The sequence below is a fragment of the Martes martes genome, assembly GCF_963455335.1.
Source record: "Martes martes genome assembly, chromosome: 7".
NCBI lineage: Eukaryota > Metazoa > Chordata > Mammalia > Carnivora > Mustelidae > Martes > Martes martes.
In genome coordinates, this window is record NC_137894.1 from 63,545,852 (window position 1) to 63,686,629 (window position 140,778).

General features: G+C 49.8%; 5 protein-coding genes across 12 annotated transcripts; 2 read left to right on the forward strand and 3 right to left on the reverse strand.

The window, feature by feature from the left end:
- Positions 1–6,141: 6,141 nt before the first annotated feature.
- DUOX2 (dual oxidase 2) lies at positions 6,142–23,643 on the reverse strand (the record flags this gene model as incomplete). 2 transcript variants are annotated; one of them, XM_080807462.1, is made up of 33 exons in its annotated part: positions 6,142–6,264; positions 6,573–6,701; positions 6,809–6,964; positions 7,299–7,457; positions 7,699–7,931; positions 9,108–9,261; positions 9,518–9,645; positions 9,905–9,954; positions 10,670–10,769; positions 10,953–11,183; positions 11,328–11,506; positions 12,014–12,097; positions 12,497–12,586; positions 13,101–13,286; positions 15,328–15,421; positions 15,501–15,726; positions 16,143–16,328; positions 16,645–16,847; positions 17,043–17,156; positions 17,375–17,512; positions 17,874–17,992; positions 18,201–18,376; positions 18,985–19,148; positions 19,700–19,802; positions 20,088–20,178; positions 20,606–20,702; positions 20,853–20,913; positions 21,360–21,526; positions 21,673–21,874; positions 22,030–22,217; positions 22,787–22,951; positions 23,238–23,327; positions 23,571–23,643. In XM_080807462.1, 33 exons carry the CDS (start codon positions 23,638–23,640, stop codon positions 6,142–6,144), a joined length of 4,656 nt encoding a protein of 1,551 aa, XP_080663588.1. The 2 variants fall into 2 exon arrangements, with proteins under 2 accessions (XP_080663588.1, XP_080663587.1); XM_080807461.1 differs by having other exon boundaries at positions 12,497–12,566; positions 13,099–13,286; positions 23,571–23,640.
- Positions 23,644–24,851: 1,208 nt separating this feature from the next.
- Positions 24,852–28,109, forward strand: DUOXA2 (dual oxidase maturation factor 2; the record flags this gene model as incomplete). The annotated part of the gene is made up of 6 exons (XM_080807471.1): positions 24,852–24,998; positions 26,120–26,177; positions 26,441–26,575; positions 26,833–27,046; positions 27,342–27,556; positions 27,916–28,109. The coding sequence occupies 6 exons, from the start codon at positions 24,852–24,854 to the stop codon at positions 28,107–28,109; spliced, it is 963 nt and encodes a 320-aa protein (XP_080663597.1).
- Positions 28,110–28,713: 604 nt separating this feature from the next.
- Positions 28,714–38,057, reverse strand: DUOXA1 (dual oxidase maturation factor 1). Of its 2 annotated transcripts, none has more exons than XM_080807470.1 (9): positions 37,995–38,057; positions 37,618–37,695; positions 37,189–37,267; positions 32,072–32,248; positions 31,675–31,732; positions 31,199–31,333; positions 30,770–30,983; positions 30,305–30,522; positions 28,714–29,588 (listed from the first exon to the last, which is right to left on the reverse strand). In XM_080807470.1, exons 4-9 carry the CDS (start codon positions 32,216–32,218, stop codon positions 29,332–29,334), a joined length of 1,029 nt encoding a protein of 342 aa, XP_080663596.1. In that variant the 5' UTR covers positions 32,219–32,248; positions 37,189–37,267; positions 37,618–37,695; positions 37,995–38,057; the 3' UTR covers positions 28,714–29,331. The 2 variants fall into 2 exon arrangements, with proteins under 2 accessions (XP_080663596.1, XP_080663595.1); XM_080807469.1 differs by having other exon boundaries at positions 37,902–38,025.
- A 2,045-nt stretch (positions 38,058–40,102) lies between these two features.
- DUOX1 (dual oxidase 1) lies at positions 40,103–71,214 on the forward strand (the record flags this gene model as incomplete). The annotated part of the gene is made up of 33 exons (XM_080807460.1): positions 40,103–40,160; positions 42,243–42,326; positions 42,517–42,681; positions 44,622–44,809; positions 44,965–45,166; positions 45,313–45,479; positions 45,922–45,982; positions 46,154–46,250; positions 47,441–47,531; positions 48,522–48,624; positions 48,876–49,048; positions 50,194–50,369; positions 50,554–50,672; positions 51,270–51,407; positions 52,078–52,191; positions 52,922–53,121; positions 53,687–53,872; positions 55,981–56,206; positions 56,477–56,570; positions 56,836–57,011; positions 58,948–59,017; positions 59,392–59,517; positions 60,072–60,250; positions 60,416–60,646; positions 61,188–61,287; positions 61,594–61,643; positions 63,041–63,168; positions 66,974–67,127; positions 67,547–67,779; positions 68,021–68,179; positions 69,259–69,414; positions 69,643–69,771; positions 70,431–71,214. The coding sequence occupies 33 exons, from the start codon at positions 40,103–40,105 to the stop codon at positions 70,551–70,553; spliced, it is 4,656 nt and encodes a 1,551-aa protein (XP_080663586.1). The 3' UTR covers positions 70,554–71,214.
- A 1,444-nt stretch (positions 71,215–72,658) lies between these two features.
- On the reverse strand, positions 72,659–92,307 carry SHF (Src homology 2 domain containing F; the record flags this gene model as incomplete). 6 transcript variants are annotated; one of them, XM_080807463.1, is made up of 7 exons in its annotated part: positions 72,659–73,516; positions 76,924–77,043; positions 77,188–77,359; positions 78,591–78,731; positions 80,313–80,519; positions 82,720–82,861; positions 91,807–92,307. In XM_080807463.1, the coding sequence occupies 7 exons, from the start codon at positions 92,305–92,307 to the stop codon at positions 73,330–73,332; spliced, it is 1,470 nt and encodes a 489-aa protein (XP_080663589.1). In that variant the 3' UTR covers positions 72,659–73,329. The 6 variants fall into 6 exon arrangements, with proteins under 6 accessions (XP_080663589.1, XP_080663590.1, XP_080663593.1 ...); XM_080807466.1 differs by having other exon boundaries at positions 73,405–73,516; positions 76,914–77,043; XM_080807465.1 differs by lacking the exon at positions 72,659–73,516 and adding an exon at positions 76,030–76,160.
- Between the last annotated feature and the right edge of the window lie 48,471 nt (positions 92,308–140,778).

Consider the following 140,778-nt stretch of genomic DNA (forward strand, 5'->3'; position numbering starts at 1 on the left):
AGATCCAAACACTCCAGGGATGCCTGGGGGGCTCAGTTTAAGCATCTGCTTTCAGCTCAGGTCATGATCCCAGGGTCCTGGGATTGAGACCCACATTGGGCTCCTTTCTCAGCCGGGACCTGCTTCTCCCTCTGCCTGCTTCTCCTCCTACTTGTGCTCTCTCTCTCTCTGACAAATAAATAAATAAAATCTTAAAAAAAAAAAAAAAGATTCTCTCTCCCTCTGCACCACCCCCGTGCTTATGTGCTCACATGCACACACTCTCTCTAAAATAAATAATAAATAAATAAACCTTTAAAAAAGAATAAAAAAGAGCCCTTATTCTCAACTACTTTGCTAGATTGGCTCCACCTACTCAAAAATTCTTAGGAAGTGAGTGGGAAGGTTTCCACATCTTGTCAACTTTCTCTCCTCTCAAGTGGGGTAAAAAGTCAGTCTGGAAAGTTGGAAAAAGAGCCAAAGAGCTAGCCTTCATTCCTTTTCTCCAGAGCTTAGCTTCAGCACTTCCCCATTCTCATCCACCCCTTCCCGCCTGACCCTGAAGATTTTCCATCCAATTTCATCTTCATTCTGATCTCCTCCATCCCCATTCCCGTTGCATCCAGTCCCACATGATACCTTCTCCATTCCTGTTCCATTCTCATCCTCATCCCTATCCCTTTGAGGCAGAATTTGGGTTGGGCTTTGTCCCAAGTCCTGAGATCAACATCTGTGACCTGAGTTAGAGGTTTGTTCCTTTTACACTGTTAGTATGAATGTTTCCATGAATTTCCTCTAAGTCGCCCTTCCCCAGTCCTCTTTCCCTGAGGAATTTTTGTGGCTTCCCTTGTGTAGTGTGATGTCTGCCTCTTCCTGACTTATCCCAGGGACACTTACTCTTATCTCAGCAACAAATGGCTTACTGGAAGTCTGGGCAAGGTTAGGCTGAGCAGCCAGATCACAAGAATATATGACTAGTGGGGCACCTGGGTAGCTCAGATGGTTAAGCTTCTGCCTTTGGCTCAGGTCATAATCCCAGGATCCTGGGATCAAGTCCCACATCGGGCTCCCTCCTCAGCAGGGAGTCTGGTTCTCACTCTCCCTCTACTCCCCCTGCTTGTGCTCTCTCACTCTCTATCAAATAAATAAATAAAAATAAAATCTTAAAAAAAAATATGACTAGGGTTGACATGTAGAACCTGCCTGGAGTAGGGAGTCAGAACTGAGGCCAGGCCAGCTGACTGTCACCTGAGTCTATTCAAGATCATGATGGCACGTCCTGCTTTCCAGCTACACATGCACTTGACATTTTGTGGTGTCTGGCCAAGTGTGATCATGGAGTCTTCAGGAGATCCTCGGGCCCTAGCATGGCAGGAAGGGTGGGGCTAAGTAGAGTGTTATGGATAATCATGGCAGCCATATCAATAACAATAACCTCTTCTGGCAAGAAGAGGTGAGTTAAAATGGGGCAGATAAATACTTTATCTTTAAAAAGATTCAGTCTTTAGAGGCACCTGGGTGGCTCAGCGGGTTGAGGCCTCTGCCTTCGGCTCAGGTCATGATCCCAGGGTCCTGGGATAGAGCTCCGCATCAGGCTCTTTGCTCAGCAGGGAGCCTGCTTCCCCCTCTCTCTCTGCCTGCCTCTCTGCCTACTTGTGATCTCTGTCAAATAAATAAATAAAATCTTTTTTAAAAAATAAATAAATAAAAAGATTCAGTCTTTAGAAAGGAATAAGGAAGGCACTGATGGGTCAGATTTAGGAATAAGCTAAGGTCAAGACTTAAGGGACTAGAGTTTAGGATTAATCACTGGTTGTGCACCAGTGAGGAGCAGGAGGGCTGGAAGCTCATAGGCTTGATGCTGTTAATAAATAGGTAGATTAATAATCATCACATATTGCGATTGTACAATACATTCTTATACTGTAGTGCAAGCCCTGGTCATTTTTTCTTTCCTCTTTCCCCCTTTCCTTTCTCTCTCTTTCTTTCTTTCTTTCTTCCTTTCACTTTCCTTCCTTCTTCCTTCTTTCCATCTTCCTTTTCTATTTCTTTTTAATTTTTTTAAAGATTTTATTTATTTATTTGACAGAGATCACAAGTAGGCAGAGAGGCAGGCAGAGAGAGAGGCGGAAGCAGGCTCCCTGCTGAGCAGAGAGCCCGACGAGGGACTCGATCCCAGGATCCTGGGATTGTGACCTGAGCTGAAAGCAGAGGCTTTAACCCACTGAGCCACCCAGGTGCCCCTCTATTTCTTTTTAAATGCAAGTGACTAACTTAACTTTTGATTGCCAAGGCATTGGCACAGTCAGTTGAGCATCTGACTCTTGGTTTCAGCTCAGGTCATGATCTCAGGGTCCTGGGATAGAACCCTGTATTGGGCTCCATGCTCAGTGCAGAGTCTGCTTCTCCCTCTCCCTCAGCTCCTCCCCCTGCTCTCTTTCTCTCTCTTTCACAAGTGAATAAAATCTTTAAAAAAAAAATCGTCAAAGGACCAAAGAAGACGTAAAAAAGATCAACAGGTACATTAAAAGATTCTCAATATTGCTAGTCATTAGGGAAATGCAAACTAAAACCTCACATCTCTTAGAATAGCCATCATCAAAAAGATAAGAGACAACAAATGCTGACATGGCTGTGGAGAAAAGGGAACCCTTGTGCACTGTTCCGTTAGGAGGATTGTAATTTGGTGCAGCCACTGTGAAAAACAGCATGGAAGATCCTCTAAAAAGAAAACACAGAACTACCATATGACCCAGCAATTCCACCTTGGGGAATATGTCTAAAGGAAACAAAAATGTTAACTTGAAAAGGTATTTGTACTGCCTTACTCATAGAAGCATTTGTGTTAACCAAGACACAGAAACAACTTGAGTTTCCATCGATGGATAAACGGATAGAGAAGTTGTGGTATGTAAGTATATATGTGGACTATTATTCAGTCATAAAAAAAGAGGAAATCCTGCCTTTGTGGTAACATGGATGGAGCTGGAAGGCTTTATGGCAAGTGAAATAAGTCACACGGTGAAAGATAAACCCTGTACGATCTTGCCTATACATGGAACAAAAACAGAAAAAGCCACCAAACTCATAGAAAAAGAGATCAGATTCGTGGTTACCAGAGGTGGGTGTGGGGAGGGGGAAGTAGAGGAAGGGGATCAAAAGATACAAACTTCCAGTTATAAGATATGTAAGTTCTAGGGATGTAATGCACAACATTACATTAGCTAATGCTGCTGTATGATACACAGGAAAGATGTTAAGAGAGTAAGTCCTGGGGGACCTGGGTGGCTCAGTCATTAAATGTCTGCCTTCGGCTCAGGTCATGATCCCAGGGTTCTGGGATTGAGCCCTGCATGATCTCCTTGCTCAGTGGCAAGCCTGCTTCTTCCTCTCCCACTCCCCCTGCTTGTGTTCCTTCTCTTGTGGTCTCTTTCTGTCAAATAAATAAATAAAATCTAAAAAAAAAAAAAAATGAGAGAGAGTGAATCCTACAGGTTCTCAACACAAGCAGAAAAAAATGATTTTTTTCTTTTCTTTTTATGGTGGTTATATGAGATGATGAATGTTAGCTGAAGCAATTGTGGTGATCATTTCAAAATATATGTAAATCAAACCATTATGCTGTACTCCTTAAACATACATTAATAGAGTGATACAGGTTAATTATTTCTCAATAAATACGGAAAAAAAGAGGCAGTCATTTAAAAGATGGCTATCTCGAATAAACACATTGCCAGCCACACGACTAGATAAAGAGCCAGGCCGCAATCCCTCCCACCTCACCACTCAAAGCTCCATTGTTTAAGAAATCTACGTTGAGTTTGTTGGATAACTATTTGAGCTTCTTGCTTTTTCTTTTCCTGTACTTTCAATTTCCACCCTTATGGGGTTTTTTATTTTTATTTTTTAGAGATGGTGAGGGGCAGAAAAAGAATCTTAAGCAGGCTCTATGTTGGGGCTCAATTCATGACCTGAGCCAAAATCAAGAGTCAGATGCTTACCTGACTGAGCCACCCAGGCACCCCTCTTATGGGTTTTTTAAAAGATTTTATTTTTAAGTACTCTCCACCTAACTTGGGACTCAAACACACAACCCTGAGATCAAAAGAGTTGTGTGCTCCACCTACCAACCCAGCTCGCCAGACAACCCTCCACTCTTATGTTTTAAATTCACCAATAACGAGTGAGCTTGCAAAACCCTAAACACCCATCCTCTACCCCAATAGAAGCAGAACCCCAGGCCTGAGCTATGACCTCACTGTGTGGCCCCAGGTGTGCCATGTAATTTCCAACTCTTAAAAGTAATAAGCATCATCTCTTTCAAAGTCCCCTGATGGTTATCACTGAGGACATCTTGCAATCACAAGGAGAAACCCAAGGGCTGGTCCAGCTATAGCACTAATTATTTTAGGCTGAGACTGTCATACAGCACATACATTTTCTCATCTGAAACATTTTCTGTGCCTGTATCGGTATCTGACTTCCTAATACCCACATAGACATTTTAATACATGAGGAAACTGACTCAGAGAAGTTAAGGGTTTTTTTCCTCTGTAGCTACTTAGGGGTAAAGTTGGCCCCAGAATTCTGGTCTCTGATCCAGCATTCTTCCACTTTTGCCAGAGAAATTCCTTCAATATAGAAGGTTGGGAGCCAAAGGCATTTGGCCTGTAGGAAGAGGGACCAAGGAAGAGAGGAGCCTGGGGCAGGCATGTGGAGATGGACAGAAATCCTCCCTGCCACATTGTTGGTTGGAGACTCCATGATCCAGCAACTCCATTACTACGTATATACCCAAGAAGAATGAGTGCACTAGGTCCAACAAAGACAGGTACAAGAATGTTCATTGATGCTTTATTGAGAATTATCAAAAACTAGAAATAACCCAAATGTCCATCAGTGGAAGGAAGGATAAACATTTTGGTACATCTCTATAATGGAATACAACTCAGCAATGAAAATGAATATACTATTGATAACACACAATATGGATGAATCACAAAGACATTCTGCTTAGTGAAAGAAGCCAGTTTCCAAAGGATACATTCAGTATGACCAAAACTAATCTGGAGTGACAAGAATCACATCAGTGGTTGCTTCTACTGGTTTGGGGAGACTGACTGGAAAGGGTACAAGGAAGTTCCTGGGGTGATGGAAATGTTGTATGTCTTGACTTGGGTAGTGTTACCACATGTACATGTAACTTTAAGATTTATATCCTTTGCTGTATGAAAATTATACTTCAATTTATATTTAAAAAACTAAAGCTCAACTTTTTAGGAAAGGGTCAGTTACAGAAGGAAAAGGAAGTATCTCAAAGAGCCCAGTGTGGAAGTGACATCCCAGGCTGCCTCCTGTGGGGGGTGACCAACTTTGTCAGAGTTGCCTGGGACTGAGGTGTTTCCGAGGACAGGAGACCTTCAGTGGTCATACAGGGAGAGCCCTGGGCAAACCAGGACAGCTGGTCACCCCGCTCCTGTGGAAATAGGGAACTAAAAGGGAGTTCTCGGTGTCTGGCAGACAGGCTAGACTACCTTGGTCTCAGAGCCCAGAGGTTGTTCCACAAGCTCAGAGAGGGGCCACAGAAAGATCACAGCAGCAGGCATTACTAGTTGACCATGAGAACATCAGGACTAGGGAGCCATGTTTGTTCTTTGAGCTCTCTTTAGGGGCAAGAAGGGGTTGGGGGTGGAGCTGGAGGGACAAGGCCTCAGAGACTGAATAGAGGCAGTTTGACTGTCCAGGTTCTAAGCATCATGGCTTCTGAGGTAGGCTCTGAGGTGAGTCTCACTTAGCCCTCTCTTCACATCAGATATCCCCACCCCATCATCCCTTAAATGCCTCGGTCAGGAAAATACCAAAGAAACACACTGATTTTGTGCAAGGCAAACAGAGACATGGGGACCTATCAGAGGCAAACACTATTATATCTATTCACCTCTACAGATGTTACAAGGCAGGGGCTATCCCCACGCTGCTTTTGTTTGCCATAACCTGCTGTGACTTGAGCTGGAGGGGTCTTTTCTACCTTCTCAGATAGGGCCATGAGGGAGGGGCTCTTCCAGCTTTCTAGCTGAGGCCTGAGGTGGATTCTGACAAAGAAGCTGCCGGTAGGGCTGGTCCACAGAGGGGAACCAGGAACCAGGAAGTTCTCAGAGGTTCTCAGAAGTTCTCATAGTGGTGCACGAAGTGGGCCTGGTCCTGCCTGTTGATGAGCTGACAGGCCTTCTCTACATTCTTGGTCATTCCTGGAGGGCCACAGCTGAACACTCCAATCTTTGGTACCTGTCAAGTGTGTTGAGGGGAATGGTTGCAGAGAGGAGAGGCCTGAAAGCTTAAGATGCTCACCACTGGGAAGAAGCCGCTTCTCAAGCTTGCTGGAATGACCAGCGAACTGACCCCCCGGCCTGAAGCGGGAGGCTTGAGCTGGGGGCAGCAGGGGGTTGGGCTTGAAGCCTTCCTCCAACACTTGATCCTATCCTGGGGCTGGCATGGGGTGGTCCTCCACTCAGATTATATCTGTAGGGTGCTTGAGGACAGGATATCCTGGCAGGAGAGGGCCAGGGTCCCAGGACAGGTGGGGTGGGACTGACCTGCGGGTGGACCTCCTGCAGGGACTTGAAGAAGGGTTCGAAGGGGGGGCGGCCGAAGTGGGTGATGGAACGCAGGCCCGTGAACAGACTCCGGTTCAGCACCTTCTGGAAGTGCCGCTCACAGATGTACTGGGAGAGGGAGCAGAGGAGGAAGGGCACCGCCAAGTGGAGCCAGAGTTAACTCTTAGTCTAGATAGTGGCCCACCTAGCCGCCCTGACTGCCGGCCCTGCCCTACCAGCATGGTGGTCCTGAGGTCAAACTTCTCTGCCAGCTGGGTGATGTAGATGTGCACGGACACCAGGTCCTGGTAGTCATTCTCCTCCACCTCCCGGATGATGTCAGCCAGCCACTCAAACTGCCGCTGGGTTCGTGTCACCCAGATGAAGTAGATCTGGGGACACATGGCAGGAGCTCATGACCTGGCTCCAGTCACGGTTCCTCTACTCCAGATGCCTTCACCCAAGAGGCCAGAAAGCCTCCCACCACCCACAGACACCAAACATTGGCAGCCCCACAAGCTTTTAACCAGCAAACCCCAGTAGAGGCCCTTCTGTCTATACCTCCTACGCTCCCTCAAATGTTGAGCACATGGACAACAGTGTATGAATGACCCCAGCAGAATCAGTGTCTAGGAGCTGAGGGCTTTTCCTCTTACTGTTCTGCTGTGACGTGGGGCCACAATCAGGCAGTCTGTCCCCTTCAAAGGATGGGAGAGAGACACTCACTTTTTTACAGAGCATTTGGCTGCCCAAGGATGACTTGAAGACCAGGTCTTTGAGGATGGAGGCAAAGGGGGTGACCCCAATGCCCCCTCCCACCAGCACTGACACCTCAAACTTATGCCATTCCTGGTGGCCCTCTCCAAATGGTCCATCGAGGTACAGCTGCAAGAAGAGTGGATTGGAGTTAAGCTCCACCACCACAATAGTTCTGAAGCTAGAGATGGGAGGCAGGGAAAGGTGGGTATGTTTATAGAGTTAGGCGAAAGGGGGTACCATGGCATTACCTGGAAGGACCGGTCTCTGGATTGGGGGAGAGGAGGGACACTGGGGAGCCTGGGGCTGCAGGGCAAGACCTGCTAAGGGGATGTGGGGTGGGTAGCTCATCTGGCCTGGGTCTGGTCACCTTTGGGTATTTGGCACCGCCATCTCCTGTTGGAGGTGAGTAGATCTCCCTGAGCCGAGTGGTCCAGGGCCCTGCTGCCCGGATGTGCAGGCTGAGTGTGTCCTCATGGGGTGCAGAAGTCAGTGTGAAGGGGTGGTACTCAGTGGTCCCGAGAGCCAGACAGGCGATCCGCACCCACTGTCCCGACTTGTACTCAAAGCCTTGGGGCCGCTGGAACTGCAGGTGGGTCACTCCTGGGGGTCAAGGGCAGGCAAGGGCAGGGATCAGAAGGCTTGCTCCTAGTACCTGAGGACAGGCAGATACCCCATCTTCTCCACACACCTGAGGTACAGGGAGTGGGCATGTATGGTCTGATCAAGTGGAGTTCCTGGGGGTGGGAGTTGGAGGTTCCCCTTCTCTCTTTCCTGGGTAACCCAAGAGCTGGGTTTCTCTGCTCCTCGTTCCAGCTCTCACCTCCCCTCCACTCCTTATTCCCATGAAAGGCCCAGGCCCTATATCACTGTCCTGAATATCGGCCTACAGGTCAGGGGATCTTGGGGTCCCCAAGGACCATCTCAGTGTTTACCAAACCTCTACCATTTGAGAATTACCTTTGTGATGGGCCATTTCTGTACACCTCTGCACTATTGTTTCCCTAATACTTTTCTTTAAGTTGACTTACTTTTTCAATTTGATTTACCTTGACAAACTTCAGCGCACTAAGATGGGTGGAAAACCAATACCATGTGTTCTGAATAGAAGGCAGCACATTTTATCAGATTTTAGCTGGATACTATCTGGTACCTAACCATGGCTGAGCTTCAGGCCTGTTCTCTCTTTGTTAAAAAAGTTGATTAAAAAAAAAAGTTGATTTGCGAGTACTGGAGAGTACAAAGGGTATACTAACACCATGCTGAGCTTTTGTCCTTGAGTAATCTTAATTGACATAAAGTTGAAATGAGGTTAATTTTCTTACTTGGTCCTGAAGATTAGATGGTCCCACAATACCTACAATCATCTGCCAGCCTCCACAGTGATGTGAATCCCCACCTTGGTCAACGTAGACTCTCAAAATGTGAGCCAGTTGCCCATCTCTGAATGGGGGCGTTATTTGTGGAGAAGGGAGGAGTATATATGGTTCCCCAAGGTGCACTCAGGCCACACACAAGGGGGGGGGGGGGGTTTGTGCTGTCCTTAAACCTCTCTGTATGCACTTCCAGCTGCCTCTTCTCATGGTTACTTTTTGTTTGCAAGTCCTCCTGGGGGCAAGCATAGCCCTTTCTGGGGCTCCGTTTGCATCAGGAAAGGCACGGGTTCCCCAAGGGGCTCTCAGAAACCTCAGTGGTGGTCTGGAGGCCTAGGGAGTTGTCTCCACATATCCCTGGAGTTTACTTCTACTGCTCCCCCGGGGCTCAGGCTGGGCCTGGTACCTGAAGGCAGCAGCTCGGCCTTCACCACGCTGATCTCCACCTTTTTCCGGCTCAGGCTCACCAGCTTGTCTCCCACATAGATCAGTGCGGGGACCAGGAAGTAGATGTGGAAACGGGGCAGCTGGATCAGGCCAAAGCTGCCGTGGATAATGATCTGGAGAAAAGGCCATTTAGTACAGCTCAGGCCCAGCCAGGCACCCCCACCCCCCGCACTTCCCTTGCCCAGACACTTCCTTCCTGAGCCCTCAGCCTGGGATGGGTCAACGAAGTCAGTATAGACTTCACAGACTGGGGTCTCTGACCTCAGGGTCTCACTCTGAGATCTTAGGTCCAGTTCAGCCAGCTCCCTATCCCCTTATGAGTGCTCATCCCTGCCCTGTGGCCCGGCCCCGCCCAGAGGAAGCCCTCACCAGCACGTAGAGCAGGATGTAGAGGTGGTGGGTCAGCCAGAAGCCCCGGAAGCTGCGGCGCCGGAAGTGGTGGGAGGCGAAGACATACATGATGGCCAGGACCAGGAGCAGCAGCACCCCCGTCATACCTGGGAGCAGGGGCAGAGAGCCAGAGAATGCTCTCAGGTCCTCCGCATGGGCTGAGAATACAACAGAGCATGCCCCCATTCTGCCCTCCTTTTCTGACCTCCCACACCCCCAGAACAGCTTAACTGCAGCTGGGGCCCGTCCTGGAGACGAGAAAGAAACCATGACCACTAAAAACAAGGAGGTACTTATGGGAAGAGGAAGTCAAGCAGAGATCCTCAGCTAGAACGCCCAGACCCCACATACAGCCCCACTCCCTACCTGGGACCGTCTGGAAGAACCACCAGTAGAACTTTTGGGGAAGCTGGGACCTGTGGGACAAAGGCATATGGAGCTTCTGGCTGGGGCAGGACGGCCACCCCCCACCAACTGTCACCATGTGATGCTGCTCCCACCAGCACTGACTGCTGAGCTTCCTGGACCTCCACCACTCAGATGGCCAGGGTTCCATCCAAGGAATATGGCACCCAGCCTCCCACAGGTCTACCCTCCGCTCTCTTGGCCATTCTTCCTCCTGTGTTATCTTGAACTCTCCTACCGCAGCTGACATTTGCTTCCTTGAGTGCTTGGTTTGTATTCTGTAAGCTCCCTGGGGGCGAGGGTGGGGCTCTGCTGCTCTGCTCATTGCTCTAATCCCTATGCTCAAACAATGTCAGGCACGTAGTAAAGACTCAGTAAGTATTTGCTGAATGAGTGTATGAATTTGGCCTGCCTGTTCTCTGCACCTGGATGGGCCCATAAAATGTGCTCCATAGATGTTTGCCCAGTGGATGGAGGATAGGCTAAGATGCCATGCTCTATGCCAGGCACACATGGGAAAGGGTCTCTGATTCATCTCCTGAACACCTTTCCCAGATAATTAAGGCCAGCTTCCTTCCATGGCAAGGAAGTCACTTTCAGCTTCCCCAGCAGGCTTCTCACCCTCATTCAAAGACAGAGCAGAGTGTCCATGGCCATCTCTTGCTTTTCCATTATGCCCTTTGGCCTGCCCAAGTGTCCCAAGGGGGAGCCCTCCCCAGAACTGACCCATCATTCACAAAGACATTGGGAAAGACGCAGGCCAGCAGGCTGAGGGGACTGACCGAGAAGATGAAGACATTGACCGCGTGGCCAGCACTGTGCAAAACTGAGAGAGACCCCATTCAAGATGCCACCCAGGCCCGACCCCACCTCCCACCCTGAGGGACAGAGGACGCCCAGGGGGACAGTGGGGGGATGAGTAGCTCCAGTCTCCTCACTATTTCCCCCACAGGTAGACCCAGGGGGTTGCAGCAATGGGGGTGGGAGAGGGACCCCAGGAGCCACGGACTGGCCAGGACAACAGCAGCCATGGCAATCCAGCGGTGGAAGTCCACGGCGGCGTCAAAGGGCACATAGCGGTGGAGGAAGGTCTCTCGCAGGAAGGTGATGAGGTTGCGGCACATGGTGAGCAGGATGTAGGAGAACATGAAGGAGATGCTGGCGGCTGTGCCCCGGGACAGGATGATGCCCACAAAGGTGGTCTCCGCAATGCCCGAGGGCGGTGAGGCAAAGGCGTAATCTGGGGAGGGGGCAAGGGGTGGATCAGCACGGCCCAGAGGTTGGGGGCCGGGGCCTGAGTCGGCACACCCGGGCTCTGGTGGAAAGAGCCCCCAGAAGGCTCTCCATGTCTCCCTTCCCACTGCCCGCAGCCCAGAGCTCTTACAGTAGGCGCGCTCTGCAAACAGGCCTGCACAGATGGCCGAGAAGACCGCCACACACACGATGTGCCGCCGGTAGTTCTCCACAAAGCGCTTGTACTGCCGAAGCTTCTGGGCCAGGAGGCCCCGCTGCATTTTCTCCTTCAGGGCCTCCGTGTACAGCCGGGGAGTGGACCCCGCCACCCTGCAGCTGTGGGAGGTACTGGCCCTGAGACCCGGGGGCCCTAGCATCCCCTGAATGCCGCCCCATGAAGGAGACCTGGCAGGGTTAGGAGGAGCCAGAAAAGATGAAGGAAACAGCACCTGGTGAGCAGACCCCAACTTGTACCTCTCATCTTCATTTGCTCCATCTACGCCCACTCTTTTTTCTCCCCATTACTCCACCTCATCTCTCTCTGTCCAACTGTCCTTCCCTCTTGCTATTCCCTGCACAGGCCTTGCAGCTGTGCCCAAAGCAGGCAGGAGCCAAAAGACCCCCTACTGCTGTCTGTCTTGCCTCTGCGTGCCAGGCCGTATGCCTGAAGATGAAGGTGCAGAGCTTGGAAGATGTCAAAGAATCATTGACTCTGTGTCCCACCAGTCAGGGAATGAGACACATGACCTTGTGTGTCCAGGAGGGGTAGGCAGGGCCCAGAGACTCTGAGGCTTCTCCCCATGTTTCCTTGGGCCTGAGGTTCTAGAAAATACTCACTTTTTGCCAAACCTCTTCTTCAGCCCAGGGCCTCCGAGCTCTGAGGCTTCTGAGGGAGGGAGCTCCAGTTTCTGGGAGCAGGAGCTGAGAAATGGAAAATGGGGCTTGTTCTCTCCTTGTCCTTGCAGCCAGGAGACGAACCACCAGATCAGAACTTCAGAAGACGGGGATGGATCCTGGAACCCATGGGCTGCCCACAGAACCTGCCCATAAAACTGGTCAGAGAGAAGCCAAGCAGAAGAGGCAGGGCAGAATGAACGAATATGATTTGGTCTTCTGTTTTAGAAGATTCTGTCCTGGCAGGGAGAGAGCCAGCCTCCTGAGCCACATGAGGTGTGGGAAGCAGTGGAACTTGGGCCAGAATCGATCATGGACTAAGAGCTACTTTCAGAGGGCAAATATCTGGTCCCAGGGACTGACACAGCCAGCCCTCCTTCCTTCACTTCTCTTCAGGGGACCTGCCAATACTCCATTCCTGCTCACCGTTCCCCAGGAGTCCGAGTGATGAATGAGACTCGACAGCTGATGTTTGGTTTAAAGATGTCACCAACACCTGAAGTAAAGAATGAGAGTCTGGACAGGCTTCCCCACCAGGGCAGAAGCATGGGAGACCGCCCCCAACTCCGCCACCCCACTTCTCTAGGAAGGCTGCCACAGCACTTGCCAGTGACTTTGTCACATTCTCATCTCTTGTTCCAGCCTTGTTCCCCTCTCTGCCCACACTGAGCATCCATTGTGCACAGGGCAGTCACTGCTCGGTGAGGTAGTGACTTGGTACATTTGGGAAAGGGGACCACTGCAGGCGGATGCAACCCTGTATCCTTTGTCTGACCAGGTGTATCCCAGGCAGTGCACATGAGCTCAGTGAGTGGCAGGTAGGCTGGATTTCAGCCCACCCCCTGACCTCTCAGTGGGCATCTTTGTCCAGTGTACAAATGGTACAGCTGTACGTGACACCATTGATGATGAGTGTCTGGCTCTATACCAGGCACAAAAGACTTGGGGAGACATACAACCAAGGTCCTATCCACTCTCATATTGAAGGAACACCCCTCCCTGACTCCTACAACTTCTTACATACACACACACACCTCCACCTCTGACGCAGAGCTGCGTGCGGCGGAGCTCGCTGTCATGGTCCCGCAGCATAAAATGGAAGTCCTCCCACGTCAGCTCCTCCTTATCTTGGAAGCCAGACTCCCGGAACATGGACTCCACCACCTCTGTCAGCTGGGCCTTGGATAGGCAGTTGTTGGAGATCTCGATGAAGGACCTTGGGGGAGGAGGAGAGACAGAGCAGCCTGTCATCCAGCAAGGTCAGGTTCAGGCAGGAGCAGGGTGGGGCGGGCCCCAGATTATCTCATGTGGTTACCAGTGACCCGGGAAATGGCACTGAGAAGGTGTTCATCTAGCCTGCAGCTGACGTGAAGCTGGGTGGGGCGGCCAAGGGTTTGAAATTGAAAGCGACCTTGACCAATTATGGAAGGTAGCCCTCAAACGAGGAGGCATTGAGAGTTGGGATAATTGTCCATTTAGTGTAGGGACACATCCAGATGGGCCATGGGCTTCTCACGTGACAGGCTCTCTGCCCACTCTCTTGTGTTAATGCATCCCATGCCGCCGCTGGCCTCCCCCTTTCACAGTCTAGTGAGGGCACAGATGGCCCCGGTGTGGGGGGAGGAGATGTAGCTACAATGGTTGCTGCTTCCTTGTGCCAACACCCCAGGGCCCATGCAGGAGTGTCTCCACACCCCATCTGATAGCACCCAGACTGGCAGATGCAGTGGCCACACTCTTTTTTTAGGCTGAGCTTTGGAACACAAACCTACCAACCGTGCACATTTGTGTGAGTCCAACAGAAGACGTCTGTGCACATGGCCCAGCAAACACATTTCAAAAATGCATCATCCAAGTGAGACCGAGCAGGATTCATAACTGGGTACAGGAGGAGATGGTGGTTGCTCAGCCCTGGGGGACAGGGACCCTCTCCTGGATTCCCTAGAGCCTCACCCAGGCCTGGGCCTGCGATGGCACCCCCAGTGAAGGATGGACTGCAATCGGCTTCACACTTGCCTTTTAAAGATTGATTGATCGATTGATTGACTAGAGAGAGAGAGAGAGAGAGCAGAGGTGGGGGGTGGGCAGGGGGAGAGGGAGGGAGAGAATCTCAAGCAGGCTCCAGGTTGAGCATGGACCCAATGCCAGGCTTGATCCCACAACCCCGAGATCACGACCACTTAACCAACTCAGCCACCCAGGCAGCTTCCCCCAGCCTTTTATTTATTTATTTTTTTTTTGAAGATTTTATTTATTTATTTGACAGACAGAGATCACAAGTAGGCAGACAGGCAGGCAGAGAGAGAGGAGAAAGCAGGCTCTCCACGGAGCGGAGAGCCCGATGCGGGGCTCGATCCCAGGACCCTGAGATCATGACCTGAGCCGAAGGCAGAGGCTTTAACCCACTGAGCACCCAGGCGCCCCACCCCAGGCTTTTAGACGCCCATGCCCAATTGTGGGGATCTGGGCTGCAAGAGGGATGCGGCAGTTTGGGGAAATGCTGAAGGCAATGGAAAGGTAGAAAAGGTAAAAGACTCCGCACCATTTTATGCATTCTATTTATTAATTTGTTCACTTATTCCATGTGATCCAGGTAAGTTTGTATTTAATACCTGCTGTGTGCCAATCACAGTGCAGAAGAGGTGGATTCAGCGGGAAACAAAAGAGAAATCAGACCCTTGTCCTTACAGAGCTGAAGGGGGCTGTGTAACCAGAACAGTGTTTTTTGGAATAAGAAGTCCATGCACTCAAAACTGGTCTTTATCAACACACCCTAACGAGAAATAGCTTACGCAAGAGGAAGAAAGAGGTTTGGAATATAGAGGAACTTTCTATGTTTCTCCTCCTGTATGTCATGGTGATTAATACAGGAAGCATGACCAAGCTCATCTTGGTCATTATTTCACAGGGCAAAGCACAGTGTTATGTATGGTGGACAAGAGTTTATAAAGGTCCAAAGGCATCCCAAAAGGGAGCTGATAGACTTTTGTTGTTGCTTGCTTGTCTGTCTGTTTGTTTTTAACTAGGGAGGAGAATTTTCTGGCTGGTACAGACAGTGCAGATAACAGACCCTCCTAGAGGCAGGGGCCTGGCCAGATAAACTTCTTATGAAGCTAGATGCTCTGCGAGTCTAGGAGGATGCAGCTAAGCCACCTTTCAGTACAGATGGTCACATACCCTCCTCACCCACCCTCTGATTTGACATTCCCTGTTTCAAATAGCAGGGAGTCTCAGAACTGGAAGGGCCCACACCATACCGCATCATGGTGAAGAACTCATCCTTGGAGAGGAAGCCATTTGCGTCAAGGTCATACATGGTGAACATCAGGCGGGACTTGTCCTCTGGAGAGCCTGGGAAGAGAAAGAGGGATGCAGGTCACCTCTGTGCTGAAAGACTGCGGGTTCCTGGGATGGCCCACCCTCCCCCTACCTTTCATGAAGACCACCAGGATGTCCAGAAACTCCCGGAAGGACAGGTAGCCATTCCCATCTTTGTCAGCCAGGGAGAACATGGACTCCACAAACATGTCCTGGGGCTTGAGGCCCAGGGACTCGGCAAACTCAGCTCTGCTCAGCTCGCAAGTCAGGGCCTCCCGTACTTTCTGGGATGAGTCCAGGGGCAGGGTCCCTGCGTCTGCCTGGTCGATGTCCAGCACCTGCCCCCCGGGCAACAGCAGAGGGAGGGAGAGAGAAAGAGGTGAGGCCTGGGATGGGTGCAGTTCAGTGACCCTTTCCATCTCCCCAAGTCCAATTCAGAAACGGTGAGCCCAGTGGCTACTCCCGGTCCTTAGATATACTTCTGACTTGGGCCTTGTCTCTCCTGTTGAGAGGGTGACTCCAATTTCTAGCAGCCAGCCCATTTTCTCCCTGGACCCAAGATCCAGGAGATTTATACAGTAAGGAATGGTGCTAGCTGGGTGTGGTGGGGTTGGCGGGTCAGGCAGGGAGTGAGTGGCAAAGCTACGATTCAGTCAAGGCTGACTGTCTCAAGCCCACAGACCAGAAGCTTAGTTCACCCCAGGTAGGATCCTGTCCAGCCATGTCCCGTCTCCAAAAGACATAGCCATGGCACCTGGGCAAACAGGTGTCTGAAGAAGATCTCCAGGATGCGGCCCCGCTGCTGCTTGGTCACAGCCCTCCTGAACAGCTCTTTCTCTCTCATCTCAGCCACATCAAGACCTAGAGCCCACTGAGCACAGAAGTCCCGCAGGTGCTTCACGAAGGTGCCCCGCTCCTCATCAGAGTTAAACAGCAGCACCTGGGTGGGAGGAAGCCTGCTCAGTGCTCGGAGCTCTGGCTCTGGCTCGGCCTCCCCTCAAAAGGACCTTGAGTTTAGGGAAGATGAGAAAAGTTGTCCCCTGCCCCCTCCCTCCATCCAGGCTGGAACCAGGTGAGTGGCCCAAGGGGGTCAGAGGGAGGGTCAGGTGGAGTGCCGAGTCTGCTGAAAGGGTGCCTCTCCCCAGTACTGCCTTCACAGGGAAGATCTGTAGCTGAGGAGAGGGTGAGCTGACAGGACTCGCTCTGAGAGGGGAGACCGGTGAGCATTCCAGGTAGGGGAGGCAGGACGGCCATACCAGGTCATACTCCTTGGGGATCTTGAGCAGTAGGGCACGACGTCCGCGGTCGCCCGACAGGATGAGGTTGACCTGCTGCGGGGACCGCAACTGGACCGTGCGAAGCACAGAGAGCCGCCTGTCCAGGACCTGCAGGCGCCTGTCTGGGAGCAGCTGGATGGTGATGGGATAGCTCTTCTCCCTGGGGCCCGGCCACTCCATCGCTGGGGAAAGGACAGTTGGGCAGAGCGGTTTAGCAGAGGGTAGGTACCCAGGCCTGGACCTCAAGCGAATTCCATTCTACCAGTCTGAGCAGGCATGCCAAAGCCTGGCTTTCTCGCCATATCTGTAACCTGTTTTTTCTCCCAGGGCTCCCTATCTGGCCCCCAGCTCCTTCCCTCCCCTCAGCCCCATCTCACCTGGCACACCATCTTTGGCTGCTTCTTTCTTCACACTCTCTTTGCCTTTCTTCTGTAGCCTCTTGCGCTCTCGGCTCCGGAAATGGGCCACCACACCAGAGATAAGCAGACTCACTGAAAGGGATCAGAAGGAGCCTGGGGAGAGGCAAGCCCCTTGCCTGCAGCTTCACTGAGGGTTCTGCTGCCTCTCCCTTCTCAGGGTCCCCTGAACCGGGCTTTGACAGTAGCAAGGAGCTCATGCCACAGACCAGCAGGTTATGAGGGGCAGGGACAGTCGATGGGCGGGGGGATGGCCAGGGGAAAAGAGGTGGGTGAGCATGTGGAGAGCTCACCTAGCGGAAGACAGCAGAGAGCCACAATGGTAATGCCAAACCCAGGACCACTGCCCTCAAAGTAGTCCAGTATGGTCAGGGGCACACAGCGGGGCAGGCCTTGGGTTGTGAGCTGCTGAGGCTGAGGGCAGGGGGCACCTGAGGGAAAGGACACAGAAAACCTCAAAGTCAGCATCTCACTCAGGGCCAGGGACTCCTCCTCTCTCTCCTATAAAGAACTAGGTATAATTCTCCTTCCAGGCCCACCTCGCTAGGACTTGTTCCCCTCAAAAAGTTCCCTTCCATATCCTGTTCTCAGCACCCACCACAGCCTGACCACAGAGTGCAGCCTGCAAACTAGTCCAGTCCTACTAGGGGAGGCAGCCTAGTGCAGGCTTCCCAGCACCACAGCAAACAGGCTGCCTGGCACCTGCTTCCCTGGACAGGACCAAGTGCTCCTGTCCTCCATTCTTGGTCCTCTTGCTGGTTGCCATTCACTATGTTCTCCCAGGCCACCCACCGTCCTGCCAGATAAAGACGTTGGGCTGCAGGGCACTGGGGTCCACGTTGGTAACAGCCACCAGCACATCCCAAAGGGTGGTGTTTCTGATTTCTGCGATTTCCTCTTTGGAGAACAGCCTAAGTTGGAGAGAGCCAGGAACTGCTGGAATGGGAAGGGGCTGCCAGCCTCCAGCAATCTCAGACCCAGGGCCTCAGATGAGGGAAGAGACCCAGAAGGGCTGAGGAGGAGGAGGGAGGCCAGCTGGGAATCAGGGGCCCACGTCAGCCACTGACGTTGGGCCCAGGCCAAGGTGAAGTCTGAGGAAGGGACCCAGGCAGGCCTTACCCATTCCCGGTGTTCTCAAACCAGTAGCGGTCGCCATCCCGCAGCCGCAAAAACTGGTCAAGGACGATGGTGCTGAAGAGGGGCCCAGGGTCCCCATGGCTCTCCAGGAGCCCCCCGGGGAGCAGCTCTAGCCGGGACAGGTCCTGGTTGTACAGGGCAGCTGTGGCCTCCAGCACCTGGGCACCATGAGAGGTGAGGAGTGTTTGTGTGCCCGTTTGTGTGTGTGTGTTTGTGCACGCCCATGTGCATGTTAGGGAGAGCACCCGCTGTTGCTCCCTCCTTCAAACACAGGACTCAGTCAGCTGCCTACCTTGCTGCTCAGGCCCGAGGGGATCTCCTCTTCCTAGGCAGTCCCCCTCAGGGGTGGCAAGTCCAATGGGAGGACCAGTGTGTCCCTGCCCAGGCTGAGACCACCATGAGGTGCCTGAGGACCATATCCTATGACCACCAGTGCCCAGACTATCTGGCTCCAGTGATGAGCAGCTTCAAAGTCACCCAATTCATTCCTGCAGGAGGGAGCCTGCAGGAATAGGACACTGGCACCCAACCCAGGCCACCCTGTAGGAGTGGTACAGTGTAGTGGTGAGGAATGTACTCTGGAGTTGGTTGGCTGAATTTAAATCCTGTCTCTAGGACTGACTTAGCGGTTATATCATTGGTAAGATAAAGATGATAAAAGTATCTACCCTATAGCATTCCTGATATAGATTAAATGAGTTACATGTGTACAGGTCTTAAAACAAGAAAAGTTTTAGCTCCTATTGCCATCATTACTATTTCTCACCTGGCGGTTCACATTGGGGTTGATGTGACTCCAGTTCCGTGGGGTATCCAACCCCAAAGCCATCAGGGCTTGGGTATAGCTGGGCAGTCCCATATCTCGGCCACGTTGGATACTACTGGCCACATAGTCTGTGCGGGAGAACTTGCCTGGTCCAGGCCAGTAGTCTGAGAAGGAGAGACACCAGACTATAGGGCCAAAACATCCTGACCCTTTGCCCAGCAACCTTACATTAGGCTGTTGGTAATACCTGTCCCTGGCACACTTCCCACATGTGACCTGTGCCCATATCAACCTTGTCTCTATGTGGGGGCAATGTTACCATGTGTGATCAAGAGCAATTTTTCTGGTAAGAATCTTCCCCTGGGATTCAAGACTGTTCTAATCACCAAGCAGTATATTCCCTGTTCTTTACCTCCTCAACCTCAAGACAGGACTGGATGAAAATCTTTAGAGACCTAAGCACCAAGAAGATTGTGCTGTCACCCCTCCCCCTCCCACATATTCAGACACAGGTTAATTTAGAATGAAAACCACACTAAACTAAAATTAAGCAAAAAAAAAAAAGTTAAAAACTTTTTCTTCTAATGGCTATTTGCAGTGTGTATATCTGTGCTTTTGCATTGTAGGTACCCTAGGGTCTGCCTGTTGGTTCACTCAGAAGGGTCCCCAGGCTCCCAAGCCTCTGGCCCTTATCCCCTCTGGCTCCCAAGCTCACCCCTCAGATCTTCAACCACTATCCTGTCCTCCAGCTCTGAAATCTGGGAGGCCATTCCCAGTAGCAGCTGATCCACGGCCTGGGCACTGTTCAGGCTGGCATTCTGGAAAAAAAAAAATAATAATAACACATTCAGGATAGGCTCTTGGGCCTCTTCCCAAAGCCTGGTCCCTGTCACCCTAAACCATGCAGTACCTCAGGACTAAGAGCCCTTGGCCCGTCCTTACTCTTTTGAACTGCTGTCTCCAGATAATTTTCTGATCATTCTCCCCTTCATCTCCTACTATCTGGAGTGGCAACACCCAAGATCTGGAATGGTTGCTTTTCCCAGCCTGTGCGCCAAGACTGACATTGACCCACCTTCCCCTGACCCAGACCCCGGGCTGACCTCCCGACGCCAGTAGCTGTTGCAGACCCTGAGAGCCGGGGAGCGGCCAAAACCCTCATTCAGGACCATCTGGAAATGACAGCTGGCATTTCTGAAATGGGGAATCAAAGATGGGATGAGAACTCAGGGGGAAAGCTGAGATGAGGTTGAGTAGGGTGAGGGACTCTGAGGGGTTTGGCCAAGACTGAGGATGGAACTTCTTTGAACACAGCAGGGATGTGGCAATATGTGTGGATTGAAGGTATGGGTTGCTCTTTGTCCAGCTAGAGTGGGAAGGGAAGGAGGGACCGGAGTAACAAGCTGCTGGACAAATCCTGTTGTCAGCAACTAAAGCTCAGCCATTGGAAGGGGTTGTTAAGGTTGAAACTCCTACCCCTGGGTCTTATTTAGGGTTTCAAATCTGTTTCTCTTCCCCTTTAAACTGTGGAGGTGTATAAAAGTCTCCAGGTCCCTAAGGTCCTTGACCCTTTACCTCTGCCAGTGTGCTGAGCCTCTCCCACTGCCAGCCTCTCCCTCACCTCATGTAGACGCCAGGAGGCACCATGGTGGAGAAGAACTGCTCAGACGCTGCCAGGAATTCTGGGGAGATGCTGGGATCCAAGAAAGAATGGTACCCTGCCCAATAGGGGTAAGAAGATAAACAGATTCCTTATCACATCTTGCCATCACATGCAGCCACCTGTCTTCTTTCCCCTGTATATCCTGACCATTGTCCCTCACTGTCCCCCCACCGCAGTCCAGGTGTCTCCCCCCCAACTCCTTTACCTGTATATCCTGGGGGTGTTTTCTGCAGGAAGCTGGGCAGCCACTCATACAGAGCTATGTTCTGAGGGTCAAGAGAGGGCAAAAGGAGACAAGTGCTGGAGCAGCCACGCTGAGAGCGGTCTGAGCCCAAGGAAGGCTTAGGTGGGAGATGAGGGCCAGGCAGGGGCAGTCAGGAGGGAGGCAACTCCAACAGGACAGGGGCAGAGGCCTGTCCCCCACCGGGAACATGGGATGGCAGTGGGCTAATAACTAATAACCACAGCCAAGTCTCGTGTATAATGGCCCTTGGCCTGCTCCTCATCTTCGGGATCCATTCCTAGATGTTAGCTCCAGTTCTGGGGAGCAGTGTCCTCCTGGGCGTTTCTGGGGGCTGCTTGTGTGAGGATGGAGGGCTCTGCGGGGCAGCGGAGTCTCCCGCGCAGCAGCGGGCAGTGTGTGTGTGTGGGGGGGGGGGGGGCGGTAGGGGTTACCGAGCGGGGAGAGGCGGGGACGGGGCGTGTGACTGACCTGGTAGGTGGCGATGACCCTCTTGCGCGCGTGCTGGAACAGCTCCTCATCCCCCCACTGCGGGTGCTCGCGGGCCAGCCGCTGCGCGCACAGGTTGTGGTAGCGGAACCACAGCAGGCCCAGCGCCTGCAGGAAGGGGTCGCGGTTCCCTCGCTCCGCCCCGAAGGCTGCAAGCGCCGCGGGGCCGCAGGGCGCGGGGGCCGCAGGGGAGGACGTGAGCGGCGGACTGACCGCCGACGCGGCCGCCCGCAGCCCGCAGCCCGCCCCCGCCCGTCCCGCGCCGCGGCCGCCGCAGCCCGCCCCGCCGCCTCACCGTACAGCCCCCGGGGCCCGCGCTGTCCGGTGGCGGGGTCGGGCGCAGTCCACATGAGCAGGGGGCTTTGCGCGTCCCGGGGGAAGGCGGGGTCGGGCCCCGACGCCAGCTGCCCCCCGGAGAAGCTCCGCAGCGCGTCGCTCCAGGAGTGCGAGGAGCCATAGATGGCGCTGCCGTCCAGCCAGCCCGTCACCTCGTTGGTCTGCGGGGGCACGGAGACGGTGAGCCGCCGGGGTGAGCCAGGGGTCGGGGAGCTGAGGCGGGTATCGGTGGGCGAGTGGGTGGGAGCCTCTCCCCGCCCCGCCCCGCCCCGCCCTGTCCGGCCGCGACCCCGCGACCCCGGCCGCCTAGTCTCACCAGGTCGCGGGGATTACTGGGGCTCTGTCCCGTCTCGGGGTCCCAGCGGCTCCTCTGGAAGGGGAGGACCACGTCCCCGCGCCGGTCGGGGTCGAACACCGGGTCGCCGGACGGGATGTGGATGTTGAGGAACTCGGCTGGGCAGCCGGGGGTCTCCACGCTCACCAGGTCCGAGAGCACGTGGTAGCCTGCGACCACGGCAAACTGATGAGAATCGCCACTCACCGTGGGCTCGGAGTTTCTCTAGGTTTCTCAAGACTCAAAAGACATGTTGGAGTGCAAGCTCGGCCACCAGCTCCGGGTCTTTTTTTCTAATTTTCAAAGTGGGGATATAGTACCCTCTCCAGCCACCTCATAACGTTGTTGTAAGAATCAAAATAATATAATTAATATAAGGGCTCCCCCAAATCAATTCCCGTCTTCCAACAGATCTTGCCTCCTTTCACCTCGGAGGAAAGAGGATATAATAGTACGGGTAGGAGAGCGGTGGCAGGGGATTCAACTCCTAGAGCTACAGTGGAGGTCCAATGACACTCCTAGGTTTGGAGTAAGGGGTAAGGGAAAGATTAGAGAAGCAAGTATCCCTGACTCGACACTCCCAAATTCCTCGAGTTAAAGAAGGGCTGGAAAAGTCGCTTAGGGCGGAGGAAGTGCCTGGGAGTCTGCGGTCCGTCTCCCGGGCTTTTGCGGACGGGCCGCCCTCTCCCCAGGCGCTAAGTGACTGCTCATCCCCGGCGTCTTCCCACTTTGCTCTCACCAAAGAAGACCCCCAGCACCGTGCGGTTGCGGCGGGACGGCTGCCCGGCTGCCCCCCGCATAGCGGCATCGCTGAGTCGGCGCGGGTTGGGCAGCAGCGGCTCCCCCAGAGCCTGGTAAACGCCGTCCGCGTAATTGGCTGGCACGAGGCGCTGCAGTCGGGAGCCTGCGGGAAGCAGGGAGCTGGGCTCTGTCAGAGCACCCCCGTCCCCCCGTCTCCAACAAGCCCACAGACTTCTCCCTACGTCTACCTCAAATCCCCATCCTCACCCGCAAGACCCTCTTCGACCGGGTCTCCCGGCTCCAGGAGTGCGTAGGAGCCGGCTGCGCGGACAGCCGCGGGGGCGGGGGGGGGGGGCGGCGCGCTGTCTCTGCTTCTCCGCGCGTAGTCTCCCGCGGCCCGGCCCTCCACTAGTCATCCCCCTAACCCCGACCCCGACCACAGGACGCACCGGCTGCGCCACGCTCGTGATGCCTCAGGTTGTTGAACCAGCCGTCATAGCGCTGCACTTCCCAGGACAGTGGGAATGAGTCCTGGCCGCCTGCGGGTCAGAGAGCGGTCCCCTCAGCGCTTTCCTCCCTACGACTGCTCTCGCTCACTGAGCGCCCCCAACTCTACCCAAGAGGCAACACCTGAGCCTCGTTGAGGCTGCGCTGGGAAGTTTCCCATCCCGCGGAGCGGCGCTGCGATTTGACCGATCTTGTAGCTTGCCTCCCTCTGTTTCTTCCCCCACCCTCAGGAGGTGCAGGGTGACATCCCGAAGCTAGGGGCACCGGACACTTACCCGCTGGATCCAGGGATGCAGTCAGCAGAGCTCCCAGGAGCATTACTGCCTCTGGCCTTGGGCAGAGCATGCTGACCCTGCCGCCTGGGAGGTGGGAGGTGAAAAGTGAGGGACAAGGAGCTGATGTCCCCCATGCCTACAGCCCCCATAGGGGAGGAGGTGCCTGCTGTTTTCATTTCTGGAGCAAAGCTTTTAGAAGCATCACCAAGAACCCGCATCCACATGCCACTCTTTTCAGTACACCTGGTAGGCACTGACACTGATCCCTGCTTTCCACCTGCTGGAAGAACTAACACTGGCTAAAGGATGCCCCCTACCCCTGCCCCAGGGCCACGAGTCCTCTGGGGTTTGTCAGTTCCAAGCAGGAAATTTACATCCAGCCTGGCAGCCTTCCCCTAACCCCCAACTCCCAACCTCCAATCTCCATCCCCAAGCCCTCAATAACTGCTTCTCCTACAGGAGGCAGGGAACGGAAAGCGGTTAGTGAGCTGGGAACCGGGACCTGCAGCTCCTCCTACTCTACGGTGAATGCCTGTGCATGGATAGGAGGGTTGGAAAGATCAGGCCCCAAACTCCCTCCAACCTCTGGTTTACAGCTTCTGGCTGAGGTCAGAAGTCTTTCTTCTTGGAATCTTTGCTTCTCTGTCCTCCTCCCAGGCTCCATCTTCCCAACACAGCAATACCTCTACCCCCAACCCCTCCCAGCTCTGAAGATCCTTCTGCCCAACCCCAGCAACACCCTTACCCTCTTCTACCGATCCTCTAAGGCCAGCTGCCCTGGTGTCCACTCAGGTCAGACCAGCGCCAAGTGACCACATCTGGACGGGAGGCTCGCCCTCTTACTGTGAAGGCTGGGCTCCCTCATTTGCATAGTAGCCTCCGCCTCTTATTTGCAAGATCTCTTCCGAGCTGCACCCAGCTGCCAAGCCCTGTCATCCACCCAGCAAGCTGCCCAGGCTGCTATAAAAGGGCTCCAGGTCTTGTACCACTTTCAAACACAGAGCAAACCACAGAGCCTTGAAAGTAACTGGCTATAGCCAGTGAGCAATAATTCCTCTCTCCCGCCTCCGCAACCCTGCCTGGGCCAACCCAGAGCACTTGAAGGCAGCCAGCCAGCCGCTGTGCTTCCTTAGGGGCGAGTTGAGGAGCTCAGACTTGACCAGCCCGTTAAGTCCTGTCCAAGAACGCAGGGAACAGGGTAAAGAGAAGTGCCACCCCAGGCTTGGTTGCCAGGTTTGCACTTTTCCCTCTCCAGCGGACCCAGCTTGGCCCAGTTGCAGCATGACTCTGTGGAATGGCCAGCTGCCTTTCTACCCTCAGCCCCGGCATGCCCCCGGCTTCAGCGTGCCATTGCTCATCGTCATTCTGGTGTTCTTGGCCTTGGCCGCCAGCTTCCTGCTCATCTTGCCTGGGATTCGTGGTCACTCGGTAAGCGGGCACTAGATGCTAGGGCCTGAGGGTCATGGGCAGCTTGTCTGTGAAAGACCTAGGACAGGTGCTACTGTAACAAGGGCCTCCGTGACTAGTCAGATGAAACGTTGAACCAGAGGAGCATAGGTGGAGCAGAACTGGAAGTCTGGTACAGCAGGGACCCCTCCTTGCCCAAGGACTGGGAGAGGTGGAGGCCCTGTGTAAGACATTCTAGACTGATCCTACTTGGATCATCCAAGAGGCTGCTGCAGAGAGTGGGTGCCCAGCCCAGTAATCCAGGAGCTAATACTGATCCTCACATGCTGCCAGAGTTTCCCTCCTCTCCTCAGACTGTGGCTGCACTCTAATCTCAGCCTTCAGGTGCTGACCAGTCGACCAAGAGGACAGAAACCAGCAGCTGAGACTGGTGTGCTGGGTTGAGATGCATGTGTATGGGTGCTCCCATCCTAAGGACTGAGGGACTTCTTCAAAGGATTTGAAGCTGTAGCAGACTGAGTACTTTTCCTTGGGCAATTCCCCCCCCCCCCAACACACTACCACCACCTCTCCCTGCTCCCAGAACCTAAGTTGTTTTTCCAGTCTAGGAGTACCTGGCCTCCCTGAATTTTGATCTGTGTCAGTTTCCTTGGGATATTCCTAGGAATATCTGAGAGGCTGCATTCCTACCTCCTCTACTTGGCAACAGGACCCTGGGGCTGCCCTCTCCTGGGGGAGGTGACCCCAGCCTCCCTGGCACTTCTGGACTCACTGAGCCTCATCATAGTAGTGACTCCAGTAGCCAGCGAGACCAGGACCAGGAGCCAGGTAGCTGGGGGAGTGAAGGTGATGTGATAACACCAGGCAGGGAGCCAGGTTGCAGGGTGGACTGGGAAATGGGGCTAGGGAGGCAGAAGTGCACGGCTAGAAAATATCAGAAATGCCAGTGGCTCCAGAGGGACTTGCACAAAAAGCAAGGCTGACTTTAGCTTTAAAACATCAGGAATATAAGTGGGAAAAGAGTATGGGGCAAGAAGGGACAGTTGCAGGGTCACTAAAGCTCTAGGTGGCATGGGGTCAAGGGAGGTCTTGGGGACTCTGGTGGCAGTTACCAGGCCTGACCCAGGTACCTGTTCCTCCAGCGCTGGTTCTGGCTGGTGAGAGTTCTTCTCAGTCTGTTCATAGGCACGGAAATTGTGGGTGAGTGTGTGGTGCCACAGATGGGGAGAGGACCTGGGGTGAGGATGGAGGTGGATGGAGGGCACCCGGGAAAATGGAGATTTGGGGTTTGTTTGCTGCACCCTCTTTCCGTTCTTCAGCTCATTCTAGTGCCCACTCTTCCACCCTTACCATGCATACCATCTCTCTGCACAGTGTCCTACCTGCCATCACCACTCCCCTCATTCTATCTCCCCAATCCTCTCCCTAACCCTCCCCTCCGACACTGGTGTCTCTCCCCACAGCCGTGCACTTTAGCGCACAATGGTCAGTGGGTGGGATAAACACCAACACAACCTACAAGGCCTTCAGTGCAGCACGAGTCAGCGCTCACGTTGGTCTCCACGTTGGCCTGGAGGGAATTAATATTACGCTCACAGGTGAGGGGGCTGGGTCAAAGTGAACTTCTGGATTGGCAGACCCCATGGCTGGGGGGTGTGTGGCAGGGGCAGCTGGAGGAAATCTCAGACCCCACCGGCTGGAATAGTTTTTAGCCCTCATGGATCCGAGTTTCCCCCAACAGTTGCCAAACCCATTTCTCTCACACCTCCCCTTTCTGACACGTACTAGCTTAGTTGCGGTGTCCCGGGTTGTGCGCAGCTCCATGACCCCTGTCGCCTTCGGCTTCCCATCGCAGGGACCCCAGTGCAGCAGCTGAATGAGACCATAGACTACAACGAGCACTTCAATTGGCGTCTGGGTGAGAACTATGCCGAGCAGTACTCGGAAGCCCTGGAGAAGGGGCTGCCCGATCCTGTTCTCTACTTGGCGGAGAAGTTCACGCCAAGCAGTCCCTGCGGGCTCTACCGCCAGTACCGCCTGGCGGGACACTACGGCTCCGCCACGCTGTGGTGAGCGCGGGGGGGGGGGGGGGAGGCATGTGGGAGGGAGGGAGTGTCGGGCGGGGCCGGAGGATGTGAGGTCTAGCTACAGCCCCACTGCACCGGCCGTGAGAATTACCGCCTCTCGGGTCGGAAAGTCTTGAGGTCCGCACGGACGGTCGAAACCCGGAGAGACCCAGCAAAGGCCCGGGAGGGTTCCCTTGCGCCTTCGCCATCCCAGCCCCGCCTTTTGTTCTGTGGTAGGGACACAGAGCAAGCGAGGCTGGGGGAAGCCAGCTCACTGTGCGGCGGGTCCCCTCCGCAGGGTGGCGTTCTGCTTCTGGCTCCTCTCCAACGTGCTGCTCTCCATGCCGGTCCCGCTTTACGGCGGCCTCGCTCTCCTGATCACTGGCGCCTTCACGCTCTTCTCCATCTTCGCCTTCGCCTCCATCTCCAGCGTGCCTCTCTGCCCGCTCCGCCTGGGCTCCTCCATGCTCACCACTCACTACGGGGCCGCCTTTTGGGTCACCCTGACCACGGGTGAGGACCAAGGGGATCGATTCCGGGAGGCTGGGGGTGGGGACGGGATTTATACTGATGTGTTCGTCTCCCGTTTACGGAATGAGTTCACATATATTATCTATTTTGCTTCTATTAGTAGTTCCTAGAAACAGGCAATTATGCCCATTTTACAGATGAGGCAGGGGGTTCTGAAGGGTTGGGGGTTTGCCCCAGTTAGCGCATGAATTTATGCATCACGTAATCCATATTAGAGGTCTTTCTGCCGTGTGGGTGGGGGGAGGAAATGCAAGGGGTAGCCCCCAAGAGTTGTAGGGGGCAGGCCAGATTCTGGCCTAGAGCCCTGACTACCCTATTTCTTTCTGTCCGCGCCGCCGCAGGCGTCCTGTGCCTCCTCCTCGGAGGGGTGGTGGTGAGTCTCCACTACTCTCGACCCCGCGCTCTTCGCACCTTCTTGGACCTAAGTGTCAAGGACTACGGTAGCCAGGCGAAAGGGAACTTGCCTCTCATCCTGAGCAACCCACTGCATAAGCAGTTCGGAGCCCTGGACTTAACGACCAGCACTAACCTTTGAGGGGTATTCAACCTCGGACTCCTACCCGGCCTCTGCTCCCTGCAGGCCGGATAGCAATACCTGCTGGGCTCCCCGGAGGGTCACTGCGCCGCAGGCGCCAGAAAAAGCAGGCCGCCTCAGAAGTGCCGCGTGCCTGCGCCCGAGGAAAGGTTTCCCAGGGTGAGCTGTAAATAAATGTTTTCCTTTTTAAAAAAAAAAAAAAACTTGTTTCTATTACATTCCATGGCTTTTCCAGGCTTGGGGGATATGAGTCCTCGGCAGATTTCCCTGGGTTGGAAACAGCCTGCTCCATTTTCTCTGCGTTGCCACAAGGCTCTGTGAGAGGGGCGCCCTCTAGTGAGCCCAAAGGGGAACCCGCCTGAGCCAGCGTCTTCCTGAGCTGCCCCAAGGTGGATGGCAGGTAGCAGTGACCAGACAGGTCGCCTTCCCATTTAATCCCCCTCTGCTGGCTCAGCTGAGTGGACTCGGAGGGAATGGCATTTCTGAGGTCATTTGCTAACCAGTTTATTCACTAAGAGGTAGTGTCCAAGGGCCACTTGGTAGATGTCAGCAAGGCATAAAAATGTAAATCCTGGGATTTTTTATTTTTATTTATTTTTTTTTTAGGTCCTTAGCAAGACCTACAATTTTATTTGGCAAATTTGAGACGTGAAGCTTAAAGATAATGTAGCACATTCAGTTAATATTAGACCTGGGACAAGAAGTTTGGTTTCTTCTGCGGCCCAGGGCTTTCATTGTACCAAGAGATCACACAAGTAAAAGAAGGACAAAAGGGACCCAGGTAAAAGGAAAATAAGAGGTACAGAGGGATGAGGGGGACTACATGGGAATCACATTGTAATCCTCCCACCACACACACACACACACACACACACACACACACTATGTAGATGAAGCAAAGTTTCAATAAATGGCCCCTCAAAGAGACAGGGCATCAAGGGAAGACAGGGTTGCTGTGCAGAAATGGGCAGCACCTGCTTGCTCTTAACATGGAGACAGGATTTATAGGCAGCCCCAATGTCTGTTTAGCATATTAGGGCTTTTTGTTTGTTTTTGTTTTTACACCAGTAGGAAGAGGCTCTTTTTCCGACTCCACCTACAGATTGGGGCTGGAGACAGATAGGATATAACCCATCCTGCAGTCAGTTCTGGCAGGTTTATGGGGCTCCAATGATATCTGCAACCAGACTGGAAGTCCAGGTGTCCACCAGGGAGAAGAACCTTATAGGGCACAGTCAGGCTCTCTGTGATGCTCCTCCTTACAGCATGCCTCCGAGGAAGCTTCTGACAGAGGAATGTCCTGGGGCTCAGGACTCTCAGCTGTGGACCGGTATCGTGGGCTCAGGAGTCCCCCTTCCTCAGGATTCCACTCCAGCGCAGGATCCTCGCCTGTACTCTGGTTGAAGAAAGCCTTCAGCCTCTGGGGCTGCACCCTGTGGGCCACTGCCATGGCCAGGCCGAGCAGCATACAAAGCAGTCCTGGGAATGAGACAACAGGTGTCCTGCCTTGGTGATAGTAATGCCCTCCCAAGGACATCTTCTCCCAAGAGCATCAGAACAACTCTAAGAGAATTGCTGGAGTCCCTGTTTCAGGGCAACTTGGGCTCAGAGCAGTGACTGACTTAGGGTCAGATGGCTGGCGTGGCTCTGTTGTTCTGAGTTTGAGACTCTAAGCCCAGTGCTCTTTGCATTACATCTCAAGAGAGAGAGAGAGAGAGAGAGAGAGAGAGAGAGAACTCTGAAAACAGAGAACCCTGGGGAAAAGGCCAAGCACAGAGGAGGAGGAATGAGAAAGGGCATGAGAGAAGAGGAGAAGAGAAGAAACCGCAGGACAATTTAGGACTATGTGAGGCAGGGGAAGAGAAGGATGGGGGACACAGAGACACAGAGTGTTTGGTGGAAGTGAGCAGGGACATAAGACTGGAAGATTTGGGAAAGAGCTGGATGAAGAGAGAGTGAGGGGCTGAAGGAAATGACGGAGACAGAAGACACAGGGAGTAGGCATCTATGGAGGGGGTCGAAATGGGGAGAGAAAACCCAGAGATGAGTGATGTAAGAGAGATGGAGCTTTAACGAGAGGAAAGGTGTCCTGGCCCCCAGAGGCAGACCCTTAACCCCCACCAATATGGTGGTCCCTGGCCCTCCCTCCCTGGCATTAAGCCCTCCAGTGTCTGGTCTTCAGGGCTGCACCTCACCTGTGGTCAATGTGAGCCAGAAGGCAGGCCCATGGTGAGTGTGCAGCGTAGCAGTACCCAGGCGCAGGGCACAGGGTGATGTGAGTGACGTGGCCGTGGAGAAGAAGAGCAGTCCCAACAGCTGAAAGATGCCTGTGGCCAGCATCATGTGGCCACCGTAGACCAGCACGGGCATGGACAGCATCACGTTGGCCAGCAACCAGCAAAGGAAGGCCACCCTGGAGAGCCAGGACCCATTGAAGGCTGGCCAGGACACCTCTACTTGGAAGGACCCAAGTGGAGGCTCAGGGACCCAAGCATGCCCCAAAGATGTGAGGTAGGGATTTCTGCCTATAGGTTTCCCAACCAAGCACTGTGGGGCTGGTGCCACCCTGTCCCACCAGGGATTTCCACATAAGTGAAGGAAAGATAGGTAGAAACTCCATTCCCGGGTCTAGGCCAGCAGGGCCTCCATCCCACCCTCACCAGAGCATGGCTGAGGTGTAGTGTCCCGCCAGGCGGTACTGGCCATGTAGACCACATGGGCTGTTCGGGGTGAACTTCTCAGCCAGGTAGAGCACGGGGTCCGGCAGCCCCTTCTCCAGTGCCTTTGTGTACTCCTTGGCATAGTTTTCACCCAGCCGCCAGGTGAACTTCTCATTGTAATTGATGGTCTCATTCAGCTGCTGCACTGGGGTCCCTGGGGAATGGGGCAGGTGTGCTCAGCAGGAACCCCAGGACCAGAGTGGACATTTGTCTGGGTAGGGGCTCATCACATTGGGCAGAGGGACAGGAGCTGGTCTCAGTCTCTGGAAATCTCCCTTCCTACCATCCCCCCCATCCTGTAGATCCAAATTAGATCCCAAAGACAGAGAAGAATCTTCTCCTCCCTCCCAGGTAAGAGCCATCCCTCACCTGTGAGTGTAATGTTGACTCCTCCCAGACCAACCTGCAGCCCCACATCAGCGCTGATCCATTCGGAACTGAAGGCCTTGTATGATGTGTTGGTGCTGACCTGGCCCACGAACCACTCAGAACTGAAATTCACAGCTGGGGTTGGAGAGGTGGACATGTGGGAACTCAGGAAGGTCCAGGCATTACTGGGTTAGAGTCAGAAGGAGAGCTACAAGGGGTCTAGTTCTGTTTTGCTCATAATTGAATATCCGTTAACTAGATCAGGGTCTGAATCAAGGTTAGTTTGTCAATAGTATGTTTGCCCCAAGATGAACAAAGGGTCAGAATCCAAGATTTCCTTTGGTGACACTCTGCTTACGGCCCTACCACCCCTCCCTCCCCTGAAGCAGAAGATGCCATGAGGAAACAGGGAGAGGAGAGGCTGGCTGCAGAGGGAACTAGATAGGACAGAGGCAATTGACCAGGATTATACTCACCCAGGATCACAGCCCCGATGAATAAGCTGGTCACCACCCGCAGCAGCCAGAACAGCCTCTGAGTCACAGGGTGGGTGGGTTTAGGGATGAACACCCTCCTTCTAAATCCACCCTTTCTCTTTCCAGACTTGGGTGTGTGTGATGTGGGGGGGGGGTTCTAAAACTGGGGTCACTTGGTCAATTGTGATCAGAGTGTCTGGCATGTAATAGGTGCTCAATAATTATCCATTGAATCAATGAGTAGGGAACTCCCTCCTGGGGGGTGGGGGTGGTTGACACCTTCTCAGGACTGAAGTCTCTTTCCTGAGTCTGGTTGTAGTCAGAGAGTCTGGCCCCCTCACCTTGAGGCCAAGATCTCTCTGGGGCTGGGGTCTCCAGGGCTGGGCTTGTTTCTCACCATCTTGCCCCGAATGCCAGGCAGGATGATAATGAAGGTGACCAGTGCGGTCACAAAGATGGCAACGATGACGGCCAAGGTGGTGTCCATTGGGAAGATCGGCTTGCGGCCCACATAGAAGGGGAATGTGTGTCCCAACGTAGCCATTTTGCCAGGGTTGTGCAGGGGAGGTGTATGCTGTAGGACAACAGGCATGTATGTCTATGTGCCAGGCACTGTTCTTGGTGCTGGAGATACAGCAGAGGATAAACTAGCCCAGGTCGCTCAACTCTGGAGCTCACCAGATGCTACTGCTACTGCCATTCCTCCGCCCCTCTGCCATTCATCTCCCTTTGTTTCGACTGTGAGGGCACAAGGGTCTTGGCCTGATCAGTCTCTGTTGCCCCATGCTCCTTTCCTAACCTGCAGGTCCCCTAAATCAGGGCCCCAACTACCCTCGAGCATTCTCTGCTCCCTCTGGGACTGTCTTAAGAAATATAATTCTCTTTTATCTCTCTCAGGCCTCCAGCACAATCAGACAGATCATAGGACATAAAAAGATCTATGTTTACTATCAAGTGAAGGCATAAGGGTGAAAGATGGTATAGATTACAAAAAGTTGGCTTTCCTTCTCAGTCCCCAAAGAAACAAAGGCCAGAAAGCACTGCTAAGTATCTAGTCCAACTACATCATCAGAGGGCTGATTCCCAGGCCTGGCACTGCTCGCACTGGTCTGTCCAGCTTTCTCCAGCACCCTGGCTCCTGCTCTGGCAGCTCCAGAATAAACAAACTAAACTGAGTTCACTTTATCTTCCAGTCAATGATTCCAGCTCTGCCAGTATCCCTGTGTGTGATCTGTACTGGAGCCTTGGTTTGCCTGGGAGGCTCCATTATTTAGAGTCTGACCCGGTAGTGTCTTGTTAAGCGATGTAGTGAAAGAGTAAGTTTGGAGTTGTGCGGCTCTGTGTCTGATTTCAGCTTCTGCCACTTCAATAGATGGGAAAAAGGGGACATTTTATTGCTCTATTTATCTCTTTATCCAATCCTTCTTGGAGGGAACCCTGGGCTAGAATCAGTTCTGGGTCCAGTTCTATTCCTCACTAACTTTAAAACATTGGGCAGTCAAATGACAACCTCCGTGGCCCTTGGTTTCCTCATCTACATTTGTTTATGATTCTCTCCAGCTCCGCTCTATTCCTAAATTCTGTGATTCTTCTTCAATACTTCGTGGCTCCCAGCCTTCCACTCTCTTCCTCGGCTGGCCACCTTGTATGCTGTCTCTGGGGTAGCATAGTGTCAGGCAAAAAGACAAAGTGACAGTTTTCTTTTAATCCTGTCTTTTGGACAAGTCACATAACCTCTGAGTCTCAGTTTTCATATGAAGTTTTGCTTTTTTTTTTTTTTTAAACTCTTCAATTCTTCCATTCCAGAGGAACAGGTATCTCTTTTCCTCCTGGGCTCTCACTCCAATCCTGCCTGCCTTCACTACCACCTTTCTTATTAGCCATGCCCTTTCTCTTTACAATTTTTCGGCTTCTCTTTCCCTGTTGGCTCTTTCTTCCAAGGATATGTGTAAATTTCTCCCATCTTAGGAACACAAAGGAACACAAGCACAAGACTCTCTCCCTTGACCTTCTTAGTCCCCTCCAGCTACTATCTTATCCCACTCTCCCCTCTTCACAGCCACGCTTTCTGGAAGAACAGACTATGTTGGTGTTTTCACTGCTTCATCTCCTCAACCCATTGCAGTCTGGCTTCTCTCGCAAGAACTCTCCAACTTCTCCATTAGGTTACCACAGGCTAAATCCAAAGGGAAGTTTTCACTTCCCATCCTTCTTGACCTCCCTGTGGTACTTGGCATATGGAAGTTTCCCTCTTTCTTGTCCTCCTTAGACCTCCATGACACCATGCTCTCCTGGGGTCTTCTGCCTTTGGCCATTCCTTTTGTGGCTCCTTTGCCAGTCCTTCTGAAATGTTTCTGTTTCCCAAGAGTCTGTCTTGGTTTTTTCTTCTAGCACTCTTCATGATTCCCTAAGCAAACTCATTTATTTATCATTTATTTTTTTATCATTTATTTATTTATCATTTATAGGTTTATCAAACTCATTTATTTATTTATCAACCCATGGCTGATGCATCTCAAATATACGTCCCCAGGTTGACCTCTTACCAGGGCTCCAAACACAAAAGGTCCAATTACCCTGTTGCATTTTCACTTGGCTTTCACATGGATGCCTCAGATTTAACAGGTCCCACACTGAATTCACTGTCTCTGCTCTGCTTTTTATTGTTTTGTCTCTTTGGTGGCATCACCACTGTATCAATAAAATAAATCAGAAAGCTGGACCATCTTACCTCCTAAACATTTCTTGAAACCATCCATTGTTTCCTTCCCTACTGCCCTAGTTCAGCCTCATACTATCTTGCCTGGTGCCAGAACATTTTTTTTCCTAGCAAGCAAATATAATCCTTTTACTTCTTTGCTCTGGGAGAGCAGAGAGTAGACTTCAATCACAATCTCACAATCACATATGAAGTCCTCTGTAATCTGATCTCACTATCGTCGCTTCTCTGTCTTTGGCGCAGCCTAACCTCCAGACATACTGAATTATTGGCCTCTTCCTGAATCTGACATGCTCTTTCAAGTCTTCATGCCTTTGTATGTGCTATTTCCTCTGCCTGGAATGCTCTTACCCTTTAGCAAACTCCTTTTCACCCTTCAAGTCTCGGCTTGTGTTACTTCCTCTGTGAAGTTTCCTCTGACACTATTGGGCCAATGTGGATGTTCCCACCTCTAATAATCTGATTACATTTTGAATATACCTCCACGATCACAATAATTACACTCTATTGTAACTGTTTGAACATCGGTCTCCCCATTAGCTTCTAATCTCCATCTTTGCATCCCCAGCATGTAGCATATACTACTCAGTCTGTGGGGTGAATGAACGAATATATGAACAAGTGACTTCCTCTCCCTGGAGGTGGCATCTTCTATTTCACACACAAGAGGGAGCTCTAGAAGGTATTAAACTGTCATTCAACATTGTCACCAATATAGGGCTAAGATTGGGCAGGAAGGGATTTGACCAACCCTGTCCATTTTTAGTGCTTTCACAAAATTTTGAGAGAGCCTCTTCCAGTAGTTGGAATCCAAAGCATGAGTGGTCATGTTTAATCGAATCTGAAACATACATTTCAATTCTAGCTGAAGACAAATGATTAATAACTTGTGGATTAAGCTATCTTTTATAATATGTGATATGCTACTTATTTTATTTATTGGCCTAAGAATATTTTATTTATGACACCTAGACTGAAGCCATTACAATTGTGATAGAAGGCTATATTTTTAAGAAAAGTCTATAAAATGTAAAACATCTTGGGTAATAAGGTAGGAAGATAAAGCAAGTTTCCTGATACTGTGAATATATTTTATATGCCAAAATTTCAAAAACAAACATTTGCAATATAAGCAAATAAAGTGTAATGTATTTGGGTTAGCGTTATATGTTAGCATTATTCCTACATATATTTTAATGGGAGTTTGTAAAATATTTTACAAGAATGGCTCATCTCTATTAACATCATGCTTCAAAGAAACACTAACAAAAGGCTCTCTAAGTACAAAAGAACAATGTTAACTTATTTCAGTTCTCCAGAATATTTATTAAAGATGACTAAAGAAAAAAGATAGTTGGTGGATAAAATTCACCTCTTTTAATTTCTTCTTACTTAACTTAATGAATTAGGTTTTCCTTAATTTGCATCCCCTAATCTAAAGTTAATTTTGGATGACCCTGATCCCAAATTAGTTTTAATTTATGAAGGCAACAGGCCTCCTGCATGAAGTGGTGGGACTGAAATGAAAAGTCCCTGTGCCCAGCCATCCTGTTCTTCCTACAAAGCTTGTAGTTTCCCTCTGGAACATCTTCCTCCTTGGCTTGCCAAGGAGGCTCTGACAGTAGAATTTCCTCCAATCTGAGAAAAATCTCTTGTCAGTCTTCACTTAGTTCTCCCCTAGCTTGCCACCATGACTGGCAGATATACACAATGGACACCGATATAAATAAGACAAGATACAGTCAGACATACACCTACAATTTCATGTAAACAGAAATATAGACACAAGAAGTAAGTAGTTCTCAGTAACATAGAGAACTGGACACAGAAGCCCTCAATTAGAGGACCCAGTGACAAAACTGAGGTGCTTTCTCAATGGGCTGGGCCAATCCCCACACTCGGGTCCTCCTTCTTCCCTGGCCTGGAGAAATAAGGGTCACTTTTTCCCCTTTCTGAACTCCTTTAAAATACTGAAACATTTCTAATGCTCAGTTGTGTTTCAGACAGTTATCTAAACTTTACCTATCTCAGGTTGAAGTGGGGTTCCTGTGTGTGTATGAGGGGTGGGCAGGAAATAAAGTTATACACCTTTAAGAAAATTCAGCCTGGTACAGTTGGTCTTTAGTATTCAAAGTGGTCACATGCTTTCTTAGTGCTCTGTGGCCCCTCTTGTAGCCTCCCTCTGCCCACCTCCCCCATCTTCTGGAACCCAGAAAGACTAGAATTCCCTACAAAGGGGGAATGGGTGACATGGCTGGAGTTGCCACAAGTTCTGGTTGATGATACACAGCGACTAGAATGTAGCATTTTTTTTCCTCTGGTTGGGGTTGGTCCCATTCAAAGTTTACAGCTCTAGCTGGCTATGGGGACCCTGTCAGGAGCTCCTGTCCCAGCCTCTTCTCTTCAAGAAGGCGTGTGGACACGTGTATGTGTGTTGTTGCACTAAGTGTTGAAGTAGAAGATCTGAATCCCCAGTAAGGGCTGATGTGAGTAAGGAGTCCCGGGGTGCTGAATCATGCAAGTCAAACTATCTAGTCTCCAGGTAAGCCAAGATAAGGATCCCACCTCTGTAAACCTAGTGGCATTTATGGCCTCCTCTTCATTTCTTACGAAGGCCTCTTTGATGAACGGGCTCTTGATCTGAACTTGCCCTTGGGTGGATGCGAGAAGTACGCCCCTAGGGGCCGGGGCAGGGACGGCACTCTAAGGCTCCCTTCAACATCCACCCTACAACCGGGGCCACACCGACCCCAGCAGCCCCATCCCCGCCACTCACACCCGGATCAGTTTCTTACCTTCGCGTCTCGCAAACGATGCGTGCGTGGCAGCCCGCGCCGCTCGCCTCCTCCTTGTGGGACCTCACGGGCAGCGCTTCTGGGGGTGGGATTAGGACGGAAACTAGGGCCAGATGTTCTGTCACTGAAAACGCACTCCCCTTTTCTCGGCGGAGCTCGCGTCCCACCCCACGCTTCTCCTAATGCACTGAAGGACCAGGCTTCGACCGGACAAACCGGGTCCAGGGTGCTTCCCCGCCCACCACTCCAAGTCGCTCTCAACCTTCCCAGACCGCACCCGAGGCTCTGAGGCACTGCACACCCCCCACCCCCGTCCTCGGCCTGGGACAGAGGAGGGACGGCGCACAAGAGCCGTCCCCTCCGCAGCCATCCCTCTGGCCCCCCTCCTACTGCCCCCTGCCCCGAACCCCGGGCGGCTCCCGCACAAACCTAGCGATGCAGTCCGGGGTCCGGCGGGGCGCAGGCGGGGCTCTAGGGCCTGAGACCTCCGAGAGCTCAAGAGGAACCCTGCGGGGTGTCGGGGGGTGCGTTGGTTAGGGTTGCCACAGACTCCTTCAGGGTCGTTGGACGAGTGCCTTGCTTGGACGCCTGGCCTGGACTGCCGGCATTGACCGATCCTCTTGGTCTTGGAGCGCACATCCGAAGGTGTGGAAAGTTTGGGGGAGCGCCTCCCCGGTCCCCCCACGCCCGCTCCCCAGCCACAGCAGACTTGCCCCTTTCGCTGTCCAAGTGGCCGCACTAGCCGAGCCCTCGCCACGGACGGGACAGATGGCCCGCGTGAGCCCTGCGAGCCGGCGCCGTCTCACCTGGCGCGTCCCGGTCCCCTCGGAGCACCTCGGCGGGTCCCCGACACGCCGGCTGGTACCCCGCCCCACTCCGCCCCGCCCCGCCTCGCCTCGCCTCAGAACCGGCCGCGCAGTCCTTCTTCACCCCCAGCCCCGCCCGCCCCGCGCAGAGCTGCGGAGGAAGCCGGCCGGGAGCGGGCGTCGCTGCCGCGCCGCGAGCGGGGAGGAAGCCCATTCGCCCTCAGAGGTCCAGGGACGCCGCCGCCACAGGTCAGACCCGGACGGCCCGTGGGCCTAGGTGCTCCGGGGGAGGGATCTCCGCCCGCGTGGCTTCGGCGGAGCGTGCCCCTGCTCGGCCACGCTTTTTGAGGGAAGGGGAATTCTAGCCCTGGGCCCCCTGCGCCTCAGTTGTTAGCCTGGAGCTAAAATTGAGCCTGTTCAGACCTCTTCCTTCCGCACCTCCACCACCAAAGTTTTGGGTTCTTCGAGAACTGGGAATGCCGGGTGGCCTGGTTTGCTTGGGCCTAAAGGATCTCTGTGGAGGGACATCAGGGGGGTAACTTTGGGCTTTTAAGAGTCCAGGCTTCCCCTCAGCCTTCCCTTGGGACCGGATTGGAATCCCTATGGCCTTGGCTTATATTTCTCCCACCTCAGGGTCACCATTGTAGGACTTCAGGCTGGAAAAGTAGCCATGTGGGACAAGCACAAGGTGGGCCTGTGTTCCCTCCGGAGTTCTGCCACGGCCTGCAGCTTCACTGCCCTGTCATAAGGTTATGCCCTCCACTCAAGGCTGTTAGAAAGTTACTGAACCAATGTTGTTGTATAAATCATTGTGGCTACCCACCCGAAAGGAGTGGTTATTAAGCATGCCCACATTCCTCTTCAGGTTTATCCCCACAGTCTGGCCTGAAAGTTCACTGCATACTTTTCCTGGCTGAGTGGTCTCTGGGGCCCAGATCCTGAAGACACGGTGGAAGGAGGGAAGGGGCAGAGCATCCTAGATCAGGCAAGGACCACTGTGGCCAGTTCAGCATGCCCATCCTTATGGCTTCAACCATTCAGGACCCTGCTTTTCACGCACTATCAAAGGTCACCATGTGGACAGTCTCTGGGATGGAGTGGGTGGAGTGCTGACCTTTTGAGTTATGACAGGGCCTAAGGTTTTTCACTTGTTTAATGGGAGACGGCAAGTTGGGATGAGCTCACCCTCTGGGACTAGACAACCTGTTCAGGAGTCCTAAGGGTTTGGTTTGAGATAAGGCTTTCTCTGATAGTTCCCCAGTCCCACCCCCAGCCCCCAGTTTCTATGCCACCTTTAGAAGATCTTTACTGGCCAGAGGCACTTCCTGTGCCAGTCAAGAGTCCCAGCCTGAGTCCCCTGCTGCCTCTGTTTCCCCGTTGTCCCTGGGTGATAAGTTAGCCTGGGGAGAGAGAGCAGAAAGCTGGCACCAAAGACAGGAGAGCCTGGCACTGCATTCTTTGAGTTCACCAAGAGGAACCTAGCTCCAACCCACCCTCTGTCTACATCACATTTACATAACACCTGTTGCCATTTTTGCTTTGTTCAGCCTCATTCTCACATTTGATTCTGGAAACCATGCTAGGAGATAGACAGTTCAGGCATGGTTACTCCCATTGCTGGAAGAAGTAACCAAGGTCCAGACCAGGTAAGTGACCTGCCTAAGACCACACTCGTGGACTAGCAGCAGCTCAGTATCCTGGCCCCCAAGTAAGGCTCTGTCCAAGGAACATACACTTCAGGAAGCTGGGCCAACGCAAGGTGTTTCAGTTAATCTAAGAAGGTAAGTCCAGGAAGGCAGAGATTTCTGTCTGCTTTGTTCATAACTTAATCTCCAGCTCCTAGGTCAGCCAGTGCCTGATACATAGTGGGTGCTTGTCAAGTGTTTGTTGAGTGAGTGAAAGATTATTGGGAGACCGTGAGTCTCCTGCTCTTTGCACCCCACTGTGATGTTGGCCCAGGCCACACCTAGATTCCCAGGGACCTTCAGAGGCCCTGGCCTGACTCTCCTGAATTGCTGGGACTCATTCTTCCTGTCCTCTTCTTCTAGGAAGAAGAGGGTCTCTGTTTTAGGGTGTTTTAATATCTGAGCCCTATTATCATATTCATCATGGGTTTTTGTCTGGCTCTGGCATGGACACTCCTGGTCGGGTCATGGACAGCCATGGGTAAGTACAGATTGAAGAAGTATAGCTAGGTGCAGAGGAACCCTGCTGTGTCAGCATTTCCTATTTCATTCCTTACAGTCTGGAGGCCCTTTCTCTCTTCTCTGTCTTCTCTCTTTCTTCATAAAGTAAGGACCCCTGATCCCAAATGGGAAAAGACTGATGAGGCATACAAGATAATAAAGGATCCTGTGGTCAGACTAGACCAAAGCTGAAGGGAAGTCACCAATGTTTCAAAGTAATATGAACAAAACAAAAACAAAAACAAAAACAAAACCAAGCAACCACCACTACTAATATGGGTGGTCCGTTTGATTTCATCTTGTTTCTGTCAGCTTTGGACAGTCTCTTACTAGACTCTGAGGCCATTCTCTGAAGTCTGGGTCTCTGAGAAGGAAAGTAGGTTTAAAATGCTACAAGTTAGGACAAAAAAGAGCCAGTTCCTGGAGTGCCTGGGTGGCTCAGTTGGTTAAGTGTCTCCCTTCAGCTTGGGTCATGATCCCAGGGTCCTGGGATAGAGCCCCATGTGTCTTCATTGAGCTCCCTGTTTAGCAGGGAGTATGCTTCTCCCTCTCCCTCTGCTGCTCCCCCTGCTTGTGCTCTCACTTGCTAGCTCTCTCTCTCTCTCAAATAAATACCTACCTTTTTTCTTTCTTTCTTTTTTTTTTTTTTTTTTGAGAGCCAGATCCTTATCATCAGGGGCAGGTGGGGGAGATAGAAGAAAAGGAAGCAGAGAAAACCTTTGGAAAGTCCTATTCTGAATGAAGGCAGTAGACCCCTACAGCTTCTCCCAGGACAGAGCTGTTTCCATTCCCATCCCTTCTAGCTCTCTCTTTGCCTTGACCTTGGATTTTCTTTTTCTTGTTAGCTCTTGCCACTTATTCCCAGGAGGCATTCTCCCTTTTGTTCTCCCCCAAAGACCCTCCCCCGCCTTGTTCTGCCACCAGTTCATCTTTCTTTAGAGATCACATGTATGTAGCTGTGCCAGTTCCTGCCCCAAGTCCGGGATTCTTAGCTGAGGTCTTTGCTCAAACATCAGAGCCTGAGTCATTTTCCTTCTCTGACCTTCTGATGAGTGAGTGTACACACACATGGGAGTGTGGGTCAGGAGAGGAGCTCTGAGATCTTGTGCTTGGTCTGAGTGGAAAGGTAATCAGGAATGGCTGATGAGGGTCCTTCGTTCTGTTCCCTGAAGTGAGCAGAGAGAGAGCTTCCGCCCTGTAGTCTTCTAGTTTGGGGAAAGAAATCTGACTGGTCATCTGATCTACTGACCAGAAGGACCCCCATTCCACTTCTGATCTGCATCCTTCCCTCCCCCTTCACTGCCTGAGTTCTTTCCTCAACAACTGAGTGCTCCCTCCCAGATCCTAGTTTTTGGAAAGTATAATAGGGTCAATAAGAGGAATTACATGAGGAACATGATGCCTCAAAAGAGGAGGGGCTAAGGTTATCCCATGACCAGGCAGTCCCTGATCTGGTCCCCACCCCAGAACCTGGAAAAGAGACCAGAGTAGCAACAGGCCCCAGAGCCACAGCCCTAGGGCCCACACCCTTGCCCTGGGCTCTGGTGAGCAGGAGAGGGCTATGCCCCTCTCCATACTTCCCCTACCCAGGGAGTGGTCACAGCATGACCTCTCCTTCCCTGGTTGGAAGAGTGGTTGGCTTTTGGGGTGCCACTGGCTCTTGCTCCGAATGATATCTTAAGCCTGGGAATGGTTTCTGTCCTGCCTTGTCCCCGCAGGGAGCTGAGGGGTGAGGGCAGTAGAAGGCTCCTGTGTGCCCTTCCACATCACCACTGTTCTCCAGCTCCACCTTGTTCTGGTTATTTGTCAGCACACACCGCCTCTGGCTACACTGCTTCAGTGCTCCCTGCCATGTTTCCACGAGCAGCTGGAAGACTGAGCTTGAGTTTTAATATCACTTCGTCCTCCGTTCTCTCCCTCTGCTGCCTGCCTTCCACACTGGGCTGGGTGTCCGCCTTTTGCTGCTCCTCTTGCCGGGCTCCCAAGAGCCTTATCCTGCAGGCTTACCTGTCCTCTCATGCCCGGACTCGCCCAGCTGCCCCTTCCCTCTGTTCTCACACAGGAGCTCAGAACCCCATTTCCTGGGAGGTACAGCGATTTGATGGGTGGTACAACAACCTCATGGAGCACAGATGGGGCAGCAAAGGTAGGTGAGGGCCAGGTAGAGACAGCCCCAGGGGCAGGGTTGCCCGAAGGGGCAAGGGCTGGCAGCCACCAGCAAAGGCTCATCCATTCTTAAGGTTTTAGGATCTGTGGTATGGAGGGAAGCCTGGGAGAGAGGGGGTAAGGGAGCCTCACTGAGGATTTATCTTTGTCCCTACTCCCTCCTACCCCAGGCTCTCGGCTGCAGCGCCTGGTCCCAGCCAGCTATGCAGATGGTGTGTACCAGCCCTTGGGAGAACCCCACCTGCCCAACCCCAGAAAGCTCAGCAACACTGCCATGAGGGGCCCTGCAGGGCAGGCCTCCCTACGAAACCGAACAGTGCTGGGAGTCTTCTTTGGTGAGGCCCTCAACCTCTGGGGGAGGGCAGCCAGTAGGGTTGGCTGGACACCTCTATGTCTGAGTGGGGAGTCAGGGAGTGAGGGAGAGAAGTGATGGAGGATCTTAGAAATGTGGGTGAGAGATGGAGGGAGAGGCAATGAGATGGGGTATTCTTACCCAAAACTGGATTTGCCTCTTGGAGGGTATTGAGCTAAAAGACACAACCAAGCCAAGAATAGGAAGAGTTTTATTTAGAACAAGTAGGGGAGAACATGGAGGATATTTCTCAAAGCAGTGTCTTCCTGAATAACAAAACTGAGGAAGTTTTAAGCTAAAGGTCCATATGGATTCATGAAGGCACTTGTACAATGGGGAATTCCACCTAGAATTTAGGCAAAAGTCATCTCGGAATGACAGAGTCCAGGGCTTTCTTTTTTTTTTTTTTAAACAATTTTCTTGGGGCGCCTGGGTGGCTCAGTGGGTTAGAGCCTCTGCCTTCAGCTCAGGTCATGATCTCAGAGTCCTGGGATCGAGCCCCACATCAAGCTCTCTGCTCCGCAGGGAGCCTGCTTCCTCCTCTCTCTATGCCTGCCTCTCTGCCTACTTATGATCTCTGTCTGTCAAATAAATAAATAAAATCTTTAAAAAAAAAAAAAAAAAAAACAATTTTCTTTCGGGACACCTGGGTGGCTCAGCGGGTTAAAGCCTCTGACTTCAGCTCAGGTCATGGTCTCAGGGTCCTGGGATTGAGCCCCGCATCAGGCTCTCTGTTCAGCAGGAAGCCTGCTTTCCCCTTTCTCTCTGCCTACTTGTGATCTCTCTGTCAAACAAACAAACAAACAAATAAATAAAATCTTAAAAAAAATTTTTTTCTTTCTTTCTTTTTTTTTTTTCTTTCAGATTTTGTTTGTTTGACAGACAAATATCACAAGCAGGCAGAGAGGCAGGCAGAGAGAGAGGGGGAAGCAGGCTCCCTGCTGAGCAGAGAGCCCCTTTCGAGCCTTGATTCCAGGATCCCAGGATCATGACCTGAGCCAAAGGCAGAGGCTTTAACCCACTGAGCCACCCAGGCGCCCCCAGAGTCCAGGTCTTAATTGATGGAACTCACAAGGACTAGCAAGGGTTGCCATCAATTGTCTGCCTTTAATTGATCTGATATCTGAGTGCGCAGAGGGGTTTAAATCCTGCAAAGATAACTCAAGAATGTGCTTTGGGCAAGTAGTCATAAATCACAAGATGTCTGGGGCCTAAAATGACTTTGCTTAAGTCAATAAAGCTATGTCTTGTATTTCTTTTTCTGGGGAAGAAAAAGTACAGGGAGAAAGTCTGGTTGGGGGAGGCATAAATTTGCCCCACATTGAGCTGTTGATGGGACTGCAGGTAAAGACAGGAATGTGACAATAATCTGGTAGGGACTCTTGGTGGGACCCTATTTTCACTCTTTGCCCCTGTGACTCCTAGGACAGTGTCAGGGCAGGGTTTTGATTTTGGCAAGAGGGTTGGTGGGTGGGGTGTCAAAATGGGGGTGCTAGGGTGGTTGGCCAGACCCCAATGACTGCGGGTTGCTGCTCCCAGCAGGAATGCCAGGCTCGTGCTGGCCATCCAGGGTGTCTACATTTGATTCCCAGTGTCCAGTGTTGCAGTGAGACTGGGAGATTCTCTGTGTGGGCTGCTCTCAGCTGCATGTTGGAGCAGGTGCTCCCAGCCGGACTGCCTAGGCACACTCACCAGGCACCTCCCAGTTACCAAGGAGAAGACCAAACTGGCAATGAAAACAGTTTGGACCAGGGTGTAACAAAGGACTGGGAAGGGTGAAGGAGGTCAAGACTTGGGCTTGCCAAGACTGGCTGAGGAGTCTTTTGAAGCTTGGGGGGAGTTGGGGAAGGCTTATAGATACTTGATGAAGAAGAGAGAATGGTCCTTAGCTGGTCCTTGCCCGCCCTCCCCTGTTGCGGACAGGCTACCACGTGCTCTCGGACCTGGTGAGCGTGGAGACCCCCGGCTGCCCAGCCGAGTTCCTCAACATCCACATCCCGTCCGGCGACCCGGTGTTCGACCCCGACCGGCGCGGGGACGTGGTCCTCCCCTTCCAGAGGAGCCGCTGGGACCCCGAGACGGGACAGAGCCCCAGTAATCCCCGCGACCTGGTGAGACTAGGCGGCCGGGGTCGCGGGGTCGCGGCCGGACAGGGCGGGGCGGGGCGGGGCGGGGAGAGGCTCCCACCCACTCGCCCACCGATACCCGCCTCAGCTCCCCGACCCCTGGCTCACCCCGGCGGCTCACCGTCTCCGTGCCCCCGCAGACCAACGAGGTGACGGGCTGGCTGGACGGCAGCGCCATCTATGGCTCCTCGCACTCCTGGAGCGACGCGCTGCGGAGCTTCTCCGGGGGGCAGCTGGCGTCGGGGCCCGACCCCGCCTTCCCCCGGGACGCGCAAAGCCCCCTGCTCATGTGGACTGCGCCCGACCCCGCCACCGGACAGCGCGGGCCCCGGGGGCTGTACGGTGAGGCGGCGGGGCGGGCTGCGGCGGCCGCGGCGCGGGACGGGCGGGGGCGGGCTGCGGGCTGCGGGCGGCCGCGTCGGCGGTCAGTCCGCCGCTCACGTCCTCCCCTGCGGCCCCCGCGCCCTGCGGCCCCGCGGCGCTTGCAGCCTTCGGGGCGGAGCGAGGGAACCGCGACCCCTTCCTGCAGGCGCTGGGCCTGCTGTGGTTCCGCTACCACAACCTGTGCGCGCAGCGGCTGGCCCGCGAGCACCCGCAGTGGGGGGATGAGGAGCTGTTCCAGCACGCGCGCAAGAGGGTCATCGCCACCTACCAGGTCAGTCACACGCCCCGTCCCCGCCTCTCCCCGCTCGGTAACCCCTACCGCCCCCCCCCCCCACACACACACTGCCCGCTGCTGCGCGGGAGACTCCGCTGCCCCGCAGAGCCCTCCATCCTCACACAAGCAGCCCCCAGAAACGCCCAGGAGGACACTGCTCCCCAGAACTGGAGCTAACATCTAGGAATGGATCCCGAAGATGAGGAGCAGGCCAAGGGCCATTATACACGAGACTTGGCTGTGGTTATTAGTTATTAGCCCACTGCCATCCCATGTTCCCGGTGGGGGACAGGCCTCTGCCCCTGTCCTGTTGGAGTTGCCTCCCTCCTGACTGCCCCTGCCTGGCCCTCATCTCCCACCTAAGCCTTCCTTGGGCTCAGACCGCTCTCAGCGTGGCTGCTCCAGCACTTGTCTCCTTTTGCCCTCTCTTGACCCTCAGAACATAGCTCTGTATGAGTGGCTGCCCAGCTTCCTGCAGAAAACACCTCCAAAGTATGCAGGTGAGGGTAGTATGCAGGTGAGGGGATGCGGAGGGAGAATGGGGGAGCTAACAGGAGTTTTTTGGATGGGGGAGAAGAGGTGCAGAGGGAGGGGGGAGAAGGGGAGGGGAAGGAGGGTCGGTAGTTTAAGGGCTAAATGTTACTGTCCTCTCTCTTCTCCCCTTCCCCCAGGATACCGCCCTTTCCTGGATCCCAGCATCTCCCCAGAGTTCCTGGCGGCCTCTGAGCAGTTCTTCTCCACCTTGGTGCCTCCTGGCATCTACATGAGGTGAGGGCAAAGCATAAACGTCTCTGTGTTAGGAGGAATGGGGATGTCATTTGAGAAGAATCTGCCCTCTGGAGCCCTCAGGAGCCCACAGGAAAGGATTATCAGTCTGAAGTGTGCTAATTTCCCCAGAGAACAGTGAATTTGGAGGGGAGAGAAAATTGTTTAAAAAGACAACATTGTGGTCTTGAAGCACTTTGTGTTCATTTTCCTACAGCTGGTGTATGTATAGCCCCCCAATTAAACACAAGCTAATTGAGGCTTAGAGGGTGAGTCACAAACCCTCCTGGTCTGAAACTTAGGTCTTGACACTACACTGGGGGCATTTGTAGCTATAAGCACAGGACCTGGGTCTTTTAAGCCTTTCTAGGGAATTATAATTAAAAAAGGTGTGAGAGCTGAAGAAAAATTTTGACTCCAAAATAATGAAAAGCAAACTTTAAACTAAAAATATACATATTTAATTAAATGTATATGGAACAAAACATCAGTTTACTTTTTACAATTGCATTATAATTTGAAACAAGTTGTTGGTTAGGAGCACCTGGGTGGTTCAGTCAGTTAAGTGGCTGCCTTCAGCTCAGGTCATGATCCCAGGTTCCTGTGGTGGAGTGCTGCATCAGGCTCTCTGCTCAGTGGGGAGTCTGCTTCTCCCTCTCCCTCTACACCTCCCCCCTGCTTTGCTCTCTCTCTCTCTCTCACTCTCTCTGTCAAATAAATAAATAAAATCTTTTAAAAAAATTCATAGGTTTGATTTTCTTACTCTGGAACAATTTTTAGATATGCCTGATGATATCCAAGAAATCATAACAGTTGACTTATCCATAGACAAGTAATTTCAAAAGAACAACTAAAAATCCTTTCAAAATCTTTTAACTTACATATATATATATGTATATATATATATAATGAATTCTGTCTTTGGGAATTGGGAGAGAAGAGGTGCTCTGAATAGAGCCCCATGTTGTGTGTGTGTGTGTGTGTGTGTGTGTACACACACACACACACACACACACACACACAGAAATGGAGAAAGAGATGGGGGAAGGGAAGCATATGGATGCTTTGGGTACATTTTTAAATGTTTACAATGGCCTGGCCTCTGGCTATATCCAGTCTTGGAGACCAGCACTGACACCTGACTTTAGGATCCCATGGCCTAAGTCATCACGCCCCCACTCTTTGCATTTCAGAAATGCCAGTTGTCACTTCCAGGAGGTCATCCATAGGAATTCAAGTACCTCCAGAGCTCTCCGGGTCTGCAACAGCTACTGGAGCCGAAAGGTCAGCACCAGGGGCACATATGTGGGTGGGCGTGTGTGTGTGTGGTGTGTGTGTGTGCGTGTGCATGCATTTGTGTGCATCTGTGTCTGAGGTATGTGAAGCAGGTGGGCAGTAGGGCTGAGGGAGCCAGGTGTACATGCTCAAAAACCAATCCTCCACCCCCACCTGAGGGCTGTGTGGGGGACAGCAAGGCCTATGCAGGTGTGACACTACATTCATTGCTTCCTTGTGGGTTTTTTTATCCTTTGTCAGCTCCGAGTCCCTTGTAGGCCTTGGAGTATCCCAGCCATCCCACCCCTCCCCCCAAAGAAATGTCCCAATGAGACATACCTAAGGCAGTGTGTGAATGTGTATGTTGAGGGGGGAGCAAGGAGGAGGAAAGAATTCTGAGATTATCAGGGATAATCTGTCCCCCTCAAACCAGGCCAATGTGGGTGAAGAGCATCGACAAATAATTTAAAGCAAAATCTGATACTTTGTGTAGGGAAGAAGAGAGGTGGGAGGAAAAGGGAGAAGAGGAAAGCACAGGAGAGGAGTCACAGAGCTGAACTGAAGAAGACCTCAGTGTCCTCCTAATTGTTTTAATTTAATTTAACTTAAATTAATTTTATCCTTAATGCCCTTTTTATTAAAGGAAAGGTACTGAGTTCAGAGAGGTCCTGTGATTTGCCCATGGTCATACACCTGTTCACTAACAGGGCAAGGACCAAGACCTAGATGTTCTAGTGCCTTTGTCGATCATATTGTCAAGTCTCCTAAGTGGAAGTAAAGTTTTAGATCCCTTGTGTTTGTGGGGACTTGTCTCCCAGCAGTATGAGCTTTGGATGGGGACATCACTCACCCTGAGTGAGGAATCAACCTGTGGAGGAGGAATGGCCTGCTAGTTTCAGAGCAAACACCAGCACCGGGTGGGCCCAAGACACGCACTGTGGTGTGGGGAGATCCTGGCTGCTCAACCTCCAGCCCCACCCTCTCTCCCCATTCCCAAAGCATCCAAACCTGCGAAGAGCTGAGGACGTGGATGCGCTGCTGCTGGGCATGGCCTCCCAGATCGCTGAACGAGAGGACCATGTCGTGGTAGAGGATGTGCTTGGTGAGGCTGAGGCTGTCCCTTCAGCCTGTGCCCTGCTGGCCCCTGGGTGGGGCTTCTGCTGGAGCTCCCGTGTCAGGGCAGAGGGGGTGCCTGGGGCTGGGAACCTGCACTCTTTAACTGCTGAGAGACCTAGTGACCATGGTTCCCTCTGTGTGACTTCAGTCCCCCTGGGGCTGGTTGGAGCCCGGGTCCTGGGCTAGTGTTGCTGTGGTAGCCCCGAGCTCCCTGAGACTTTGCTATTTCATCCCCAGATTTCTGGCCTGGACCCCTGAAGTTTTCCCGCACAGACTACCTGGCTGGCTGCCTGCAGAGGGGTCGGGATCTGGGCCTGCCCTCTTACACCAAGGCCAGGGCAGCACTGGGTCTGCCTCCCATTACCAGATGGCAGGACATCAACCCTGCACTCTCCCAGAGCAACCACACTGTAAGGAGGGGTTGGGACCCAGAGGGCAGGGTGGGAAGGTGAAAGCACATTGGCCCAAGACATGGAAGGCAGTCAGTGAGATACAAACACTAGAGACAAGTCCCTGGGGAGAGGGATGGGACTCACCCAGGTAACATCCCAGTGTCATACACCATGATGGAAGTTACCAGACCAGCAGGATTTGGTAGTAGACCTTGTGACTCTGCAGATCTAGCAAATGTTTGTTGAGCATCTCTTGCATGCCAGGCACTTAATAGACATTATCTCATTTGCTCTTCCAACAACCATCTGAGCAGGTGTAGAAGGTCCTTGACCCAGGGACAAGCTGTATTATTTTACACTTTTTTGATACTCAAGCTGCCTTTGGGGAGTCAACTGTCACGCCCTGAGCTATTGCCTGGGCAAGCAATGTTGCTTGCCAGCCAACAGACCAGTTTTGGTGGCCTTACCGTCTTGGCATAGTGGCATTTCTACAGTTGCATGCTTGCTTTATTGCTTTTGTCCTTACTGTTTTATAAGATTGTTGAAAAGTAGAGAATTGAAAAGTTGATGAAGAAGCACTATGCACATGGGGCTTGTAAGCTTTATAAAATCAATATAAAGTTAGGGATCACCGGGCACACCAAAAGTAGCAAATCTTTTTCTTAACTGGGCCTTGCTGGAATTAAGCTGGGCAAATGTTTGTTTACCTTGCAGAGAAAAGAACTAAAGTAAAGGTCAGGTAGAAAGTGCTGCTCATATAATGTTGAAGTCTGTCTCCAAAAAGTATATGAGGGGATTTGATTTTTAAGAATTTTTTTAGCTCTCAAGAATAGAAACCTTTTCTAACACATCATTCTACTTTTCCAACTTTTGTACTGATTTTGATCCTCAACTTTCATACTTTTTTGAGAACAATCCACATAGGGAACTGGCTGCCCATTTTATTTCAACTTTCTAAAATAGGCAGCTGAGTCTGTGAGCGAGTTTCCATAAATGAGTTAACTTGTGTAAAGCACTCGGAATGGTGCCTGGGGCTTAATAAGTGAGTAATTGTCACTGTCATTTATTATTATCATCCCTGGGGCTGATCCCTGCAAACTACCTCTTTGCCCCAGGGCGGGTGCCAGGTCCTTACACTCACTGCTATCCCTTCTTGGCCCCAGGTGCTGGAAGCCACAGCTGCCCTGTACAACCAGGACCTGTCCCGGCTGGAGCTGCTCCCCGGGGGGCTCCTGGAGAGCCATGGGGACCCTGGGCCCCTCTTCAGCACCATCGTCCTTGACCAGTTTTTGCGGCTGCGAGATGGTGACCGCTACTGGTTTGAGAACACCGGGAATGGGTAAGGCCTGCCTGGGTCCCTTCTCAAACTTCACCTTGGCCTGGGCCCCAGGCCCTCTGTGTATAATGTCAGCAGCCCCTTGATTCCCAGCTGGCCTCCCCCTCTCCTTGGCCCCTCTGGAGGCCTGGGCTAGAGCAGGCATTTCTCTCCCAATACAACATCTCCCCAGCTCTCCCACCCCCAGGCTATTCGCTGAGGAAGAAATCGCAGAGATCAGAAACACTTCCCTGCGGGATGTCCTAGTGGCTGTCACCAGCATGAACCCCAGTGCCCTGCAGCCCAATGTCTTCTTCTGGCATACGGGTGAGTGGCCCGGGGGATGCTTGGAGAGGCCTGGGGTCTGGTGTCTCATCCCTCCTCAGCTGTGGGCCTGGTTCAGGTGTGGCCAGGCAGTAGACTTCAAGGAGGCAGTGAGTCATTGTTCTGCCCTTGGGAACTTTGGTTTTTGGCACCAAGGTGGCCACATGTGGCTGTGTAGATTCCCTTCTGCACAGTCCCAGGGGGTACCCAAGTGGGGGCAAGACTGAGACTCAGGGAGACCTAGGGAGGAGACTCCCATCTGCTGGGCTGAGCCTGGGGTGGGTGTGATATCAGGAAGGCCCAGTGCAGTGAGGATATCCTAATCCCACAGCTGTGACAAGGGAAGCTCTGTGTGTGTGTGTGTGTACATATGTGTGTGTGAGGGAGAGAATGGCTGAGGCTCATTTTTGACCCCACTTGCTACCCCACTAGGCAAACACCCCATTCTTGGCATAATGACAAGGGTAAGCAGCTCCCACTCCTCTGCTACCCAGAGGCCCCCCCACCCTATGTTTTCTGCTACCTTAACCTCCTCAGTGATTCTGTACCAGAGCCTCTGGCCCAGCACCCTCAGAACTCTAGCTTCCTCTGCCTCCCCAGGAGACCCCTGCCCGCAGCCAAGACAGCTCGGCACCGAGGGCCTGCCAGCCTGTGCTCCCTCCATCGTGCGTGACTATTTTGAAGGGAGTGGATTTGGCTTTGGGGTCACCATCGGGGCTCTCTGCTGCTTCCCCCTGGGTAAAAGTGATGGGCAGGGTGGTATTGGGTGAAACGCGAAAGCCAAGGGGTGGCAGTGGGGTGGTTTCATCTAGGACACTGACCATGCAGAGTACTGTTTTTTTGGGCGTATGACGAAAACATCAGAGCAGGAGGGGACGTGAGAAGTGTCTGACCTGCAGATAAGTCAGCTTCAGGGAAATTTACCTTTCTGTCCTCCTGGAGTCCCTCCAGGGCCCCGGTTGGTCAGGAGACGCAGGGAATCCAAATCTCACAGTTATTTGCAGGAGCCTGGGCCTGGGAAACTGTCCAAGGCAAACCCTGCCTGAGAATCAGTTGAGAACTAGCTGGGGCAGAGGCTTGAGACCTAGACTTTGGCATGGCCATGTGTGAGTCCACCAGGAGCATGGCAGAGCAGGTCCAGTCTCTGGCACAAGGACTCTAGCCTTAGTCTCCGGCTGGCAAGGGACCTGAGTGGTGGAAGCTGCAGAGGCTGTGCTGGTCTCTTGGATACTCAAAGCTCCCTCCCTACCCCCCAACCAGGGAGCTTCACAATTTGAGACAACTGAATGAGCTGATCTAAGAGGTGGGGAAAGCAAGGGGTCTTGTCCGTTAAAGGGGCCACTGATCTCGCCAGACCCCCCCCCCGCCCCCGCTTCCTCTGAACATCCTCCTGCCTCTGCCCACTCAGTGAGCCTGCTTAGTGCCTGGATTGTTGCCCGGCTCCGAAGGAGAAATTTCAAGAGGCTCCAGGGCCAGGACCGCCAGAGCATCATGTCTGAGAAGCTCGTGGGGGGCATGGAAGGTAGGTCTGGAGCTGCCAGGGCAGTTCGGGGGAGGACATGACTCAGAGCTGCAGACCACCCCCACCTCAGCAGCCTAAGGAAAAGGCCTCCCTTTTCTAGGCCTCCAAGCAGATCAGGGCAGGTGGGAAGAGCCATGGAGGCATCAGGTGGGCTTTGGACCTGGACTCCTTCGCCCTCCATAGATCCTCCCCATGGTCCCACAAAAAGGGGGTGTGATGGACTCACGGGGAGGAGTCACAGGGCTCTGACTACATTTCATAGGCTTACCAGGACTCTTTAGAATCCTCAGCAATGGATGCTGTGTGGCATCTTACCCTGGAATTTCAGGCAACAGAGAAGAAATTAATGGAAGTCCAGAGTCACACTGATGGAGGACTGGAATCTGGATTCCACCACTTGGGCTTTTGGGCCTTAGGCAGATTTTTTTAACCCCTTTAAACCTATTTTTTTCTTATCTGTTTAACAGGAATAATAATAGCACTTACCTCACAGGTTTATGAAGATTAAATTAACTAGTTCACTCTAAGTGATTGGTACAGTATTGAGCACACAGTAAACACTCAGGAAATGGTAGTTATGCTTCACATGGGCTACAGGCAAAGCAGGACTCTTGGGGAGGGACCTCTGTACCTAAGAAGGGGCCAGGAGCTACAGAGGCCTTGACCTAACTCCAGCCTGAAGCCGGCCTCGTTCATCCTGGCCTCAGCTGACCCAGCCCTGTCTCTCCAGCATTAGAATGGCAGGGCCACAAGGAGCCCTCCCGGCCTGTGCTGGTGCACCTGCAGCCCGGGCAGATTTGCGTGGTGGATGGCAGGCTCTCTGTGCTCCGCACCATCCAGCTGCGGCCCCCGCAGCAGGTCAACCTCATCCTGTCTGGCAACCGTGGACGCCGTGCCCTGCTGCTCAAGATCCCCAAGGAGTATGACCTGGTATGGCCCATCTGGTCCCATTCCTGGGCCACAGCCAGGGAGGCGGCCAGGTGGAAGGGAAGGAGCACTGAATCAGGAAGGGTTTCCGGCTCTGGGCCTGTGGGGTGACATGATTTCCCCAGTGCCTTCTTCTTCCTGCGCAGTCTTCCCCCCTTTCTAAGGATGCCCCAGTGGGCCCTAGCTGGGAATCCTTGGAAGAAGTCAGGCCCTCTTCCCTGCCCTCTGATTATAGGATCTAGTGAATTGTTAGAAATTTTGGAGAGGAACTCAATCAGAGGCTGGTTTTCAGCTCTGTCTGACTCCCGGTCAGCTCCATCATCTGTCCTCCCTGCCTTCCCTTCTCTTCTCCAGTGTGAACAGAGAGGGAAGGATGGCAGCAGACATATGTATCTGAAGGCAATCTCTGCACCTATAAGCGAGCCCAGAACCCCACTGAGTCCAGGACAGAACAGTAAATCCCTTTTATAAGGGCACTCTTTCCAGTGGCCTCCGACAGAACTCACGCAAAGCTCCTGGCCCCAGGAGGCCTCCACAAAGGGTTGCTCTCCCTGTCACCACTCTGTAGGTGCTGCTATTTAACATGGAGGAGGAGCGGCAGGTGCTAGTGGGCAACCTCCGGGCGGCCCTGAAGGAGAGTGGGCTGAGATTCCAGGAGTGGGAGCTTCGGGAGCAGGAGCTGATGAGGGCAGCTGTGACGAGAGAGCAACGGAGCCACCTCCTGGAGACCTTCTTCAGGCACCTCTTCTCCCAGGTATGTAGCTAGGCTCGGGTCTGTCCGTGCATGTCTGCCTGTGGCGGTCCCCTTGCCTGCGTGTGGCCATGGGGTGACTCCAGGGAAAGTCAGGAGCCCTGACACTGATAATCAGGCCTATTGCATTTTTGGCACAATCACCTGGCCTTTCTGAAAGAAGATGCTCTGACGCCTACCTGTGCGACTCCAGGGAGGCCACGTCAGAAGCTTATCTACATGTGTCACTCAGCTTTCTCCTCAGGACTGTCCAGCCTTTCTGCCCTCACTTAACTCATACTGGCTAAAAGGCTGCAGAAAGCCCGGGTCAGTGTGGGGGCAGTGAGGGCCTTTTGTCCCCCCCTCCTTGGTGGAGTGCAACTGGCAGAGGCCTCCACGGGGCATTGGTGCCCACCTTGCATACTTCCAAGAACTACTGAGAGGATGTGGGGAAACAAGCCAGGAAGAGAAATGCAAGGACTCAAGTCCCTATCTGGGACAGAAATAAAGTAGCCTGGGTCCAGGAGGGTGGAGAGGAGAAGCTTGGTAGAGATAAGATCCATCCAGCCCAGGCTCCACTCAAGGACTCTGTCATGCCTCTGGGAAGAAGGAACAGCCACAGAAGGGAAGATAACCAGCACAGAATGATGGCTACAAAACAGCTAGGAGCTTAGCAGTGTAGGTGTTCAGAAAAGGTGGCGAGCCTTCAGACTGGTGGACAGTCATGGTTCGGGTCACATTTGGTGAGAACTTAAAAAGAGGTGGAAAATTTTTGGCTCAGAGGAAAGGAGCAGGAGGGACTGCACAGTGGTGCCCAGTAGAAGGGCAAACAATTAATGTTTGAGGAGAAGGAGCAGGGTTGGCTGGCCTGGGAGAAGATTTGTGAGGGAAGCGGCCATTTAATGGTCATTTACAATGTGCCAGGCACAGGTCTTTTGTCATTTACTCCCCAAGCCCATTGAACTGGAGTATGCACTAGAATGGAGGGATCCCCAGGAGAGGAGACTCATTGCCAGGGCCCGGTGGGGGGGGGGTGTGTGCCAGAGCACCTCTACTCAGTTGGGGACCCATCAGGACTACAGGGACTCCTTGTGCTGGGGGTGCGAGGGTGGACTACTATGACTTGGGGGTAGCTGCCAACCCTCTCTGTCTGCACAGTGCTTCCAGTTTTCGACATTTTCCACACAGTTTCTCTTGTTGATTCTCACAATAGCCCTGTCAGACAAGTAGAGCACATAAGGAAAATGAAGGCCAGACAACTGGAGAGACTTGCCTGTGGTCACACAGCAAGTGGGTGGCAGAGCTGGGACAGGAACCCGGTCTTTTGCCTCTAGCCCCAGGCTCTTTCCACTAAAGCTCCTTGTTTGAAGCAACAAGGTTTGCTTCATGAAATCATAGTCAGGTTTGGACTAGGGGCCCCCGGTTGACAGGCAGGAGAAACAGGTCCTGTGGCCTGAGGCCTGCCTCCTTCCCCCACTGCCTGTTCTGATGCTCGGGAAGCTCCTGGATGGGATGCAGATAGCCCACTGTGAGAATTCTCCTTTCCCAAGCCCAGCTTTTTCTCAACTCAGCTTAGGCTTTTTTTTTTTTTTTTCCCAGTCAAAACTCCTTTGGGTGTAAGAGCAAGTTTGTACTGACAAAGGATCAGTTGACTGAGGCTACAGTGATGTCTCAGGAATTCCAAAGGGAGGACTGTGTCCTGGTCTGGAAGGGGCGAGGAAAGGGAGAGTTGCCAGCCAACAGGGTCACTTACTTCTCTCTCTTAGCCTGCCTGGTTTTCTCTGTGTGTTTACTTCCCTCTGTGTCTCTGAGCACTTGGAAGAACATGGTGGTCCACAACTTCTGAGTTTTCTTGTGCTCAGGTCAAGACAGACCTGGGACCTCTTAGTCCCATTCCACATCATCTGCTTGGATCAAGTGTGCATCCCTGGTCCACCCAGCTAACACAGAGGACCAGAGCTCTGTAGAACAAATGACCCCAGGGACCACCTGCAGGGCACAGGGCAGGTGCTCAGGAGATGGTGGGGGGCAGATACCTGGAAAAGGCGGCTCCTATAAGCCTCAGCTGGACTTCAAATCAAGGATACCTTGTCTCCTTCTCTCTCCCTCTCTCTCCTGCTGTCCGGGGGCAGGTGCTGGACATCGACCAGGCAGATGCAGGGACCCTGCCCCTGGACTCATCCCAGAAAGTACGGGAGGCCCTGACTTGCGAGCTGAGCAGAGCTGAGTTTGCCGAGTCCCTGGGCCTCAAACCCCAGGACATGTTTGTGGAGTCCATGTTCTCCCTGGCTGACAAAGATGGGAATGGCTACCTGTCCTTCCGGGAGTTTCTGGACATCCTGGTGGTCTTCATGAAAGGTAGGGGAGAAGGGAGTAATGGTCCAGGTAGGCAGTGATGGAAGGGGCTAGAGACTGAGGCTGGAGGGTAGCTGACCCATTGGAGATGGGGAAGTGCCAGGCCAGGTCTCCAGCCACAGCAGACATCTGGGAGCACACAGGTAGATATCAGGAAGCAGAGTGACCCCTTGTTGTGCTCAGCAGTGGGTCACACTCATGTGAGGCCCCTTCTGGCCAGCCTGGGGTTTAGGCAAGTAGGTTGGGGCTCTCACAGGGTCCTCCTCCTCCCAGGCTCTCCTGAGGAGAAGTCTCGCCTTATGTTCCGCATGTATGACTTTGATGGGAATGGTCTCATTTCCAAGGACGAGTTCATCAGGATGCTGAGGTTGGTCCTGTGGGATGGCCAGAAGAGAGGGCCAGGACAGGGACTGCTGGAGGAAAGGAGTGGGGGCATGAAGGTGGGAACAGGAGGGTAAAGAGCAGGGGCCATATAGCCGAAGACTATTATAAACTAGAAGGGGGCTTGGGATTTGGCCAGTTGGGGCCCTTCTGTATGGGCTCCGAAGGCCTGGTGGGATGGCCAGTAGGCCCTCTTGTCTAGGCCTCAAGCTTCTTTTTGGGGCCTGATGGCTTCCCTCCCCCATCCCCAGGTCCTTTATCGAGATCTCCAACAACTGCCTGTCCAAGGCCCAGCTGACAGAGGTGGTGGAGTCCATGTTCCGGGAGTCTGGCTTCCAAGATAAGGAGGAGCTGACGTGGGAGGACTTCCATTTTATGCTGCGGGACCATGACAGTGAGCTCCGATTCACGCAGCTCTGCGTCAAAGGTGGGGCGGCCTGGGCTTGGGGCTGACTGGCGTAGCCATTAGACACAGCAGGCACAGTGCCTCGGGCCCACCTACTTTTAGAAGCCCACAGAAATGTTTTAATCTCTTTAAAATCAGAAGAAGGAATATAATAATAATGAATAGGTGGCAACATATCCAGCCTGGATTATATCCTTCTATATACCAACATGACTGTAAAAAATATTTACCTTTTATAAATACATGTATTTACTTTTCTTTTAAGGGCAGAAGTGGTTTAGTAAGTTGTCAGTGCCTAGGGCTCACAAGAGCCCTAATGCAGTTTTGCCCCAGGGGTGGGGGGGCAAGGTCGGGATGGGGTGCAGGGACAGCAGATAAGATTCTGCCTCTCCCGGCTCTCTGTCAAAGCCCCAGTCCTGGGTGCCCAGCACTGGGGGAAACAGTGTCTCCCTGCTACAGCCCGGGCCATATTCACCTGAGCTAGGCGGTTTGGTGGCAGGTGTTGATGGGGGGGAGGGGTGGCTCTGGTTTTGTTTGCCTTTATATCCCTTGTCTGCGTGCTCAGTTCGTGTTTGCTTGAGTGAGCGGAGACCCACTTCTGTTGTCCTTCCCCGTATTCCTGTCCCACTCACGTCTGACTCAGGTGGGTGGGGGTTAGAGCCAGGGTGAGGAGGGGGCAGGTAGCAGGACTCCGTGGCCTCCTCCAAGCCGTTACGGTACCATTACATTGTCTCACTGGGGCATGTTGAGACCAAACCCAGCCCCTCCCAGGATTACGAGAACATGGGGGAGCTGAGCAGCTCAGATCAGGGAGAGGGGCGAGTTGGGCAGGACAGAGCTGACGCTCTGGTCAGGGCTTCCCCAGCCCGGGGCTGGAGAAGAGCTGGTGCAGTGCAGACCCAGTACTCCCGATTCTCTGGCTTCTCACTTTTCCCAGGCAGCCAGGGCAGTAGGCACCTGGGCCTGAGGGCAGAGCAGGGGCAGGTGCCTGGAGATGAGCCCAGGCCAGAGTCCCAGGAACATCCAGCCCCAGGGGTGGAGGACCAGTCTGGGGGAGTGAGGATTATGTAGAAGAGTACCTCTGAGTCCTATCTTGTTTTGCTTTTAGTTGTTGTTGTGTCTTGCTGTTTCCTTCAGATTTACTATGAAACATTTTAAACAAACCTACAGAGAAGGTACAAGAATAGCACAAGGATCATCCCTTTCCCTGTGCACCTAGATTTGCCTTTTGGTACCATTTTGCCCCTCAATGCTTAGCCCAGACAGAGAGGCATGGGTGGCTCATGGAAGAGTATCCCCCTCCCCAGCATTTTATTATGAACATTTTTATTTTTTATTTTTTTTTAAGATTTTATTTATTCTCTGACAGACAGAGATCACAAGTAGGCAGAGAGGCAGGCGGGCGGGGGGGGGGGGAAGCAGGCTCTCCGCTGAGCAGAGAGCCCAATGTGGGGCTCCATCCCAGGACCCTGGGATCACCACCCGAGCCGAAGGCAGAGGCTTTAACCCACTGAGCCACCAGGTACCCTGATTATGGACATTTTTAAACAGAGGAAGGTGGCAAGGATTTTATGGTGATCTCCATTTATGCACCTCCTAGGGTACATTTAATTCCCAGTAGCTTTTAAGCTGGAGGGTTTAGCAGGGGTTTTGTGGCAGAATGGTCTCAGCAGGAAGGTTGTACATAGTTCCTGAACTCTATCCCATAAGCTTGATTCCAGTTCCAGGAGTGGGGCTGAAGGTAGACACGCACCCAGGGGACACTGCCTGGCCAACTTTGTTTCAGGCCTTCTCCCTGCCCACTCATGGTTGGGACTGGGTCCCACTGGGAGCAGAGGTTAAGGCTGGGGCACCCAAAAGGCAAAGGTACTGGCCAAGGACCCTCTATGGTATGGATGTGGGATGAGTGCCAGGGCTCCCTGGGCTCTGGGCCCTGAGCTGCTGCTCTGTGTTACAGGGGTGGAGGTACCTGAAGTCATCAAGGACCTGTGCCGGAGAGCCTCCTACATCAGCCAGGAAAAGATCTGGTGAGCTCTCATTGGGGAATGTTGGAAGGAGGGCTGAGGTGGGGGATTGACTTTTCTCTCCCCTACTAGCCTATGTAGTGCCTTCACGCAAATTAGAAAAAAGGGCTCCTCACTCTAAGCAGACACAGCCCTGCACCAGGAAGAGCAGAGAACCTGCTGGATTTCAGCCCTCACCTACTTCCTGGGTCAGATGCTCTTGTGAGGGGCACCACAGTGTGTGTATCCCCAGGATGTAACTCATTCTCTCTCTAGGTCTCTAGAGAATCCTGCTGTCCCCTGGCTGAGAGCTCTGACCCCTCTGAAGACAGACCGGGGCAGCAGAGGATCAAGTGGCTCAGGTGGCCAAAATCCTCTCTCTCTCATTCCTGTCCTAGTCCCTCCCCCAGAGTGAGTGCTCGCTGTCCCCACAGCAACGCTGACGTGGAGTGGACAGCACAGAGACTGCAGTGCCCCATGGACACAGACCCTCCCCAGGAGATCCGGCGGAGGTTTGGCAAGAAGTACGCCTGCTCCTCCCCTTAAGGCCAGGCAGGTCATCTGTCCCTTCAGCATGAAGGGGTGAAGGCAGGAGGCAGAGTTCATGCCCAGGGAGATCACAGTCTGACAAGATGGTCTGGTACATTGATAATTAGAGTGTCCCACTGATGACTGGTGTAATAGTGGTCAGAGCAGGAGGCTTCAGAGCTCAAGGAAGTGCTCACCTCTGCCTGGGAAGTCAAGGCAGGCTTCCTAGAGGGGGTGTCTTCTGAGCTTCCAGCAAAGGGTGAGAAGAGAGCAGGGTAAGAAGGGCCAGCTGCAGACTGGGAGGGGAGAGGGCTGTCTGAGTGTGAGTGGGAACTGGGCTAGAGGAAGAGCATCCCCTGGGATAAACTGACCAAGTGAGCACGTGCAAGGCTGTCCCTACTCTGACTGCTTGAGGAGTGTGGTAGAGCCTTTGGGGGTCTGCACGCTGTTTGGCTTGAGCAACTGATGGCCTTTCTTTGCTCTGGGAAGATGGGTTTGCACTGGGGGAGGGGGCACTCCATAGCCAGAGCCAAGACTTCCTGTCTCCCAGGGTCACATCCTTCCAGCCTCTGCTGTTCACGGAGGCTCACCGGGAGAAGTTTCAGCGCAGCCGGCGCCACCAGACCTTGCAGCAGTTCAAGCGCTTCATCGAGAACTACCGCCGCCACATCGGCTGTGTGGCTGTGTTCTATGCCATTGCTGGGGGCCTCTTCCTGGAGCGTGCCTACTGTGAGTGTGGGCAGCCCTGCGGTCCCGGCTCCTGCGGGCCCAAGGGGCCTTTTTGAACTCGAAGAGAGGCTGTGGGGGAGGTGGCCGGGGTTGGCCCTTGACCTGCCTCTGCAGCTCTTGGTCCTTTGCACTGCTCTCCCCTCACCCGTCTGGGCTCCCCGACAGACTACGCCTACCGGGCTCACCACACGGGCATCACGGACACCACCCGTGTGGGCATCATCCTGTCCCGGGGCACGGCTGCCAGCATCTCCTTCATGTTCTCCTACATCCTGCTCACCATGTGCCGCAACCTCATCACCTTCCTGCGAGAGACCTTCCTCCACCGCTATGTGCCCTTTGACGCCGCCGTGGACTTCCACAGGCTCATCGCCTCCACTGCCATCATCCTCACAGGTAGGGCCCCGCAGTCCCAGGGGTTCTGTCCACGTCCTCCTGAGCCCTGCTGCCTGCCCCTCTGCTCTCCTTTGTGCTTGAGTGTAAGCCCCGGATGTCCTTCTCAGAAGGATGGAGCTGGCCCCATGGTGGTGTGAAGTGAGCCCAGGAGCCCCCCACATGCTCTCTTCCCATGCTCTCAGGGCCCCCTCACCAGCCTCTAGCTGACAAGCTACCCACACCCCAGAATGAGGGCACATCAATGCCATCTTTTCCAGCTTTTATGTGGTAAAATATACTCTTTGAGAGAAACCCAAAGAATGAACTTCCAATGGTATAATTTCAGATTCCTGTGGCTGTGCTGACAGATGGTATATATGGGGCACGGCGGGGGTGGGGAGGGACAGGAGGATGATGAGAGACCAGAAGTGCAGACCCCTAGGGTCCTTCTTCAGGCCCGCAAGCCTGGGTGGCTGGAATCCTCCAACTTGGGCTGAATGGGTTGAGGGCCCCCACCAGGCCTCCCCCCTGACTCACTCCCACCCTGTCTGGTCTTCCTTAGTCTTGCACAGTGCGGGCCATGTGGTGAATGTGTACCTGTTCTCCATCAGCCCACTCAGCGTCCTCTCCTGCCTCTTTCCTGGACTCTTCCATGACAATGGGTGAGTGAGTGGGTGACTGTGTGTGTGCGCGTGTGCATATGTGTGTGTATGTGTGTGTGTTTGTGTGTGTGTGTGTGTGTGTGTCAAGGTGGGGGATACTTTATGGATGGAAAGAAGTAAATTTTCTTGGCTCAGAGGAGAGTGTCGTCTTCCAGGTGATAGGACAGACAATGATCAGCCAGAGCCCTGGCCCCAAGTGGGCAGAAAGGGAGACTGGTGGCTGGGTTGGGGTGTTTCCTCTGGAATATTCTTTCTGGAAGTCCCAGGCATCTCTCAGCATCCTTCCTTGCTTTCTCTTCTCCACAGGTCTGAGTTTCCCCAGAAGTATTACTGGTGGTTCTTCCAGACTGTGCCAGGTGAGAGCCCTCCCTACTCTGAATTTCTGGGTCTGGCTCTGAGCTCCTGGCTCTGGGTTCCAATTGCCATGAGGCAGCCCACAAGCACTCACTCAGCTCTCAGGGTGGGCCAGGCTCTGCCTTTTGGTCCCGAGGACTCTCCAGGGCAGTAAGAGCCTCTGCTTCCCAGTCCTTCTCTTGGGAGTTTGGCTGGGCTCCTGTCCCAACTCTGAACATCCTCTGCTGTGGTATGGGAGTGGTCCCCTCTCCCCACACCCCAACATACACACCTACCATGACAGTGGCTTTGAGGAATGCTATGCCCCAGCTGCATGTTGGAGGGATGGGGCTTGTCAGACTAGGCAGAGCCCTCCACCCCTTGTAGTCTGTCTTGACAAGGGCTGTTTAGGGACATATTCCTAACTCCCCATAATCACCTATTTTAGAACTATTAGCTGTGAATCTATTCAAAAGCTTCTCAAACCTATTTATATTTTCAGTCTGTTTCCTCCTTGGGGTAATACATTTTCTACACTCCTCTCTGTGAAACACAGCATTTTTTTTTTTTAAATCCTAAAACACTCTGCTTTGAACTTCAGAGTGCTTGCTAATTCCTGCACACTGGGATTTAGTGGGTAAGGCTGTGTTTATGCCCTCCTCTCTGTTCAGGCCTTTACAGGCTTTGGTTAGATCCCTTCTTAACCTCAGCTTTTCCATACTGCAGGGCTCTAATCTTCTTAATTTCTGTCTCTCTCCTCCTTGACACTTGAGAGGCCATTCTCTGTCCTCGCACTCCCATCCTGAATCTAGTATTGCTCTTTTGTGTACCCCAGGCCTGGGATCCCCTTTGAGAGGAGGGTCCTCCCACCAGTACTGGGCTGAACACAGAGGTCTCAGGTGGTTGTGCTTACTCATTAATGGTCCCACAGCCCATGCTGTTGTAGCCAAGGCAGGGGCTATGGGGACTTAGACCGAGTCTTGACTCCATGGGGGCAGGGCCTGCAATGTCCAAAGTCTAACCCAGAGGGCCCAGAGTTGTTGCCCCTGCCTTCTTTCAGTCAGCACACATTTATATGAGGCCCATAGGGTGCCAAGCCCTCAGCAGGTGCTAGGATTCTGAGCTGAACCAGCAGCAGCCTGGTCCCTGTTCTTGTGGGCCCGACAGTGAGGGAAGGGACAGACAAAAAACAAATGACACCAGTACTCGAGAAATAACAATGAGGACAAGGCTTAGGAGGGATGAGCAGAGTCTGTTGAAATAAAAGGAATCTGTAATCAGTGGTGTGGGGAGAGAACAAAGGAGAACCCTGGCTTCCAAGGCCCCCACCCAGAGCAATGAAGTGGGACGGGAACCCTGACCCCTGGCCGCCTCAGAACAGCCCTGCCCCTCTGCCCTTCACCCCATGTTCATTTCACAGGGCTCACGGGGGTGCTGCTCCTCCTGGTCCTGGCCATCATGTATGTCTTCGCCTCCCACCACTTTCGGCGCCACAGCTTCCGGGGCTTCTGGCTGACCCACCACCTCTACATCTTGCTCTACGTTCTGGTGAGGGCTCCTGGGGTCTGGGCGGGATGATCCCAGGAAGGCCACGATGGCTTCTCCATTCCCTTAGTCCTCTCAGGAATCCCCTCCACTTCTCACTTCAAAGCTGGAGAATCTAGTGTGGGGCTGCCAAGCAGATGGACCCTGGGATGCAGCACCTGGAAGATGGGTGCCCTGGCAGGGGTCTGGCAGCAGCAGCCCCACCAGGCTGGTCTGCATTCCTTGAGATACCCCCACATCATTTCTGCCCAGCTGGTGATTCTGCAGTTCCGGTGGCTAGTGTGAGCTCCTGGGTGGGCTGCCTACATGCAAGGGAGCAATACCCTTTTTATTTGAGAGAAACGTATCTTAATTTGGTTCTGCCACTTTTGTTCCGATCCTGTTTTCTGAGGTCTTAGTGCCCCAACCCCTCTGCCCAGTGAAGTGCCACTTGTAGAGTTAATGAGCTTGCTCAAAATGTCTTCACTTGGACTATTGATAAGATGGATTTTTAAGACTCTACTTGTTCCCTTTCCTTCTCCTTAACCCAGGCTCTGCCTCCCTCCCTTCTCTTGTCCTCCTGTTCCCTTTATCTTCCGTGGGTTTGCCATCAGTTGCACGGGCTAGTTAGTTCCAGAGCTGACTCCAATCTGTGCCTGTGTCATGGTTCTGCTTGGCTTGCCTTCCTCATGGACACAAGCAGTTCCCTAAAGAGCACCCGAGAGTCCTGCTGAGAAGCTAAACTAAGTCCCAAGGCCCCAGTGTCCTCACCGATGATAGCTTGGCTGCCAACATTCAGAAGTGCAGAGCCCAGATGGTTGCCATCTGTCGCCTGGCTCCAGGCAGAACTGCACACAGTCGTGAGACAGAGGGAGAGGGTCCATGGTGGCCTGGGTCAGGCTGGCACTTGGGGGCTGCCCTGCCTCCTCTCAGGTGCAGTTCTGTCCTCACTTATCAGAGGGTCTGTTTCCCTGTTGCCTGAGGCTCAGCACTTCACGGTTCTGAAGATGACTACCCAGCCTTGGGTGAGGTCGTTTCCTAGAACTGATGATGTTTGTTTCCAAAGGGATCTCTGCGGTCTTTGGAAGCTGGCTAATTTGTCCCTCCCTACCCACCCTTGCTAGGGTGGAGCCGCAGCCTCCTGGGTCACAGTTTCTGCTAGGGGCGGAGGTGATGTTCTGGGTCCTGGTGAAAAAGCAGCTTCTTTGAACTCGATGGGAGATCCAGAAGGGTGGCCAGACTGACTCCCTGAGACCAAGACCCCTTTCTGACGTATTCCTGGGTTTTGGGGATCACTGGAGTTCAGAGCCACCCTTCCCGCCAGCAGGGAAGTCAGCGGCTCAGAAAGGTGCAGGACCCTCTGCTGGGCAGTCCTAGAGCTGGCCACTAGAGGGAGTCTCACCTGGGGGGATATTGGGGCCGAAACACCCACTTATCCCTCATGGCCACTTGACTTGGGACAGAAAGAGAAGCTACAAGTAAAGGACCCCAGTGTGGAGTGGACCCTGCAGAAGGATGTCCAGGCTCCTGATCCAGGCAGAAGAGGGCAGGGCTAGCTTCCCCCACCCCAGCTCCTCAGCCAACCATGAATCTGCAGCAGCTTTGTGGTTTAAAAGTAGAGCCAACACTAAATGGGATGTATAAACAGAGCGGTATGAGGTCACCCAGACATTGTGCTCAGCCTGGTTCAATGCTCAGAAAGCCTTGGGGGTGGGTGTGGGCTCCATAATGAAAGAGGAGCTTGGGGAAAGTGGAGCTAGTTCAGGGAAGAGCCCAGAGAGGTTTGGGTTAGTCCAGTGGGCAGAGGAACACTAAGCTGGGGAAAGAGAGAGCTGAATGAGGAGCCAGAGTTCAGTTTAACAGTTATCTGTTGAAGGATCTAGTACATGTTTGTTCGTTTGTTCGGTGGTATGCCGTAGGAGTTTGGTGGAGGATGGGGAGACTCAAAGCTACGCCCTCAGGAACTTGGGATTTGCTGCAGAGATAAGGGCCATGCACTTGAAATGGTCAGAATGAGCAGACAATATGGGATTAATTGCTGAGCTGAGTGTTCCAAACAGTGAGTTTCTAGTAGCTCACTGAAGGGAGTTTCATTTGGGCCAAACTGGTTAGGGAAGACGTTAGGGAGAAGATGGGACTTGAGCCAAGCCTTAAGGAGAGGTAAGCTAAGATTTGACAGGGCAGAGTGGAATCTGAAGAGCATTCCAGATAGAATAAAGGGCATGAGCACTGGTGCAGAGGTGGAAATGATGACAGAATATTCAGGGCACAGAGGGGACAGGCCTGGCTGTGGATGGCCCCAGGGTATTAGGTGGTGGCAGGACCTGTGTGGGCTGCGGTGGCCACTGAGGGGCTGTGGCTTGGTGGAGGGGCCGGGCCACATGGGACAGCATAGACAGAGGAGATTGGGCAACATGCAGGATCAGGGCTGGGAGAAAGAATAGAGAGCCAGTAGAGGACATGGAAAATGAGTGGCCCAAGAGAAGCAGCCGATGTGGCAAGGAGTGGGCAGTTGCTAGTGCCCACGGATGGCCAACCGTGGGAGCAAATGAAAGGAGACCTTGGGGTCTGACCATTCATGGGACGGGTGAACCCCCAGCGAGCAGGTCCTGAGAAGAGGTGGAAGCAGAAGCTGGACTTACCAGACTTAGGAACAAGCAAATGGGAAGCATGGGGGCAAGTTGTGTCTGACCTTGTTAGACCAGCTTGTTGGGGAAAGGACCAGAACTGAACAATTCCTCAGTTATTTCATGGAAATACAAGTCCACAGAAAAACAGTTATGTCAGTTATTTCATGGAAAAGGGGGACTGGTTAGGTGTTCTTAGTCTCCAAAGGCAGAGGATAAATTGGGGGAACTCCTTTTACTAACTCAGCAGTTATTAAATGCCTGCTGTGTGCCAGGCAGCAACTGCTAAGAGCTGAGAGTATGGTGGCAAAAAAAAAAAAAAAAAAGACATACACAAACCCTCAGTCCAGTGAGGAGACATGTCAATGAAGAAACAACATTAGTGTGGGTGATGACAAATGTTCTGATGAGAGTTAACTGGGGGATACAACAGAGGACCCAGGGAAGGCCTAAGGAGGCCTTCTCAGCCCTTCTGCTGAGCCCTGACAAATGAGATTGAGGGGTACATCTGGGTCATGATCTCAGGGTTCCAGGATCAAGTCCCACATCAGGCTCCCTGCTCAGCAGGGAGTCTGCTTCTCCCTCTCCCTCTGTTCCTCCCCACTGATCGTGCTCTCACGCGCTCTCTCTCCCAGATAAATAAATTTTAAAACAATGAGAGAGGTAGCCAGGGGAAGAACCAGGGAGAGGGCATTCCAGGGAGAGGGAACAGCAGGTGCCAAGGTCCTGAAGCAGAAAGACTTGCTATGTTTGAAGAACAGGGAAGGGGAAACAGTGGCAGGCAAAGGCCAGAGCATCTTAAGATCCTGTGGTATAATGGGAAGTCCACTGAGGCGGTTAAGTTGAGATGGCATGATAAAATGAACTTTAAAAAAGTCACACTGGCTGCCTTGAAAAGAATGGGTCACACTGGGCAGCCCCGTAGAAGACCACCCAGGAGGCTACTGCAGAAGACCCATCGAGAGTCAAAGGGTCTAGTTTAGGATGGTGCCAGAAAGGAGCAAGTAGGTGGGGTTGGAAGTGGTTAGATCTGGGAACCTGGAGGGAGCATGGTACATGGAGAGGTGGGGGTGGAAGGTGACCGTGGGGTGGGGTGGGGTGGGGTGGGGTGGGTGGAGAATACTAGGGGCTAAGCTCTGAGCTGGCTACAGGCACTCTTGTGGGTATGGCTTGGTCTGAGCCGAATTCTTCACTCTGTCCAGCTCATCATCCATGGCAGCTTTGGTCTGATCCAGCTGCCTCGTTTCCACATCTTCTTCCTGGTCCCGGCACTAATCTATGTGGGGGACAAGCTGGTGAGCCTGAGCCGAAAGAAGGTGGAGATCAGCGTGGTGAAGGCTGAGCTGCTGCCTTCAGGTACCAGTCTAGAGGCGGTCAGGGACCACGTGGGTGGTACTGACAAAGCCCACAGGGCATGGCCAGAGCCTGGACCTTGCAATCTCTTGGCCTGGCCCAGTGGAGTTGGCAGGGGTCTTAGGCTGGCAGTGATGAGGGAGCTGGCAAGAGAAGCTCTTGGCCAGGGGACCTGACCTCTCTCACAACAGAGAGGGAAGGAACCCAGGCCAGGCTGCTCCTTTCCCTGTTGACCATGAGTACCGGGGCTTCACTGCCCCTCCTTAGGGTGGGTATGGCCCAAAGGGAGTAACGCCTTCTGGTGGGAAGAGGCCTTGGCATATTCCAGAAGGAGAGCTGAGGCTGCAGGTGGGGGAACTTTCTAGAGGCCACAATGGTGCTGGGTCCTGGATAGCAGCCTCCTGCCCACTTCCTTTCCTCAGGAGTGACCCACCTGCAGTTCCAGCGGCCCCAAGGCTTTGAGTACAAGTCGGGACAGTGGGTGCGGATCGCCTGTCTGGCTCTCGGGACCACTGAGTACCACCCCTTCACACTGACTTCTGCACCCCATGAGGACACGCTCAGCCTGCACATCCGGGCAGCAGGGCCCTGGACCACTCGGCTCAGGGAGATCTACTCACCTCCAACAGGAGATGGCTGTGCCAAATACCCAAAGGTGACCAGACCCAGGCCAGATGAGCTACCCACCCCACATCCCCTTAGCAGGTCTTGCCCTGCAGCCCCAGGCTCCCCAGTGTCCCTCCCCTCCCCCAATCCAGAGACCGGTCCTTCCAGGTAATGCCATGGTACCCCCTTTCGCCTAACTCTATAACCATACCCGCCTTTCCCTGCCTCCCATCTCTAGCTTCAGAACTATTGTGGTGGTGGAGCTTAACTCCAATCCACTCTTCTTGCAGCTGTACCTCGATGGACCATTTGGAGAGGGCCACCAGGAATGGCATAAGTTTGAGGTGTCAGTGCTGGTGGGAGGGGGCATTGGGGTCACCCCCTTTGCCTCCATCCTCAAAGACCTGGTCTTCAAGTCTTCGGTCAGCTGCCACGTGTTCTGTAAGAAGGTGAGTGCCCTCTCTTCCTGCCGACCCCTGCTCCCTATCACTGTATCCATCTCTGCCTGTCTCCCCTGCCTCCTGTTCTTCATCTGAAGAACAAGGCACAGTTGGCCTGACCCCAGAGGGGTCAGGATATCCTCAGACCCTAAGGAACAGAGTTGGAGAGGGTTAAAAAACCCACTCTGTCTTACAGAGGTGGCCAGCCCCTGAAGGGAGCATTGTTAGGTTGGGAGAAGGAAGGGAACATTTGGGGTGTGGCAGAAGTGAAACAGGCTCTGCATTCAAGAGGAAGAAGAGGGGAGGTGGTGCGAGGCAGGGCTGGTGGGCTGGGTTGGTTCTGGGAACACAGCCCAGGCCCTCAGGCCCCCTCCATCCCAGGTCCCTTCACCCCAGCCTGGACCCGGTAGCAGGCCCCTGCTTGTTTCTCTGGGCCTGGAGGGTGAGTCAGGGGCACAGGAACGCAGCAGGCAGAGGCCCAGCCCATGCGCTGTCAGCACTTGGAGGGTGACAAGCAGCTCCTCTTCTCTGTCCATGCCAGCTCTGCCTCTGCTTCTTAACTCACACAGCCCCGCTTCATCCTCTTCAGAAGTTGGACATGGTCTCTCCGTGGCAGCTTCCATCCTTTCAGTCTCTCTTTGAGCCCATTCCCATCTGTTCTAGGAAGCCAGCTGGGTCTTCCCTAAGGCTGCTCTGTGACGTGCCTCTCAGCAGAACCCTATCCCTCTGGGCTAGGGTTAATTTAGAGCCTAGCAGCCTGAGGAGGGCCCATTGGAGGGAATGGCAGGGCAGGCTCAGAGTGAAAAAGCTGCTTCCCACCCCATCAGACCTTCAGCTCACTTGACAAGTGTCCTTTTTCACCACCCCAGGTTATCAAAGCCTTCTACCTCTCTACGCTCTGGGGTAACTCCACACCACCCCCCCACCCAGAACCTGGCCTTGTGGTCCCTGCAGCACACCATCCCCCAGGGTGTCTGGGGAGAGACACAAGCTGGCCAAGACCAGAAGAGTTCTGTTGCTGTGGGGATCCCTGGGATATGGGGACCCTGAGCTAAGCCAGGTCCTGAGCTCCCGCCATGTGTCCCCAGATCTACTTCATCTGGGTGACACGAACCCAGCGGCAGTTTGAGTGGCTGGCTGACATCATCCGGGAGGTGGAGGAGAATGACTGCCAGGACCTGGTGTCCGTGCACATCTACATCACCCAGCTGGCAGAGAAGTTTGACCTCAGGACCACCATGCTGGTAGGGCAGGGTGGCTAGGTGGTATCTGGGTTGGCAGAGTGACACAGATGGCCAGGCCAGGTGTGTGGACAGCCAGGTTCAGATTAGCAGGAGGCACAGAGATGGTGGTCCTGATCCTCAGCCTCCAGCTCCCTCCCCACCCCATTCTCTGTCTCCTGAGCTGCAGGCTGGCTTGGGCTAGGCATGGACCCTGACTGTCCTTGGCCTGACCTGCTCCTGTGCCCCCAGTACATCTGTGAGCGGCACTTCCAGAAGGTGCTGAACCGGAGTCTGTTCACGGGCCTGCGCTCCGTCACCCACTTCGGCCGCCCCCCCTTCGAGCCCTTCTTCAAGTCCCTGCAGGAGGTCCACCCGCAGGTCAGTCCCACCCCATATGAAGGTTCTCCTGGCCTTTATCCCCTGAGGTCTGAGCAAATCTCCCAGGCCATCTCCATGAGGGAAGGAATTGACACGTGATGAGAACACATCACCCAGGAGATAAGTGGGTGTCATGGAGTAGAGAAATAGTAGGGATCACTCCGAGGGGCTAAGGGGGAAGCAGCAACAGAGACTTGCCACTGTTAAAGCCAAGGTGCCTGTCCAGAAGGAAGGGTGCAGTGACTGAGCTCGTCCTTACCATAAAGTCAGAGCTACTCTTACCATGAATACCGAGCCAGCCCTCACCCTAGACGCTGATCTTTACCATGAACACCGGGCTAGCCACTGCTCTCGTAATGGCCGAGCCTTCAGTGAGACACTAAGCTAGCCTTTTACTGGAACGTTTATTAACCCAGCCCTGATCTAAAACACTGATCATGTCCCCGAAGCTGACAAATGCCTTCAAGGGGGTGGAGGTTGGACCCACACAGAGCAAGTCTACCAAAACTGAGCTAGATGTAAATACACCGAGCCAGCCCTCACCACACATGGTGCAAAGCAAACCTTTACCAGAAACCTGGAAGGAGCCCTCATCAAGGACTCTTGCCTGTCTTTAACACGAACACTGAGCTAGCCTTCACGTTCCCCTCCTCCAACAGGTCCGGAAGATTGGGGTGTTTAGCTGTGGCCCCCCAGGCATGACCAAGAATGTGGAAAAGGCCTGTCAGCTCATCAACAAGCAGGACCGGACTCACTTCTCCCACCATTATGAGAACTTCTAGGCCTCCTGCCCAGGGGTTCTTCCCACTGCCCAGCTGAGCAGAAGTTTGGGCCTGTACCTTACTCTTATACTTCCTATTTCTGACTCCCTCTGCCTCCTCCCCATTCCCACCTCCGAATTTTGGTCCAGGTGGCCATGGTCAGTCATCCATATGGGTTCAGAGACCCCCAAGTCCAGAATGTCTCAGCCTGGAGAAGGGGGAGGCACTGGCTGGGAAACAGGTGGGACCTGGCAGGAGAGCTGTTATTACTTTGAGGCAAAGTGATACCTCTTCTTCCAAGCTAAGAAAAAGTCTCAAAAGACTGGAGCTGACAAGCAGTGTGTATGTGTATTAGGGGGCTGTGAGCCTAAGGATGGAGTGGGAGCACTCCAAGATGCTGGTATCTTGGAACTCCCCCGCAAAAAAGCCTCCCCCTCCCCTAGGCTCCCCACTGTCAAAAGGGCTGGAAAATGCCTTGGGGTGGGGTAGAGGCTGGGCCCGCAGAGAGAAGTCTACAGGAACCCCCTCAGCATCCTAGTCTAATAGCACAACTGATTTTCTCTCCCGTTTTTAAACATGTACTGTAGTCAGAATCTGGCCCAATATCTATGTAGTGCTCCTCACGCCTTGTCTCTTCTTCCTACTGCAGCAGTCTCCTTTACAAATAAACCACTTTTCTGCCCTCTGGGTCTCTTTATCCTGCCCCAGAGTGGGGGTAGGCACTGGCAGAGGAAGCTACTCCACCAGCCAGCTCACCCAGGCTGGTGCAGACAGTCCTCTGAACCTGCCAGCACCTTCTGGATAAAGGAACCGGCCCAAGGCCGAGTGCTTTAGCTGGAGACCTCTTTCCCAGCTCCCGTTCCTGATGAAGGGCCTCTCAGGGCCGCTAGTGTGGGGCTTCTGGAGCCTGATCAGGAAGGGGTGGGAGTTCCCGAGAAGGTGGGCCGGGCACCAAGTGTGGGTGTGTGTGGCAGGACAAGGCAGGAGCCCACAGGGAGCCAGAGTCTGCCTGGCTGGCTCCAGGACCTCTGAGCAACAGGAGTTGGCCACTTGGTGCCTACATGGGTCTTCCCCATAAAGAGATGAAAGCGAGGAGACGGATGAACACATCCCCTAAACACTCTGAGCCTGTTTGCTCATCTCCAGAGTGACTCAGTACCCTTCAAGTTATAGGGCAGACCTCTGAGGGAATTTCTAAAGCAGGGCCCAATTTCAAGTGAGACTTTCGATTGTCCTCACAGAATTCTATTTGTCAAATCGCATATCCTCGATTTCGATAAAATATTTCGATAAAATAGAAAATCCGAAATCCCATGTTGGACGCTACATTAGGATGTTGCAGGTCCCAGGGAAGCGGATGTTTGTTCAGCCCCACGGGGAGCCGCGTGGGAGCAGGAGGGCGGGCCTGGAGCGGGTCTCCAGCGGCACGACCGGCGACCCGGTGGGTATTCCGGGGGCATGGCCCACAGGCTTTGGCTGGTCCGGGTGTGGGCGCGGGCAGGGCCGTCTCCAGGGCCGGGGTCGGGTGTGGCCGGGCGCCGGGTGGAGCCCGGCGCCCGCGACTCGCGGTTAGAGGGGGCACGCGCGGCCAGCAGGGGGCACGCGCGGACCGCCCCGCCAGGCTCAGCCGCCAGCCAGAGGCCTCAGCCCGACCGTAGATCGGGCCCAGACCTGCAGGCTGCAAGTTTCCAGGGGCCCGGACTCTGGGTCGGCGAATGGGGGAGGCGCGGCAGGCCTCGCTTCCTCTGGAAAGAAAGCGCAGTCGGCCGCGCCAGCTTTCCCGCCTCCGCGGGTGCGCGGCTTCCGCGTGGCAGGGCCGCCCGCTCCCCCTCGCCTGGCGCGCTGCCTCTTTGTCTCTCCGCGGCTCCCCTCCTCCCAGACGAATGGCTGTTGGCAGGAAATTGGACGCGCTCTTGGGGAGCCGCGCGAGTCGGCGTGGCGGGGAGGGGGCGCCGCGCGGCCGGCCGGCTCTGGGTGCCCCCGGCCGGGGCGGGGGCGGCGGAGGATGTTTTGACATCTAGTCAAGAGAAGGAACTTGATGCTTCGAAAGTGCTTTTCACAGCCGGCCTGTGTCTGCTCCCGAGCTGATTTATAAACAGAATCTGCGCGCGCTTCGCAGCTCCCTCCCCCGACAGCCCGGGGGGCGGCGCTGGAGGCGCGGACGCGGCTGTGCCTGGCAGGACTGGGTTTATTTATTGCATCTGGCCGGGAGCCGGGGCGGCCCGGGGACTGCGCAAGTTCCCTCTGGCCCGAGCCCTTCCCCTTGTCTCCCAACCCCCAAGGCCCGCTCCATCCTTGGTGGGGCGGGGGTTGGGGGTTCTGCTTTCCCCAAGCCCCGCACCGGACTCTGGACGGAGCCCGCTGGTGGCTTAGGGGTGGAGGCAGAGAGATGGCCAGGGCGCCCTGCAGGCCCGCGTCCTGCCCCACCCCACACTGACCCAGGGGGAAGGAGACGGTGAGGAATGGGGTCTCCCCCTGTGCCCTAGGGGCGGAAAAGGCGGGGAGCTGAGGATCTTAAACTCCTCTGGCGACCAGCGGCTCTGACGCCCCCTTCCTCCAGGGGCTGTCCTCTCTCCCCAGAGATTCCTCTGTCCTCAGCTCCAGACAGCCTTTTACTCCAAGGCCCCAGTAGGCCTTCCCGTTTAGAATAAATTAAGGAATCTCCAGCTTCCACTTGATCTCGGGAAGAGGGGAAGAAAGGTTTGACAGAACATGTCCCTGGGAAGAGCCACAGCCCTCAGCAGGGGGGTGGGCACAGGGTTGGGTCCAGATTTGTCACAGTGCCCAGGCCTCCCATCTACAGAGTCCGAATGGCCACAGGGTAGAGCAGGGACATGTGCTCGGCCCCCTTAATGGGCAGCTTGCGGCTGGCGTAGTGATGCACGATTTCAGGGACGCTGCTGAAGGGTGGGCTGTTCTGGCCCAGCACGTACTTGTGTTCCTTGGTCCGGGACAGCTTCATGTGCATGAAGCCCTGACTGCTCCTGGGAAGAGGAGAGGAGACCCTGGTGAGTAGGGACCCTCTCCGGTCCCCCTTCCCTCCCCAACCCCTACCCCTGCAGCAAATGTTGTTTTGGGCCAGCTGTGTGTGGAGGTGACTAGGAATGGTGGAGGCCAGTCCAGAAAACAGGAAGGAGGCAGAGAGGATTTTGTGACTGGGTAACAGTTGGCATTGGTTTTGTGGTAAGGGCACTGGGTGTGCCAAGAATGTGTTTGTAGTGAGTGTACAAGGCGCGTGCAGGTGGAAACAAGCGACCACTCTCCCTGCCCCAAACCCTGGGACCCAGGCACCAGTGTCCTCCAGTCTGTATGGCCAAGGCTGGTCTGCCCTCCCCATCTCTGAGCTGGGGGCCGGGGGGGGGGGGCTCCTAGTGACTCATGTGGAGACACACACATCCTTGGCAGGACATTGTTGACAACCAAGTGAATCTTGGTTGAGTCTCTCTCTTGCAGAAACCAGGGGAGGGCGTGAGCTAGGGGCTCTGGAAATCCTTTCCAAATCTGGAAGTCTCAACTGCCTTGTCCTGGGGATATCCCTTTACCCTCCTGCTAGCTGGGCCTTGGGCCAAGGCCCCCCCCCCCACACTCCTTTATCCCTTCAGCCTGGGATGACATCATCGGTGAGGCTGTAACTCCCTCCCTCAGAGAGGAAACGCTCCACTGCCTCTCCCAGCTCCCTGACACAATCCAGGAAATCCACATTAGTGCCTGGCCCTGCCCACAAGACAAGGACCCTGCTGCTCAGAGCTCTGGCCAGCTCCCAGCTACCCAGATACCCTGTCTTAGAGAGAAAGCATGGAAAAAAAAAAAAAAAAAAAGAAAGCATGGGGGTGGGGTGGGGCCCAAGCAAGAACAGTGTCTGCCCAAGCTACCACAGGCCTGGCCCACAGGTAAGGAGGAAGCAATCCTTAGGGGAGCCCCAAAGCCTGAATACTTGTCTCTCCCAGCCAGAGCCTACCTGGGGACAAGTGCAGGGCTCAGAAACTAGTAAGGGAAGTAGGACTGGTGAGGGGGAACTTCATATGAGGTGAGGCTGGCAAACTTAATTTCCTTCCCCTGCCTGGGTACAAAAAGGGCTCTGACCCATTTCACTGGGCCCACAAGTGAAGATGGAGAGTGGATGACTGAAGAGAGGAAAGGGATGACAGGAAAAACCCTCCCAATTCCTTCTCCTAGGATACAGTACCCTAAAGCCTGCTGGGAGCCCCAGGCTGGGGGTGGGGAAAGACATCCCTCTTCTGTAGACCTGAGATAACAGCTGAGGCTGACGGTAACCACACAGGCCCTGGGGAAACTGTACAGTCCCTGGGGGCGGTGCAGAGGGGAGGCAGTGAGTAGATCCTCTCCCCTGTCTGCCCTATGCCATGGCCCAGGCCCAAAGCTGTGGGTACTAGCTTGGGCCTTGCTTTCCCTCACCCTCTCACAGTTTGGGGACAAGCCCCTACCCACAGTCCAGTTGGGATAATCACCTCTCCCAAAAACTGCATTGCATCTTCTCCTTGAGGAACAGCTCTGGCCAAGAAGGGCAATAAGTGGCAATAAGCCTCCATCTGGAGAACTGACCTCCTGGGATAAAGTCCCAAGCAGAGTCCTTGCCCAACCCTCAGGAGCCTGGATGGGACTAGCTGGGCCGCAGGGCCAGAGCTGACATGGCTTTCGGAGGAAGCTGTTTAATTACCAGTGAAAGCCCTTCTATTACAGAGAGCAGAGAAACCATAATTGTATTTCAGAGAAGCCATTTATATGCAAACGAGACTCTGGCAGACGGATGCTGGTGGGGCCAGATGAGGCTGGGCTGAAGCAGCATCCAGGCCTACCTCCCCCTTGTACTCCGCAGGCTAGGGCTGAGCCCTGCCCCACTCTGTTCAGGGAGCCAGACCCTTGCTGTCTAACTCAGCCTTGGACTGTTCCAGATTTGATGTCGGGTGGAGCTATGCGATGGAAGACTGCGGTTCTTGTAGTCAGGCTGAACTGAGCTGGGTGCAAATCCTGCTTTTGGCACTTCATTACCTGTGGCCTCAACCAACTCACATAGCTCTTTGTATTTATTTCTGTCTATAAAAAAGAGATTCATCTTATAGGTTGGTGGTTTGGAGAGGGTATATATGCTGCTCAGCACACAGTAGATGCTCTGTGACTCTAATCTATTAAAGCAATACACATTCCTAGTGTTATATCAGATTTTTGACAGATTAACTTTTCCTAAATGCTCCTTTGATTTTATGATAATTTTCAGGGTATGAGAGTGGCAAGAAACCTAAGTGGTACCCATTAATGCATTTTGCAAAGGAAGAAACCAAGGCCCAGACAGGTTTCATGATTTGCCTAGGGTCACAGAGCTAGTTTTATTAAGCCCAAGAATAAAATTCAAGTTATTTGAATATAGACTGGCATTTTCCCATTATCTTTTAGTTGAAGTTAAATAATTATCCTCAAATGTATCTGTTTAATAGTCCCCAATTTTCTGTATATTGCATTTGTTTGAAGTGGGGGTATACCTGTATTCTAATGCCCCCGGAAAGTGTGGTAGGAGGTGGTACAGATGTCCCAGCAGTGTTGGGGGGATGTGAATGGACACACCATCTGACGGGCTGTCGTGTGGAATGTAGGATCTACCAGGCAGAACTCCTGGAGACAAAGGGGAGGGCTGGCCATTCTACCATGATGGCCTAGGAGGCCAATGCTGATCTATCTGTTCCTGGGAAGGAAGACTGATGGGAGGGGAGGGTCCTGCCACCCCCTCCTCTTCCTGGATCCTTTAAGATTCAGTTATCAGCCACTAGTACCCAGACTGCCTGCCCATTTCTTCACAGTGAACAATAGCTTTGTGTCCGCTGTTCCATCCTCCTCCCAGGACCCAGCCTCCCTCGAGCAAAGTTCCTCTCTCCTTGCCTGTGCTTTAAGAACATTTGGACTTCTATTAATAAAGATGATGGTGATAATTTATTTAGCATTTAGCACCATGTTAAGTGCCTCCCATATATTATTTCATTTGATCCTTCCCTACAAGGTAGATATTATTATTCTCCCATTTTATAAGTAAGAAAACTGAGGCCCAGAAAGGTTAAGGGGGCCCCAGGCCACACAGCTAGTAAGTGACAGGGGAGGGGGTGGCAGGACCCTCCCCTCCCATCAGACAGGCTTGACTATTTCCTCTAATGGACTCTGAGCTCCTTGAGATCAGGGGCTGAGCCTCAGACTGCTCCAGATCCCCAGGGCCTGGCCCAGGGTCAGCAAATGTTCATGGGGACGGAGTTCTCCCCAGCTTGTTTGGGCATGGGGAGAATGTTGGCCCTCCTATCCTGCTGGTTGTCTTCCCATGGATTCTCCTTGGTGCCATGCTGACGAGCTAATCCTGCCTAACACTGCTAGTTGGCTCACCCCTACTCACTTGAGGGACAGGGAGAAATCATTCTTGCTGGTCTCACTGTTGCGCACCAGGTAGCTGGCCTCTTTGCACAGTCGGAGCAGGTTCTCGGCATCTGTTCGGCTGATGGCCCCGTGGTACCAGCTGAGGACAAGAGAGAGGAAGGAGGGCATCTCTGCTGGGTCCCTCGCCGTCCTGGCCCACCCATTCTGGGTGTCCCCTGCAGGCAAGCCAGTGGCAGGAGGGGAAGGGAGGGGAGAGAGTCCCCAGCTGGACACAGACACTCACACCTGGTTTTCCAGAGGCAGTGCTGGGTCTGTCCATTCCCCAAGGGGGCTGCTGGGCTCCACGCTTAGGGGCTTTGCTGACTTGGGGTTCCCTGCAGAGAGTCGGGGAGGTAGCCGCCCCTTCTCCTCCCGGCCAGGTGACAGGCAGCTCTTCTCAGATCCTTCAAACTGGGCTGTGGGGAATATACCAGTCATAGACTCCGAGGACACTTAGAGACAGAGCTCTATAGAATAACGAGTGCTCCCCCCATTTTCTGCCAAAAGGGGCCAAAGGAATGTTCTAGAAGGGTGGGACATGCTCCTGGGCTTGACTGGCTCTGGGGACAGAATCTTGGGTCCACTTCCCTGTTGAGGGTGGGGCTCAGCCCTCCTATGCCACACTGTGCCTACCAGTTCCCATGCTGTGGGAGGAGAGGAGAGAGAAGCAACATGAGAAACCACTTCAACTTCTCCCTCTGGAGCAGCTGCCTGCCTTCCCCTATTCCATTCCCCCTCGGGGTGGCTTCAGCGCTGATAATATTGTTTCTTTCTCCTCCTCAGAGTTCATTACCGTTCTCCATATCACCCTGCCAAGCCATTCTGTAGAAATGACTTATCGATTTGAGAACAATTATCCGATTCCCCTTGGTGCCATCCTGACAGGCTAATCCTGCCTGAAGCCGCCAGCCAGCCTGCCCCTCCCCCGCCCCCAGGGCTGCTGCCCACAGGCTCCCTGCCCCCACCCAAGAAACCCAGCTGGGGTGGCTCTGCCCCACTGAACCAGCCCCCTGGAGGGAGGAAGCCAGTGAGCCACATGGGCACAGGCACACATGGACAGGTGACAGAGACCCTCTTTCATCCTATATTTATAAAATACCCCTCACACTCAGGCACAAATGTACAAACAGGTGTTCACAAACCCTTGGCTGCCCATTCTGTACAAAACTGAATGGAGATGGAAGTGTTCAATGCTTCCTTTCTTCTCATTTGGGTTTTTTCTCTCCTTGTAGCATTTTTAGGATCTTATTGTCTCTCAGTTACCAGATGCAAGGATCAGACCCTTCACTTACTGGAAGGACTCAGATACTTCCTGTGCTAGCATCATCCCTGCCTCAAGAGTTATTTACACTGTCAAAGGGTAGGGTCAGGCAAAATCCTATGCAAAGAAGTGAATCTAAAATAGTGGATTTTTGTGGCATGGTGGGAAAGATATTTAGAAAGGGACTCCTTTAGGAGACACCTTCCCCACACCTTTTGGAGGAAGGAGGAATGTGTGCTTTGTCCCTTCTCTCTTCCTCCAGGACAAAGGGAATTCTTCCTGGGTTCTCCAAACCCTGCCCCATTGCAGCTCCTCCAACCCAAGCCCACAGGGCCTGAGGCACGAGAGAACATGTCACCCTGGCCAGAAGCTCCCACAGGACCCACCGCTGCCGTCCTCCAGGCTGGGCTCAGGGAGGGGTGAGGCTGGACCGGAGATGTCCCTGTCCCCGTCAGGGAGGGAGGGGCTGCTGTCCAGCTGTCCCACCGGCGGAGGCCAAGGTAGGTCTTTGATGACCTTAATGTCAACTGGAGCCAGCAGCAGGGAGAAGAGACACAGACAGGGACAGAGACAGAGAAAGAGACAGAGAGAGGCAGAGGTTGAGACACCAAAACCCAGAGCCAGGACACAGGATAGCCTAGAAAGGAGGAGGGTCAGAGCAGAGGCAGGAGTGGCTTCTGAGGGGGGAGCAGGACTCTCAGAGGGTTGGATGGAGCCACAGTGACCACACCAGGCTAGCTCAGTCAAAGGGTGGGGGGCACAGATAGCAAACAGGATGCAGAGTCTTGCCCTGCCAGCCGTGTGGGTCCCCTTTATTTGAAGCCTCAGAAGCCTCCAGGGCCCAAAAGGAGCAGGAAAGGAAAAAAGGAGGGACAACGAGCTGCCCTTATCCCCCGGCACCACACCCAGGTTCCCACAGCCTCCTGGCACCCTCAGACTTGCCGCCCTTCCTCCTTTTACCCACGGTCTGGGAAGTCATGGGCAGTGAGACTGACAGCCCAGCTCCAGGCTGTCAGGAATACTCCGATGTGGGGGCAGATGTTTTATTGAAATTTAGCCCCACAACCTCAATCTTGAGCCCCGACAATTAAGAAAGGGATGCCACTGGTGGCTGCAGGACTGCTAACGAGGTTTCCTAATGACGAGCATAGATTTTCCCATTAAGCAATCCAAACAGTATTGATTCTCCAAGGAGACTTCTGGAGATAAATGGTCCCTCCTCAATGGTGCACGCTTTACAGGAAACAAATTAGAAACCTGTGGTTTCCCAGTCTAGCCGCTAGGGCGGGGAGGACAGGGCAGAGAGCTGAGTCCAGCTCTAACATGAGCCCCCTTGCCCATGGAGGAGTGAAGGGGCCATAGGAGTGGGGGTGAAGTCAAATGGCATTTACATCTTTTATGTTCTCACTGAATCAAGAATCCAGGGGCTAAAGCCCTCTCCAGACTCTCCAGCCCCACCCACTCAGCACCCCCCACCCCACCACACCTCCCCGGGTTGGACTCCAGGCCTGGGATCCGCACTGGGGTGTGTGACACAGGAGAAACCTAACCCTCATTCAACCAAGGGGATTTCTCACAGCCTCCCTCTCCCCACCTGTTCCTGCTCCTCAGAAATACCCTCAGGGCACAGGTGCCCCTGGTCTCGTCCAGCCTGCCAGCCTGCTACTGGGAGACACAGCTCTCTGATTCACGGCTGGGATTTCTAAAGGTTACACACACAGCCATTTTCATTGTCTGGGCTGTTAAATGCCTTCTTTTGTTAAGGGTAAGTATTTAACATGTCACAAGTTTTATCTTTTTGTTTGGAATTTCTTTATTTTAAGATATACCCTGTCTCCCAAAAGAGGGAAGTGGCCTAAGCCTCTTAGGCTCTGAGAGGTGGTGATGCAGGGAGACCCTCCATCCTCCCTTACCCGTTCCCTGACCTGCACACAGCGCTGCACCCACATGGCCCAATTCGCCAATCTCTGTGATGCACGCAACTATTCCTCCCTTGGGCCCAGCTTCAGAGCCTCCCCGAGGCCCTGGGGTCCACTCCTTCCACTGCCCTGGGCCTGGAGAGCTGTTTGGAGACCCCAGCAGACCCACCATCTCCACCAGGGGCTTACCTGCAAAGGCTTTGGAAATCCTCTCCTTCTTCCACTCCCAGGGCTGGTCATACTCCTCAGGGGGCCTCTCATCATCCTCCGGCAGCCGGGACTCCCGAGGCCAGGTGGCCCCCTCACCCTCAGGGGTGGTCCCCTCCTCCTCTGGCTCGTAGGGTGTGTCATACAGAGGCAAGGCCTGAGCAGCTGTCTCCTTGGAGCTCCGGATCTCTGCCAGGGCAAGGCAGGAGGGGAGGTGTGAGACCGACCCTGGCTGCCCAGCTCAGCTTCTCTGTCAGCACCCTCAGCAACACACCAAGCCTCCTTCAGGCTTCAGGAGATGCCACTGGCTCTGGGGGCCCAATGGCCCTCAAAACATCTCTGGGGTTCCAAAAAGCATGGGATCCAATGGAGGCAGGGGCAGAGAAGCACCAGAGTGAAAGACAGAAAAAAGATCTTTAGATGGCCAGCAAGGGGTTGGGAAATGAGGCTTACACATTTCAGAAACTGAGGCAGGGTCCTCTCCTAATCCACCTCCTCCTGGCTACACAGCTCCAGTTTTTTCCTTGCATCCCAAGTAATACCACTTGACAATCAGAAAATACTTCTTTGTTGCTCAGCTACTGCTGAGCACTCCCTCCTTGCAACTGTCCCCTTCTGACAAGTCATTTACGTGGTTGTCCTCTCTGGTCACCCGTTTGGACTCCTTCCCTGGCCCCTCTCTTGGTCTCTGTTCCCCAGAACCAGGCCTTATTCACCCTCACTCCTTGCCCAGTCTCATGGCACCATATACACTTCCACTTGCCAATAAGATCTTTCACTTTAATGTTTCAAACTTGCCACTTTCCCAAGAAATTCTTCTACTCTGTTCTGTGATTCTCTTTTTGGGATCACTGGCCCCATTGAAAATACAATAAAAGCTATGGAGCTACTCTCCAGAAAATGTGCAAATTCTCAATACAATTCCAGGGCATTCATAAGCCTCCGAGGGGTACACACCACTCTGATCTAAAGAGGGTAGTCACCCTCCCACCTCCCCTTCTGTCCACTACACTGCTCTCCTCGGTCCTGGCCTTCCTTCCTGTTCTAAATCCCACCTGTTTGCCCCCAGTACGTGAGGACTCTTAGCCTCATCTCTCCACATCCAGATTGCTGCTAGGGTGAGCCCTCCTCTACTGGCTCAAATTTCCATGAGCTCCATGGAGAACACTTCTGACCGCTCTCTGCCCCCTCACCCCACTCCCAAGGAGGGAGAGCAGCTTATCTGATCACCAGCGGATGTTCACTCTCTTTCTCAGTTCTGCCTTCTGGCTCTTTCTCCTCCTGCCTCCTCGCCCTGCTCCTGTGAAGGGGCCTATAGCTGTGCTGCATTGCCCAAGCCCGAGTGGGAAGTTTAATTCTGTGAAGTATTAAGCAGCCCACTGTGGAGACATAGCTAAGTGATGTTCTCCAATCTACTGTATCACTAATAAAGCTGACATTCTTATCTTCATCCATCTATTTCCTTAATCTGACTTCTCAGTGATCTCCAAGCTCAGGAGGGGAAGAAAGCAGTGCTAATTATTGCTCCCTTAAAGCCTCAGCATTTTCCACAACTGCTAACTCATCTTTCTGATGCCCAGTTCTCCTGGTCTGTTCTGTACACCAAAGCCTCAGTAATCCCCTTAAAATGCCGTATTTGTCCTGTTTCTGTCTTGCTCAGGAATCCATATCGGTTTTCCTCTTCCTCCAGAGCAAGTCCAAATGCCTCATTCCCGCCTTCAAGGCCCTTCACTGCCCCCGTGGCCTCTCTCATTTTGGCTCCTCAGTATGCCCAACACTAAAATTGTCTGCCCTTGAACAAACCTTCCTCCCCTCCTGTCTTGGGGTCTTGACTTGGACCAATTCACCCCTGTCCTCCTCTCAGATCACCCCCCCTTAGTTCTCTTTCCCTGGACCCTCTCTTGACTTCTGCTCTGCTCCCCAGGACCAAGTCCTACTCATTGCTCTCTGTCTGCACTCCTTGACCAGCTTGCCCTTCTCCAGCCCTGTGGTTCCAACCGCCATAAAGCTGTTTCACTCTGACATCACAACCTCTCAAGCTCACCACCTTCCCTAAAGCTGGTGATTCTCTTTTTTGGGTTCCATGACCCCCCGCCCACACCACTTATCCTGCCCCTCCTGACTATCCTAACTCTATCGGCCTGACCTTTGGTTTTGTGGCCTTCTCTACTGCCTCACATCTCAGGCACCACAAGTCATGGCTCCTTCTCCAAACTGACTGTCTTGAAGGCAGTGGCCAGTGACCCAAGGTGGTCCGTGGTGGACCCATGGTCTCCAAGGACCAGTAAGGAATCATGGAATCAATCCTTAGTCTTGTGGGTCCCAGAGCCTGTTGTGCCAATACCTAGGTCTCAGACAGCAATCCCCCACCCCTGACTCCATCACGCACCAGCCATCATCTTTTGGGCCTCATAGGGTTCCATGTAGCCGTCATTTTCAGGGACCTTCTCTGGGGCTCCTGAAGCTCCTGCTGGGCCTTCACCAGTCTCCTGAACATCAAATGGGTCCGCGTAGTCTTCAAGGATTGCCAACTGTGGGAAGACAGTGAGGAGAGCAGGCTTCAGACATCTGAGAGACAGCTCTGCATCTCCCCAGATGCTTTGTCCATGGGAGTGAGTCCTGGGCAGAATGTCTTAGACCTAGAGGAAGAGGCATCCACAGGCAGGCTCTGAGCTTGGACGGGGACAAGCTCTGGCTCTTCCTCTGCAGGGTTCCCCTACTAGGCTGCCGACAGTGGCAGATCTACCTTTTCTGTTAATTTTTTGCCTCTGGGTCATCCCTTAGGTTAAATGGCCAGGTTAAAGCTCTGGGCACTAAGGCCTGCCTCAGTCCGTGTCCAGGCAGAGCGACTGAGGTGTTTAACACCAGGTGGTTCAACAGAGGGAATCAGTTCAGAGAACTGGTTACAAAGGTGTCGGAGGAGTTCACAGAACAAGCAGGGAATAGCAGGCAACTCAGAGATTAACTTGGTCCATGCCTACAAGTTCCATCCCAGATGCTGAACAAAGAAAAATTTGCTGACCATAGAGAAAAGCAAAGCCAAATACTCACTTTATGGCACAGTCCTGCTGGTCTAGCCTCAGAACATTCATCACCACGTCATGTGTGCATTGTTACACTCATTTTAAGGAAATGGAGGCTCAGGGCAGGTAGGGAATAATACGGCCAAAACCATTCCACCTAAGTGGGGGAACCCAGTTGGAACCTGTGCCCTTTGTGCAAAATGATGCTGCCAACCTGCCACCAGTGGGTGTCTTGGCCATCCCAGGAGAGAGACCAACTTTGACAGCCCTGAGGAAAGCCAGGGTTTGGGCTCAGTTGAAATCCCCTGGTTCCTGGAGGCTAGGAACAGGGAAGGCGTAGCCTTGACACTCCACATACCGCACTGCCCCTTTCTCCCTCACAAGTGGTTCATGACCAACCCTCTTGTCCCTGCTCCAGTCAAGGCAGAGTGAACTGTAAGCCACACACCCTGAGGAAGAGCCCAAGGTGCTCAGGGCGGGGTGCAGCAGAAGACAATAGAGCCTTTCTCCAAGCTGGGCACAGGCTCCTTGAAGGGGGCAGGCCTAGGCGTAGACAGAGCCCAGCCCACCCAGGGGTGCCAGCACCTGCAGGGAAGCACTGCACTGAGTTGACAGGCATTGACAAGAGGTGGCTCTGGGGCCTGTGGCATGAGGAGGGGCCACTCCTGCCTCTCCTCCATTCTCAGTGTAGGCTTTGGGTCTGGGCCAGATCAGAACTGCAGGAGCCAGTTGAGCAGGGAGGCTATGGCGGTGATTGTCTGCCCTGGGTCAGTGGGTCTGGGACCCCGTAGCAAAGCAGTGATGGGGAAAGGAAACTGCCCACCACAGGGACTCCTCCTGCAAGTTCCTTGGGCCTCCCACGAGCCCCTCCAGGGGTCTCCAAAGCACATCCCAATGACTCCTACCATCTCCCCCTTCAGTTCAGCTCCCACCATGTTCCACCCAAGTCCCCCATCTCCTTCACCTCCCTCAAATCTCCACCTGCTTCTGAGAAGACCACCATCTCAGGTCATACCATCCCCACCATCAGCTCACCCACGAGCCTAGAGTTCTTTGTTGTTTCTGTCTCTCTAGCTCTAAGAAGCGCCTGGCTCACAGTAGGTACTATAAAAATGTTTCTACTAGATCACTGCCTGTCTCCCCTTGGAGCCCTCCACCCCTAGTCCTCCTTCTTCCACGAAGGAGAGAAAAGAAATCCACTCCCACCCCAAGCTGCTTCCTCCCAGGCATACTAGCACCCACAGCCCCACCCACCCACCCAAGGGGGCTCTGCAGTTGGCAGTTGGCACTCAGTCTCACACTCCTATGTAATAGCTACTTAACAGGAACCGAGTTATCTGACGGGCTATCCTTAAACAGTGTAATGCCCACAAGAAAAAGTCCAGAGTTAAAGGGACTTAAAGATTCCACTTCCCGGGGCACCTGGGTGGCTCAGTGGGTTGGAGCCGCTGCCTTCAGCTAGGGTCATGATCCCAGCATCCTGGGATCGAGCCCCACGTCGGGCTCTCTGCTCAGCAGGGAGCCTGCTTCCTCCCTTCTCTCTCTGCCTGCCTCTCTGCCTACTTGTGATCTATCTGTCAAATAAATAAATAAAATCTTAAAAAAAAAAAAAAAAAGATTCCACTTCCCTCTTTGGCTTCTCCCTACCCACCTCGGATCACTCTGTTACCTGAAAGGTCTGTGCTTTGTTTCTTACCAAAAAGGCTTTCCCTCTGCCTGGATTATATGATTTTCTTTCTTCAGAAATCCTTTCTGTTCTCCCCCCAGGTATGGTTAGATGCCTCTATGCTGGGGTATTATTACACGGTGTAATAAATACTTGTTTCATCGTCTGTTTTCCTGCAGATCCTGAGCCTCCTGAGGGTAGGACCATGCTTACTGCTAAATTCCCAGCACCTAAAAGTGCTCAGTAGGTATCTGTTAAGTTAGTTCACATAAAACAGGAAGAATGGACAAAGGAAGCACTTCTCCTTGTTTATTCAGAAGAGAAAGGCATCATGAGTCCAGTGGGGAGGCGGGGCAGGGGGTAGGGCACTGAGTCCTGGAGAAACTGCTCAGTGAGAAGTGCTGCACCCAAGTCCCAGTCCCCCAGGCTCTGCAGAGGCCCCTTCCCCAGCTCTTCCCCCAACCAAAGCCAGTGCCCTTCCTGCTGGAGCCCAGGGCTGGACTTGTGCTGTGACCTCTCCCTGGCCCAGCACGGGCCTCCCTAGGGCCAGCCCACGGTGCCTGTGGGCACCCAGGTGGCAGCTCTGTGGGCAGTTCAATGGCTCCTCTGTTCCACCCCAGACTCCACACCCTGCTCCAGGAAACCCTAGCCCCCCACCCTGGGCGGGTCACCTAGAGGAGCCACCCACAGGGCTGGGAGGCAGGAGCAGAAGTAGAAACACCTGCTGGGAAGGTTGGCAAGACGGGCACCCACCTGTGATTTCTAGGCCATGTGAGAAGGCCAAACTGCTCAGTGGGGGGAAGCTGCCTCTGCAGGCTTCTGACACCTTTGCTCTATCACGATTTATTTTGTTCATGGGACCTTTGCCTGACTGCTGTACTCACTGCTGTATACCACGTCCACCACAGGGCCTGGCACAAGGGAGGCACTCAGTGTACATTTACTAGATGCTCCAAAGGCTTCCCTCTCTAAGACTCTAGCTTCTGGAGCGACACAGACTCTCAGATCCCCATTCACCCCAGCTCTGAGCACTCGGACAGACCAGTAGCAGCTGTGGGAGCAGGCTGACTGGCACTTGAGCAGGGATCAAAGCCTCTGGTTCAAGGGCAGAAGGGAAGAACTGGCAGGGAAGCCACCTAAAACCAGGGCTAATATTTAGGCAAACCTCTGGTAGGCAGAATGCTACTGAAAGGCTGAAATACTTCCAAATTAGTAGGCAAGTAACTGCTGCCCGGAGGCCCCCTTGTCCCCATGCCTCCTGCCAACCAGATCCCCTCCCTCCTGCAATCCAGCAGGCTCCAGACCCAGCTCTTGTGCCTGTTCCAACTGGGCAGTGCCCCTCCCAGAGCAGCTGTCTTGCTTTGACTATCCTTCCTGCCTGAGCCTCTCCTAAGATAGCTGGCAGGCCTACCATCTGGTGTGACCTTCCGCTCTGCAGCTGGGCCCCACTAGGAGTTCCTGACCCTACCCATGGGGCTCGCTGGTCTAAGGGCAGCTAGCAGGGGGCACATGTCACAGGATTTCGGCTCTGCAAGGTTGCCAAAGTCTACCCCTGCCCCTTTCCTCCATGTCTTCAGTTGACATTTAATGTCTGGAAGCCTCTGGTTTTTCACCTGTAGAATGGGGATGGTATTACTACCCACCTCATAGGATTGGAAAGAGGACAATGAGTGTAAAAGTCCTTAATTCAGAGGCTGGAACGCAGTCAGTGCTCAATAGATGTTGGCCCTGCCGCTGATCTCTTCTATTCAGACACTAAAGCCCAGAGTTTAGGTGCTGGACAGGGGATACAGATGGCGGCAGTAGAGAAAAGACTGGCACCCGGGTCTCCTGACTCTCACTGCCTTGCTGCAGATTTTCCAGACAACTCAGGAAATGTAGCATCCTCTCTCCTCCATTTGTAGATTTAAAATACACTTCAGCATGTTAAAGGCTCTGAGAAATCGTGTAGCAAAGAGAGCTGTCTAATTTTGTTTAACTCGGCATTTCTCCAAAGTATTTAACCGTGAAATCCTTTTTCTGCCGAAAGTCTGTCAGTTTTGGAAATGGTATATACTATTTACCTTTCCCAAAATCTAACTTTCTGCGCCCTCTGTTCCTGCTTATTGGAATCACCCTTCCCAATTTTATCTGCCATGGAAACTCCTTCCCATGAAACAAATCTGTTAGCATCTTTTTCTAATTACAAAGAAATGTCACGCTTATAAGACATTCGAACATCACGGATATACAATGGAAGTCGACAGCCCTTGTAAGGTGTGTCTGAGGCCACTTCAGGACTGGGTGGCAAGTGCTGGCCTTTCGGTTCAGAAAATGAAGAACCCAGCACGGGGTGCACTCTTCATTCCTTCTCTGAGTTTGCTCCTCATGCTCGGTGAACAGCTCCCTGAAAGAGGCTGTGGTCCCACAGCACAATGTTGGCAGCCAGTCTGCCATCAGGCCGCCTGGCTGTGAACCTCAGCTCTCCTACTAGCTGTGAAATCAGGCACATGTGACGCAACACTCCTGGGCTTCAGTCTCCCTCTAAATAACCTGAGGATAATAACAGAATCTTCTCCTAGGGTCGTTGTCAGAAGCAATTGGTCTACAACACACCAGCTGTTTCAAAATGGTACAAGGCACATGGCAGGTACTAGGTAATGGTCTGCGAGTATACCATGAAAGACGGAAAGACCAGATCTCTGGGTCCTCCAGGGGCTCACAGGGACAGCCACAAAGGAAGCTCCAAGAGTGTGGCACCCTGAGGGGCTGTGAAACCCTGCAGCTGCACCCCAAGCTCCAGAGGCCCCGCAGGCTCCCTGTGTGCTGGCGGGACTGGGCCCCAACTCTGCTCTTGCACAGCATCCCCACTGGTTCTGCAGGGCGGAGAGGGAGCTGGAGGGGGCAGCAGCTGCCCTTCCAAGCCCCAGGCCCCAGCCAGCTGCTTCTACCCATGGTCCGCAGCGCCCTAGCTGTTCCTGGCTCCCAACAGGTGGAGTGCCAAGGCTGACTGAGGTGTCCTTGAGTCACTGGCCAAGCCAACAAGCTGCAGACGCCTTCACAAAAGAGTGAGTGCCGCAGTGTGAGGAGGCAGCAGTGGGAAGAGTGGGTAGGCCCACCATAAAGTCCCCTGGTAGCCGCAGGCCTTGGCAGTACCCCCTCACCCCCTGCAAAGCCCCAGTGACAGCAAAGATGGCCAGCCCTGGCCAAAGGGTTAAGAGCTCTAACCAGTCCACAACGGTCCCTTCACCTGGACCCTTCTTTTTTCCTCCTCCTGCCTCCACTGGAGGACATGTACAAGATAAACAGATCACAACTCCAGACTCTGTGGAAGTCAGAAAAAGGAAAATTAAAGCAAGAACAAACAAACTCAAAAAAGGCAAGGACCAGGTCTTCTAGGAGGTGAGTCCCTTTCAGCGCCTGGGCTAGTGTCACTTAACGTTCTAGAACTCCTCAGTGAACACTGGCTGAGGCACGATCTTACGGCAGCAGTCCTCAGGTCAGACTCCCGACCCCAGAGCAGGCATGTCTTGTTTGCCTTCTGACACCATCAATGTCTCCTTCCTTTTCCTCTCTCTACCTGACTTTTCACTTGCTTCCAAATTTGGGCCTGGATGATCCAAGTCCAGGTGAACACCGTGTATTTATTTTTTAAAGTTCTTGATATTTTGGGCCCTATGAAACCCTTTGAGCATCTGGGAGCTGTGAGCCTTTTCCCAGAGAAATGCTCATGCACCCAAATATTTGCACATAATTTCTGGAGGTTCATGAAGCCCCAAAGCCTCTCCATGAGCTAAGAACAAGAGCCCTAGTTTCAATGCATACAGGGTGCCTGTCTTATTGTTCACATCATCTCTTTCTCTGTCTGTCACACACACACACACACACACACACACACACACACACATCTTGGCAGGATGGAGGCAAAGGACACACTGTGCAGATGGTCACAGGCAGCTCCAAGCTTTATCCAATTAGGGCCCCTCTTCCATACCCATCCCCCTTTCCTAATTAGACCAGGTTTTTCCTGTCACAGATCTGAGAAAAGGGAGCAAAGCAACTAAGGCCCAATTCTCTCACCCCTCTGCCCAAGTGTGGCCTGGAGGCCAGACAGGGCCCAGCACCATGAGGGAGCTCTTCCCATGGCCAGATGGTGCGGCCCTGACTGCCTGGTCCAGGGGGCAGCTCCTGCAGCTCCCACACCTGCACTGCCAGGCCCGCCCAGATGGCCACCCTTGCCCCCTTGCCAAATGCAGCAGTGGGTCTCAGGGAGGGCCAGTAGCCAGAGCCCTGCATGGGGAAACACTAATGGTCCTAAGCTCCCTAGGCCTCTCAGGGCCCTGTCGAAATCCCCATTCTCTCCTGCCCTCCAAAGTCACTTTCCACAGGGCTCATTTCCCCTCCATCTTCTCATCATAGCAGTATTTTCACCCATTTCATCAAACCTCACAACCAGGCCCTCTCACGGGGTTCTGAACCACCCAGCACCAGCTACTGGGCTCCAGGAAGGGAAGGAAAGTGGGCCAGCCTATGGCCCATCCCGGTCTGCAGTCCCCATCTCACCTCAGAAAGTAACCCCAAAGCAAAAAGCCAAGAAGACCTGCATGGCCGAGAGGACAGGAATAGAGGATCGGGACAAAACACCTCACAGAACAGAAACTCCAGCTCAACAGGCTGGCTCACCATTCAGGGACAGCAACTTAGGTTTAGGATAAGGGGCTCAGGTGCCTAGCTTGGATTCTTCCTAAGGGAAGACTCTGGGATCCCCCAAACTGTACTCCTAAACGAGTGGAGCTCCTCTCTCTCAATGGTGGGAGGCTCCAGGTCGGGGCCCGCAGAGACAATGTCCCTGCCCCTGAGCCAGTTTGGATGGCATCCTGCTTCTCATCACACCCACTAAAGAAACCACAGATTGTGTAGCTCCTGGGAGATCCTGCTGGATTTCATTCCTGTCCCTGCAGCTGACAAAGGAATCAGACACCCCTTGGCCCCTAAGGTCTGAATAGCCCACAGATCACAGAGCCAACCCAGGCTGAGGCATGGATGCCCTTGGTGAGAAGAGACCATGGATCTCTCACAGTTGTGTGGATGCAGCCCCTTCCTTGGGGGGTCTCTGTGGGGAAATGTACGAAAGGGAGCTGTAGTTAAGGGAGTCTCTGACCTTCAGGTCATCCTAGCAATGGACAGTCACCATTCAATGGATGTATTTTATTCACCCTTTTTATGCCAAGCCATGTCAGGCACTTGGGAAATTCAGACATGAGGAGGACAATGATCCTTGTCCTAGAGGAGCCCATGGCTTGAGGGGCAGCCTATTAGGCCATTCCAAGACTGCGGAGAGGAAGGCCAGGGATAGCTCAGGCCCATGTGCCAATGGGCAGTGGTCAGGGAGGACACTAACTGGTCAGTAGTAAGAACAAGCTTTAATGCTTCCTCTGCCTCACTGCCACTGCCACCAACACATCACCCAACAGTGGGGGACAATGAGGAAGGAGAGGAGCTGAAGGTCATGTGATGAAAGCAGTCTCCTTCTGCAGGCTAAGGATCCTGGCCCAGGATGGGCAGTCAGGTCCTGTGGCAGGAACAAGGAGAAAAATAATTCACATTCCTGAGGCTTCTGCTCTGATCCTGACACATCTCTCTTATCCAGGAAATCAGACAGAAGGGCAGTTTCTCCACCGAAAGCCTCAACACGGGAGCCAATGGATTCAGACAGCAACTTTGCTCTCCAACCAAATAAAACTGTGTTCTCTGCTGAGGAAAGGGATTAAGCCCCAGGGCTGAGCTTCCAGGGATGTGTGAGGAGGGGACAACAAAGCCAAGGCAGTCCACAGAGTCACTGTCATGGAATTTAGGGCCAGAGGGACCTTGATGGCTTTCAGCTATCAAGGAGGGATAAGACTGAAATGGGGTTGGGCAAGGGCTGGTTTCTCCACCAGTGGCCTCTGAGGCACTGCCCAGCTTTCCCTTCATCCCATGCCTGCAGGTCCCCCAAAGGCTCTACTGTCCCTCAGAATGGACCCTGGAAAGGGGAGGCCAGGAGGAGACAAGTGGGCTCAGCTGCTCAGCCCCTTCTGGGCAACAGGTCTGAAGCACTGACTGCCCCCTTACACCAAGGGAAATAGTGCAGGAGTGAGTCTGCCTGGACCTCAGTGGTCAGTATCCTTGGTGAAGAACTACATACTGCTGCTTGTTCTGGCTTCCTGAGAACAACAGTCCACCAGGCTCCTGTACCACTGGGTAAGGCAAAGGCCAGCTCTTGCTGTATCCACAGGGAGAAACCTCAGCCCTCACCTCTTTCCTGGGGCTCCAGCAACTGCAAGGATGCTAGGGCTCCCCCGAGGAGGAGGAATGGAGCTTTGTGCTGCCTCTGCCCTGGGGGGAGGGGTCAGAGATCAAAGGGCAGGGAGCTACTGCTCCCGGAGGGCAGAAAAGCCATAAACTAGCTTGGGGTGGGGGGTGCTCAAATACCGTTAGAAAAAAGCTCGCTGATTAGGCCCTGGGAGGAGGAGGAGGGCTGACATGAGGAGGGCAGAGTCCCTGAGGAAGAGGGTCACTAGTCCTGGGGCGATAACAGGGACAGAAGCAGAGTTTGGGGCACACGTCCCAGATTAGTCGGTCGAGAATTTGAACAAAGGTGGATGAAGCCTCCGAGCCCCCGGGTCAAGGATTAAGATCTTGTCCGCCAGGAACCGTGACATTAAGGGGCCCAGGCCCGGCCCCGGCCAGGCCACCTTTGTCCCTCTTGAAAGCCCCAGACCTCCTACCACCTCTCTTCCCGGCCACCCACGCCCGGAGCAGCACTCACCCTGTCGCTGCTCGCTGGGGGTCCAGAGATCCGCTCCTCGGGAGGGGGCGCTGGGGGGCCAGGGGTCTCAACCCGAATAAGGCGGTGGGGAGGCGAGCCGTGGCGCGGGGGCGGTGTGGGGCCGGGGACGGCGGGGGTGGCTGGGGCAACAGAGGAGCTGGACGGCCCCCCAGAGTAAGGGTCTTCGAAGTCGCGCTCTCTCTGCAGCCGATAGGCGGCCAGGATGTCCGGGGGTGGCGCAGGGGGCGCGGCCGGGGACGGTGCTGGGGGACGGTAATCCGGCTCCGGGGGCGCCGGCTTGCCCCCACCTCCGCCACCGCCCCCCCCGCGGAAGCCCAGGTGCTCCCGGAGCCACTTGGCCACTCCGCCACTGCCGCCCCCTCCAGGGCCCGCTCCCGCTCCCCCGGCGCCCCGGCGCGACCCCCCCGGGCCGCTCCCCGCGCTCCCCTGCGCCCGCTGCCCCGGGCCGGAGCCCGCTGGAGGAGCTCCGCTCAGTAACATGGGGCCAGCCAGACTGAGCGAGGGGAGCTCTGTGGCCGGGCGGGGGGCGGGGGTGGGGGCGGAGCTCCGCCGGGCGCCGGGAGGGGGCGGGGCTCGTCAGTAACAAGGGAGGGGCGGGGTTCCGCTCCCTATCGGGGGTCTACCTCCCCCAGCCAGGGAAGAGAAGAGGGAGTGCGGGTTTCCAGCCGGTGTGGACGTAAGAGAAGTAAGTGAGCGACCCCAAGGCAGGCGATGCGAATCCTGGACTTGAAGGTGAATCCTCCACGTGTCCCCACACGTGCCCCTGTGGGGGCTCACCTGTCTCCATCTGTTCCCCTTCCCCAGATCGCAGCTCACACGCGGCGCCTCACACCCCTGGGTTCCCAGCCCTCGGACGCCTCCGGTCCCTCCCCTCCCTTCCCCCAAGGACTCCTAACTGGGAAATATCCCAAGAGGAAAAGCTAGAGAGGGCGAGAGATGGGGCTGTTCCTGTAACATTCTGTTACAGATGTGTCTGTAACAATCCCCTCTTCTGTGTACCATGGGAGCCCCACCTACCTCCTCCCATCCAGCTGCTCCCACTGCATTGCTTCCCAATCCAGGCAGACATATCTCACATCACAGATAATCAACTCCCTAGTGACACCCACTTCTCCCGTGTCTTTTCCACACACACCCTCCTCACATGCAAACAGCCCTCACATGAACAACTCGAACCCAGGCACAGTGGCTTAGAGCAGGCCCACCTGGACCTGATGGCAGCGTGCACACACGCAGAAATCCCTTAAAGTCAAATCCCAGGTTTCACTGTCAATCAGATTAGTGACAGAATAGAAACAGACAAGTCAATAAATCAAGTCTAGAAACAGTTCCAATGTCGTCTATCACAAACCCCTTATCCTCTCGAGGCTCTGATGCTCAAGCCATAGGCATTTTTGTCTTAGAAATAAAGCCAGTTTCTCCACAGAAATAATGTAGCCCTGAAGCAAACGCCAGCATTTGCTTTTGGCTCTGCTGGGAAGGTGGCAGCTTGGCCTCATCATCATCCCCCCAGGGCACTGCCTCAGAGTCTCTCTCACCCTTGGGCTCATATCTACATGGGAGGGAGCAAAGAGCCACATTAGGCCCCAAAGGGAAGGGGTCTCAGAGGTGGGGGGAGTAAAGATGTGATGGCAAAACTGTGAATCCCCTAGAAATCCCAGGGCCCAGGTTTCCAAACATGGGTTGGGTTTTGGCTTTGTGCCAACTCTAGCTGGCACCATAAGACAGTGCTTCTCAAACTTTAATGTGAACACAATCACCAGGGAACTTGTTACATTATCGTTTCTGGTTCTGTAGGATTAGCTGGGGTGGGGTCCTAGACTGTGGTTCTAACAGGTTCACAGGTTTATACAGATGCTGCTTGTCCCTACCCCCATCCCCAAACATACACACATGCTTGGAGTAGTAGGGTTGCAGGACACACTGACTCGGGAATCCAATGGCTGCAGGCTCTAGCCAGATCTCTGGGCAAGTTACTCAATGCAACCGATCCTCACTTTATTATGCCCTGCAAAGGGCATAATAACTGTTGTGGGAGGATTAGGGGAGATGATGGACAATGAACAGGCTTTGAAACCTGTAAAATGCTTATAATAGTAGGTGTCAAATGAAGCCACCTTTGTTTAAGAAGTCGGGAGTTAAGCTGCTGACAGCTCAGAGGAACGGAATCAATCAAGTCTATACAAAAGATGGCAGACTTCATGGGGGAGGTAGGCCTGAGCTGGGTAGGATTTGGGCACTTGAAGCAAAAGAGCCAGAGGTTACTCTAAGCTATGAATGAGGTCAGCATGAACTGAGCCAAGGCAATGAGGTAGGAAGCATCATAAAGAAGGGGAGGATTCCTGGTGGAGAAGAATAGGAAAAAATGTTAGATGGCGAGGGGGGGGGGGTGATATCATAAAGGTAGAATTCAAATGATAATTTTAAAATGAATACCCTGTGTGTACCTTGCACTTCCTGTTGTTTTCAATGATTTGTTAATGCACTTTCTTCCCTCACCAGAGTGTGGACTCCTGGAAGCAGTCTGTTGAATACCTCATGGGGGCCAAGCGGCTTGCTAGGAACCCAGGATGTAGAGGTGAGGTCATCATGGCAAGGCTCTCTGAGACTTGGGTGAGGTTTGCCAGATCCAAAGTCTTGCATTTTAAGCATTACACCATAAAATCAGGATTTTGGAGGGGAGCAGGGTCCTCCCATCTCTTAATGCAGAGCTGGCAGGATCTTAACAAATGTTGAAATGAATAAAGATCACTTCTTTTGTTCTTATTTTTATATAGCTATAATTGTGGTATACACAATTTTATGTCCTTATTTTTTGTTCACTTAACATTGCATACTTTCCCCATTTTTATTATGTAAGCTTTATTTTCTTCCATTTTTTAAAAAAAAATGTCAAACCTACAGACAAGTTCAAAGAAAGTGCAGTGGAAATCTGTATACCCTTCACTTAAATTCACTACTTTTTAACATTTTGCCACATTTACTCTACCCCTTTCTCTTTTTTCCTTAACTGTTTGATGCAAGTTGCAAACATCATGACACTTTTGCTTTAAATAATTCAGCAGCCATTTCCTAAAAATGAAGAATTCTTCTATAGGGCCATTCGGACACATCCATAATAGCGTTGTTTATTATGCAGTCTGTATTAAATTTTTTCCATTTTGCTGAAATATCTTTTATATATATTTTTTTGTCCTGATTCAGGATTTAATCAGGGCTCTCCCATTGCATTTCTTTGTTAAGTTTCCTTAGTCTTTTTAAATCTTGACCAGTTCCCCATTTATTGTTAATTTTTCATGACATTGATCATTATGAAGCGTCCAGGGCCATTGTCATGTAGAATGTCCCACATTCTGAGTTTTCTAGTTGTCTCATGATTCGATTCCGATTAGACATTTTGGAAAGGACTACTGCATAGGCGAGGCGATGTTGTGGACTTCCCACTGAATTACACTGGCAGGCCGGTAGTACACATTTGTCTCTTCATTGGTGATGTGGGCTTAATCACTTGGTTCATTTGGAGTCCACCACATCTTTCCTTTACAATTTAAAGTAAGCTGTGGTGGGATATCCTGAGACCTTTGATTATTTGTTCCCAACAATGTTTAGCCCAATGGCTTTAACTTCCATTGATGATCTCTCCTTCTATTTGTTATGATGCTGGGGGATTGCAAAATGGTGACTCTAATTCTGTCATTTCTTCTGCATTTATTGTCTGGCATTCTCTTGTAAAGAAGAACTGCTGCTGCTTCTCTGTCTCTCTGTTTCTCTCTCTCTTTCATCCCCATGGTCTAAACAATTATCTATTTATCTATCCGTCTATTTATTCAGTGTGATATAACCCATTATTGTTATTACTGTTATCACTTTTTGATGCTCAAATTGTCCCAAATTTGGCCAATAGGGGCCCTTTAAAGAGGCCTCTGTGTCCTTTTGACTTGATTCCATCAATCTTTAAGCAGTTAACTTGCTTCCTTACAGAAAATATTTCAGACTTGTAATTGTCCTGCTGGAGACCTGTAATCAGTCATTTTTTTTAAGGGAACCTTACTCCTTTTGGTTGGAAGTGGTATTTAAAAGTTGACCTAGAACTTCATTTATGTACTTTAGATATTTTAAAAAAGACTATTCAATATTTCATCAAATTAACATTTTAATTTGGCTCAATGTTACCTTATTTGTTGAGCATTCAGGATATTTGCACTTTCTTTTTTTCTAAATTACCCTGTGATAAACATCTTTATGCAGATTCCTTTTCTAAGTTTACGATTATGTCCTTTAGCAAGATTCCCAGAAATAGAATTATTGGGGGAAAGGATGTACATTTTTTTTTCTGACTCTTGATACACATTGCCTAGTTGCTCTCATAGAAGGTTTTTAAAGTCAACAATGACTTCTAAGTGTCAAACCCAATGATTTTATATTATTCCTCTTTCTCCTTTGCAGTACCTGAATCTGCTGACCTCCATCCCTGAAACCTTCTTCTCCCAAACTTTCCTTAAATGACACCGTTATGGTTCTCCTCCTTTCTTTTAGGCCACACCCTCTTCCTCCTTTAACCTCCTAAATTTGTGTATGTCCTAAGGCCTCGTCTTTAGCCCTTACTTTTCTTAGTAGGTACTAAGTGGGGTGTCCTCACTTCTGTTTATCTAAATTTGGATGCCCAGTCCTCTCCTGAGTTCTGATCCTTTCTGAGTTTTGCCTTCTCCTAAGACTGGTCCTTGCCTTCTGTCTCCAGCCTTGCCTCAGGCCCATCTCTGTTCACAATCTTGAGAGGACAAACATATCTCAGTATACTCACGCATGCACTCTGTTCTTTGAGATTCTAGATATAGATGGAGTTTCATTTGGGCCACGTTTTCTATTTGTCTGATATGAAAATAAATGTATTTGAAAGAATACAACCTAAGGTACAATCATGAAGTAAACTGGCCCACTTCACTCATTGATGGACACCATAAGAAACCTCTCTTCAAATATTTATGTATGCTTGTAAAATATACATAGTAAGATTCAGTTCTGCCTTTGATTAACTTGAATTTTCTAACTCTAGTGGCCTATAATTTAAGTTTGATCCTCATAATAAAATAACAGAGAAACTGAAGTAAGTGAAGGGTCTCCAAATGGACTACCAAGTCAAGTCCCTCTTCCCAACCCCAAACCTAGGATGCTACCCTGCCCTTCCAGCATGAAATCAAAACAGGACTGCTTCTCAGCAGAGCCCAGGCTCCGATCCAAAGGTTTTTATAAGCACAATAAGGAATCTCATTCCTCTGTCTCACCAACCCAGCCATCCCTCACCTGCCCCAGCCAGGGGCCTAGGGAGAAAAAGGACAGGATGGGTGGGTGGATATTCCCTCCCTGTATGTGTACTCTTCCTTGTAAAAGGAGATTGCCTATTATTCAAATATATCACCTCAAGTTCTGTCTGACTTCTAGGGGTGAGGGCAAGGAAGGGAAAAGGTCATTTGTATTATGCAAGAAGGGGGGATATATTTTTACACATATATGCTGTATAAATGTTTGTTTATACAAGGACTGCCACGGAAATGTATGAAGAAAACTGCAATAACTGGTGGATGAACTGCAGAATGAGGAGACTTACTTTTCACTGGACTTGTGCGCATGTATTCTCTAAACATAAACAACTCAATTTTTAAAAAATTCATAAAAGGGAAAATCACAAGGTCACGGGGCCGCTGTTTTGCTGCTATAAAATGATTTAGATACCCATTTTCAATTTCTTCGGGGGGAAGGGATTTTAACTGCTGTGAAACTGAATTCATAGTGTTAAGTTTGAGTTACTGGAGGTGGCGATCTTAAGCGTGGCTCACTCTTCAAGGTAGAAAGACGCGGTGGTTCATCTCATGAAAGCGAATTGTGTTCTGTGTAGAACCTCGCTGCAAGAAGAAAAATTTTAAAAAACAAGCCCCTTGCCGTGCCATTGTTCCCACAATGCCGTGACTCGGATTCGAACCGAGGTTGCTGCGGCCACAACGCAGAGTACTAACCACTATACGATCACGGCGAGCTACCGGGGACCTGTAAGGATGGCTTTCTGATTGTCCTCTTCAATAGTCATAGGCCTTCCCACTATGCACGTCACCAAAAGACCCACCTATGGGGCGGAGTTCCAGCCTAAAACCGAATCTGAGAATGCGCAGGCGCATGGGGCTCTCGACAGTCGCTCGGGTTCTCTCAGATTTTGGTCCCTTAGTTGCGGTGGAGAAGGGTGGGTTCTGTGTGAATAAGGTGGGAGTTTAGGGGGGAACACTTGGGTATGCAGGGACGGGACTGGCCGGAACTCAATGTTCACAAGTTGTAATTCCCCCTCCTAGGAAAATGCCCATCTCCTGTGCTTGGGAGATCTTTCCAGCGACCCGGGTCTGCCGGGGACGTACCTAAGGGGTTCCTGTATTTGCTGATTCCCCTAGAAGTGACCCAACATCGCCTCGTTGGAGGATATGGACGCCCCCAGGACCGGCTGGTCACGTAGAAGGAGTTCAATGAATGCATCTCGCCCTGCCAATCTCCTCTCAGCCAACTTCCTTGCAGCTTCCGTTCCTGCCCTGACTCCTCCCTTACAGTACTCCCGCCGCCCGAGCCGGTGGCCCCCTCGGTTGTGCCCCGGGCGGCAGCAAGCACCAGTCCGGTTTTTCTTCTTGTCCATCGGTGCTCCCGCCCCCACGGCGCCTAGAACCAGGCCGAGTCCACAGCAGGCAGAGGCCTTTTGCTCCAGTGAGAACGTGCCACTGGCTCTAACGAGAGAATCCACCGCGACCGTCTGTCTGCTCTAATCATCACCCCCACCCCCTGCAGAGTCAAGGGAGGGATGCTACCAAACACGATTTGAATCCTTTCATTCCTCCACCCCTCACCCCCCACCCACAGACTGCGGGAGATTCGTCCACCTTTTCCAGCTCATCCCTCAGCCGTCCGTGTCATTTCCCATTCCTGAATTACTTGCATTCATTCACTCAACAGGTCCTTCAGAGGTGGGAAAGGAGGAAGATTTATAAAGAATTGCTGATAATTCCTTTTTGAGACCTCCTTCAGACCTCTGCACACAAGAGTATCCTGGCTGCTCGTCAAATTCCTTCTCTGCCTTTAAGAGCTACTTCAAAAGTCACCTCTGCGAGGCCTTCTCTTCCTATTATTATTGGGAGTCCTTTTCCAGCGCTGCCATGGAAATTCGTATATATGTCCATGACGACAATTATCAGCCTTACGTGAGCTCTGTGCTTTGTCCCCACTGAACGGTATCGCGGGTAGGACGAGTAAACGGTAGCCTATATTCTTCGGAAGTCCAATTTAGCCAGAGCTGGCGTGACGTAAACCTAGTTTCCAGCTGTCACAAGGGGATTGGGATCCATTTTCGAGAATGTTATTACAAATTCGGAAAAAAAAAAAAAAATGGAGGACAGCGATAAAAAATCGAACCCCTTGCCGTGCCATTGCTATCGCAATGCCGTGACTCGGATTCGAACCGAGGTTGCTGCGGCCACAACGCAGAGTACTAACCACTATACGATCACGGCGAGCTACTGGGGATCCGGCCTTCTGTTTTCTCGCCTGAGTTCTTCTGTGTTGAAAGCCCCGCCCCCTTGCACGTCACTATCGGTTCCCGTGGATCTCTGGTTTTGTTGTTCCCCGCGCACAAGCAGACGCACTGATCTCCCCGCGTTCTCGATTGCGATCTGCGCTCGGCGCCGTCCAGACCCAGCAGCTTCACGGGTTTGGCGGCTGCGCTGGAGCTCTCCCTGGCCCGCGCGCCTTGAAGGAAGTAGTGCGGGTGCTTGGAACTAATGTTTCCTTCTTGTTGTAGAATTCGAGAGACAGCCCCATTCCCAGCCAGAATCCTCTCAGATAGCGTGGGCGCTGGGCACGGTGGGTGTGAGAGGGACGACCCCGGAGCGTCATGTCCGTCCCGGCCTCCTCGGAATCCTTTCGTTTGCCAGGCACTTATCAGTCCTTCCTTTTACGATGCGTGTGCACGACCGGCGGAGACCCGCGGAGGAGAACACGGCACCCCTACTTCGCTTCGGGGTCAGCGCGAGGGCCAGCCTGGCAGACCACGGGAGACGTTGGAAGGCAAAGGCGGCGGCCGGCTAGACCTGAAGGCCCATTCCCGGCAGCCCGTGTTCCGTGGCGTCCCGGTAGCTCGCCGTGATCGTATAGTGGTTAGTACTCTGCGTTGTGGCCGCAGCAACCTCGGTTCGAATCCGAGTCACGGCATTGTGGGAACAATGGCACGGCAAGGGCGCCTTTTTAGGTTTGGGAAAGTACGTTGCATCGCGTGGTTGTGCCCCGACTGCCTCCTAGAGAGTAGGTTAGGGTAGGGCCGAAATTATAATGCGACCAAAGTGGACATAAGTTCTGCGGATCTCTAGGACTTTACTCCTCTAATTCTCTAAGTGCGAGGGGAGCGGCCCACCTCCAATCCTCCCCGCTGTGTGATCATTTTAGGACTTCGTTCTGTGTGGTACTTTCTCTTTCCTCGTTTGGCCACTGTCAGTGGTCAGTGGTACACACCAGGTCCTCAGAAAAGCCTCCCCCGGCTACAACTTCAATACTTGGAGTGGCTTGGCTTATAGGAACAAAGGGCAAACATTTCTTGAGCGTTAGAAGAATGCACAATACGGTGAACCATTTCTGGTTCAGATCCTGTGACGAGTGAGAAACATGACCACACTAGAGGCACTGTTTCCCATAGCCCCTGTGACAGGTGCTAATGAGGGGCTTGTAGCCTCCGCTTCCACAGCCCCCTAGGGGAGAGGGTGTTTTCTCCTAGAGGGCTCCCCCCCCAATCTACCTCAGATTTAAAGCAAATTTCATTTGTTAGTTTGTTTTATGTGCACTTAACAAATCTGAGCCTCCCAAATTCAGGTCTGTCATTTGGCATTGGGTAAAATGGAAGTGAGTTTTGGATTTGGCTCTCAGGTGGCTGCTGGTGGCCGGGGTCACGGCCAAGGAGGGAATGAGATAGGACTGAGTGAGGAATGAGCCTCTCCAGCTCCTCAGGGGACCTGGAGGTGGCAGAGCAAGTCAGGAAGCATTCCTGGAAGAGATGGACATTTCCCTGGGGCTGTGCCCCCCTTTACCCACAATCCATCAGCAAAGACTCACTGAACAGCATGTAAAAAGCAAGACACTACTGCAGATGTAATTTCCTAGGGTCTACCCGCTCCCAGTTCTCTATATTTGAGGAGTTTAAAGCCACAAAACGGGACGTGAGAGAATAGAATAGCAGAAAGTCAACCTTGGAACTTGCTCTCCCTTCCACCTTGAGGTCTTTTCTAAGTATCAGAACCAGGAAGGAGGCAGGAGATGTAAGACCTCTCTCTATTCACACATTCCAGCTCCAGCTATTTCTATTTGAGTTGGATTTGTTATTTTTTGTAGGTTTCCTGTCTCCACTGTAAGTCACTTAATTTTTTTCTTTTCCTCTGATGGACTCTGTAGTAGCTGACACTCTTTAGGTTAGTCCTAACTCTAATTTTAAAGGTTAGCTTAGCTTTAATTAAGCCAGTGACACCTAGAAGCAGGCTCCCTAAGGTTTGAATCCTGACTCTTGAATTAATTAGCGGGGTAACTTTAGGTAAGCTACATAATGTCTCAGTGCCTCAGTTTTCTCCTTTGTAAAATGGGAATAAAAGCAGGCTTATTATGAGAATTAAATGAGTTAATATTTGTAAAGCAACAGTGCCTGCCACTCACTAAGCCCTATTTAAGTTTTACTTAAGTAAACTGGTAATGAAATCAGCTCCTTAAAAAGGAACGAAGTGGGACTAAGAATCTAAATGAGTGCTGTATTTCAAAGGAGACATTCCATTTTCTTCTATCAGCTGCCCCAAATATTTTTGGAACTCTTGTTTGGGAATTACCTTCAGGCCTAATTTACAAGTCATACAAGTAAATCCATCTCAATATTTATAGTCACGTTTTATTTTGACGTTTCTTGACTGCTTTTAAATCCACCTTCAAAGAAAAAGAAAAACTTAATTTTTAAGGTGCAACAAGCTTCAGCAACAATTCCAAAAATGTTTTTGGCAACATTCCAACAAAATACTTTTGGTATCAGTGTGTTGGCTTCTTTAAAAAACATTATTTTTATTAAGGTTTTAATTTTAATTCCAGTGTAGTTAACATACAGTATGCTATTTTTTAAAAAGATTTTATTTATTTATTTGGGAGCTGGAGCCGGAGCGGGATGCAGAGCCCAGTCCAATGCGGAGTCCAGTCCCAGGACCCCAGGATCATGACCTGAGCCGAAGGCAGAGGCTTAACAGACTGAGCCACCCAGGTACCCCCAGTGTGTTGACTTTTAAGGGGCAATCCTTGAAGGGGACAGCTGTAATTTATCAACTCCAGAGTGTTTGCATAAACAGCCAACCGCATGGCTTATGGGTCACACCTGGTGCATCTGGGGCCTTCTGTTGCTCTAATCACTGGCCACCACAGAGGTGCAGTACAGACTGGACCAACAGCCTTGGTAGCTCCTGAAAGGTGGTTGGTAAATTCAGAATCTTGGTTCACCACCCAGAACTACTAGATCAGAATCTTCATTTTAACAAGATCCTCCCCAGGTGATTTATCTGCACATTCAAGTTTGAGAAGTGCTGCTATTGTCCAGAACATTTGGCTGGAATGTAGCCTTTCATTGTCCACCTTGTCAGTCCTTGGGATTACTAGAAGGGACCTGCCAGAGTCTACTGGGCCACATTTAGGGGAGTGACATTAAGGTTTTAAGGAATGACAAGATGTAGTTCTGGGAGGGAGTCACCAAGAGGCCTGTATGTATTTGGGGGATCTAGGGAGGCGGTAGCACCCCTGGATTTCCACTAGGAGGTGCTGCGCCCCAGGAAGTGGATATAAAACTTTGAGGCTGGAGAAGACTCCCTATTGGAGACACCACTTTGGCCTTAACCCCCAACAGGGAGCCCATTCCTCAGAAGTTTTCTGGATATTCAAGACTCAAGTTTCATCCATTCATTCATTTGGTAGACTAGCATCTTTTAGCTCTCAAAGTGCTTTGCATCCTGGGGAGCTGCAAAGGTATATAGTGATACTGCTTGCCCAAAATAGTTTTGTTTTCTAGCCAGGAGAAACAACTAGCCCAGAGGCAACAATCAGAAAACAACACAAGAGGGGCGCCTGGGTGGTTCAGTTGGTTAAACATCGGACTCTTGATTTCAGCTCAGGACATATTCTCAGGGTCCTGAGATGGAGCCCCTTCTCCCACATGGAGCCTGCTTAACATTCTCTCTTTTCCTGCCTCTCCCCACCCTACAAACACACACACACACACACACACACACACACACACACACACACACACACAATGGTAGAAGGAAGAGGCATGCATTTCTTGCTTCAGTGGAACAAAACTTTCCAAGAGAAAACTGATACAAACTTCTACTAGAATGTAAAAGAACTGAAGTTAATTTTTAGCACTTCCAGCCTCTCACTCTGACGCTCTTTGTGTTGTTCTTATCTCGTCATTCTCATTCATTAGATCAACAGTATTTATTGAGGACCGCCTATGTTCCAGGCACTATTCTGGGTTCTGGGACTATGGTAATGAGTAAGACAGATGTGTTGTTCTCATAGATCTATAGTCTAGTGCAGGAATCAGGAAGGAAAACTAAACAAAAAATAAGTAAGAGAGTTTGAGCCATTGGAAAATAATATGATATAGTGTCCTCCTATTTTCTGCCTGTTGTCCACCCTTCTATTCCCTCAGTTCCTTCGTCTGTACAAAGTACAGTGACTGATAGTAATAAGTGTTAGGGGCACCTGGGTGGCTCACTGGGTTAAGCCTCTGCCTTTGGCTCAGGTCATGAACTCAGGGTCTTGGAATCGAGTTCGGCATTGGGCTCTTCGCTCAGCAGCGAGTCTGCTTCCCCCTCTCTCGTGCCTGCTGCTCTGCCTACTTGTGTTCTCTGTCAAATAAATAAATAAAATCTTTAAAAAAATATTTAAGGAATAATAAGTGTTACTGTTAGGGTCTGTGATCAAAGGAGCGAGACTGATACAAAGCGAAGGTCAAGCAAAGCTTTATTTCGCGCCAGCACCGAGAATCAAACTGACAGGTCGGGGTCGCCTCTTACAGAGAGAGCGACCCCTCCCTGCCTTACAGACTAACTTTTATAGAGTAAAGACCATGTGAGTGAGCCTGGCCACACACAGGTGGCCAATGAGATTGTAACACACAGAGAAAGTTGCATAGTCCTGCTAGGTCACACACGGGTGGCCAGTTGAATTACAATTCACCCTATAGTAGCTATTTGAACTAGTCTATCACCTTGGTCAGAATTGGCACCCAAAAGGCACCCAAAAGGTGGGGCCCACATTCTTTAGGGAGATAGTGATTGGATATCTCCACCTGGCCTGACCCGCCCTTGTATTTGGGCTCTGTTATCTGGGACTGGTTGGCCATATTTTTCTAGTTTCCCGGACTGGCTTTTAAGTAAGTCCCCTGGCGAGGGGGGCAGGGTGGGTCAGTTTAACTTTTACTGCATAAACAACAAAATGGCTGTTCAACCGAGATGGAGCCGCTCTGGCTAAATAGGCCTTTACATTACATTTTAAAAGAGATCAAAGTTTTACACTGAAGAGAGAAATTCTAACACTGAATGGCTGAGATGTGGCATAAAGAGCCTTCAAATCTGAGGCAGTCTTTTGTGTGAGGACAACTCTGGTCATCTGCATGCACCCACAGTAAAATCAAATATATCCAAGTGGATGCTAAGAACCAATGAGCAGAACCAGATGACCCCACTGGTAGGCCTAGAACTTACCAAGGACAGCAGGGAAACAAAGCATCCACCCAAAAACGTAAGACAGCTTTTTGAAAGAGTAAAAAGCATTGAAGTGATAATTTAAGGAGAGAGAAAAAAAATGAGAACTTTGTTGGGAAATAACGAACTATATGTATTTAAAAATTTTTTCTTTTTTAAACCTTTGCCTGTCTTTCCTTTTAAAAAAAAATAGTTAATTAATTTATTTATTTGACAGAGAGATATAGAGAAAGCACAAGTAGAGCAGCCGGCAGAGCGGGTGGGAGAAGCAGGCTCTCCACGGAGCTGGGAGCCTAATACCAGGCTTGATCCCAGTACCCTGGGATCATGACCTGAGCAGAAGGAAGCTGCTTAACTGACTGAACCACCCAGGCAACCCTAAAATTTTTTCAATTACATATGAGACATCATAATCTCATCAGTGCTTAAGACCTTGAGAGGTTTCATCTAGCCCTGCTTGTGCACTAATTCAGTCCCCTGGATCAAAGATGAAAGAAAGGGAGAGGAACCCTGAATTAAGATTATATTTGTCACCCACTGGGACATATTCAAATAGAAAATAAATTCAGTAAGAAAAAGATAAGGTTGCAGTTCTTGTAGTTTTGAGTTTTTAACTGCAATGGTAAGTGCTCAATATGCACTTCTCTCTATTACTGCAATAAGAAACCCATAGGGAGATCCTGCAGGACTATTCCTGGCATGAGGCCTAAAACTCACTCCTGAGGAAAAACGCTGGAGCCACCTCTCAGAAGCAAAGGTCTGAATCAGTGGTTTCCAAACATTGTTCTAGAACCAATAAACAGGGAGGAATTTTTCTTCGTGGAATGAGAGAAAATAAGGTCAATGTGGTAAGGTTTTCAAAAGGCTAAATGTATTTAATACCAGGGACTATCTTCTAGGCTGATTATGTCCTTCATACTTTTGAGGTTTTAAAGTGACTTTTCTTTTATAACATGATGGAGAGGGTAAGTGATAATTTCTACTGAAGTCTTTCCTTGGAAAATTAAAAAATTGGCGATCCTATGTTGATCTCCAAAATTATTTTTGAAATTTTATTGGTCAGTAAAATCTAAAAGTACAAAGCTCACTACAGAGCAAAGCATTAGGGAGAGAAGAAATGGTCCTCAGTTTATAGGGGGTCCACAGGGGAATGCTCATAGGGAGGTTATCCCTGTTTTGTCAGGCAGTGGTCCAAGCTAACATCCATTCACCTACCCAACAAACAGTAGGCCCTAGTATGATTTATGTTAGGCCTTGGAGATATAAATATGAATAAGACTCATTCTAACTCTGAGATGATCATTTTAGTCCACGGTTAATCAGAGGAGTGAAAAAACAATTATGTTAGAAGTATATACAAAATGTATTACAGCTTAGATCATTCATTCCCTCAGGATATGATATTTGAGCTGGGTTCTAAGGCATGCATACTAATTTTCCTGGCAGAAAAGAGGGGAAGGTATTCTAGGCAGAGAGAAAGGCAGAAACAAAGACAATGAAGCATGAACATACAGGTAGCATAGGGAAAGACAAGTCATAGCTGTGACATAAGATATGGAAAGGAAAGGAAAGGTGGAGTCAAATTCTGATGATTCTCTTGCCCCTTATTGAGTCAGGCCTTTTTTCCTGGAGGCTGGTGGTTCTTGACATTTTGTATAACTTACTGTTTGGGAGATCCATTTAAAGCCATAGCATTATTCTCCAAATGATGTCCCCATGACAAAAATGTCAGGAATTCACAGATTTCCTGAGAGCCACGTACAGACTTTGTTATAGGTATTGGGGGACCATGTAAGCCTCCATTTTTACACAGAAGAGGAACATAATCATATATGTATTTTAGAAGGATGAGGTACAAATAGGTAATATTATCAAGTCTTAATCCAAAGGAGAGACAGAAAAGAATTTCCGCTTCTGGTTCTGGTTGTCGAAGGTCAGGGCTTGGGGACTAATCCCCAGATTAGAGTGAAGGAGGGACTCTTCCCTCACATCACATCCATAGGTGTGTGATCAGAGGGCAGTAAGCTCAGAGGGTCTCGAGCTCAGAAGTAGAGGGGATGGACATGTTGGATGAAGGAAATGGATGTGAGGTTTGAAAGGAAGCTCTAATATCAAGGGTGGCATACTTTTTGGAGTCATGGTAGTTAAAATAGTATGAAAATTGTATGTTACTCTAATAGCCTTGCTGGTATTGAGAATCTGACATGATGACAGAATATGCAATTTTCAAGTGTAATTTTAAGTTAAAAGGGAGAGACACGTTAAAACTGCAAAAAGATGACTTGACTCTTTTCCCAATTTCTGTTAAATTTCAAAGTCAAAATACTTCTGTGTCACGACTACTCTGGTTCACTGGCCCCATACTGAGTCTGGATGACTTTCTATCTTACTATATCATCAAAATTGCTAAGGACTTTTTCCTCCTTAAATCTCTTTAGATCAAATGCTTCAAGAGAACTTGTGATTTTAAAATATGTTCACAATTTTTTTGATGTTCCTCCCTTCCAGAAGTAGAGCTTCATTTCTCTCCCCAGCATGCGGGCTAGACTTAGTGACATCTCCAAATGAATAAAGTAGAGGTGACGGTGTGTTATTTCTAGATGAGGTCATAGAGTGCATCGTGGTTTCCTTTTTGCTCTCTCTCGGATCTGTCAGAGGGGCATAATTTACCCTACAGGGTCCTTCTAGCTGGACTAAGAATTAAATTGACATGAGACAGATTAACAGGAGAAAATCATATTTAATAGTGTTTGTACCAGGAATCCACACAGACATGGAAATTCCAGACAGTGAGGCAACAAGAGGCTTTTATGAGCTAAGGGGAAAGAGGAGGAGGGACAGGAACTTGAGGACACAAGAGGGAGAAAGACAGTTAGCAAGAAGGTGAGAAGAGATGTTTGGAAAACAAAGGTCGCACTATTATGTAGGTAAGTTACTTAGGTAGAGAAGAATCTATTAATAGCTCTCTTCTTAGTATAAGCAAACAGTTGAGGGAGGTATAAAGAGCTTTTCCTGAATCTACTGGCTTTTGTTTGTTTTTAAGTCAAAATAAAGTTTGTGTCAGAGTGGCCCATCTTGGGTCAGCCTCCCCTTGGCACCTACAGATCACTAGCTCCGGAGGAAGCCAGCTGCTCTGTCATGAGGAGACTCAAACAACCCATGGATAGACCCCTGAGGTGAGGAAGTGAGGACTCCTGCTAACAATCATCAAGAAAATGAGGTCTTTGACCAATAGTTATGTGAGTGAGCCATCTTGAAAGCCCGTCCTCCAGCCTCAGTCGACCTTGAGATGCCTGTATTCTGGCCGACATTTTGACTGCAATTTCGTATGAGACTCTGAACCCAAACCACTCAACTAAGTCACTTCCAAATTCCTGAATAAGAAACTGTGAGATAATCAGTGTTCATCAGCTTAAGCTGCTAAATTTCAGGTAATTCTTTACACTGCAGTTGATAATACAGATTTTACTACCTAGAAGTGGAGCACTGCCATAATATAAACACCTAAATATGAAAGTGGCTTTGGAACTGGGCAGACAGAAGAGCTTTGAGGAGAGTGTTAGGGGAAGTTTGGGTAGGGTCCCCCCTCCCCTTTAGGGTAAGTGTAATCTTTAATGCCCATCACCTATCTCACCCATTCCCCACCCACCCACCTCCCTTCTGGTAACCATCAGTTTGTTCTCTATATTTGAGTCTGTTTCTTGCTTTCTCTCTCTCTCTCTCACTTTTGCCTTTGCTCATGTTTTGTTTCTTAAATTCCACATATGAGTGAAATCATATGGTATTTGTCTTTCTCTGACTGACTTATTTCATTTAGCATTCTACTCTAGCTCTATTCATGATACGAATGGCAGGATTTCATCCTTTTTTATGGCTGAATAATATACCATTGTATATGTATACCACATCTTCTTTATCCATTCATCTATTGATGGACACTTGGGCTGCTTCCATAGTTTAGCTATTGTAAATAATGCTGCAATAAACAGGGGCACATGTATCTCTTTGAAATAGTGTTTTTGTACTTTTTTGGTAAATACCAAGTAGTGTGATTACTGGATCATAGGGTAGATTTATTTTTAATATTTTGAGGAACCTCCATATTGTTTTTCACAGTGGCTGCAACAGTTTGCATTCCCACCAGGAATGCATGAGGGTTCCTTTTTCTCTACATCCTCACCAACGCTTGTTGTTTCTTGTGTTTTGATTTTAGCCATTCTGACAGGTATGAGGTGTTATCTCTTTGTACTTTTGATTTGTATTTCCCTGATGATGAGTGATGTTGAACATCTTTTCATGTGTCTGTTGGCCATCTGGATATCTTCTTTGGAGAATATCTGTTCATGTCTTCTGCCCATTTAAACAAATAATTTGTTTTTTGGATGTTCTATCAGTTCTTTATATATTTTGGATACTCATCCTTTTTTTGATATGGCATTTGCAAATATCTCCTCCCATTCACTAGGGTGCTTTTTAGTTTTGTTGTTTCCTTCACTGTTCAGAAACTTTATTTCAATATAATCCCAATAGAGGGCTTACTTTGGCTGCACATATACTAAAATTGGAATAATGCAGAGATTAGCATGGCCCCTTTGCAAGGATGACACACAGATTAATGTATAGTCCTAACAGTTTATTTGTGCTTTTATTTCTCTTGCCTCAGAAGATGTATCTAGAAAAGTGTTGCTACAGCCTATGTCAGAGAAATTGCCTGTGTTCTCTTCAAGGGTTTTTATGATTTCAGATCTCACATTTATGCCTTTAACCCATTTTGAGTTTATTTTTGGGTATGGTCTAGTTTCATTTTGTTTTTTGTTTTTGTTTTCGTTTTTGTTTTTTGCAGGTAGGTGCCTAGTCTTCCCAGCACAATTTGTTGAAGAGACTATCTTTTTCCCCATTGTATATTCTTTCCTCCTTTGTTGAAGATTAATTAATCATATAGTTGTGGCTTATTTCCGGTTTTCTATTCTGTTGATCTATGTGTCTATTTTTATGCTGGTACCATACTGTTATAATTACTACCATTTTGTAATATAACTTGAAGTCTGGAATTGTGATACCTCCGGTTTGTTTTTTGTTTTGTTTTGTTTTGTTTTCAAGATTTCTTTGGCTATTCAAGGTCTTGTGGTGCCATACAAATTTTAGGATTGTTTGTTCTAGTTCTGTGAAGAATGCTGTTGGTATTTTGATAGGGGTTGCATTAAATTTGTATATTGCTTTGGGTAGGTAGTATAGACATTTTAACAGTATTTATTCTTCCATCCCATGAAGATTGAATGTCTTTCCATTTCTTTGCATTGTCTTAAATTTCTTTCATCAGTATTTTATAGTTTTCCGAGTACAGACCTTTCACTTCTTTGGTTAAGTTTATTTCTAGATATTTTATTGTTTTTGGTACAATTATAAATGGGATTATTATCTGAATTTCACTTTCTGCTGCTTCATGATTAGTCTTTAGGGATGCAACCAATTTCTGTACATTGATTTTGTATCCAGTGACCTTACTGAATTAATTTATTAGTTCTGGTAGGTTTTTGGTGGAGTCGTTAGGGTTTTCTATAGATACATAGTCATCTGCAAGTAGAGTTTTACTTCTTCCTTACCAATTTGGATGCCTTTTATTTCTTTATGTTGTCTGATTGCTGTGGCTAAGACTTCCAGTATTTTGTTGAATGAAAGTGGTGAGAGTGGACATCCTTGTCTTGTACCTGACCTTAGGGGGGAAAAGCTCTCAGTTTTTCACCATTAAGTATGTTACCTGTGGATTCTTCATACAAAGCCTTTATTATGTTGAGGTATGTTCCCTCTAGACCTATTTTGCGGAGGGTTTTTATCATGAATGGATGTTGTACTGAAGTCTGAATAGTCTTGAAGAAGCTGCCTCAATTCTGTTCTCTAAATTTCATCAAACACCTGTCATTTGTGGAATCTAACATAGAAAACAGTTGTCAAGGGATTCTAAGAAATATTTTCCAGAATTCCTAACTCTTAGGGGAGCACAGAAGTGGGAAGCTGAGTTGCCAGTAGACAGTCTAGTGTAGTTCATTATTTTAGATACTCAGGATCCATATATACCATTTTACTCACATTTAGTTTCCAAACAGTGATGGTGATGATATAATGCTTACACCTAATGTGCTGTAACTATCTCTCTTACAAATATGCCTTACCATCTAAGACCCAAAGTCATATCAGTCATTTTTCTTGTCTGTATGATGGTCATCCTTTTTCTTTTTCAGTCACGATCCCCCATTGATATCCTATAAATTAAAAACAAAATATAAGGTTAACTATTATCAACTCATCCTATATGGAAGAGCACAGGAAGGGAAAAGAGGAGAAGAAAGAAACTAACAAGTATACATATATACAGAATAAACCAAGGGGAAAATATGCCTAGCTGTTAAGATCTTGTTTCTTAACTGGTGGTCAATTGGTTCTTTATCTGATGACTCAAACCTTTACTTTTAGGTGTGTGAACTAATAGTGGTCCTGACTTAATGGTATTGCTGTAGTCTTCCCTTAACTTCTACTATGTAACATCAAAGTATTAACGGACACCATATTCAGTGTTAAGTGTTAAGTTCATTGAGGAACTGCTACCCCACTTCATGATGGGACGACATAATCAACTGTTATTGAGTGACTGGCTAGTGCCCCTGAAGAACAGTGCCATACTATGAACTTAGCATTGGTCTCTGTTTTAGGTAGATTCAGCAATCACCAGCAGGAGAGGCCAGATTTGCCTTGGTGAGAAGTCCCTGTTGTAGAGCCTATGCATAACTTCCATCTCTGCCACCATGGCCATTTTGTTTATGAGTCCATTGAACAAACATTGGGGTAGTTGATGAATAGACTGAAAGATATCCAGTCTTCTGTCAGTGATTCCCATTGGCTAAACCTAACCAAAACCCAGAGACTGAGGCAGCCTGGTAATGTAGCTCACACTATTCAGAGCAGGAGGAGAAAGATGGAAAGGGGATCTGGAGAAGGAAACAAAAGCTACGTGGTGTGTTCTCCATTGTTGTACCTCAAGTAAGGTCTCTGCTTACCAGATCTAGACGAATTTTTTTTTTATTTTTTAAAGGATTTGTGGGCATGTTTTATTGTTATTACCATTATCATTATCATTACTACTTTTTTTTAAAGATTTTGTTTATTTATTTGACAGAAATCACAAGTAGGCAGAGAGGCAGGTAGAGAGAGAGGAAGGGAAGCAGGCTCCCTGCTGAGCAGACAGCCCGATGCCATGCATGCTAGATCCCAGGGCCCTGGGATTATGACCTGAGCTGAAGGCAGAGGCTTTAACTCACTGAGCCACCCAGGCACCCCACCATCACTGCTATTTTTAAATAAACTCTATACCCAGCATGGGGCTTGAACTCATGACCCCATGATCAAGAGTCACATGCTCTACTGACTAAGCCAGCCAGGCCTCCCAACTTTTTTTTTTTTTTTTTTTTCAGTTAAGGCTTTTGTAGACACTTGTCTTACTTCTATGGAGATCATGAACAATTAGTCAATGACAAGAATGCCTATAGCTCAAACCACCCTGATTAACATATAAGACTTGTATCCCATTTCCATAACCATGACTATACTGTCTCAGGCATTTATATGTTGCCTTTTAGCCCTTGCTACCCTGAGATCCCATTTTTCCCATGGAGATCAAGAAGTCTCGAAAAATGCCTAGTACATACAGTATGCTCAGTAAATCCTGTTAACTGCATACAGATTTTGTGAGTTACATATTGTTATCTGCTGTCTATGTATTTTGTTGGAGTCAACTGCCTTACCTTTCTGGCTATATTTTATCAGTTCTCTCCTCTAGATCTTAGAATGATTCCCTAATGTCTAATACCAGTCTTAGTCAGATATATTACTTTCAAGCCCAAAAGCTTAGTTGTTGGATGGCCTAAGCATCAGCTCATAGGAGAAGCAGCACCTGCAATGTTCTTCAATGCCTCCATCTCAGAAGTTATATTTTCAGCTGTGAAAAGTGAATTTTTTCATGTCTCTGACAAAATCAGACCTTAGAGGATGTGAAAAGGTGACGGGGAAATAAACATAAGACTAAAGGAGTCCTGAGACTTGGGTTCAAACTTAGTTCTGCCCTTTGGGCACCTGTATTTGCTTCCTAGGCTGTTGTAGCAAATGACCATAAAGTGGCTTAAAACAGAATTTTGTTCTCTCACAGTTCTGGCGGGCCAGAAGCCCCAAATCAAAGTGTTTTCAGAATCGCACTCTTTCCAAAGACTCTAAGGGAGAATCCTTCCTTGCCTCTTTCAGCTTTTGGTGACTCAAGCCATTCCTTGGACTGTGGCTTGCCTAATTCCATCCCTGCCTCAGTCCTCATATTGCTTTGTCTCTTCTGTGTCTCCAACCTCACTCTGCCTTTCTCTTGTAAGGACATCTGTCCTCATAAGATAGTCAATGTTGTGGTCATAATGTTCACTCCCCTTAAGGAAACAATGGCTTTTGTTAAGAAGAAATAAGGTTTCAGCAAAGAACTTGCTGCTCCAAATTTGTTAAAAATCAGACTTAATATTCTGTCTCAATTCTTACATCAAAAATATGGGAGAGTATTTATAGTCACAGGAAATCTGTAAACTAATGAGTGAAGTCTCCTTGAGCCTTGTGTCTGTAAAAAAATAAACTTGGGCTTTCAAAGGTGTGCATTTTGCTTGTTTAGAAACAAATTGCATAGACTAAAGTAAATAAAAGCTGTATTGTGGTCATTGCTAACTGTTATGGACTGCAAGTTTGTGTCCTCCCCCTCCCCAAATGTTGAAGCCCTAACCGCCAATATGACGGTATTTGGAGCTGAGCCCTTAGGGAAGTAATTAGGTTAGATGCCTTCATAGAGAAACCAGAAGGCTCATTTGCTGTCTCCCATGTGAGGACATAGCAAGAAGGCAGCCATCTGCAACCCAGCCATGCTGCATCCTGGTCTTGGACTTCACCCTCTAGAACTGTGAGAAATTTCTGTTGTTTAATACTAGTCTATGGTATTTTGCTATGGCAGCCAAACAGGCTAATAAACCAATAAACTTTCCAGACCATGTTTCTCTTTTGTTGATAGATATTTTCACATGGATTAGTATTTGTATTGAAATTATCCCATGATCTGGCTCTGAGGTCACCTCTTGGACCTGAGAACAAATTTGGTCCTACCACTTTGGATCTCTGCCTCAACCTCATCTTCTACCTCATCTTCTACCTCAACCATGCCCTGGGGCTTTGTCTGGCTCTCTCAGCCCAAGTCCAAAGCCATCCCAGTCCCTGGTCCCACCCTACTGGGTTACCCCCAGGTGAAGGGTCAGATGATGTCATGTGATGGGGTTATTGAAGATACAATGAAACATAAGGAACAGAGCATGGTAGAATGAACATTGAACCTAAATTTAGCCATAGAGGGCACCTGGGTGGCTCAGCTGGTTAAGCGTCTGCCTTCAGCTCAGGTCATTAATCCCAGGGTCCTGGGATCAAATCTCACAGTGCAGGGATCAAGTCCCTCTTCCTCTGCCCCTCCGACCCACTCGTGATGTCTCTCTCTCTCTCATAAATATCTTTTTTTTAAATTTAGTGATAGAGAAAGAAGGGAGGAGAGAAAAGGGAGAGAAAATTTATTGAACATCTCTATGTACCAGGCAACATGTCGAAGATTTTCATTTAATTATTTCATTTAACTAAATGAATTATTTATTTCATTTAATTCCATAGTTCTGTAAAGATGCCATTGGTATTAGCTTTCTAAATATCAAAGAGCTCATCTAAAGGTTTTGCCCTAGGTGGTAAATGTGAGATTTGAGGGGGAAAGACGAATACCTCTATGGGGCTAGAGAGGACACTGACTGTTGCATGAGTGTGGCTCTAGATGGTAAGAGGGGGAATGGAAAGCTAGATTTTTACCTTGACATCCAGGTTTACCTCATGCATCCTCATGGCCCAGGTTGGCTTGGCTCACTGTTGGATCTGGAACCCAGGGAACAGGACGTCACCAGTCTGAGGCTGCATTTTCTTATCTTGAAAATAGAAGCAACACACTAACACTTCGCATACTATTTGTGGGTCACTGCCAGGATCTGGTGTGTCCATATACAGGAATGAAATTCATAAAAGGCGAAAAAGCCCTACAGATTCAGTTCCAACACCCTGTCATAGGTGCTATCCCAAAGAGGTTACAATACAGCTAAGGGGGCATAACATAAACCAAGTGATAATAATATACATGTGACTGCGTGCACCCAAATGTTTATAGCAGCAATGTCCACGATAGGCAAACTGTGGAAAGAACCTAGATGTCCATCAACAGATGAATGGATAAAGATGTGGTATATATATATATACAACGGGAAAGTATGCAGCCATCAAAAAACTGAAATCTTAGGGCACCTGGGTGGCTCAGTCTTTAAGTGTCTACCTTTGGCTCAGGTCATGATCCTGGGGTCCTGGGATCGAGCCCCGCATCGGGCTCCCTGCTAGGCGGGAGGCCTGCTTCTTGCTCTCCCACTCCCTCTACTTCTGTTCCCTCTCTCACTAGCTCTCTCTGTGTCAAATAAATAAATAAAATCTTAAAAAAAACACAAAAAACAAAAACCCCAAAATCCTCCCATTTGCAGTGACGTGGATGGAACTAGAGGGTATTATGTTAAGTGAAATAAGTCAATCAGAGAAAGATAATTATCATATGATCTCTCTGATATAAGGGATTTGAGAGGCGGGGGAGAGGGGTCGTGGGGTTAGGGAGAGAAAAAATGAAATGAGAGGGTATCGGGAGGGAGACAAACCATAAGAGACTCTTAATCTCACAAAACAAACTGAGGGTTGCTGGTGGGGGGGTAGGGCTAGGGTGGCTGGGTTATGGACACTGGGGAGGGCATATGCTATGGTGAGTGCTGTGAAATGTGTAAGCCTGATGATTCATAGACCAGTACCCCTGGGGCAATACATATATATATATATATATATATATATATATATACATATAATACATTATATGTTTTATATATATATTTTCTATATATGTATATGTATATATATATGTTAATACACACACACACACACACACATACACACACACACGTGACTGAAGTGTTAGTCACTTAGATGTCCCCAAACTCCTCTAGCCTGCTGGGAGCACCCATTCTTTCATATTTAAATAAAATTGTCTTGAATCCTCATCTCCTATAGAATGACAATAATCACCATCACTCCCAATATTTCTAAGAAATCTTGGCAATTCTCTCCTTGTTGTTCCTGGCTCTGTTTGTACACTTCTGCTGAATTCTCTAACTTTACATGTTGACCGCCTTTTTAAAAGTATCACCTCCCTTCCCCCCCACCCCATCCCCATGCCTCAACTTGATTAAAGATACTCTAGCTTCCTGAATTCTCCAAGTACCACTGACACCAAGCTGTATATGTAGCAGATTTCACTGAAGTCTTGAGGGAAAGAGGATGAAGCTGTAGCTCAGCACAGCAGATGTTAAATGTCCTTTTCCTTAATTGCTCCTTGGCCAATGCGGCCACTGAAAAGACCTTACTGGCCTGTTCTTTACATGGACCGGCAGCAACCACCATATTGCTCCGTTTCTTTCTATTCTCCTGCCGCCTTCTACCTCCTGCTTCTAAGATGCTCCAGTGATTCCTGCTCTCTTACTTATGTAGGGCAGGATAGCCACGACCAAGCCAACACTTACTTTGTACAGGCACTATGCTAAGTGCTTGGTACTTCTTGGAGCACTTTTCCATTTATACAAATGTCTTTTTTCCCCTTCACTTTGATGCTAACTTAATCATTTTCAATATTGTAGGCAGATACGCTTACTGCCACTTCCATTTTGCAGAAGTGGAAACTGAGGTTCAAGAAAATTAAATACTGTACTTTTCCCAAGGTCATGAGGTCACTTTGCCCATAGAGCCCCTGACTCCAAATATTTCTAAATCCTGCCATAAAAGTGAAAAACCCCAAGAGAGATAAACCCTGAAAAGCTTAATAACAAATAGGCCAAGGATTTACCAAACAAGGGTAGACTTTTATCAAGGTTAGAGAATTTAGGGAGAGGGTCAGAACTGGGAGACCAACACCAGCTGTTTTAGACTTCGTCTACCTCACAATTTAGCCCATGGCAAATAATTAGCCAATCATAAATCAATAATGGTACGAGAGGTCAGGCTTTTCTAATCAGAACCCAAGCGAAAAGTCTCCCACAAAGTTTAGGAAACAGAAAATAAAGATTTGAATCCACATCCTATAAGACTAACTGTAGAAGGATGTTAATGCTGAATGTCTATAGCACATGAGCACACTCACAGGGCCTCCCTGGGCTCTCCCCAAGCCTCGTCCATCCCCATCCCAAGGCTATGACTGCTCACACACCTGCTCTCTGACACACATGCCCTCAGCACAGTCTGCCTTGGTCACCAGCTCCACTCTGCAAGGACTGTGGTGGCCCCACAGGCATTCTGGAGGCTGTTTTCCCAGAGCACTCTCTGCAAAGTATAAGTAGGAGTGATGGGAGAAAGGAAGAAGGGGGTTTGAGGGAGAGAGAAGGAAGGAGGGTCAGAGGGGTAGAGAAAGTACAAACAGGGTGTAGAAGCAGAGGACGGAAGGGAAGATAGAAATCCCTAATGCCAGGGCAGAGAGGATATAAGCCCTTAGTTTTACTATATTCCCACTATCCTTTCTATGGTCAGATAACGTGTGGTGGATCTTTCAATTAAGTCTTTTTAGAAACTCTTTCCTGAAAGAGCAGGTTATCTGGTATGGCCAAGCCAGGCGCTGCAGCATGGAGCGGCATTTATCACCTCCCTCCTGTCTTTCCATACCCTTCACACCGCCAGTGTCTCACTGCAGCAGAAATCTGCATGTGGGACAAAGCTAGAGAGAAAAAGACCTTAGCCTTCTTGCCGGCAAAATTCAAAAAGCATCAGGATTCCATGAGAAATGGCAAGCATTTCAAAAAGTAAACTATAACCAGATACAAAAATAATGGGATTATAAAAATAATGGGATCCTTGCAAAACACTTGTTGTCACCTCCCCTTTAAACCTGCCATTTTAACTGCCTGCAGTAATTCAAATGGCTTGGTATTCAGAGTCAACCTCTATCCAAAATTGTGATGTTGAAGAAATATATCTTTAAATGCTTCCCTCTGCACGCTGCTCCACATCTCTTTCTCTCCCTCATAAGCTCTTCCCTCATGGAACTTCCCCTCTGGTGAGAGGGCATAAAGGCCCTAAGTCTAACATAAGCTCTCTCCTAGCTCTAACACATACTTAGCTCCAACACAAGGCCGAGTGAGGGAAAGTGCCAATGGTGGGGGTTGAAAGGGCTGGTATAAGAGGAGAGAAGCAAGTATAAGGAGTACCTTACCCAGGGGGTAACAGAGGGGAACTGGGAAGAAGTGACATCTGAGAAGATATAGGAAATTCTTGTTTGTTTTTAGTATATGTGCTGCCGAAGCGAGCACTTGTTTGTTTGTTTTTTTAAGATTTTATTTCTTTCTTTATTTGAGATAGAGAGAGAGCACGCACGCCAGCACAAGTCAGAGAGAAAGAATCTCAAGCAGGCTCCATGCCCAGCACGGAGCCCAATGTGGGGCTCAATCCCAGAACCCTGGTATCATGATGGGAGCCAAAGGCAGACACTTAACCGACTGAGCCACCCAAGTGCCCCTGATACAGGAAGTTCTTTGGTAGAACATAGTGGCGCTGGACATCAGTGGGTCATCTAAATGGAAGTGACGTTCAGGTTTTGGGGAAGACAGGAGCATGGAAGGAGACTTCTGAAGGTCAGGGTTAGAGAGAGAAACTGGATGTCCTCTCCAGGAAGCGGGAGGTGTAGTAAGCTGTTGAGTTCACTGAGGGCCTGAATGCAGAGCCAGCAGAGCACAGAGTCTTAACGCCATGCCTCTCAGGTGACTGCCTGTGGCTTGATGATTTGGATTATCTACAACCAGTAGAGTTGTGATTAGCAGGAAGATCTTAAAGGTCCAAAAAGCTCTAAAAAATCTATATGACTCTACAAGATAATCTACTCCAAGCCCCCAGATAACAGCTATTTTATGACCCTGGCTGGAGCCAAGGACTTGAGATGGAATTGGGTAAGAGAAGAACAGGGGAAGGCCTCCCTGTACTCCTCCTTGGTACTTTGATTTCTTCAGTCATTCTCTTGGAAGCAGAATAATTTCTAGAGCTGTTCTCTTCCTTAGCTGATAACAGGATCGTATAACCACCCAACATTAACTCAGCCAATGATTAGAAAGTTGGAATTTTCATTCTCTTGAAATTTTCAGTCTCTCGGTCTTTCCTCTTAATATAATTCTTTCATTTTAAACAAATTTTCAGCATTTTCTCCAGAGGTGGCTAAATGACATAAGCACTGCGTCAATACTGGCAGACCCAACCTTAGAGCTCAAGAAAGGGTCACCCACATGGGAAGATTTCAGGAGTGCCTGAAAGATCCTGGTGTTTAAAGCTATCTAGCTCCTTTCCTTACAGCATGATTCCTTCTGTCTTCATTATTTAAAAAAAAAAAAAGTGCCCTTTTTAAAATATTGAAGTATAGTTGACACACAATGTTAGTTTCAGGTGTACAATGTAGTGATTCAACAACTCTGTATGTTATGCTATGTTCATCAGAAGTGTAGCCCTCATCTGTCACTGTACAACACTATTATAATACCACTGACTCTATTCCCTATGCTGTACCTTTCATCTCTATGACTTCCATAGCCTGTACCTCCCACCGCCGCCTCACTCATTTTGCCCATCCCTTCCATCTTCCTCTGTCAACCATCAGTTTGTTCTCTGTATTTATGGGTCCATCTCTGCTTTGTTTGGTCATTTGTTTTGTTTTTTTATATTCCACATAGAAGTGAGATCATATGGTATTTATCTTTCTCTGACTTATTTCACTCTAGGTCCATCCATGTTGTCACAAATGACAAGATATCATTCTTTTTTATGGCTGAGTAATATGCCATTGTAGGTATATACACACACATATATACGTGTATATATGTATATATGCATATGTGTATATATATATGTATATAAACATCTTCTTCATCCATTCATCTGTGGATGGACACTTGGGCTGCTTCCATATCTTGGCTGTTGTTAATAATGCTGCAGTAAACATAGGGGTGCGTGTATCTCTTTGAATTAGTGTTTTTGTATTCTTTGCATAAATACTCAGTAGTGAAATCCTGAATCATATGGTAGTTCTATTTTTAATTTTTTGAGGAAACTCCATATGATTTTCCATAGTGGCTGCACCAATTTGCATTCCCACCAGAAATGCATGAGGGTTCCTTTTTCTCCATCTCCTCATCAACACTTGTTCTTTCTTGTCTTTTTGATTCTGGCCATTCTGACAGGTGTTAGGTGATATCTCATTGTGGTTCTGATTTGCATTTCCCTGATGATTAGTGATATTGAGCATCTTTTCATATGTTTCTTGGCTATCTATATATCTTCTTTGGAAAAATGTCTGTTCAGGTCCTCTGCCCATTTTTTATTTGGATTTGGGGTGGGGGGCGTTGAGTTCTTCATTATTAACTATTTACTATCCAATTTATTATCCAATTATTAACTATTAACTATCCAATAAGTATCAAGTATCTGCTGTGTAGCAGCCTAGGAAGCACTGTGCATTTGAGTTTTCAGTACCAAGTGCTTTGGTTGGTTTGTTTGTGTGTTTGTTTCAACTGGGTTACTGGTCTGCTGGAGAGGCTTTCCATCTATTTGGCAGATAGCTGAGGACATCACAGAGAAGAATGGAATCTTTCTGGGGGAGAGACAGGAGCAAGAAGGCCTTCTTTGTGTCACCTGACCTGTAGATAGTTTAAACAACCATTAAAAAAAAGTTTGAAATCGAACTTCTAGAAGTGAAAACACAAATCTAGAATGAAAGTACACTGAATGGGATTAATAGCAGCTTAGACATTGCAGAAGAAAAGATTAGTAAACTTGAACACACAGCAATAGAAACTATCCAAAATAAAACAGAAGGGGGAAAGACTGAAAGAAAGAGAAAGAGAACAGTATTAGAGATCCCTGGGCTATCAATACATATAATTGGAGTCCTAGAAAGAGGGGATATATGAGAGAGGCAGAAAAAATATTTGAAGATACACTATTTTAAAAATTACATCTTTTTAAAAAAGATTTTATTTGTGTATTTGAGAGAGAAAGAGGAAGCACAAGTGGCAGGCAGAGGGAGAGGGACCCTGGGATCACAACCTGAGCCAAAGGCAGACATTTAAACCCACTGAGCCACCCAGGCACCCCTAAAAATTATATCTTAAAATATATTTCATTGAACTTCATTTTTTGGTACACAGAAACACTGTTGATTTTTGTATTTTGTTTTTGCATATTCTTGTGGAAATCATTCCCACCATCAATGGGTGAGAAGTCCACTTGCTCTGAAAGCCCATTAGTACTTGGTATGGTCCTTGGCTATCCTGTAAACAGCTCTCTCATATAGAACCAGTCACCTTTTAAGTGACAAATCTAGCATCTTCTTCTCATTTGCCATGCTACCTGATTTTATACATCACTGAATATCATTGATCTCTCCTCCTCCTTACAGATTATATATCTTTTTCACTTTTCCTCCTAGCTCACCAATTGCTTCTACTAAGTCTGCTGTCTCTTCTAGCTGTCCTGTCAGAGTAACTATTCTGACTTCCTGGGAGGATGGTGGGAAGCCTGGCAAGGTCGGGTGGGCATAGCAGGATAGGTGGGTGGGTATGAGCTGTACAAGTTCCCCGGGGGGAGGTCTGGAAGAACATCTCAGGCTTGACTATGTTACATGTGAATGCAAATCCCTAGTGAAGAATTTTTGGCAGCGCATCCTTGGTAAGAGCTCCCTTGTTCCTCTCATTAGGGCCTGAGTGTCCTATCTGCAGCTGAAGAAGCTAGATTTTTTGTGTCTTCAAATTCCTACTGAAATTATTAAAAGAATGTATAAATAGGAACAAATTATATCAGCATAGGAAGTCCATGATCAGCATTAGCTGTATACTAGAAACCAGGAAAAACTTTTGCTAACAACAGAACCTAGGACTTGGCTTGAAAAGGCCACTGGAGATGGAGTCATGATTCTTCCCACTGAGAGAAAGCACCTTATCTGGGAAGACTTTACTGCCTGTCAGAACAGTGTTATCTCTAACTCTGAGAGATAAGAGTTCTGGAAGGAAGAAGTTGAGGGTGGGTTGAAGGGCCATTTGATATCTCACCTTACTGTTTTCATTGACCTTTGGCGTTGGATAGCCACCCTTACTGGAAGCAGATCAGATGTTTTCGGTTGTCTGAAATGGGTAGAGGAAACAGAGATTGGATACTTCATGGAGAAAGCATTCTTTTCTAAGGTAACACATCCATCACAACTCAGCAGTTAAGCACTGGGCCCATTCTGGTTTGGGTTCCCTTCTCACTCTACCTGCACTCATGGCTCTCAGAACTGGTCATCGCCAGGTTCACAGAGTCTGTGCCACCATTCGTAAGTTTGCTGGCCTCCATCTGATAGACTTCTCTCTTGCCTTCCATGGTTTTCCACCTTCTATTTGGCTTTCCACTTTGGCTTATTGATTACCTTTTTGCTTTTCAGATTCAGTCGTTCTTTTTTTAAGCTAGAGCAGCAAAGAATCAGCCTGGGCCACAATGCCAGTAGCACTGGAGATGGATTTTCTGAAAGTCATCCTAAGCTTTCCATTCTAACTGCTAAATGCTAGTACCCCAGGCCCTAGGAGTTTCCATAGCTCTGTCTCCCTTAGTGGGGAGTTTCCACATCCTGTGGATAAGGCCATTGAGAAAATGCGCAAACACCTTTTCTGCTAAGCCTGACCTGTAATGCTGTAATGCTCTGTTCAGCTAGCACTAACTACCACCTTTACCCTACTCTTTCTTGCTCTGTCAGTTGAGGCTACACGCAGTAAGCATGAGAGAGTGCTATTGTTAGTCCATATTGGAAAAGCCTCCCATACACATACCTGGAGAATTTATCAGCGGGTGCATACTTCATAGCAAGCTACGGCCAAGGTATTACATTTCACCATTTATCAGATAGATTTCCTCTCAATTCAGCTTCCAGATAGAACACAGTTACTAATCCCTCAAATTGTACCATTATGTAAAGAGCTAGGTAGTATTAACAATATCCCAGGCTAAAAAACCAAACAAACAAACCAATATCCCAGGCTAAGCAGGATACCAAGACCATGAACTCCCACATCCCTGTGCCCTGCTTCTCAATTGATTTAAGAGTGTGAGAGTTTGTTTTCTCTCTTCTTTTGCAATGCCCCTTATGGCTTTTTTTTTTTTTTTCCCACAAGAGAGGTCCAATTTCAACTTAACATTCCAGGATCAGGTTGTTAATACATTCTGCTAAAGTGATTGTTCTTTTTTTTTTTAAGATCTTATTTATTTATTTGACAGACAGAGATCACAAGTAGGCCAAGAGGCAGGCAGAGAAGAGGAAGCAGGCTCCCCGCTGAGCAGAGAACCCGATGTGGGGCTTGATCCCAGGACCCTGGGATCATGACCTGAGCCGAAGGCAGAGGTTTTAACCCACTGAGCCACCAGGAGCCCCTAAAGTGATTGTTCTTAACTAATTTCTGGTGGTACCCACTGAACTTTATTTCCCAGGAAACAGTCAAATGTGATTACGAAGTGATGACAGAAATCTTTTCTAGGCATGTGATTTTTATTTATTTTTTGACTAGTGCATCCCCTCTAATTTTGCAGTGGCTTTACTGAACTGACATGTGAGTGGGTATAATCTTAAATCAGCTTCACCTAGTGTATCAGTTTGGGACCCAACAGGAAAGAGATGGAATACTTAAACTCAGATTATAGGAGGGTTTATTTACAAAGAGACCATTACAAAGATGTGTGCAAGATGGAGCAGAGCCACAAGAAAGGATTGTGCAAGAACCTGCCATGTAAGCAGGGAACTGCTACTACTCTTAGGCCTGAAGGGACAAGACGTGAGAGAACCCAGGAGGAAAGTCAGATAAAGACCTCAGTACACTGACCTCAGTCTTCTCGGACACTCTGATCTCTTTGTGGATCCCCCTGGGAGAACCCAACTAGATGAACTTGAGGGCATGGGAACCTGTAGTCCACATGTTTGGGCTCCTAGGGTCCAGAGCCTGGAGATGGAGAGTGGATCTAGAGGGGCAAACCGAAGGTACCTGACACACACTGGAAGTCTAGGATTAAAACTAAATTAGTTCCTTGATACACTTTGCAAATGATGTTCCAGAGATAATGATGTCCCTCAGGCACACTGACACCTCCAAGCAAAACTTCTTACTCACTATGTTCTCTATTAAGCATGGAAAGGCAACAGAGTTCTGGTGACCCTAAAGTAGCCTCTTGAATTGATTCAGTTAGATGGTGATAAAGATTATTTTCTCTTTTCTCAGATTACCTGTGTCTGGTAGTGTATACTCTACTCAGCTAACACAGGCTTGGGCTCCCTGCAAAGGGGAAATGAGGAGGAGGGAAGGGTGAAAAGGAAGGCTACGTATAAGGAAGTGGGAGCATCTCAGATGGGAGTGATAGCAGTGAAGAAAAAGTCATGGAAATCTATGAACCAAGACCCTTGGGCATCTGAACTTAGTGACTGGTCCCAGCTGTGGCCTGCCTCAGCATGATGGCCAGTGGGGACATTCTTGCTGGCTTTGACTTCTTTGGACCTTCCTAGAGTTTGGAAATTGGAGATCTTTGCTCATATGACTTCAGTGTGCTGAGGATACTTAGGAAGAGCAGAGATGGGCGAGCCTGGCCCAGGTAAGGTGCAGCATAGGAGAATGGGAGCTCAGATTCTGAAGCTAGGCTGCCTGAGTTTGCTTACTGTCTATGCTCCTTAATAGCTTCTGTGACCTTGGGAAAGTTACTTAACTTTTCTGTTTTCCAGTTCCCACCTCTGTAAAATGGAAAAGGTAACAGTAACCACCTCAAGAATTCTAAGGAGGGGTCAGTGAGTTACTCCTTGTAAAGTTCTGACAAAGAGCCCGGCACATAGAAAGACAGTTAAAATGTTCAATCAAACTGCAATAGCTCTACTTGCTGGGCATCTTGGCTCAGGCCCTGCCCACCACGCAGTGTTGAGGGTGGTGGTGTTTTCTTTCCAGTCTGTCAGTGCACATCTGGTTGACGACGCAGGGGTAGAGGTTCGTGTGATTTTTATGGAAGAATGGTTAAAGCTGCCTCTGAGAATAGGCCCTTTTCTGAATCTGGAAGCTAAATAATCCCTTGTCCCTATGGAACAAGGGAGGAAAAAGTGAGTCTCAAGAGACTCTTCTGATGTCACTAGCATCCCCTTCCATGGTAGGAGATTACTGAGATTACTGATTACTAGTCCAGGTTGGGTAGGCCTATTCTGACCTGCTCCCCCTTGGCAAGGTTTGATCTGGCCTTTTTGCCATTGCCACAATATTGTCTAGTGTCTCCTGGCTGAATAATTTTCCTCATTGATTAGCAGAAAGTTTTTCCTCAGGCCAGGTTAAGTTCTGGGAATTGATACAAATGAGATGAAGTAATTTTTGTAACTTAGTTTTTGGGTGCTTGTCAGGGGGAACCTACAGCCTTTCACCAGAGCAAGAAGTTTCTGCAAAACACATGCTGGCTTGTTCAAGAAGATCCTGCTGGGCCTATTTGGGTGAGGTGTTGAGAATGCACGGAAGCAAGACACACAATTATTTTAGGAATGTGACCTTGTGTCAAGACAATTACTAGATGGAAAGCAACTCTCTTCACAAACTGATCTAAAGGGCTATTTGGTGTATAGATCTTAATTACTTGAAAGTGAATCATAATTTATTGAGTTGCACTTCCAGGAATAGGTAAAATCTGAGAAGAAACTATTTTTCAAAACTGTACTATTTGATAGACTTAAGTATTTGAGAGAATCTGGGTTTGGCTCTTGATTCAATGCAGGGCCTGGTTCTTGTAGCCTTTACAAGAGAAGACTAGTATATAGTACTTATTTCTAGCTTTATTAGTAAGATCAATGATATAAAATACTTTTTTTAAAAGATTTTATTTATTTATTTGACAGACAGAGATCACAAGTAGGCAGAGAGGCAGGCAGATAGAGAGGAAGGGAAGCAGGCTCCCTACTGAGCAGAGAGCCCAATGTGGGGCTCAATCCCAGGACCCTGGGATCATGACCTGAGCCGAAGGCAGAGGCTTTAACCCACTGAGCCACCCAGGCACCCCTAAAATACTTTTAAAAGAGGGAAAATATCCATTTAAAATATACTGTCAGTAATGTATGGGACATTGATGCCAGTATTAGAGGATGCTGGGATGGTGAAAACAGAAGTCTTATTCTAAGGTTAGTCAGGGAGCCATGAGGTGAGAACCATATGACTATACTTCTTATTAGTAGCCTTATTTACATGGTTTTTCTCCAGAGGAAAGATTAACGTGACTGAGGTTATATGGTTTTGAGGACAGATGACTTTTGAAGAGTCCAGTGGTAGATGCTGATCAAATCTACTCCAAGGGACAGAAAGAGGATATCAGATAAAATAGAAGGGAGTGAGATTTCATTAGAGATAAGTGAAAAAATGTAGTATTCAGACTAAGCTGGACTCTCCCTGGGAATCCTCAAGAAGAAAACGACCTGCCCTCTGTACTTGAGGACTGCAGCTTAGTCTGACTCTTTGGGATGGGTAGCAAGGTCGTTGCAGGGTTGTTCTTGCTTTAAGTCTCAGACTTTCGTGACCAGAGCTTCATCTGCCCTCAAGTAGCCCTGCTCGCTGATCCTCACTCTGTACCTTCTCTTTTTAGCTTAAGCTGCTTACTTCCTAGCACCTGCATCATGGATTTCCAGAGGGCACTGGCCTTGTCTGTCCTCACCTGTTTGGTGCTCTTGGTCCTGGTTCACCACTTTCTGAAAAAGGTTCTTTGGTAAAAAACTAACAAGATGTCTAAAGCCCTTTAAAAACTCCTGCCTGAAGCTCTGGATGAAATGATGAGTGAGATTTCAGCAACTTCCCTTTTTCTCTGTTGACAGCTCCTGGGCTGTGTCTTAAACCACTCCCCTGCACCTGCAAACCCAAGGCTCAGGGAGCAAACTGCAACAGGTCTCTGTGCACGGATCATTGGGTTCTTATAGCCTCGTGTCTCATTGCTAGGGGGCAGGAGGGGTTAAGTTTCAGAGAAGAGTTTCAGGCTGTTTATTGTCAGGCTTGTGTCAAAAATGAGAAAAACCATACTCCTTTTCAATGAAGTAATCAAAACAAGAGGCTTGCAGCTGCATTAAGCTAGTGAATTGGTTTGGTGGTTATATGTGTCTCCCTTACTTCCCTGATACTCTTTAGGCTTTTCTCCCTCTAGTCCTCCAGACTTCTTGCATCCATTGCTGTCTTTTATAATTCCTTAGAGTTTAAGGGGAGAATTGACTGTCCAGTGTATACTGAACTGGATTCCACAGCAGTCATAGCTCGTCTAACTAACTATGGCAGGCACGTGTCCTTTGATTGTAGGCTTGGGGTGAGAGAGTAACTTCCAGACTCTCTCTGAGTTCCTCTTTTCTGCCTGTTCTCCAGTGGATGCACAGAAAACATTCACACACACACTAAAAAAAAAAAAAAGAAAGAAAAAAAGAAAAGAAAAGAAAAAAGAATGATAATTTGGAGAAACACACCAGAGTACAACCTTAATTTTCAGACTTCATTTGTTAACAGGATGCATTCTGAAAACCAGATTTTATTCACTTCAAGTGAGATGAGTTCACAGTGAGAACAGCTCTGAAATTCAACTCTGACCTATGAACCTTTTTGTCACTGTTGTTGTTCTGACACATCCCAATGGATGACATGCTCTTTTTGTTTTCTTTTCTTTTCTTTTGAGACCTCTCTTTTAATTTTCTTTCCTTGTCCAATACTTAGATGTGAGAAAAGCAGTTTGTGTATTGATCAAACATGTCTGATACATCAACAGACCATAAGACCATAAGTAGTTGATCTTTGGCATAGCCTTTACTTTTGCCCTTGGAGTGGTTGGATATTGGGCAGAGATCCATAGGGGAACATTTTCCTCCTTTTTAAAAATACTTTGGTTAGAGGTGCCTGTGTAGCTTAGTCGATTAAGCGATTAAGCGTCTGCCTTTGGCTCATATCATGATCTCAGGGTCCTGGGATTGAGCCCTGCATTGGGCTCCTTGCTCAGCTCTCTGTGTCAAATAAATAAATAAAATCTTTTAAAAAAATACTTTGGTATTCATTAGAACAGTCTTAAAGAAAAAACCTTTTTAAAATTTTTTTAAAAGATTTTATTTATTAAACAGAGAGGGAGAGTACAAGCAGTAGGAAGAGCAGAGAGGGAGGGAGAATCAAGCTCCTCCCCACTGAGCAGGGAGCCCAATGTGAGACTTGATCCCTGGACCCCGAGATGATGACCCGAGCAGAAGGCATATGCTTAACCAACTGAGCCACCCAGGCCCCCCAAGAATAAACCTTTTTTTATCACATCTTACCGGTACAGAAACTTGAGGAAAAGGAAAAGGAAATCATGTGACTTGTGTCCTCAGCTTGGACTCTTTTAACTTCATTCTGTGAGAGCTGTGGGGGAGAGGTGATAGCCGGAGTCTACAGAGCATTTGACCTTCATCACAGGAATCTGCGTGTTCATCCTCACCCTCTGCCTGCTTCAAACATGGCAGTGCAGTGAGTTTTGGGCATGCAGGATGGGTATTACAACATAGCCCAGGGCCATGTGTTATTAGTTAAAAAGTACATGTGTCCAGTATTGATTACAAAGGCATAGAACTAAGATCTGACAATCTCTGGAATTGGCTTCTCTGACAGTTTTCCTCCTTAGGGAAATTTTAAAGTTCTCAGAGGCCCTAGACCACTTATTTTCAAACTGTAGGTTGTGATCCATTAGTGAACTTTGATATCAATTTGTGGATCCAGAAAGAACAAACAAAAAATAAAGAAAGAAGGAAAGAAAATAGAATCCACATTGCACACAGTAATAGTAAAGTATTGATTTATGACACTTTTATTTGTATGTGTGTATGTATGCCATCTAACCTATAGACAGTTTTTAAAAACCATATAGACATATGTGGCTCTTTATATATGATTTCTCTGTTTCCCCCTAGTCCCCACTCCATCTCACCCAATTTACTGTTAACATCCTAGGTCGATTCCACCCAGAGTAAATGTACTCATGCTTAAAAATCCAACCAGGTTTGGGGACGCCTGGGTGGCTCAGTTGGTTAAGCGGCTGCCTTCAGCTCAGGTCATGATCCCAGTGTCCTGGGATCGAGTCCCACATCGGGCTCCTTGCTCAGCAGGGAGCCTGCTTCTCCCTCTGCCTCTGCCTGCCTCTCTGTCTGCCTGTGCTCACTCTCTCTGACAAATAAATAAATAAAATCTTAAAAAAAAAAAATCCAACCAGGTAATGGACATGTAGGATTCAGAATTCATATTGCAGTAATGTTCTGATTGGTCCTAGGTATCCTGGAGGGCAGTGTTTTGGGCCTGGGTCTTCAATTTGTCTTTGGGATCTTTGTCATCAGAATTGATCCTCGATTTAATCTATTTCAGTGGCTGGAGACCAGATCCACGTATGGGAAATTGAATGTGAGGGCTCTGCTTTTTTAGAACAGTTCTTCTAGACCCCAGAGAAAAGAAATTTGCGATAAGCATGAGGAGGTTGTGCTGTGTTTTGATAATGATGGTAGTAGGAGATCTGGTGGGAGAGGGAAGAGTATACCGGAGTACAACTGAGCATGTGTATAGGGGAACTAAACAGCTGAGTCCTCTGTCATTTATGAGCAGCTCACAGGGATGAAGCCTGCCTCCATGTGGTCATAGGGAGGCCAACCTCAGTAGCAGCAGCAGGTTCTAATCCCTCATGAGATGATCCCGTCTTCCCTCGTGTCCTTCCTGGCTTCACTCTTGTTCACTCTCTCTTTTTTTTACTTTCAAAATTTCCTGAATTACGCTGTGGCTTTCTCTGATTTTGATATGGCAGCCAAGAATGTCATTTCTTTTTAAGTCATATTTGTTTTTATGGGGGGAGTGAGAGTTAGCGTGGGGGGAGGTATAAAGTAGAGGATGAAAATGCGTGTCCAGGGGCACCCAGGGTGGCTCAGTTGGTTAAGCATCTGACTCTTGATTTCAGTTCAGGTCATGATCTCAGGGTCCTGAGATCAAGCCCTGTGTTGGGATCTGTGCTCAGCCAGGAGTCTGCTTGGGATTCTTTCCCTCTGCCCCTCCCCCTGCTTGTGCACTCACTCGCACTCTCTCTCAAATAAATAAATCTTTAAAAAAAGAAGAAGGAAAATGTGTATCCAAGAGATGAGCCAGTATATACATCAATTTGATTCTAAGAAGAGAATTTGATCCCATTAGTAAACAGCATGAGTCTCTTGCTCTTTGATTATTATCTTTGGAAATTGGAATGACATAGGGGTTGAGGAGGAAGTCTCAGAAACATCCCCTTGTGCTAGTACTGACGACATGATAGATTTTTAATACATTTAAATGTATTCCTGAACTAGCTTGTGTTTAAATATCCACTGAGTATCTGTACTGAATCGGCTGCTCTTGGGATGCTGAGAGCCTAATTCAGAGGCCTGAAATGCAGTTCATTTATGGCACACATGAGCTTGTTCATCTCACCAGTTGCCCTGTCATTCTCCCTACAGACCTTACCAATCATCCCTTTCTTTGGATGTGTGATGTTCATTCTCTGCTACCTGGGCCTTGTGCAGGTGGTTCTGAACTGGGTGGTTCAGAACGTGAGTCATTCTCCTATACCAGTCAGGAGGTGGGCCTTCATCATGTAATCTGTCGAGAGGCATGAAGATGACACTTATTTTGGAAAAATGGGTATGTGTAGGATGTAGAGGGGTAAAACCAATGTGAAAAGGCAAACCCTTTCAAGCATGCCTGATTTCAGAAGGTCAGGTCCAGGTCCTATGTAGGCTGAGGGGCAGAATAGAGACAAAAAATAGGCTGAACTACTATTTCATAATGAGTTTTAATGTACTTGTTCTAGAAGCCAGGAGTCCTGATTTCTGGTCCAGGATCTGTTTGTAACTTGCTTTGTGGCCTTAGGCTTGTCACTCTACTTCTCTAGGTCTCAATTTCCTTACCAGTAAAATGGAGGAGAGGTTTTGTGGGATACTCTCCCAAGATTCCTGCTAATGTTAGTGCTTTAGGTCTTCATATCCCTTTAGGTAACCTGGTTTTTTGCAAATCATTACAGGTACCACTGCCACGGACACCCAGGCTGTGGCAGGAAGCATCTTTGTGGGGTTGTGGGGTTGGTAAGCACCCTAAGGCCTTTTGATCTTCTTTTCTTTGGGAACCACAAGGTGTGGCAGAAAGCCTGTTGAGAAAAGTATGTTCTCTTTCCGATAAATCAAATATCTGAGGACAGTATGGGCAGCCAATCACTGATAAAAGAAAACTTGGAAGCTCAAAGGAAACTCTGCTTATTGCTTACTCACTTCTGGTAAGTACTTCTCTGGGTGTACTTAATTTGGATATCCTTAGACACTGATCCAACTTCTTACACAGGAATGTGTGAAAATGTCCTGGTCCAAATCTTCTTCAGGGGCTCTGCAGGATGTTAGCTCTATATTCTGGTTTCTCCCTGTGGCCCTTGTTTTCCAGTGTTTTTAAGGAGATAATAGCTTGCATTGCTCAGGGCTAACACAAAAGACTCTCTCTCATAATACTTGTTGGATACAGGGAAGCCTGGGTGGCTCAGTTGGTTAAGCAGCTGCCTTCGGCTCGGGTCATGATCCCAGCGTCCTGGGATCAAGTTCCACATCGGGCTCCCTGCTTGGCAGGGAGCCTGCTTCTCCCTCTGCCTCTGCCTGTGCTCACTCACTCTCTCTCCCTCTCTTTCTCTGACAAATAAATAAATAAAAATCTTAAAAAAAAAATACTTGTTTGATACATTTGTCTGTATGGAGTAGGTGCTCAATACATGCAATTGACTGATCAGCTCAATGGCTTGTCAAACTGACACAGAGTTAGTATTGAGGTCTTTCTCTCCCAAGGCCTTCGGTGGATTAACTATTTCTGAAATGTTCTTAGGGTACTTCCACACACTTCTACCATAGCACTCTACATTTTGCTGAAATTATGTACTATCAGCTTCGTTTCTTCTGCTAGACTCCTAACAGCAGAAGTTTGCCTTATTCATATTAATATCTCTATCATTAAATGATAAATAACATTATTTTAGCTCAATAGTAGATACGGTTTACATAGTTGGGCCTTCATCATTTTATAACATTTTTACAAACATTATTTTTTAAATTGAAGTATAGTTGACATACAGTGTTACAACAAGCATGGTTTCTTTTGATTCTGTCATCAACACTGGGCTTTAATAATCTATTTGCAATTAATTTAATAAGTACTTTTCAAGCAATTAATATGTACTCCATAAGGTCATTCATTAAGTATACGGCTTCAGACACTGAGAACATAAAAAGGAATTGTACCATTTCCCTTCTATAGCATTTTAAAATTTAAACGGATGAGACAAACTCATGTGAAAACAGATGAGAACAATGCCAGCCAGAATAAGAGCAGGTGCCAGAAGAAATGAGGTAAACACTGCGAAGCTCTGAGAGCAGAGCTGGGTGCTGGAGAGGCACTCACACTGAAGGGAGGTGTCCTGGGGGATGGGTGGGCACTCTGGGGCTGGGGTGTTGCACCCTCTTGAAGCTACCAGCAATAGAGCTATGGGATGCCATAGGCCTTGTTGATAATGTAGCAGACATCCTGGTCACCTTTTTTGGGCTGTGTTGTCCTTCATCAGTGCTGCCCTGTGCTGGCTAGAAGAATTGGTAGACATACAGGATTCCCCCTTTCCAGGTGAAGGTTGGGCTATCCCTCTAGAGTGTAGTGAGTAGTCCTTGAACTGTGCATATCCTGACCCATGGTGAGCTAAGGGAGAACATTGATAGCAAAAGGGTGGAGACTGGGTCAAGGCTCCAGAAAGAGTCCTTGGCTCCTGACCTCCTTTTCCTGGGTTATCTCTTTCACCCAGGTCATCTGCTCCTGAGAAGCAGAGGGGTAGAGAAAAAAGTGAGGAAGGGTGGTTTCTGTGATAAGGAGGTACTGTATTTATTGTGATTGGAATATAGATATGTTGCAGGTAGAGGTTTGGCAGTGATCCTTAGTGACCAAAAAAGTATGGGCTGCTTCTGACAGAAATAAGGAAGAATGAGATAGGATAGAGTTATCTTGATAAGGTGCGCCTGGATGGTTCAGTGGGTTAAGCAAATGCCTTTGGCTCAGGTCATGATCCCAGGAGATGGAGCCCCCATCAGTTTCCCTGCTCAGTGGGGAGCCTGCTTCTCCTTCTCCTCCCTGCTCGTGCTCTCTCTCACTATCTCTGACTCTTTTAAATAAATAAATAAAATCTTTTTAAAAAAAGTTGCCTTGATAAAACCATGATGCATTTAAATATTGCAAACATGAACTTACTTACCAAATTCTGGGATATTAGTAGAATGGAATGTAAGGAGTTTGGAAGTCACGACTCCATCCTAACAACAACTGAAAAAATAAACAGTCTGAAAAGCCAACAATACTTCTTGGATCTACAGGAGAGGTGACAAGACAAGGCAAACCATTGCCCCCAAGATCCCTGGGGGGACCCAGTCATAGAGGACATCCCCATACTTTTGTGAGTTTTATCTCTAGTAGCTATACCAGGTTCTCATAGTCATATTGGACAAAAAGCCTCTAATGCTTTGGCAGGGAAAGGGGAAAAGGAACCATTTTGAAACCAGAGCACTCTGTTCTTTTTAACAAAGACTTCCCGCAGGGGAAATGAGTTAACCAGAGCCTAACCTTCTAGGGTATTATCAGGGCCTACCCAACCTGGGAGAAGGGAAATACCCAACTCCAGCCCACTCTAGCCATTCTGTCCCACCTAAGGAGGGAGAAAAAAAAAAGAAGAAACAAAAACTAAGAAACACTTGTGAAGTCTATAGTCTAGATGCGTAAGTCACTAAAAGACTGAGACCTAATCATACCACTATAGCACACTCCCCCTTCCCCAACCCCTTACTACCACATTACTAAAGGTCTATTTGTAATAGTTCTTTTATGGGAAAATGCACCACATACATACATATACATCATTCCTGGCTATTAAGAAGAAACTACAAGGCACACTAAAAGTCAAAAAACGAACTTGAAGACATCCTGCCTGAAGGGTCCGTGGACAAAAGGACGAGACCGATACAAAGCGAAGGTCAAGCAAAGCTTTATTTCGTGCCAAGCATGGAGAACCAAACTGACCCGCCAGGGCTGCCTCTTACAGAGTCTGCCTTACAGACTAACTTTTATAGAGTAAAGGCCATGTGGTTGAGCCTGGCCACACACAGGTGGCCAATGAGATTGTAACACGCAGAGAAAGCTGCACAGTCATGCTAGGTCACACACGGGTGGCCAACTGAATTACAATTCACCCCATAGCAGCTATTTGAACTAGTCTATCACCTTGGTCAGAATTGGCGCCCAAAAGGCGGGGCCGCATTCTTTGGTAGTCAGGGAGATATGTGTGCTTTACTGATTGGATGTCTCCACCTGGCCTGACTCATCCTTGCATCCGGGCTCTTTTATCTCTCCCTGATCTGACACATCCTGGTATATGGACTCTTTTATCAGGGGCTGGTTGGCCATATTTTACCGGTTTCCCAGACCTGTTTCTCAGTGAGTTCCTCTGGGGGGCAGGGTCAATCTAAGTCCACTGCATAAACAACAAAATGGCTGTTCTACCGAGGTGGGGCTACTCCCGCTAAGTAGGCCCTTACACTGCCATCTCTAGATATTGGAATTATCACACTGGGAATTTTAAACAACTACAATTACTATGTAGAGGGCACTAATGGATAAAGTACAAAGTATGCAAGAACGGATGGGCAATGTAAGCAGAGATATAGGAATCCCAAGGGAAAAAAAAAAACCAAAAAGAAATGCTACAGATCAGGGGCACCTGGGTGGCTCAGTGGGTTAAGCCACTGCCTTCGGCTCAGGTAATGATCTCAGGGTCCTGGGATCGAGTCCCGCATTGGGCTCTCTGCTCAGCGGGGAGCCTGCTTCCCCCTCTCTCTCTCTGCCTGCCTCTCTGTCTGCTTGTGATCTCTCTCTGTCAAATAAATAAATAAAATCTTAAAAAAAAAAAAAAGAAATGCTACAGATCAAAAAACACTATAACAGAAATGAAGAATGCCTTTGATGAGCTTATTAGTAGATTGGACACAGATAAGGAAACTATTTCTGAGCTTGAAGATGTATCAGTAGAAACCTTCAAAACTGAAAGCAAAGGGAACAAAGACTAAAGAAGAAGAAGAAGAAGAAGAAGATGAAGAAGAAGAAGAAGAAGAAATAAAATAGAATATCTAAGAATTTCAGGACAACTACCAAAGGTGTAACATACACATTATGGAATACCAGAAAGAGAAAAAAGGAATAAATGAAATATTTGAAACAATAATGGCTGAGAATTTTCCTAAATTAATGTCAGACATCAAACCACAGATGCAGAAAGCTCAGAGAACACCAAACAGGATAAATGCCCCCCAGAATTACACCTAGACATATCATTTCAAATCACAGAAAGTCAAAAATAAAAGAAAAAATACTGAAAGAAGCCAGCAGGGGAAAAAAATTATCCTTAAGCTAAAATTACTACTTACAGAACACAAAAAGATTTGAGGAACTAGAATGTTTGGTTCTCTAAAGCAAAAGATATGTGTATTAGTGGGGATACATGGGTAAATGAAAAGAGTTCTGGGAGATGAGGTTGAAAGATCTTTAAAAACCTTGTATGAAATGCTAGGAATTTAGATTTTGATTGTCAGAATTTTGAACACTGACATGTTAAGATGTTTTTTCCAAAGATCATTCTGGTAGCCACCTGGATGTCAGGGAGATCAATAACCACATTGCCTAATGGCCCAAGTGAGACATGATGAGAGCTGTTACTAGGTGGTTGTGAGGATGGAGATGCACTAGACCAAGGAGAATCAATAGGATTGGTCACTGCTAGATAGGAGGGAAGGGTGGTGAGGAAGGGAAAGGACTTCTTTCTGGTTTGGGCAAGTGGGTCTAAGGGGTGCCATTCATTCACACAAGAACAGGACTAGTTTCAGGACTAGTTTCAGGAATAGGAGGAAAGTGGAGGGATTATGGCTTAATTCAGTTGGATATGTTGACTTGGAGGTACCTAGGAGACCACCATGTAAAGCTGTTCACAAGCCCACTGGGGGTCTGTGGTTCAGGAGAAAATTCAGAGCTGGAGATAGATTTGGAAGTTATCATTAAGTAAGTGATTTGTTCACTATACAGGTAGATGTTCAGGTGCTAGCTGTTTAACAGTTACTATGCCAAATTAAGAGATGTTACCCTCCTGTGTTTGGAGGTTATAATCAGAACTCTTGAAAAAATAATCCTTTTGATGTACTATTAAAGGTGAATTATAAATTGGAGAGATCATGGTCTAGCATAGTTTTGATTCCTATGTTCTTGTGGCAGTTCAGTGAATGTCATTGTAAGCACAATTTTAAGTAAATGAAAGTGAAAATTGCTAATTTTTGTTAAATGATGAGTTGTCTTTACATCATTAAACTTCCCTAAAAATTTAATAAACTATTCTTCCTGCTCATGTCTGCCTTCAAAGCTGCAATTGACTTTTTGCCTAAAGTCACTTACTGAGTGCCATTAGCATTTGTAATCTGAAAGAGATAATGTTTTTGTCTGACTCATTTATACTAAGTAAGTCTGGAGTGACTGCAGACCAAGATGGACACAGAAGAGCCTCCAGAACGTCCCTTCTCCCATAGATGTGCTGACTGTACAGCTACACGTGGATTAATTCCCTCGGAGAGAAATCCAGAAACTAGTGGCTGACTGACTCCTACATATCATTCAACAGAGAAAATGATGAAGTTTTGGAAAATAAGTGAGGTCCGGAGTTGACAACCAAGAAAGAATTCTTGAGACGTCTTTGGTGCCAAATGGTGGTTTATTAAAGCACCAGGGAGGACGGAAAGAGCTGCTGCACGGGGGTTGTGCCAGGCAGCTCATTTTATACTATGGGGTTGGGAAAGGTAGGGAAAAAGAGAGGTTTCAAAAGAACTTTCATATGCTAAAGACGACCTACAAGATAAGGGAGACCTTGCCATTGCCAAGTTAAGGTTGTTTTTCTGCTCTAGCAAGGCATTAACATTAAGATAGTTGGGAGATTCCTGGAAAAGTGTCACACATATCTCTCCCAGGAGTGAGGGGTGAAGGGAGGTTGCAGGGTGTTGGTTTCTGCTTTGTCCTCAGCCATACTTCTGTTCCCTCATCAAAAATGCTCACATCTAATTGGGTAGGGAAATCTGAGACAGACTCCCCATAAACCACACCCCTGGTACAGTACCATACAATCCAAGGGAAACTCTCCTCTCTTCTGAGAAGGAAAGGGTTTGAACTGCACATATAGTGTCCCAACTTTTAAGACTCCCTATCCTGAGCAATGGGCTCCCAAAACACCTAGCTCTGAAAGCCTATAGGGCTAGGGTTCCTGAGTCCCAGAGAACTATAGCAAATAAAGAAGCCGTTCTTGATAGTACAGGACTACTCACTGTGGCTATGCCTCCAGGCCTCAGTGCAGAAGGAGCTGGCAAAAGTGCCCATTTCCTAGTCTTGCTCTGGGAGGGGTTTGACTGTATACTTTATAAGCTGCTGCCTGAGGGTCCAACTTCTAATTAGCATGTATCTAGGTGCTGACCATCTTCCTGGAGCCTGAACAAGCTGATAGGCACTTCCCCACCTTCCCTTCAGGCTCACTCCAGTGGTAAAACCAGGTCATCAGCATCTCTCTGGAAGGAGCTTGTCCTCAGGCCTGATGCCAGAGCTTTTGTGGCTGCCACCCAAGGGACAAGCTTCCAGATTGCCTGGATCTGATAGCCAAAAGGACTTGCATTCACTGAGTCCCACAGGACCGAAGCAAACAAAGAAGCTGTTGTTAATGGGCTCATGCAAGAGCACTCACTGTGGTTCTCCCCACCAGGGCTCAGTGCAGAGGGAGCAGGCAAAACACCCACCTCCAAGCCTTTCACTGGAAGAGGTGTGACTGCATACTTTGTAGCCACTGCCTGAGGATCCAGCTTCTAATCAACAGGCATCTAGGGCATGACTGTGATCCTCCCCGGAGCTCACCTTTCCCCTCCAGCTCCCTCCAACAATAAAATTAAGTTGCCAGCATCTTCAGGAAGAGTTTGTATACATTTGTAGCACCCCAACTCTTATGGGTGCCACCCAAAGGATGGGCCCCTAAGTCACCTGGCTCTGATAGTAAATGGCATTTGCATTCATGAGTACAATAGGACTATAGCAAACAGAGTTTTCAAATGGGTGGAGAAGCAACCCCCAACAGCTATCCAGCGAGGCTCAGCATAGAGCAGGCAAAAAGTGATCATTTCCCAGTTTCTCCCTGAAAGGGATTTAACTGCATACTTTCCCACGTGGTACCTAAGCATCTAGCTTCTAATCAGCTTGTATGTAGGTGTTGACTGCAATCCTCCCCTTTAGGACACTAAAAAGGCCCACAATGAAAAACATTATAATTAAACTGTCAGAAGTTAAATATAGGGGTGCCTGGGTGGCTCAGTCGGTTAAGCATCTGCTTTTGGCTCAGGTCATGATCTTCAGGTCCTGGGATCCAGCCCCATGTCGGGCTCCCTGCTCAGCAGGGAGTCTGCTTCTCCCTCTCTCTCTGCTTCTCCCCCTGCTTGTGTGCACTCCCCGTCCATGAATAAATAAAATCTTTTTTAAAAAGTTAAATATAGGGGCGCCTGGGTGGCTCAGTGGGTTAAAGCCTCTGCCTTCGGCTCCAGTCATGATCCCGGGGTCCTGGGATCAAGCCCCGCATCGGGCTTTCTGCTCGGCGGGGAGCCTGCTTCCTCCTCTCTCTCTGTCTGCCTCTCTGCCTACTTGTGATCTCTCTCTCTGTCAAGTAAATTAAAAAAAAAAAAAAAGTTAAATATAAAGAGAGATTCTTAGGAACAGCAAGAGAAAAGTGATTTGTTACATACAAGGGAACCGCCATTAGACTACTAAAAGATTTTTCAGGAGAAACCTTGCAGTCCACAAGTGGGATGATATATTCAGAAAAAGCAACTGCCAACCAAGAATACTTTACGTGGCAAAGTTGTCCTTCAGAAATGAAGGAGAGATGAAGAGTTTCCCAGACAAGCAAAATCTGAAGGAGTTTATCACCACTAGAGTGGTCTTACAAGAAATGTTAAAGTAAGTTCTTTAAGCTGAAATACATAGTTGCTACTTAGTAACATGACACATGTAAGTATAAAACTCATTGGTAAAAGTACATATATACTTAAATTCAGACTAATATTGTAATGATGGTGGGTAAATCACATAACTAATATAAAGGATAAAAAACAGAAGTATTTAAAATAACTATAGCTACAATTTGTTAATGGATACATGGTAAAAAGCTGTAAATTAGGAGAGCAAAGACAAAATATGTGTGTGTGTGTCTATATATCTGTGCATTCAAAGTTAAGTTGTTATCAGCTTAAAATAGACTGTTATAACTCTAAGATGTTTTATGTAAGCCTCATGATAACCACACAAGTAGATACACAAAAGATAAAGGAATCAGAGCATACCACTATAGAAAAACCATCAACTCACAAAGAGAGAAAAAGAAGAAAGGAACAAAGGAACTACAATAAAGTCAGAAAACAATTAACAAAATTGCAGTTGTAAGTCCCTATCAATAATTACTTTAAATGTAAATGGAATAAATTTTCTAATCAAAAGAGAGAGAGTAGCTGAATGGATGTTTTTTTTTTTTAAAGATCCAACTATATGCTGTCTATGAGAGACTCCAGTTTCAAAGACACATTTAGACCGAAAGTGAAGGGATGGGAAAAAATATTCCATGGAAATGGAAACCAAAAGGAAACAGAGGTATCTACACCTACTTCAGACAAAATAGATTTTAAGCCAAAAACAGTAACAAGAGACAAAAGGCATTATATAATGGTAAAGGGGTCAATTCATTAGGCAGTGATAACAATTGTAAATATGTAAGCCTCCAACATAGAGTACCTAAAGATATAAGGCCAATACAAACAGATCTGAAGAGAGAAATAGACAGCAATACAATAATAGTGGTGGACTTCAGGCGGTGCCTGGGTGGCTCAGTGGGTTAAAGCCTCTGCCTTGGGTTTAGGTCATGATCCCAGTGTCCTGGGATGGAGCCCTGCATTGGGCTCTCTGCTCAGCAGGGTGCCTGCTTCCCTTCCTCTCTCTCTTTCTGCCTCTCTGCCTACTTGTGATGTCTGTCAAATAAATAAATAAAGTCTTAAAAAAAAATAGTAGTGGACTTCAGTACACCACTTTAAACAATGGATAAATCATCCAAACAGAAAATCCACCAGGAAACTTAAACTACATGTTAGATCAGATGGACCTAACAGACATTTATAAAACAGCCCATCCAACAACAGCAGAATGCACATTCTTCTCAGGTATACATGGAAACTGTCTGATAGATCATATGTTAGATCACAGAACAAATCTTAATAAATTTAAGAAGGTTGAAATCATATCAAGCATTTTTTTCTGATCACAATGCTATGAAACCAGAAATAAAATACAAGAAAAAAAACTGGTAAATTGACAAATATGTGCAGACTAAACAACATGCTCCTGAACAGTGAATCCAAAAAAAGAGAAGTCGAGAGCTCCTGGGTGGCTCAGTGGGTTAAGCCTCTGCCTTTGGCTCAGGTCATGATCTCAGAGTCCTGGGATCAAGGTCCACATCCAGCTCTCTGCTCAGTGGGGAGCCTGCTTCCCCCCCCCCCTCTGTCTGCCTCTTTGCCTACTTGTGATCTCTCTCTCTGTGTCAAATAAATAAATAAAATCTTTAAAAAGAGAGAGAGAGAAATTAAAATATCCTGACTCATGACAAGAAACAAAATTGCAACTCTGAGGTGAGGTGAGGTGATAGATGTTAAATAAACTTAACCATGGTAATCAGTTCATAATATATACATATATCAAATCATTATGTTGCATACCTTATATTTATAAGTGTTATATGTCAATTATAT

Coding starts and splice junctions, on each gene's coding strand:
- DUOXA1 (XM_080807470.1), bottom strand. CDS start 32,218: ATGGCTACGTTGGGACACACATTCCCCTTCTATGTGGGCCGCAAGCCG. Junction 31,733..32,071: donor CTGGCATTCGGGGCAAGATG/GTGAGAAACAAG, acceptor CCTGTGACTCAG/AGGCTGTTCTGGCTGCTGCG. Junction 30,523..30,769: donor TACACCTCAGCCATGCTCTG/GTGAGGGTGGGA, acceptor CTGGCTCTCCAG/GGTGGCCTTCCTTTGCTGGT.